The sequence below is a fragment of the Lithobates pipiens genome, unplaced genomic scaffold (genome assembly GCF_037356315.1).
Source record: "Lithobates pipiens isolate NorthernLeopardFrog02 unplaced genomic scaffold, aLitPip1_a1.2 Scaffold_1, whole genome shotgun sequence".
NCBI classification, from domain to species: Eukaryota; Metazoa; Chordata; class Amphibia; order Anura; family Ranidae; genus Lithobates; species Lithobates pipiens.
Window position 1 is genome coordinate 220,812,017 of NW_027507685.1, and position 128,769 is coordinate 220,940,785.

At 43.4% G+C, this 128,769-nt stretch overlaps 1 protein-coding gene and 1 non-coding gene across 4 annotated transcripts; both read left to right on the forward strand.

Annotated features, from left to right (window-relative positions):
* The first annotated feature begins 10,707 nt into the window (after positions 1 to 10,707).
* Positions 10,708 to 113,453, forward strand: PRRC2A (proline rich coiled-coil 2A). Of its 3 annotated transcripts, XM_077483060.1 has the most exons (32): positions 10,708 to 10,873; positions 32,413 to 32,550; positions 36,173 to 36,350; positions 37,819 to 37,918; positions 38,136 to 38,208; positions 43,707 to 43,850; positions 44,739 to 44,920; positions 48,058 to 48,137; positions 54,357 to 54,496; positions 54,587 to 54,671; positions 55,577 to 55,814; positions 59,176 to 59,455; positions 61,282 to 61,508; positions 65,722 to 66,028; positions 68,251 to 68,452; positions 73,517 to 75,499; positions 76,522 to 76,733; positions 82,784 to 82,878; positions 82,969 to 83,080; positions 87,068 to 87,144; positions 87,252 to 87,413; positions 93,873 to 93,995; positions 94,133 to 94,201; positions 96,910 to 97,033; positions 99,123 to 99,163; positions 99,276 to 99,343; positions 103,021 to 103,249; positions 104,953 to 105,048; positions 105,206 to 105,364; positions 108,912 to 108,991; positions 111,479 to 111,542; positions 113,093 to 113,453. In XM_077483060.1, the coding sequence occupies exons 2-32, from the start codon at positions 32,439 to 32,441 to the stop codon at positions 113,207 to 113,209; spliced, it is 6,159 nt and encodes a 2,052-aa protein (XP_077339186.1). In that variant the 5' UTR covers positions 10,708 to 10,873; positions 32,413 to 32,438; the 3' UTR covers positions 113,210 to 113,453. The 3 variants fall into 3 exon arrangements, with proteins under 3 accessions (XP_077339186.1, XP_077339192.1, XP_077339202.1); XM_077483066.1 differs by lacking the exon at positions 94,133 to 94,201; XM_077483076.1 differs by lacking the exons at positions 82,784 to 82,878; positions 82,969 to 83,080.
* Positions 30,719 to 30,849, forward strand: LOC143989680 (small nucleolar RNA SNORA63). The gene has a single exon (XR_013277060.1). It is a non-coding gene; the product is annotated as a small nucleolar RNA SNORA63 (small nucleolar RNA).
* Positions 113,454 to 128,769: the final 15,316 nt, after the last annotated feature.

Consider the following 128,769-nt stretch of genomic DNA (forward strand, 5'->3'; position numbering starts at 1 on the left):
GTCCCTTCCGCAGACTCAGACATGGCTGTCTCGTACTGTTAAGAACGTCTAATATTGAGTCTGACTTGGTGGAAGGGGACCGCTCCTACGGCTCTGGTTCCGGTCTCTCTGGAAATGGGGACAGGGAGACAGGAGCGCAGCGGGGTAGAAGAGTCCGGCCCGGTGCAGCAACTGGTGCTGGGTAGGTGAGGATCCTTGGAGCAGGAACTCCCAGTAGTATGGAAGAAGCAAGGAGAAGGCTGCTGACTGTGGATCCTGGATGGATAGGGTCCACTGGACGAGAAGGTGGCCGACTCAGGAGCAGGCAGGAATCAAGCAGAGGTGTCAGGTACAAGCAGGAGGTTCGGCAACAGGAAAACAGTCCAAGAAGGGTCAAACAAGCCGGGGTCGGAGCAGGAGAGGTCAGCAAGGTCAAACGGAGCCGGGTCAGGTATCAGATGAGTAGCAGACAGGTAACAGGTAACTCCAGGCACTAGCTGCAGACGAGACAGCACAGAGCCACAGCAGCTGTGCCCTTAAAAAGGGCCACTGGCGCCAATCGAGCTAACGTACGCCTGTGCGTGCGTGCGCTGCGCGCACATACGATCGTCGTGCACCCGCGCGCGTCGGAAGGCGCTCGTGCCTACGACGACCCGCAACACGAACGCGTGTGCGCGCACGGAGAGCCGGTCGAATAGAACGGACGGATTCCTGACAGGTTCTAATAGTCATCTTTTCCGACCTGACGGATAGATGCATCCACAGCTGAGGAAAAGGGGACAGGAACCTTAATGAAACAGCTGAGAACATTCTTCTGATAAAGCCCAGAACTGAGAAAGGGATCTAGAGAAACTTCCTCCAGAGACCACAAATCGGCCCTGGAAGTAGGAACTTACTCAAAGTGATCAGACCCCCAAAACATCCAGATGTATTCTGTCTGCACAAGGAGTACTCGCAGCAGGATATTAGCTTGAGCTGTCTCTTGACAGGGGAATACATGGTCTGCAATGGTGCCTTCCTCTCTCTTCGGAGAAGAGGCTACTGATTGAAGGCAGCCAGATGGCAATGCATATTCTTTTTTTTTTCTATTTCTTTTTTTTTTCTTTTTTTTTTTTTTCAATGCATCTTCTTTAAGGAAGATCGTGCGGTTGAGAGCAGCACCCTCAGCATCATCCAGCGTAAGGACCGTGTAACACAGCCCTTCACATAGATAAAGGTCTAACAAAACACCCAAGTGATGCCTATGGAATCACAGTCAAGAAACAAACTCACAGTGGGATCCCTGGAAATAAAACAGAGACCAACTGTTTTGAGGAAACAGACTTAAGAGTCAGAGTCACAGCGAGCAAACTAAGGGTTACAGAATCCTAAACCCAAAGACTGACAAAGTGAGAATAAGCCATAGTGTTTATTTTGATGAGAGCCCATCATCAGAAACACTGATACCTGAAAACTGTGAAGTGAATAAGCCAAGCAAACCAGAAGAAAAAGTCAACCAAAGCGAACCTGTGCAGGAGTCAGAACAAGAGTTAGAACTTACATTGCCTAAATCAAGTTCCCCACCAGATTCTGCTTAACTGCCTAAAGTCAGAAGATCCACTCAGACTACAAAGGGGATACGACCCCAGAAGCTGTCATACACTGTCAAAACACACAGAATACTTGAACCAACATCCTGGGAAGACATAGAAAAACTGCCAAAACATGAAGACAATTAATGGAGAAAGGCAGCAGAAGAAGAATTAAAGTCACTTCAAGAAAATAAAATCTGGACACTCACAGAACTCTCTCCTATCTGCTAAAGTATAGGAAGTAAGTGGACTTTCAAAGTAAGGTCAGACACAGAAGGGAATATCCACAAATACAAAGCTAGACTAGTTGCCAATGGTTACTCCTAGAAATTTGGTGAAGATTACGATTAGAAATTTGCTCCCGTTGTAAAACTTCACCATCAGAGCGATTCTTAGCCCTTGTACACACGGTCGGAGATTCCGACGGAATGTGTCCTATCGGACCGTTTAGCCGGATAATCCGACTGTGTGTGGTCTCCATCGGACTGTTTCCATCGGAGTATCCGACGGACCAAGTTTTCCAACTTGTCCGTAAAATTTTCCGACAACATGCTCCGATCGGACATACTCCGATCCTGTGTAGCCTACTCTGACGGACAAAGTGCCACGCATGCTCAGATCAAATTCCTAGACCAAAGCTATTGTCTACTAGCCTGAACGTAGTCCCGTCGTAACGAAATAACATCATCACATTATGTACAATTGGATTTTCTGACAACTTTGTCCGACCGTGTGTATGCAACAGTTTCGGACAAAATCCGTCGGACAAGGGCTTATCGTTGCAGCTTGGAAGGGCATGCAAGTGAAGCACCTAGACGTTAAAACTTCTTTCCTATATGGAAACATTAAGGAAGATCTCTACATGGACCAACCACCAGGGGTTGAGCAAGGAGACAAGCTCGTGTGTAAACTTCAGAAGAGCATCTACGGTCTTAAACAATCTGCAAGGATGTGGAATGAGAAAGTGAACAAATTACTTACCATAAAGGGATTCTCAAGAAGTAAAGCAGACCCCTTTCTCAAGAAGACACATGGGTATACATCCTTATCTATGTTGATGACATTATAACCTGTTTTGAACAAGAAGGTGATTACAATCAGATAGTTCACAAGCTGAAAGAGAATGTTGAAATCAAAGAGCTAGGGAACATTAGCTACTATCTTGGAATCCAAATAGAGAGAGAAGAACATGGAAATGATCTTATCTTCTCAACCAATCTCAGAAAATCTCAGAAAATCTCAGAAAAACTTGGAACAATTCCATGAACAAGATGAAAAGGAAGTTAAAACTCCTATGGAACCAGACTATAAAAAGAGCAATGAAGCATTAAACTTTCTGTCCAACAATGATACATATTGCAGAGCAATCTGTAAGCTGCTATATTTTGCCACTGTAACAAGACCAGACAACCGCAGCAGTGGGCATACTATGCAGGAAAATTTCAGCTGCCCGTCAGTGTGACTGAAACGCAATAAAAAGAGTGATGCAATACCACAAAGGAACAATTCAGATGAAGTTATGGTTACCAACAACATCAAATCCAAAATTGCTCAGATATGTGGATGCTGATTGGGACGGGGACTGCACAGCCCGTAAATGCACAAGTGGATTAATCTTCCAGTATGGGGAAGGAACTATAAGTTGGTCTAGTCAAAAGCAAGGAACTATTACTCTATCTTCAACTGAAGCACATTGAGTACATTGCAGCAGCATACGCATGTCAAGAAGTAAAATAGATTTGTCAACTTTTTGTGGACATTGGGATAGACATGTCAAAACCAATTCCCATTTTTGAAGACAACCAGGGTTGTATAAAGTTTATGCAATCAGAAAGGGTCAATCCTAGGACTAAACATAGCTATGTCAAGTATCACCTACTGAGGGACAATCAAGATCAAGGTGTTATCAACATTCTTTATTGCTCATCAGAGGAGATGACTGCTGATGCATCACCAAACCCTTATTGAAGGAAAGTCATAATTATATCAAGAAGAATGTAATTTGACAAGGCACATATTGTTGAGAAGGGGTGCTGGAAGAACAACAACATGTCAATTACTGTGAACTATAAATAGTGTATGTATTTTACCCATCTATCCAGCAGGTGGCACTGTAGTGTGTATCTGTGGTAATGTACTTAGAGAAAGTGTTACCTCTCTAAGTGTAAGTAGTTTTATGCTCCTTGTTCCTGTTTTCTGTCTACATGATGTAAAGACATGCTGTAAGTAGGGATGAGCTTAATGTTTGGGTCGAACATAAGTTTGACTCAAACATCAGGTGTTCGCCCCATTGGCTGAAGAGCGAACATTATGGGGCGCTTGTGGCAAATTAGAGCCCCATAATGCACTGCGAGATTGCAGTGCATTTCTGTATGATAGAGTTGCCACCCCATCCCTTTAAACCCAAACACATATTAATTACACAGGTTCTGTGGGTGATTAAAGTGGTAATTAAAATCACTTGGTGCCTTACCTGCATTAAAGCGGAGGTCCACCCTAAAGTGGACCTTCTGCTCATCGGAACCCTCCCCCCCTCCGGCGCCACAATTGGCACCTTTCAGGGGGGAGGGGGGTGCAGATACCTGTACAGTACAGGTATCTGCACCCACTTCCGGGATAGCTCTCTGCTGAAAGGGGCGTAGATTACGCCCCTTTCCGCAAGTGCCCCGCTGCCTGCTGGGAAACACACAGATCCCAGAGGCAGCGGGGACCGTCCTTATTGCACAGCGCAACTCGCGCATGCGCAGTAGGGAACCGGGAAATGAAGCCGAACGGCTCCATTTCCTGATTCCCATACCCAAGATGGCGGCGGCAGGACCCGAGAGACGATCTAGAGATCGGCTTCGGGTGCCGACATCGCGGGCGCGCTGGACAGGTAAGTGTCACTATTTTAAAAGTCAGCAGCTGCAGTATTTGTAGCTGCTGGCTTTAAAAAAAAAAAAAAACGCGGAGTCCCGGCGGACTCCCGCTTTAAATTAGCCTCAGAACCTGTGTAATTCATATGTGTTTGGGTTTAAAGGGATGAGGTGGCAACCCTACTGTATGATGATTGGCCAAATCATGCACCAGACCTGCATGTTTTTGCCATTCACAGCACCCACTGCTAAGAGAGACATAATTGGCCAAAGGCCTTTGGACAATCATGGCTCAGGGGGACTAAATCCATGCCCCACACTATATAAGGCTGCTTACAGGGCGGCCGTGTGTAGTGTTGTTGGTGTGGACAGAGAGCAGAGAGATAGCTTGATTTAGATTAAGCAGGCAGGTTATTCAGTTAGTGGCAGTGTATTTGATATATATATATATATATATATATATATATCACAGTATCTGATTATGGCAGCACTCATACCCTCAGCCTTAACCCATACTGGTAGTTGAGGGATTTTGGAAAGGTGCCCAGTGGTACAAATTGTAGGGTAGTTCCCAGTGCTTCAGTCTTACTGACCTTACTTACTAAGTGAGTCTTTAGAGACCGGGTCACACCTGGGGCTGTGCAATGGCTCTGGACTTGGCACTCAGCAACTAACACAGTGTACAAAGGCCTGGAAAAGAACCCCAATCCTGAGTTTAGCATCTGAAGGTCACAGTCCAGACTTTCCCCACATGTCCAGTCCAACGGGGTCCAGGTATATTCTACAAAGCTGTAGTTGAGGAAGCACCAATCTGGATAGCTGAGCTGAAGGAAAGCATCCAAACTCCTAAAACACTAGCAAAAAACTGGCATGCTGGACATGGGATGGGTTATAAAGGGGCTGGCTTATTACTTTTCTGTTTGCCAGTATCCGAACCTACTGAGGATGGCATTATAACCTGACTGTTTCTGAATTCCTGTGTCCTTCAATGGATGGTGGAGAAATATTCATTTTATTGTGTGATTTACAAGGACATTACCAGGGACATATCTTCAAAACCTGACACTGTGGAAAACAGGGACTATTTAGTTGGCCATTTATGGCCCAGACTTATCTTTAATTTGATTTATGATATGCTCAAATGAGAATCCAGCCATATATAGCTGCCCAAACCAATGATACCGCACAATTCTGACCCTTCCCTATTGTCAGTATATACAGCAAAATATTGACCAGGTTGGGCAAAGATTATTCATCAAGCTGGAGAATTGTGAGCTATAAAAAGCCCCTCTAGCCATCGGAGGCACTCATAGAGAGTTTTTAACTTCTTTATGCAACCTAGCCAATCCTTTCCTCTACTCATTGAGAAAAAGCAAAGATACTAGTGTTGTAGGGGATGGATACTTGTCTTCTGACTTGTCTTTTCCTGCAACACAATTTAAAGCATAAAAACTAGAACCAGGTGACTTGTTAGTGCTATTTTTTTCCTGTCAATAACAGTCAGAATCCAGTGTGTGTGTTCTGATGACTGGTTGTGTTTAGGCCCAGGAGGATGACAGGGTTGGTGGTGCTGAAGACACCTCTAGTGCTGGCCTATCAGGAGGAATACATTTGTGACTAGGCAAGGTTTGACATCCTGTCTGATTACTATTCCACCAGATGAGCCTCAGCCAGTAATGTGCACAGGTCCGTACGCAGGATGAAACAGTGACCTGAAATGAGAGGACTAAATCTTCAAAGGGTGCAGCATTACTTCATTCCAGTAAAAGATTATGGCACGGCTATTTAAAAAAAAAAAATATATATATATCATAATTACCTGCTCTGTGTAATGGTTTTGCACAGAACAGCCCCGATCCTCCTCTTGTGGGGTCCCCCGCTGACGATCCTGGCTCCTCCTCCCTTCCAAGTGCCCCCATAGCAAGCAGCTTGTAAACCTTTGATAATGCCCTGTGGTAGGGACGAAACACGTCCGGCCAGTGAGATGAATGCTGGTGTGAACTTCTGGTTTTGGTTTACTATGCTTGCATACCTTCATACAAATGTGAGTGGATATGTTTTTAGCCTGTTGATTTTAATTAATAAATGGAATCATGTTATGTAACTTTCTTTTTCCATTTTATCCACACATATGTACAAGCACTTTACTTCCCCAAACACTGAAGAGTTAAACCAGTGAGGAGGAAAACAAGGAAGAGCATACCCAGGATACTTATAAAGTACATCTGACACCTGTCATTGGGAGTCCATAGCAGCTGGTGAGTGAGTGGGGACAAAGAAGAGGAACACAAAGTGACTTTTATTTGAATCTACAGCACCTTGGCACTTTTTGCACGATGGATAGCTTTATTTCATAATCATGAAGATTAAATGTCACAGGCTTTTTTATGAAGATTATTTTGATGCATTTATATAATGCTGATAATTAGGAATCACTTGGGTTTTCACATTACTCATGAAGTTTTACAGGGGGTAGGTTCCCCAACTCTGGGTTGCGCTCCACACAACTTTTTTTATAATATAAGGCACGGCACTTTATTAGAGCAGCAACCCATTACCACACATATTACATATAGGCCAGTGATGGTGAACCTTGGCACCCCAGATGTTTTGGAACTACATTTCCCATGATGCTTGTGCAATGTAATGATATAGGCTATACACCATAAGCGTGGGAGTACATACAGTATATTTCTTATGTTCAATCTAATGTCTGTGGCGCCTTCAAGTAAAATCCTACAGGGGATCAAAAACCCATTATAGTACATAAATGTGTGACAATAATATAAAATAAAAAATAAATAAAATATAATGTTTTGTTTCAAATTACTTTTAGAATGTTTTTTCAAAAAGCGTTCAATTTGTAGTTATACAAAAGTATATACACTGCTCAAAAAAGTTAAATGAACACCTTTTAATCAGAGTATAGCATCAAGTCAATTTAACTCCGGGATATTGATCTGGTCAGTTAAGCAGCAGAGGGGTTTGTTAATCAGTTTCAGCGTCGTTTGTGTTAATGAAATTAAAAACAGGTGCACTAGAGGGGTAACAATGAGATGACCTCCAAAACAGGAATGGTTTTACAGGTGGAAGCCACTGACATTTTTTCCCTACTCATCTTTTCTGACTGTTTTTCACTAGTTTTGCATTTGGCAAGGGTCAGCGTCAGGACTGGTAGCATGAGGTGGTACCTGGACCCTATAGAGTTTGCACAGGCAATCCAACTCCTCCAGGATGGTACATCAATACGTGCCATTGCCAGAATATTTGCTGTGTCTCCCAGCACAGTCGGAAGAGCATGAAGAAGATTCTAGGAGACAAGAAGTTACTCTAGAAGAGCTGGACAGGGCTGTAGAAGGTCCTTGACCCATCAGCAGGACCAGTATCTGCTCCTTTGTGCAAGGAGGAACAGGATGAGCCTGGGGTCCTCCAGTGGGCCCTGTGCTCATTGCCTGGCACCGTGGAGCTAGATTGCCATTTGACATTGAACATCAGAATTGGCAGCTCTGCCATTGACGCCCTGTACTTTTTACAGATGAGAGCATGTTCACCCTGAGCACATGTGACAGACATGAAGGGGTCTGGAGAAGCTGCAGAGAACGTTATGCTGCCTGTAACATCGTTCAGCATGACAGGTTTGGTGGTGGGTTAGTGGTGATCTGGGGAGGCATATCCATAGACGGACTCACAGACCTCTACAGACTAGACAATGTGGGAATCCTGCTGACAGCTGAAAGAACCGAGCCTGAAAGTATCGGTTTCAGGTATCGGAGCATTTGCAAAAGTACCAATGCTCCTGCAAATGCTTAGTATTGGCACCGACAGCGGTATCGCTATCGGTGCAACCCTAATATATGCCCCTTATTAGGATTCCAGCCAATCTGAGGACAGTGCCTGACTGAAGCATATCACGGCAGTCATGTTTCAAGGCTCTGGGCAGGCCTGGGCAAATTCTAAAAACAAGCTAACTAAACACCCATGGTTTCATGTGGCGCATGCTCACCAATGTCCAGGACCAGGCGGAGACTGTGGTCATGTGAAACATCAAACTTTAAGGCAGTTCCCTGACTTGTCCTATGCCCCCAAACACTGTAACTTGTAGGTTGCATTAAGAGGGATGTGCAGAGCCTGCACCCACTCTACCAGTCCAGCATACCTCTGTTACCTCACTTCCAGTATCAAAATGTGGTCTCGCTAAGCACAATAACTCTTCCACTTCACGTACCTTGTGACCAGGTAATAGAACTCAACAATGCTGGTTTGGTTCCAGTTGCTATTGAATACTGACATCTAGGAAAGGAGCCAGAACATTGACCCCCCTCGCTACCAGAGAACCTGCCACCTTACCAGGTAAGGTGGTGCCTGTCCCTTTATCTGGTTACCCATAGCAACTATACTCCTCTTCTTGTCTTCCCAATTAAACATTTTGTAGTAGTGTTACTTCATACCCCACGTGTGTTTTACAGGCCCAGGTTCTTTGGAATAAAATGTGATGCCTGTTAGTGCCCATCAGTGTCTCTTCATCAGTGCTGCCTATCAGTGCTATCTATCAGTGCCAATCATTCCTGCCCATCAGTGCCACCTTTCAGTGCCCATAAGTGCTGCCTATTAGTGCCCATCAGTGCTGCATATTAGTGTCTCCTCATCATTATCGCCTCATCAGTGCCACCTATCAGTGGCCATAAATGTTGCCTATTAGTGCCCAATAGTGATGCTTATCAGTGCCCATCAATGTTGCCTATCAGTGCTGCATACTAGTGCCGCCTAATCAGTGTCACCTATCAGTGACTATCAGTGCTGCATATCAGTGCCGCCTATCAGTGCTGCATATTAGTGTCTCCTCATCATTACCGCCTCATCAGTGCCACCTATCAGTGGCCATAAATGTTGCCTATTAGTGCCCAATAGTGATGCTTATCAGTGCCCATCAATGTTGCCTATCAGTGCTGCATACTAGTGCCACTTAATCAGTGTCACCTATCAGTGACTATCAGTGCTGCATATCAGTGCTGCATATTAGTGTCTCCTCATCAGTGCCACCTATCAGTGGCCATAAATGCTGCCTATTAGTGTCCATCAGTGATGCCTATCAGTGCTGCATACCAGTGCCGCCTTATCAGTGTCACCTATCAGTGACCATCAGTGCCGCCTATCAGTGCTGCATATTAGTGTCTCCTCATTGTTGCTGCCTCATCAACATAGCTCCCAACTGTCCCTGAATTTGAGGAACTGTCCCTGATTTAGAGCAATGTCCCTCTTTTCTCATTTGTCCCCCCTTTTGTTCTGATCCATATAGTTCTATATAAAATGCACTTTCTATCTTTCAAAAAGTGTTTCCCAGTGCTAAACCTTTCATCTGATTTCTAAATCGCTGCATTTGTACATTTTAAAAGCCAATATAAAGGAATAGTAGTGGAAGAAAAAGCCCTTCTGGATTTAATGAACCCTTTTTTTGGTTAATTCTCCTTTAAAGGGGTGTGGCAGGGGTGTGTGTCCTATGCCTACATACATTTGTTAGTAGGTGTCCCTCATTCTCATCTCAAAATGTTGGGAGGTATGCATCAGTGCCACCTATCAGTGCCCATGAATGCCGCTTCATCAGTCCTCATTGCTGCTGCATCATCAGTGCAGCCTCATCAGCAGACATCTGTGAAGGAAAAAAGTTACTTATTTCCAAATTTTTATAACAAAACCTAAGAAAAACTTTATTTTTTTCACAATTTTTGGTCTTTTTATGTTTGTTTAGCAAAAAGTAAAGAACCCAGTGGTAATTAAATGCCACCAAATAAAAGCTCCATCTGTCTAAAAAAAAAAAAAAATGATAAAAAATGTGTTTGGATACAGCATTGCATGACTGTGCGAGGTTGTCTTGCTGGCAGCTGAAAATTGGTCTGGGCGGGAAGGAGTGAAAGTGCCCTGTATTGAAGTGCCTGATATATAATTGTATTATAATTTTATTTATTTTGTTTTATTATTTGTCATTATGTAACTGTATTTGTAGCTGTGAGGTGTACCAATATGGCGCGCCCAATCAGAAAGTCAGATAATCCCAGTAAGTACCAATATGGCCGCACGGATGCGGAAAAGGCCTTCTCAGTTACCAAGCCTCGTTTTGTCTCGGACACGTTTAATGACAACAAATGGGCAGATTGGATAATCCAACCTCATCCTCTCTACCACTGGCTCGAGGTTAGCCCGAAGCCCCGCCCTTCTCTTCTCCTCGGCGAATCATTCCTCCTGCCGCTGCAATTCCCGCCCTCGCAGCCGGTAGGCCTGGAATGCTGTGACGCGCAGAGTCTACGTTGTACGGAGCCTCCTCTACTCCATCTTGTCATCTATCCCCTCCCCCATCGAACTCCAAGGCAGAAGGGGGGGAAAGACAATCCGCCGCCATCCTCCTCCCGGCAGCCTTTCCCCATCCCGAAAACCCGCTCATCGGAACCCCCTCACCCGGCGCGTCGAGCCCAGGTGGGTATGGGGTGCGGGGCCTCCTCCCAGTCTCCGCTGTTCCCCGATGAAGGCAGCCCCGGCCATAGAACCCCCCTACAAGACGTAGTGACGCCATTTTGTTTTCTGATCAGTCACCTACATCCTAATAACCCCCCCAGATATATTATATATACCCCCCACCCCCCTTCCCGCCCTGACACACCCCGGGGGCCCCTACAGCCCGCCTGGGGCCACATTAACCCTTCGAGTGCCTTGTGCTCCCCTCCCCCCATCACCTCTCCATCACTGGTACCCAATACCGCCACCTCCCCTCCCCCACCCTTCCACAGGCACCCAGGGGGGCCAATCACAGCCCTGCAGCCTTATCAATACCGATTATTGATTGGCTATCAGTCCTCGCCAGTGCAGCTGGCAGAACATGGGTAGGCTGGTATGGGCTCCTAGCAGACCCCCCATCTGATCAATTACTATTCCTATATTCATATCTAGTGATTGATTATTAGTTATTGATCACCTTATCAGTCCCTTCTCACTGCCTTTGGGGGGGATGGGGGGTGGTATGGGTGCCTATCAGAATGTATTTTAAATCCTCCTCTTCTATCTGTTTATGACTATACTGCTTGTTTGTATTTCTGATTGATTATCAGTTATTGATCAGCTATTGGTCACTTTCAATGCATTTGATAGGCATGGGTGTGATGGTATTGGTGCATCAGAATGTTTATTATTTTGCTTTTTATTTTTATACTAATAATGTGTTTTTGCATTTCTAATGATTATCAGTTATTGATCAGTTCAATGCCTATGGCAGGGGGTGGGTACGGCGGTATAGGGGCCTATCGGAATAATTTTATATTATTATCCTTCACTATTAGAAACATTTCATATCAATATCCTCCTATCTGTTCTCTACTGTAATGTGTGTTTGCATTTCTAATGATAGCTTATCAATAACTGATAATCAACCGGTCTGCTCAATACCTATGACGGGGGGTGGTGGTATAGGTGCGGACAGGTGCCTATCAGAATAATTTTGTATTATTATTCTCCTACTATTGGAAACCTTTTTATATCATCATCCTCCATCTCTTCTCCACCATTATGGTTATCTGCATTTCTAATGATTGGTTATCAGTTATTGATTGGTTTTTGGTCACTTCAATGCATATGGCAGGGGGTTGGGTGTGGTGGTATGGGGTGCCTATCAGACATAATTTTTTTTATTTTTTGTTTATTTATATTGCCATTCTTATCCTCCACCATACAGCGTATTTGTGTTTCTAATGATTATCAGTTATTGATTGGCTATTGGTCCCCTTTAGTGCCCTTTGACAGGGGTGGGTATGGCAGTAAGGGTGCCCATCAGAATATATTTTATTTATTTTCGCCCCCTCTAAACTCTTTTCAAAGCAATTGATAGGGAGTGAGTGGGGTATGGTGGTATAGGTACCTAGAAGAATGCATTTTACCTTTTACTATAGCTTCCTTTTTTGTGTTTCTATTGATTATCAGTTATTGATTGGCTATTGGTCCCTTTTCAATGCATATGGTGGGGGTGGATATGGTGGTATAGTTGCCTATTGGAATACATTTTATACCATCATCATTCACTGTAATATTATATCCTCCTCGTCCTCTGTCTGTTCTCACCCATAATGTATGTTTGTGCTTCTCATTATCGATGATCAGTTATTGATTTGCTATTGGTCCTTTTCAATACCTATGACAGGGGTTGGGTAGGGTGGTGCAGGTGCCTATCAGAATCATTTTCTGTCTCTACTCTAATGCTTATTTGCATATCTAATTTATTAGTTATTGATCCCTTTCAATGCAGATGATGGGGGGGGGCTGGGTATGGTAGTGTGTGTGTGTGTATATATATATGTATGTGTGTGTGTGTGTGTGTGTGTGTGTGTGTGTGTATATATATATATATATATATATATATATATATATATATATATGTATATGTGTGTGTATATATATATATATATATATATATATATATATATATATATAATGTGTGTGTGTCTATTATAATGTCATTTTCTCTATTTTATAATGTTTATATGTTGATCTGTTTGTTGAAATTTTGGCCAGCTGTTATTGTTTATCAGTTATTGATTGGCTATCAGTCCCTTTTTAATGCCTTTGGGGGGTGGGTATGGTGGTATGCATGCTTGTCAGTGTGTGTATGTACGGTATATATGCTACATCCTTCTCTTCTCTAATTTTTATATATATATATATATATATATATATATATATATATATATATATATATATATATATATAATTTTTTTTTTTACTGCTTGTATTATAATCCATTTATTTAAATATTTTTCAACTGTTATCATGTTTGATTATCAGTTATTGATTGGCTGTTGGCCCCTTTTAATGCCTTTGATGGGGGAGGTGGGGGGTTGGGTATGGTGATATAGTGCCTGTCAGAATATATTTAATTTTATTGTGCTACCTCTTTTCTATTATGATTTTTATTTTTATTTTTTTTAATTATTGCTTGTATTATAATCCATTTATTGAAATATTTTCCGACTGTTATGTTTGATTCTCAGTTATTGATTGGCTATCAGTCTCTTATGCCTTTTATGGGGGGAGGGGTATGGTGGTATAGTGCCTGTCAGAATATATTATCATGTTGTGCTGCATTTCTTCTCTATTATAAATAATTGTTTTATTTTATTTTTAATGCTTGTATTCTAATCCCATTTATTTTAATATTTTGCAGCAGTTATGTTTGTCAGTTATTGATTGGCTTTTAATACCTTTGATAGGGGGGGGGGGGGTACAGTAGTATTGTGCCTGTCATAATATATAATATTCTTGTGCTACATCTCATGTCTTTATTTTCAGTTTTTTATTTTTTTAATATGTCTGCATTTCAATCTGTTAATTTTTTTTTTTACAACTGTTATGTTTGATCACCATTAGTTATTGATCAGCCCCTTTCAGTGGTGGGGATGGAGGTCTCATTGCAGGCTTGGGATATTTTAATTTTAACCTCATCAAATGCACTGTACGGTAAAAATCATTAATCGGCATCAAAAATAAAGGCACTCTTTTTTTTGATTGGTTACCAATTGCCTATCAGATCTTTACTAGTAGTATTGGTAAGGCTATAAGGATGTGCCTCCAATATGTAAATGTCCTTATCAATTAACAAATGATGTTCTGATCATTCAGCTTTTGGTGTGATGATATGACAGGTGGTGGGGGGTGAAGCTGCAGATGCTGGGCCTGAATATTTACACTGCAGATGTTTTCACCTAATGAGCTTCTGGAAAAAAATATTGATTGCCTATCAGGTGATTGGGAGAAGGCTTTAGGTGCTTGAGATGCTTTGTGTAATTACAGTTCATGATATTCATTTTTGTTACTTTTGTGAGATACTGTATTTATAAAAAAAGTACACCCCTCACATTTTTGTAAATATTATTATCTTTTCATGTGACAACACTGAACAAATGACACTTTGCTACAATGTAAAGTAGTGAGTGTACAGCTTGTATAACAGTGTAAATTTCCTGTCCCTTCAAAATAACTCAACACACAGCCATTAATGTCTAAACTGCTGGCAACAAAAGTGAGTACACTCTTAAGTAAAAAATGTCCAAATCGGGCCCAATTAGCCATTTTCCCTCCCTGGTGTCATGTGACTTGTTAGTGTTACAAGGTCTCAGATGTGAATGGGGAGCGGGTGTGTTAAATTTGGTGTTATCGCTCTCACTCTCTCATACTGGCCACTAGAAGTTGAACATGGCACCTCATGGCAAGAACTCTCTGCGGATCTGAAAAAAAGAATTGTTGCTCTACATAAAGATGGCCTCGTTTTTAAGAAGATTGCCAAGACTTTGAAACTGAGCTGCAGCATGATGGCCAAGACCATAGAGCGGTTTAACAGAACAGGCCTCGGTATGGTCGACCAAAGAAGTCGTGTGGACGTGCTCAGCGACATTTTCAGAGGTTGTCTTTGGGAAATAGACGTATGAGTGCTGCCATGCATTGCTGCAGATGTTAAAGGGGTGGGGGGTCAGCCTGTCAGTGCTCAGACCATACACCGCACACTGCATCAAATTGGTCTGCATGGCTGTCGTCCCAGAAGGAAGCCTCTTCTAAAAATAATGCACAAGAAAACCTGCAGTTTGCTGAAGACGAGCATACTAAGGACATGGATTACTGGAACCATATCCTGTGGTCTGATGAGACCAAGACAAACTTATTTGATTCAGATGGTGTCAGGTGTGTGCGGCAGCAACCAGGTGAGGAGTACAAAGACAAGTGTGTCTTGCCTACAGCCAAGCACTGGGAAGCTACAGTTCATTGAGGGAACCATGAATTCCAACATATACTGTGACATACTGAAGCAGAGAATGATCCCCTCCCTTCAGAGACTGGGCTGCGGGGCAATATTCCAACATAAGACCCCAAACACACCTCCCAAGATGACCTTTTTAAAGAAGCTGAGGGTAAAGGTAATGGACTGGCCAAGCATGTCTCCAGACCTAAACCCTATTGAGCATCTGTGGGACATCCTTAAACGGAAGATGGATTAGCGCAAGGTCTCTAACATCCACCAGCTCTGTGATGTCATCATGGAGGAGGGGAAGAGGACTCCAGTAGAAACCTGTGAAGCTCTGGGGAACTCCATTCCCAAGAGGGTTAAGGTCATGTTGGAAAATAATGGTGGCCACACAAAATATTGACACTTTGGGTACTCACTTTTGTGTGATAATCGTGTGTGTGTGTGTGTGTGTGTGTGTGTGTGTGTATATATATGTATATATAATTTTACAACATTTTCATTATTCTGTGACCGATCCCCTTTTCTGGTGATTCTATTGGTGAATATTTAAAGGACTAAGGTTTCATAATCTATTTCCTTGCAGATTGAACGTGCAGCTGTGTTTATAACATTGTATTTAGATCGCAGTACATGATGATGATGCACCGTTGTAATATTCATGGTGCTGCCATCATAATTTTTTCTTTTGCGATACAATTTTACAAAAAAACAAAAAAAAAAAAGTTAGTGATTTGGTCGTCCTGTTCTATTAAGTCACATCAGATCCGGTTGAGGCTGGGTTCACACTCAGTGCAGATGCGGCTCTCAGCAGAGGTCCGGTGCGTCTCTGTTCTCCGTTTTCAGGGATGAATCTGGGCCGAGTTTTCACCTGCATTCGGCTCTGAAACGGAGCCAAAGACGCACAGGCCCCCTTGTGCAAGCCACTCTGTAGCCTCAACATATATGTGAACCGACTCCATAGAGAGTTTGTCACAATCTCCTGTCATGCAAATGGGATGCAGAGAAACGCGCATCCAATTTTTAGTACTGTGAACCCAGCCTTAAGCTTGGGTTCATATTTGTGCGTTTTACAGACACCTCCTGGGATTCGCACAGGAATCGCACCGCATCCCTGTGCACATCACATGCAATGTCTGTGCTGTGCGGTTTGAGCCATACATTTTGTTTGGCTCAAATTGCATCACGTTTGCACGAAAATGGTGTAGGACCCTTCTTTTTTATTTTTCATCACACCCATGTGATGCAATTTCGGCAATTTCACTGTGTTTTGCAGTCTGTTTCAGGGTATCTTTAATCTAACATTGACACCCGCAGCAGATCGCATGGACGCTACACGATTGCAATGCAGTGCAGGAAATGCACAGGATTAGCTGCGTTGCATCATTGTGAAGCAGGGCTAAATCTCAGTCTGCTTAGTAATTTATTGAACTATTGTTAGTATAGAATTAAGGCTTGGTTCACATTGATGCGACGTAGGATCTGACTTGTGAGACCCCCAAGTTGCATGACATGTCCAATTCAATGTTTCCCTATGAGAGCCGTCGTAACTGATACTACACAAGTTGCTCCGACTTTAGAAAAGGTTCCTGCACTACTTTGGTCCAACTTGGGTGCGAATTCAGCTCTTGTACAGGTTCCTAAATAGCATCCATGTCAGAAGGAAGTTGGAAAGCAAAGTCATACGACTTTACTGTCACAGCAGTGTGAACCAAGTCTAAGTGTGTGTTCGGTATATGGAAATGCGGTTAGAATAATCGCAAAAAAACGCAATTTTGCATATACTGAGTGGCTTTAGTCTTGACTGAGCAAGGTTTACACCGGTGCGTGGAAAACACTGCATGTGATACGCACAGGAATCGCACCACATTCCTGTGCACATCACATGCGATGTCTGTGCAGTTTGATTCGAGCCATGCAATTTGTATGGCGCAAATCACATCTGCACCAAAATGGTGCAGGACCCCCCCTTTTTTTTTTTTTTTTCTTCTCTCCCCTGCACCTGAATCACATTGCATGGAAGTTCACACCTGTGTAATGCGATTTGTGGCAATCGCCCTGCATTTTGTGATCTGTTTTGGGGTGTCAATAATCTAATATTTGACACCCAAAGCAGATTGCATGGACGCGATGCAATGGGGGAAAATGTGTTTCCTGCATCGCATCAGTGTGAACCGGGGCTGGATGATTTTTACTTTGCAGTGCTTTTGCCAGTTGCTAGCTGTTGTCCGATATATGAACAACCTTGGAAAATGTAGGGGCTATGCTGTGGCATAGATCGTCGCAGGCTCATAAGGGCACATGGAACACCATTGTTTTCTATGTGACCTGTTCACACCACACAGCTGCCTTTGAGGTGGGTTGCCGTAGAATGTGAAAAAATTGCATACATGCTGCAAATTTACACAGAGAAACTTGCTGCACTGCATGTCACTGCTGCACTTCGGAACATGTAGCTGTACATAGAACTGAATGGGGGCTTGTACACATCAGCCCTCATGCTAAGGGCTCTTTCACACTAGCAATTGTGGAATGGTAATAATCCCTGTTTTTGTGTTTTGCCATCTGTACCCTATTAGACCCCTTTCACACTGGGGCACTTTACAGGCACTACAGCTCTAAAAATAGTGCCTGCAAATGCTGTGCCTCCAGTGTGAAAGCTCCGAGGGCTTTCACACTGGAGCGGTGCGCTGGCAGGTTGGTAAAAAGTCCTTTGGAGTGATGTGTATACCGCTCCTTCCCGCTAAAACAACATTGAATCGGCACTAAAAATAGCGCCATTTTACTGTCGACGCTGCTCCCCGCCCCAGTGTGAAAGGGGCCTTGGGGAGATCTCCCTTCACTTCCTGTCCCATTAAAAAAAAAAAAAAAAAAGGGGGAAGTGAGAGGAAGTACCTGGGAATTCACCAGAACTAGTGTCCCCCATTGTAAAGATTTCCCCTCTATTACTTTTCTGGGGACAACCCAAAATTTGGCATTTTCATTTACTTTCACTTTTAATGGTAAACGGGACAATAGGGAATCTCCTTAACGGTAGTGCAGATGACAATAAAAACCTAATAGGTGTATGTCCTAATTCCTCTCCACTCCATCCAAAATGAAAGAAAAAGTTTTGCCTTTACTTATACTTCAAGTTTTTTTTCTTTTTTTACCTTAATCCCCCCTTATTCTTGCCTAAGCCCAATCTGATCCAGCGATGTGTATGAGAGAAGGGGTCTCGCCGCTGTCTCCCTCCTCACTGGGTAGATTGATAGCAGCAGACGTCATTAGCTCCTGCTGCTGTTCAAATCAAATGCTGTGATAAGGGGGTGGGGCCAAGCCGCCTGCTCTGTGTCAATATAAGCAGATGGTGGCTCGGGAGTGAGCACACACTGGTGCCCTCATGGAAAGCGACTTTCTACAGGGGCACTTGCCAAAGAGTAGGAGCCTAGAGCGCTCGCAGGGCACGGAAAGACGAGGATCGAGGCTGCTCTGTGCAAAATCCTTACACAGAGCAAATAAGTATAACATGTTTGTTATTTAGTTTTATTAAAATAACAAAGGTTTAATGTCTTTCATTTAGAAGAGCTTGCTCTGATCAGCAGCCACAATATAAGATAGCCGCTGCTGTGCGCTATGGAATGATGCATAGTGCTGTTGATTGATTTTATGTTTATTGAAATGTATTCATTGTACCAGATAGTGATGATGTGTGTTACTGCGAATAGAGTAACACATGGCCTACGTCCATTCCCAATCCCCACCCCCCCCAGCATACCTTATGGGACTCTAGACAGATTGCCTTGTCTGTGTGGTGGGACTGCATTAGTCAAGGTTGCTCAGTATCCCTGCTTATATTTACAGGTCACATTATATTAGCAGGACCAGTTAGTCGCAGAATGTTTTAAATTGAAGGAATAAAGAAAATGGCATAACTAGAGTGTTTACACCGAGAGCAGAGTATTTTACCATCCCCCCTCCGCACCATACACCAATAATGACCAGGCTGACTGGGGGTTTACATGCCAAGCTGAGGGGTGGTTTACAGTTGCGATTCTTTGCAGCTGTGGCAAAATCTACCCGACATTGATATGGGAAAGCGCTGAAAAGTCCCTGACGTTGGGGGTCAGTGGGAAGAATGCCCCTGACGTTGGGGGTCAGTGGGAAGAATGCCCCTGACGTTGGGGGTCAGTGGGAAGAATGCCCCTGACGTTGGGGGTCAGTGGGAAGAATGCCCCTGACGTTGGGGGTCAGTGGGAAGAATGCCCCTGACGTTGGGGGTCAGTGGGAAGAATGCCCCTGACGTTGGGGGTCAGTGGGTAGAATGCCCCTGACGTTGGGGGTCAGTGGGTAGAATGCCCCTGACGTTGGGGGTCAGTGGGAAGAATGCCCCTGACGTTGGGGGTCAGTGGGAAGAATGCCCCTGACGTTGGGGGTCAGTGGGAAGAATGCCCCTGACGTTGGGGGTCAGTGGGAAGAATGCCCCTGACGTTGGGGGTCAGTGGGAAGAATGCCCCTGACGTTGGGGGTCAGTGGGTAGAATGCCCCTGACGTTGGGGGTCAGTGGGTAGAATGCCCCTGACGTTGGGGGTCAGTGGGTAGAATGCCCCTGACGTTGGGGGTCAGTGGGTAGAATGCCCCTGACGTTGGCCATTATGGTAGGTGGGAGATCAATCAGCCATTACTGAAAGAACCCCTTGCCACCTCCGGAGGAGACCTGGTTGGAAAAGACTGGTATAGATCGTGGCGACATTGTGGACAGCTGTGTCTAGGAAATTTCCTTTCTGCCTCGACAACCTTTCCATCGGTTGAATAACAGGTTATTGATATTATGTTGCTACACTCATTTGAACTCCATCTCCGCTGCTGATTAATAATTTACAATGCTTGGGTTTGGAGATAAGCCCGTGATTATGGTAACACGTTGCTAAGTGTTATTTTAGGGAAGACGTGCTTTACCGTTGGCGTTGTGAATTCTGCTGAGTGTGTTTTAAATTGCAATGTTGATGGGAAGACCACGGCCGGTCATAATGGAGTGTTTTGGAACAGCGTGTATCATTACAAAGCAAGGAGCATACGCCTGATAATTTCATCTTGTTTACATTGCAGTTTTGATGAAGGTGCGGCTGGCTGATGACTTGGGGCTCATTCACATCAGCCATCGCATTATACTGCAGCCTCCGGTGTGCACTGCAAAGGAGGCAGTGCTGATGCGTTGTAATGAGCCGTCACATTTGTTTTCTTTTTTTGTTAACTTTATTGAGATGTCACAAAAATGGCACTGGTGCATCCCAACATGCAGTGCTGCCTTGATCTCCTCCTTGTCTCCGAATCACTTGCAGCATGGCATGGCATGGCAACACTGACACAACTGTAGACTGCATGGATCATACTCTTCCACCTAGGAGAAAGGGGCCATGGGGCACAGCGGGTATGTTCTCCTTTCTTCTCACTGGGACAAATAATTATGGAACAGGCTTGGCCCCAGCATATCCTGCAGACAAAGGAGTGTGATGGCAGCTTTGGATGTACATTTATATTAAAAAAAAAATAAAAGAAGATATACAGCACATAATGACCCAACTGTTTAAAGTGGTATTAAACCCAAAAGCAAGCATTTATTGTACTGCAGCTTCCCCATTCTTAGATGTGATGACAGCATTCGTTTTCTTTTCTAGGGTTTATTTTTTGTCTTTTTACAGAGTGATCCAGCCAGTGAGTCTGTTTTTCAAAAGAACAAGCTCGCCAGTAAAAGGTGCTGTATCAATTTACAATGATCAGAGTTTATTTATGTAAAACCTTTATCCGAAAGGAAAAAAAAACAGTTTGCTGTAATTGATTATAAAGTATAAGCTGGAGTTTAGCTTCAATTTGTTAGTGTATCCAAATCTGCTAGTACATCTATTACCCCCCCCCCCCTCCAGACTGAAAATGCTGCTCTCCAAAGGTGCCCCCTGTGCTCCTTCATCCATAGTGGGGCCTTTCTAATACAGGAGGTGTGTTACTGGCCAGATCACCCGAGGAAAAAAGCCTCCTAGAATAAAACATCTAATGATTGGTAAGCTGCAATATATTACATTTTTGGGTTTAATACTGCTATAAAGTGATACTCCAGCCTCTTCCCTTCAAGAGATATTCAAACTTCAATTTTCTTTTTAATTAAGATAATAAACATCTAATGGCATTGCATAAAGCAGTGCCTATCCTCTACTACTTTATATATATATATATATATATATATATATATATATATATATATATATATATATATATATATATATATATATATATATATATATATATATATAAAAAAAATTTGCTGTCCCCCACTGGTGCTCCTGGCTCCTCCTCCTTTAGTAAGTGTCCCCATAGCCACTTTCTATGGGGGCATTTGTGTGGGCTCGCTCCTGAGCCACCCTGTCTGCCTCTGACACAGTGTATCTGGGCCCCATCCCCTTCTCCCTCATCACAGGATTTGATTGACAGCGGCACCCGCTGTCAATCAGTCTGCCCATTGAGGAGGGAGAGAACCGCTGCTCTCGTGCACAGCGCTGGGTTAAGATTGGCTCAGGTAAGTAAAAGGGGGGTGAGGGGGTCCTGCAGCACAGGAGTGTGTGTGTTTTTTTTTTTTTTTTTCCTCCAGCAGTGTGCCTGCGGCCTCTTGGTGTCTCTGGCAGCGCACCCGCGGCCTCTTGGCATCTCCGGCAGCGTGCCCGCGTCGTCTTGGCGTCTGACAGTGCGCTTGTGGCCTCTGAGCATCTCCTGCAGTAAAGTTTAAGGCGGAACGCACTGGTAGAGGGTCCTGTGCGTCTTTGGCTCAGTTTCAGGTGAGAATTCAGGCAAAAATGTGGACCTAATTCGCACCTGAAACCGTGAACAGGGATGCATCGGACCCCCTGCTGCAAGTGTGAACCCAGCCTAAAAGAATTAAAAATTGAAGTTTGTTTTGTGTGTTTTACATTTTGGAAAAAGCAGTGGTTTGCCTGTGGACACCAATGCTAATTATAGAGGGATACATAGTTGCAGGTTTGGAGTTCACTGTGGTTGTTTTTTCCTATTGAATGCATGTATCTCTTGTTAAAAGTTAACAAACATTCGGTCTTCTGTTGCTAAGCAACAGATCAGTGGCTTCTTAAAAGGATTGGACATGCACTGTAAATGGTATGCAGTAAACTAAAACCACATTTTGCATACAGTACAACAAATTATTTATTGTGTAGTCTTGGCTGGAGACAAAATTCTGTTCAATAAGTCATGCATTAGAGGTGAACTCCGAAGACCTTATTGCCAAGTTCCAGATTATTTTTTGGCTTAATGTTTCCAGTCAATTGCTTGTTTTCACTCTTTTATATTTCTGCTCAAGTAGATGTTAGGACACCGGCACTATCGAGAGAGAGGTCCCCCGTCGGATAGTGTCCGCCCTGTACTGCGCAGGCGCAGCGCTTGCACAGTACGGATGACAAAGGAGATGCCAAAAGTCTCTGAACATGAACAGCTGTACACGGTGCCTGCGCAATTAACACTACATTGTGCCACACGCTCCCGATGCTCGTGCAGCTCTGCAAGGTGCGGGTGTAGGGGCAGAAGCCTACAGAAGAGACCGTATTTTACAATGATGGGCAGAGCTGATAAGTTGGGGCTGGTTTTCGGGGTGTTTTTTTTCAATAAACGACACGTCTTTGCGGGGCGTGTTTGCACAGCTGAAGGGTGTGTTTTTTTTTTTCTAAACATGTGTTATCTCTTCTGTATGCATCCGCCCCTTGCAGAGTTGCACGAGCATCGGGAGCGTGTGGCACAATGTAGTCTTAATTGCGCAGGCGCCATGTACAGCTCATGAACAGCTGTTCATGTTCTGAGACCTTCGGCGTCTCCTTCGTTCTCTGTACTGCGCAAGCGCTGCGCCTGCACAGTACAGGGTGGACACTATCCGACAGTGGACCTTTCTTGGCAGAACACCGGCTCGCCTATTGATAAATCATTACAATAAATATAAATGTATCACTCCAGGTCCTTGATGATTCCAAGCTGCCCTTTGTTTTCATATATAATTTTAGTTTTAATGGTGTTCTTATCACTCAGTCTATGTTAATCGTTCAAAAGTGTTGTTTCTATGCATTCTGTATCTTTATATATGGGGACCGCCATACTTGTTCATTAATGTGTATGTGCAGTAGCAGGGAAGGGTTAAATCACCTATAGGTTTATTATTTGCGGTCTGTGTCCTGTGAAAGTTAGAGTAAACCTATTGGACAGTTGTCACTGGAACACAAGAATTGCCATCACCTCCTATTCTGGTGACGGCTGTAAAATTTTAGATTTCCTATCACTTAAATTGTTTGTAAAAAAAATAAAATAAAAATCCTCTAAAGCATGTTAAACAGAATAGTGCTTGTGCTGTCATTTGTCCCATTCTGTGCTGTAAAATACCTGGTTGATCCTGCCTGACCCCGTGTGTGCTGACCACAGTAATGATGGCTGCTGATCCATGATGGCGTGGTCAGTTTTTGTGCCTCCATCATCCCACTGTGTTTATAGTCCCTCCCCTCTCCACCTCTCCTATTTCCCTGTCTGTCTGTTCCTAGTCTGAGAGCCATCTCCACCCCTCCGGCTGCTATTACATGTGTCTGTAAAGTTTGTGATTACAATTACTGACAGCCCCTCTATAATAACAAGATATACTGTGCAGTCTTTTTTTTTTTCTTTATCCACTTCAATACCGGGCACTTTCCTGCCCAGGCCAATTTTCAGCTTTCAGCACTGTCACACTTTGACAATTGCGCATGCAAATTATTTATTTATTTATTTATTTTTTGAGATGACAGACCTTACTTTTGGTGGTATTTAATCGCCACAGAGTTTTTTCAGTTGCTTAGCAAAAAAAAAAAAAAACACAAGAAAAGATTTTTTTTTTTGTTACAAAATTTGGTAAATAAGTAATTTTTCTCCTTCACTGATGAGCGCTAACGGGCAACACGGGGGGGGGGCACTGGCAGGTTTGGGGCTGCGCCGATAATCTATGCACTGATTATCAGTGCAGACCCCCCCACCCCCTGTCAGGAGAGATGCTTATCGGCTCTCCTCACACTCTGTCAGAGCTAGTAGAGGAATGCCGATAACCGGCACTTCCTATTTACGCTGTGATTGGACACAGCTGATCACGTGGTAAAGTGCCTACATCATAGGCTCTTTACTGTGATCGGAGATGCGGTATGCGCTAGGGCTGAAACAACTAATCGATTATGAAATTAATCGAGTACCATTTTCATAATCGATTAATCGGCTAGTAACAAAATGGGGTTAAAGTTAGAGTCTGATATTTACCAGATTGACCCTTTAATAGTATATCTCTCCTCCTAATAGTATATGCAGTATATATCCTCTAATAGTATATACAGTATATATCCTCTAATAGTTTATACACTATCTCTCTCATCTAATGGTATATACAGTATATCCCCTCTAATAGTATATACAGTATATCTCTCCTCTAATAGTATATGCAGTATATATCCCCTCTAATAGTATATGCAGTATATATCCCCTCTAATATTATATACAGTATATCTCTCCTCTAATAGTATATATCCCCTCTAATATTATATACAGTATATCTCTCCTCTAATAGTATATACAGTATATCTCTCCTCCAATGGTATATACAGTACATCTCTCCTCTAATGGTATATACAGTATATCTCTCCTCTAATGGTATATACAGTATATATCCCCTCTAATATATACAGTATATCTCTTTTGTTCGTTATTCTCAGAGTGGATTAGATATTTTGCTCCCTAACCATATAGTTAGTTATTTATATTCACCACTGTATATAGAGATATTTAAGAATAAATTGCCTTTTTTTTTTTTAACTTTACATATTAACTAAATTATACACAACACTTTTTTTTAAGGTTATTAACCGATTAGTCGATTAATCGAAACAATAATCGGCCAACTAATCGATTATGAAAATAATCGTTAGTTGCAGCCCTAGTATGCGCACAGCAGCTTGTTCTGAGGGATGACATCCAGTCAGGAAAATAGACAGTGTCCTGACTGAACTAAATGAAACGCACGTCACGTGAGTGAAAAGCATTGGTGTTTCAATGTCATCTGACCTGGCCTCACCTGCATCTGCACGGCTCCTTCCACCTGATCAAATGATCAACTCTCAGCACGTACAGCCATCTGCTTTCATGGCGCGCACCAAGCCGTCTGAGCTTTGAAGATTGGAGAAGTGCTATCATCTTGTATACTTCCACGTCTGCATCGGCTCTCATGCATCTGTGGAACTCTGAAAGAGACTTTACTGGTGGCCCACTACCTACATGAACAGATCGGTCAGTGAGGAAGGAGCATCGGCACAGCCTTGAGTGAGCTTGTTCCAGGTATTTGGTTCCTTTCAGACTCGGCTGATCACAGATCAGGCTAAAGAGCCAATCACAGCGACCCTTTACCATGTGATCAGCTGTGTCAGCTGATCACGGAAGTAAACACAAGCCGGGTATCGGCTGTAAGCGTGATGAGAGAAAAAGAGCGCCGATAACCGGTTTGTGTTAAAGGGACATCGGCACTGACCAGTGTCCTCCTGATTATCAGTGCATTCCCAACAGCGCCCACCAGTTCTGCCAAATGGTGTCATCTATCAGAGCCCATCAGTGAAGGAGAAAGGTTACCGGTTTGCAAAATTTTATAACAAACTATGAAAAACTTTTTTTTTTCAAAATGTTTGGTCTTTGTTTAGTAATTGTCATTCAAAGTGTGACCGTGTACAAGGCAGAAAATAGGTCTGGGCAGGAAGAGGGTAAAGTAGGTAAGTGGTTTTAAATCTAAGGCTGCATTCACACGACAGCGGTTTGAATAGTGGGCAGATTTGCCACGGTTCTGCCTGCGATATGCCAAAACATGGGACTCGTATTTGAGATGCTATTCATTTGAATAACACCTTTAAATAAAGGTGCCTTATTTTTTACCTTATTCCATTCCCTGCATTAAAGTGGTATTAAAGGCAAATTGTTTTATAGTTTAAATGACAAACATGTCATACCTACCTGTTCTATGTAATGATTTTGCACAGAACAGCCCCAATCCTCCTTTTCTCGGGTCCCCGCTGGCGCTCCTTGCCCCTCTCTTCGGCTGAGTGCCCCCATAGCAAGAATGCATGAAGCTAAGAAACCTTGAGCCATTACAGCCACTTTAAGGTAATAAACACCCCACTATTTGTGCTCCCCACTTACTTGAATGCTCTTTATGGCTATTGCGGGGCATCCGTAGAAAGAAGGGGCACAGCGTGCCAGCAGGGACCCGCCAAAGAGGAGGGTAAGGGGTTGCTCTGTGCAACATCGCTGCACAGAACAGGTAAGTAAATTTTTTATTTTTTTTTATAAAACTTTAATATCACTTTATTGGTTCAAGTTTTATTTGGTATTTCTTTGCTTTGTTTTACTGTTATTTCTTAGTTCTGAATCATATCCTGTCAATTACAAAAATAGATCCACGTAAAACGTATTAAAGTTTTCTGAGTTCATTTATACAGCCAATTTTATTTCTTGGCCCATGAATATTTGTAGTATAAACGGTGTGGCCTTCCTATTGAACGGTCTGGAGATCCCTGTTGTAGAGGGTTGTTTGGACAAGCTTGGCCACTGAGGATTCTTCCCAATATCAGTCAGCACTGTGCAACTTGAAGGATTGTTTGCAGACAGATCTGATTGTATCCGACTGTTCTCAGAATCTGATGTCTATGGCAAGTTTTGGACCTGCTAGACAGAGTGGTCTAGATAACAAAGTCCTTAGGACTTGTAAGAGAGCCTGTTAGCGGTGCTTTTTAGTCCTGACAAAACAGAGCTACTTCTTACACAAATACTTATGTAAGATGACTAAGTAGAGCTGGCATGTGCCTAATAGCTTTACATGAAGTTTTAATCATAGGTTTATTTTAATGACATTGTGCACATCAGCAGTTATGCAAATTGCCACTGTGTTTTGAAGCGCATTTCGGATGCTTGTAGATATTTCTAATTCCTAACCGGACACCAGTAATGCTACAAGCAGTCGCCCAGCCACCAGGAGTTCTCACTGTATTTTGGGTAATATGCTGATTTTCTATGTTCGTCATTTCTCATCTAGTGCCCATTTTGTGTTTTTGTGGGTGCCCCCCCAATACCTTAATCAGGAAAATCCCACACCGTGGCCACTAGATGGAGCTGACGATCGTAGGAAATCATCATATTAACATAGGGTTGCACCAATACCATTTATTTATTTTTTTCCAGCGAACATGAGTACCGATACTTTTGGTCAAGTACTACCTTGTGTGTGATTTGAGACGATACAAAATGCTTGTGCACTGGTCCAAATCATTTCATGGGGGGATTATGGTGAGGGGTTGTTTTTCAGGGGTTGTGCTTGGCCCCTTTGTTCCAGTGAAGGGAAGGCATCAAAATACTAAGCCATTTTGGACAATTTCATGCTTCTAACTTTGTGGGAACAGTTTGGGGATGGTCCCTCCTTGTTCCAACATGACTGCACACCCGTGCACAAAGCAAGGTCCATAAAGACATGGATGAGTGAATTTGGGCTGAAGGAAATTGACTGGCCTGCACAGAGTCCTGACCTCCACCTGATAGAACACCTTTGGGAGGAATTGGAGCGGAGACTGCAAGCCAGGTCTTCTCGTTCTTCAGTCAATGCCTGACCTCACAAATGCTCTTCTGGAAGAATGGTCAAACATTCCCATAGACACACTCCTAAACCTTGTGGACAGCCTTCCCAGAAGAGTTGAAGCTGTAATAGTTGCAATAATTGAACCCTATGGACTAAGACTGGGATGCCATTAAAGTTCATGTGCGTGGCAGGTGTCCCAATACTTTTTAAGACCCACGTAAGGACATGTACATACCTATATATACATGTTAAGGAGGTCTATGAAGTGATCCCCTACAGCAGGGGTCTCCAAACTGCGGCCTGAGGGCCATATGTGGCCCTTTGCTAGCCTTTATCCAGCCCTTGGGGCACAATTCCTCCCACTGATATGAGGCACCCTTCCTTCCATTGATACCAACAATAGGGCACTATATCTTCCAATGATGGGATATTATTCCTCCTACTAAGGGAATACTACTCCTCCTATTGACCACCAACCCCGAGGCCATGTTTATTCTCACTGATGCTGGCCTGTGACATTTTCTGCCCCTGCTGGCCAAAAATTCCGGCCCTCCTAAAGCCTGAAGGACAATAAAGTGGCCCTTTGTTTGAAAAGTTTAGAGATCCCTGCCCTACAGTAAGCTTCTGCATATACTTTCCTCTCCGACCCTTTTCTCTTCTCCATTCCAGCGCTGTAGGCTCAGAAAGGTTCTTCCTCATGACACGTCTGAGTGTCAGATGACCATGTCCCCTGCTGTGTATTCTTTCTCTGGCTTCTTATGTCACTGCACTGATTTTGGGGGTCAGGGGAAGGCTCCTAGAGAGCCTGGTTCAGTGTTTTGTATGGGCTTTCTCCCACAGCCTTCAAATATACAGGTAGGTTAATTGACAATTACCCAGAATGGCCCTGCAAATTGTTTGTGTGACTGACACATTTAGGCCTCATGTACACTGCTACTGGTGAACGGACGTTTAGGAGCAGTTGGGCGTTTTTATTTGTTTTTTTATTTTTTGTTTTTTTCAGCTGCTCCTAAACTCTCCTCTGTTGTCTTATCAGTACATATACACAGGGTCGTTTATAGTCATTTCTAGGCAGTTGTGTTTGGAAGCTTTTTTTTTTTTTTTTTGGAACGCAAAAAAATGGGATCAGAGGCATTTGAAGGCACCAAATACCTGTAAGCCCTTGTACACACGGTTGGAGATTCCGACGGAATGTGTCCTATCGGACCGTTTTGTCGGATATTCCGACTGTGTGTGGTCTCCATCGGACTGTTTTTCCAACTTGCCGGTAAAATTTTCCGACAAAATGCTCCAATCGGACATACTCCGATCATGTGTAGCCTACTCCGACGGACAAAGTGCCACGCATGCTCAGATCAAATTCCTAGACCAAAGCTATTGGCTACTAGCCTGAATGTAGTCCCGTCGTAACGAAATAACGTCGTCACGTTATGTAAAATTGGATTTTCCGAAAAACTTTGTCCGACAGTGTGTATACAACATCACTTCCGGACCTCTTCCGTAATTAATCCGTCGCAATTACTCCGACGGATTTGGTTGTCGGAATCTCCGACCGTGTGTACAAGGGCTTACAGCTTGTAAACCCTGCTAAACATGGTAACTTTTTAGCATTTAGCAGCGTTTCGTTTACAGACGTTTTTTCTCATTTAAAAAATACATTTTTATATATATATATATATATATATATATATATATATATATATATATATATATATATATATATATATATATATATATATATATATATATATATTTATATTTATTTTTGCAAACGTGGCATGTAAACACAGCTAAATGGACATTTTTAGACGCCATTTTCTAGCTGAATCATTCAGGAGAGGTTGTACAACCTCCCGTGCACATGAAGCCTTAGGGACATTGTAAGCAAATTTAGCAGTCAGATTTGAATAGACCATATGCACCCTCTGTAATAAGCTATATAAAAGGATAAAATGTAATGCAAAAGCTCCTATCCCAGAGCAACCTGTCGGCAATCATCATTTTTTTAATTAATCTGCAGGTCCCCTAATGGGACAGGACTGGTTTGTTGACTCAATCACTACCCTGTTGATTCTGCTGAAGACTGCAGCAGATGGAATGTTTTCCCAGAGTTCCCAGCGCTAAACCTTTTATAGCGGATTTGAAGAGTAACTTCTGTTACAGGTTCGTCTTTTCTTTTCTTTTTTCTTTTCTTTCTTGTCAGGCGCTACAAATACTGAAGCTGCTGACTTTAAAAAAAAAATCAGGTCCTTACCAGCGCCTGGGGTCTAGTTCTCTGTTCCCTCAGTGGGTTCTGCAAGTCGCTGGTGCCGCCATCTTGGACACAAGAGCTTTGTGAATGGTCCTGGGACACATCAGGCTGCAGGATGAGGGGACAGGAGACCTTGGTGAGGATTCTGGATTTATCCAGATACAAAGGAAGCTGAATTTAATTTATTGCAAGTATCAAGCTTCTTGTAAACGTCCTGCTTTGCCCCCACCTCCCTTTGAGACCATCCATCATATTAGAATGCCAATAGGGTGACTCAGAAGGTGGGTGCATCTAAACTTAACTTTGCAGGGAAAATCAAGAATAAAAAAGGGACATCTTGTTTCTAGGTGTTTGTACTTGCACTGATTAAAATTAGTTTGCCGTGTTGGCTAGGAACATTGTCTTGACTATAGTGTTGGAATGCATTTGGTTAATGTATGATGGCAAAAAAAATCTTCCATTGTGCCAAGAGTATGTTCTCTAATTGGCCTGAGGAATATTATACTTAGTGTCTTGAAGGCTTGCTGCAGTTTTAAAAGGTATTACTCTGTTCCTTTTTCTTATCTGACCTGCAAAATTGCTTCCATATTTATTCCTTTTCTAGACGGACTGCCCTTATTTCTATTTATTTTCTATATAAATGATACGCAGGTTAAGTTACAGTATAGCTGTGAAGTGCTGTTCTGTCGTTCCCCCTGCAAATAATAAATTGCTTCCTACTATCCCTGTCTGCTCTGAAACCAATATAGCAGACAGGGACGCTTGGTCTCAAACAGGTAAAAACAGATGGGCAGAGACCTTTTTCCAAGTGGGATGGTGTCATTGACTAAAGGCATTAACAATAGGCTTTTCAGGAGACAAGATTGGGTTTGTGGTTGAACTGGATGGACTTGTGTCTTTTTTCAACCTGACTAACTATGTAACTATTGGTGCTGTAGCTCAGGGCAGAGTTGTGAATGGCTTTGTATGTTGGTTAGTATTTTGAATTTAATTAGCTGGGTGATTGGGAGCCAGTGTAGGGATTGGAGGAGGGGGTTGGCAGACACTGAGTGGTTGGTCAGGTGGAGAAGTCTGGCTGCAGCATTCATGATAGACTGAAGAGGGGATAGCCTATGGCAGTGATGGGGAACCTTGGCACTCCAGATGTTTTGGAACTACATTTCCCACGATGCTCATGCTCTCTGCTGTGTAGTTGAGCATCATGGGAAATGTAGTTCCAAAACATCTGGGGTGCCAAGGTTCGCCATCACCGGCCCATGGAGAGGTAGGCCAATGAGAAGGGAGTTGGAATAGCCAAGGTGAGAGATAACAAGGGACTGAATGAGGATCTTGGTGGTTTCATTTGTTAAAAAGGGGCGAATTTTAGAGATGTTACGGAGGTGAATTTTACAAGCTTTTGACAACAATTGGACTTGGGGCTGAAATGACAAGTCAGAGTCTAGGATTACACCGAGTACCCCGACGTGAGGAGAGGGACTGATAGTTGCATTGTTGATTTTGATGGAAAAGTCATGGAAGGGGGCGTGTGTGCGTGTGTGTGTGCGTGTGTGCGTGCGTGTGTGTGTGTGTGCGTGGGGGGGGGGGGGGGGGGGGTGTATTCATATCTCAGTTTTAGAGATTTTGTTTAAGGAAGTGGTGCCACATCCATGCCGATATGTCAGTTAATGGCATAATTATTAATGTATGTTCCTTGCTAAAGAACATTATTTTTTTTTTATCAAGTTGTTATGGGTAAAGTTCCCCTTAAGTCTAATCCTTGTTGTCCAGCCAAGCCACCGTTCTGGTACTAGTCAATATTCAGCCTGATGTCAGATGGATTTTGCCTGTACATTTGGCTGCCCTCCTATGCCTGTGGGTACACCAATTGTATCTGAACTCTTTTTACTGCTTGGTAGGCCTCACAAGAGTGAGAATATTCCCGGTGTATATTCCATACTGATCGTGGTTGGCCTCTAGAATGAGGGTGATGGTTTAATCTACTAACTTGGTGTGTCTCGGCAACTGTTTTGGAGAGAGTCGTGTCAAAACTCTAAATAAATGCTACCTTTTCCAGGCAGATAGATGCATATGACTTGGTGACCAAAAACTAGGAGTCTGTTGGACATGGCAAAGACCACAATCGTGGCAATGATACACAACTACAACTAAACAGCTAAAACCGCCACATCAAAGCAGTTTATGTACATAGCCTGCAATAGCTTTCAGATTAGGGATAGTTTGATTGTAATTGGCTCTTTGGCATGGTAGATTCATTGTTTGTGATGTTAAGCTTTAAAATTTCCAGATTAAAATTTTCCCCTACTGATGTTCCTTTTTCCTTTTTTCATATGGTTTTCCAGTCCTTACTCAATGAGCTTCCCCCGCAATGTCAGAGCGGCCGGGGCAGACTGCAAAAGGGAAGGATGGCAAGAAGTACTCGTCCCTCAACCTGTTTGATACATACAAGGGCAAGTCCTTAGAGGTGCAGAAACCAGCAGGTAAGAGAATTGTTTGATGATTTGTTTTTCCCCTCCACTCCATGTGACGCCAGAGGCTATGGAGTAGTGCGAAATTAGACTATTATTTAAATGTTCAAAAAAAAGCCCACCATCCAAAAGTGAAATAAGCAGTGCAAACCTGTAGCACCTAAGCCAGGGGTGTCCAAACTTTTTTCAAAGAGGGCCAGATTTGATGAAGTGAACATGCTCGAGGGCCGACCATTTTGCTTGACATTCTTTAAACCATTAAAATTCAGTCTAAGTGTGTTCATCCGAGCACTAATACATGGCCCAACAAGAATTCTCTTGCCTTTGTGCTGTGTGTGGTGAACAGATGAGCTCGGGTGTGTTATTTGGATATACTGTATTTAATCGGCTTATACCACACACCTTAACTTTAAAAAGGAAGTCTCAGGAAAAAAAAAAAAAAATCTTACATTTTAAATAAAGACATGTGAAGCAAAATAAGGGTCAGTGCCCATCTGCAGCCCCCAGCGTATTGCCATGAATTCAGCCCCCAGCGTATTGCCATGAATTCAGCCCCCAGCGTATTGCCATGAATTCAGCCCCCAGCGTATTGCCATGAATTCAGCCCCCAGCGTATTGCCATGAATTCAGCCCCCAGCGTATTGCCATGAATTCAGCCCCCAGCGTATTGCCATGAATTCAGCCCCCAGCGTATTGCCATGAATTCAGCCCCCAGCGTATTGCCATGAATTCAGCCCCCAGCGTATTGCCATGAATTCAGCCCCCAGCGTATTGCCATGAATTCAGCCCCCAGCGTATTGCCATGAATTCAGCCCCCAGCGTATTGCCATGAATTCAGCCCCCAGCGTATTGCCATGAATTCAGCCCCCAGCGTATTGCCATGAATTCAGCCCCCAGCGTATTGCCATGAATTCAGCCCCCAGCGTATTGCCATGAATGCAGCCCCCAGCGTATTGCCATGAATGCAGCCCCCAGCGTATTGCCATGAATGCAGCCCCCAGCGTATTGCCATGAATGCAGCCCCCAGCGTATTGCCATGAATGCAGCCCCCAGCGTATTGCCATGAATGCAGCCCCCAGCGTATTGCCATGAATGCAGCCCCCAGCGTATTGCCATGAATGCAGCCCCCAGCGTATTGCCATGAATGCAGCCCCCAGCGTATTGCCATGAATGCAGCCTCCAGCGTATTGCCATGAATGCAGCCTCCAGCGTATTGCCATGAATGCAGCCTCCACCGTATTGCCATGAATGCAGCCTCCACCGTATTGCCATGAATGCAGCCTCCACCGTATTGCCATGAATGCAGCCTCCACCGTATTGCCATGAATGCAGCCTCCACCGTATTGCCATGAATGCAGCCTCCACCGTATTGCCATGAATGCAGCCTCCACCGTATTGCCATGAATGCAGCCTCCACCGTATTGCCATGAATGCAGCCTCCACCGTATTGCCATGAATGCAGCCTCCACCGTATTGCCATGAATGCAGCCTCCACCGTATTGCCATGAATGCAGCCTCCACCGTATTGCCATCAGTGCAGCCTGATTCATGTCCCTCTGCAGCGTTGGAGGAGACAGAGAGGGGGGCGGGACGAGCACCGACAGACATACAGGAGAAACTCCTGTTTCTATCGACGGCCTCTTTAATTGAAAGTCCCGCCTCCTGTGATGGACAAAACGGTTGTCCAATGGCAGCACAGGACGGGACTTCCTTTTACACAGGACGCTGTCCTGTATCCACGGCACTTGTCCTGCCCCCTCCATGGCAGCCAGCATATCTATCTTTTGTGGCCCCCGGCGATCGGGGATTCGTTGGGGGCCACAAAAGATAGACATGTGAACATGACCAGACAGGCCGTCCGAAACCGGAAGCCGCGATTGGCCCGCGGGCCGGACTTTGGACATGCCTGACCTAAGCAAAAATCTTGTAAAGATCTGGTCACTTACACCACAGTGTTCCTCCATCTTATAGCCAATTGGCACGCTTACCAGAATAATGCGACTTTATCATTTAGGAGATGTCAGCATGTGCTTTATATTATAGAGATCCTCCGTGACATCATAAAACCTTCCACATACACAGGTCTTTACTGGGTATCTTCCAAGACTTCAAATAATTGTAAAAAAAAAAAAAATAGGGCCCATCCCCATTTTGCCCCCAGAAAAAGGGAAAAATTGACTATCTCGGTACCCAAATATTTCCAATAACATAATGAAATTAAAACTTTTTTTTTTTTTTTTTTTTTTTTTTTTTTACATTTCTGTATAAAAAGTATCCACATTCATGAATAAAAGCAACAATTAAAACATATTTAACCACTTACAGACCGGACCATTTTGCTGGTCAAAGATTAGACCACTTTTTGCGATTTGGCACTGCGTCGCTTTAACTGACAATTGCGCGGTCGTGCGACGTGGCTCCCAAACAAAATTGACATCCTTTTTTTCCCACAAATAGAGCTTTCTTTTGGTGGTATTTGATCACCCCTGCGGTTTTTATCTTTTGCGCTATAAACAAAAATAGAGCAACAATTTTGAAAAAAACGCATTATTTTTTTACTTTTTGTTATAATAAATATCCCCCAAAAATATATAAAAAAACATTTTTTTCCCTCAGTTTAGGCCGATACGTATTCTTCTACATATTTTTGGTTAAAAAAATCGCAATAAGCGATTGATTGGTTTGCGCAAAAGTTATAGCATTTACAAAATAGGGATAGTTTTATAGCATTTTTATTAATAATTTTTTTTTTTTTATTGTGACTGCGACATTGTGGGGGACCCATCGGACATTTTTTACACATTTTTGGGACCATTGTCATTTATACAGTAATCACTGCTATATAAATGCAGTGATTCCTGTGTAAATGACACTGGCAGTGAAGGGGTTAACCAGTGGGTGGCAGTGTAGGGGTTAAGTGTTCCTAGGGGTGTGTTACTAACTGTGGGGGGGTTGGACTTTCATTTAGTGAACACTGATCTCTGCTCCAATCACATGGAGCAGAGATCAGCGTCACTAGTTGCTAGGCAGAATGGAGAAATGCTGTTTACACAGCATTTCCTCCATTCAGCCGTCCCGTGAGACGATCGCGGGTATGCCCTCGGCGATCGAGTCCGCGGGTCCCGCGACCGGACTCACGGGGGTCCCGACCAGTGCGGGAGCGCGCCGCCGGCGGTGCGCTCCCGATGGCAGGGCGGCATTGAAGATTGGATGTACCTGTATGCCAATATGCCTGCCCGTGCCATTCTCTCGACGTACATCGGTGTGCGCTGGTCGGGAACCGGTTAAGTCATGTGTTTATTAGACTAATCTAGACAATTACTGCTGGTGTTCATACCCATGCCATCCGATTCAGCTAATCACACTGCGTTTTGCTAACTGTTTTTGGGGTAACATCTGCTGCGGTTCGCATGAACGCAGTGCGATTGTGATTAGTGTGAAAAGGGACTAAAAGCTGATTGGCTACCATGCACAGCTGCACCAGATTCTGAGTGCTCCGGTTTTAGTAAATCAATCTGTTTAGCTCAGATTTATTTTAATGTGTTTTTTTTTTTTTTTTTTTTATTGGCTATTACAGATTTCATTTGGGTTTTTATTATTGAACCTTACATTTTAACCTTAATTTTCTTCTTAGTCGCCCCCCGCCATGGCCTGCAGAGTCTCGGTAAAGTTGCCATTGCCAGGCGTATGCCCCCCCCAGCAAACCTGCCAAGTCTGAAAGCAGAAAACAAAGGGAATGACCCAAATGTCTCACTAGTTCCCAAAGACGGATCAGGATGGGCAAGCAAGCAGGATACAACAGAGCCAAAGAGGTGAGAAGCAGCCATGCTGTCTGTGGTTGAGCATGAGGTTATATTATTCATGAGCAATGTTCCTAGTTAAAGATGCTTTGTACTTAAGCTGGTCCATTGCTTACTCTTGCATTGTTCTTTGGATTTTCACTCTGATGTTAAAATGTATTCAAACTCTAAAACCAAAAAGTAAAAGCTTGCCACTTCTTAAATGTGATGGCTGCATTCGTTTTCAGTTGCTCAGCTTTTTTTATTTTTATTTTTTTATTTTTTCTTCTTCACCCTAACCACTTCAGCCCCGGAAGATTTGGCTGCTCAATGCCCGGGCCATTTTTATTTTTTTGCGATAATGGCACTGCGTTGCTTTAACTCACAAGCGCGACGCTGTACCCAAACAAAATTGATGCCCCCCCCCCACACACACACACACAAATAGAGCTTTCTTTTGGTGGTATTTGATCACCCTTTGCGGTTTTTATTTTTTACGCTATAAACAAAAGAGCAAAAACACTATCTTATATTTCTGCTATAATAAATATCCCTCGTGTTTTTTTTTTTTTTTTTTAAAGTTTAAGTTTTTTTCCACCGTTTTAGGCAGATATGTATTCTTCTACATATTCTTGGTAAAAAAAAATTGCAATAAGCGTATATTGATTGGTTTACCAAAAGATTATAGCGTCTACAAAATAGGGGATAGTTTTATGGCATTTTTTATTACTTTTTTTTTTTACTAGCAATGGCGGCGATCTGCGTTTTTTATTTTATTTTATTTTTTTTTTTTTTTCGGAACTACGATATTGCGGCAGACAAATTGGACACTTTTGACAAACTTTTGGGACCATTGACAATTATACAGCGATCAGTGATTTAAAAATGCACCGATCACTGTATAAATATCACTGGTAGGGGGGCGATCAAGGGGTTAACTATGTTCCCTCACTGTTTACACACACGGATCCCGGTTCTCGCTCTCACGAGCCATTGCGGATGCCCGGTGGTCATCGCACCCGCCGGGCACTCGCATCGGCTCCAGGCACACACACCTAGTGGCCAAAAGGAAAAGTTACGTGAGGTAACGTTGATTTGCCCAGCTGAGCCAACCTGCCGCTGTAAAACTGCAGTGGCTGGTCCGACAGTGGTTAATCCTTCCGTTTTCTGGATGTGCTGGTAGAACAGCCTGTCTGTCCTCCAATGGGCAGACTTGTGCTGACATGTCTGCCAGCACAGCCATTCACTGGGAAGATCAGTGCACTGCTGTTTCTCGACCTCTAGCTCTCTAAGCCCCCTTATGCAGCTGAGAACCGAAAAGAAAATGTGTGTGTGTGTGATATATATAAATATGCACACTAATAAATATATATATATAATTTCATTTCTGTTTTTAACTAATTGGGTTGTTTTACAAAAAGTGAGGGTTCACCTCTAGTTAAATTTTATCTTTATTTTAATTTTTTTTTTTTTCCCCCCAATTTGTTCTCTCCCGCTTCAGTACCGATGTCTCTCCACCAGCGCAGCCGGAGTCGCAGCCACAGCAGGCTTCACAGACGTCTGCATCAAACCAATCGAAGCGTCCTCCAGTTCCTCAAGAGGTAGTGTTATGTAGCTCTTTACCTTTGAGTCTTTTTAGGAATATCTTGTTGCCTTCATCTTAAAATCCAGCCATAGGTGGTTGTACTGAATGTGGAGTTGACAGTCTCTCACCTTATCCACATTCAAAATATTGTTTTTTTTTACGCATTCGTCATTTGATGCATTCAAATCGCCTGAAAATACATTCTGCTTAATATTGTATTTCTTTTATTTCAGCCCCCCCAACCAGTCGCCGTCGTGGTAAAGACTTGGGCACAAGCCAGTACCACACATGTAGCACCAGGAGATGGTGAGTAGTTCCTAATGTGCACATTGCTGGTTCATTGTACTCAAAGGCCATCATTTGGTCACCTGTGCACCCACTAAAATATGTTGACATCTGTGCCAGGTGACCAGCTCAGCCTTAAACCTTCCGATCTAATGCTCACCTACCACCTTACAATCTGACTGCATAATCACTTATAGATCTACACAAACAATGTAGTACAAGGCCCTGCTTGATTGAAATAAAATTAATTTGATACTTTTAACAGCTTCCTATCCTTAGGACGTATCCATACATGGATGGAGCAGTGGGATACATACAAGGGTTGGAAGCAGTGATATCTTGGTTGTCATTTTGTTCAGCCGGCGTTTTTTCACAAAGGAAAATGGATCTAAGCGGCTATACAGTTGCCCAATTACTTTTACAGGTTGTGGAAGAGGCCACTTTTATCGTGCTCTCTAGGGCTGAAACAACTAATCGATTAATTGACAACTAATCGATTATTAAATTAATCGATTATTATTTTCATAATCGATTAATCGGCCACTAACATAATGGGGTTAAAAAAAAACTAAAATGAGCCCTTTATAGTACAAAAAGAGCAAATCGCTACTGTAAATATTACTTTCACTGTCTCATATTAAAAAATAAACCCCTTACAGTAGTAATTATTTGCTCTTTTTGTACTAATTTTAGTTTTTTTAACCCCATTATGTTACTAAACATCTCAGGCCTGGGTCACACCTCTGTGTTTTTGGTGCTATTTGCAGAAACACACTACAGTTCATTTATATTGTTTCCTATGGGACACGTTCATATCCATGATTTTTTTCAGCTGCTTGGAAAAGCAGCTGTATTTGGAAAAGACAAGTACTTTTTTTATTTTATTTATTTTTTCATTTTTTTTAACACAAAACAGTGCTATTTTGTTTTTTTGGTTCAATATACTTCAATGAAGAAGCTGCAAAAAAGCATGTACCGTATATACTCGAGTATAAGCCGAGATTTTCAGCCTCTTTTTTGAGGCTGAAAGTGCCCCCCTCGGCTTATACTCGAGTCATCGCTGTCTGCCTGCTCGATCAGCGTGTCGAGCAGACAGACGGCGAACATTCTACCCTTCAAAAGCCGCGCCTCCGTCTGTGATAGGCGGAGCACTCAATTTCCCAGCAGGCAGTGGTCCGCCTATCACGGACATCGGCTCATCCTCGTACTACGGACGAGGATGAGAGGATGTCCGTGATAGGCGGAACACAGACTGCTGGGAAATTGAGTGTTCCGCCTATCACAGACGGAGGCGCGGCTTTTGAAAAGAGGAATGGCCGCCGAGGCGCCGACGAAGAGCGGCGATCCTGGCAAGGCACGGGACGGAGGCAAGGCAAGGCAAGGCACGGCACGGCATGGGACGGGACGGAGGCAAGGTACGACACGGGACGGAGGCAAGGAGGCAAGGCACGGCGGCAAGGAGGCAAGGCACGGCACGGGACGGAGGCAAGGAGGCAAGGCACGGGACGGAGGCTCGGGACACAGGTAGGCTGGACACACACACACACACACACACACACGGATGGACACACACACACGGATGGACACAGGGATGGATGGAGACACACACACACAGGGATGGATGGAGACACACACACACAGGGATGGATGGAGACACACACACACACACAGGGATGGATGGAGACACACACACACACAGGGATGGATGGAGACACACACACACACAGGGATGGATGGATGGAGACACACACACACAGGGATGGATGGATGGATGGACACACACACACACAGGGATGGATGGATGGATGGACACACACACACACACAGGGATGGATGGACGGACACACAGGGATGGACGGACACACAGGGATGGACGGACACACACACAGGGATGGACAGGCATGTCTCACCCTCGGCTTATACACGAGTCAATAAGTTTGCCAGTTTTTTTGGGGGTAAATTGGGGGCCTCGGCTTATATTCGGGTCGGCCTATACTCGAGTATATACGGTAATAATACATTTTTGCGGCAATTTGTGTTTTTGAATCTGCCCAACAACAAATTGGCCCAAAAAAATGTAAAAGTACAAATCGCAGCAAAATTACCTTTTTTTTTTTTTTTTTTCCCCCAAGGTTTTTAACCGATTAATCGAAACAATAATCGGCCAACTAATCGATTAAGAAAATAATCGTTAGTTGCAGCCCTAGTGCTCTCCCATCCCACTGGGGAACCTATCGCCAATGCAATAGGTTGCATCAGGTGAACTTTTGTTCTTCCCCTTCTGTGATGTAAGAAACCGGAAGCCAGAAGGATTTCATCACTACCGGTTTATGTTTGTTTAGCATAACATCATAATTTATAGTTTATTAAAAATTGGGTTTTAAATTGTGCTTCTGTGCACTAAAATTCATTAAAGTGTATTTTTTACCTGAAGATTTGCGTTTGGGCAATCCCTGCGCATATATCGTGTGACATAAAAAATAGCTGCGTGCTCCTACTGGCCCGGTGGTGGGGGAGGGAGGAGGAGGGAGCCAAGCTGTGATGTAATTCGCTGCAGCCCGGACTCCTGGAAGTGGGGACAGGATACCTGTCAAATACATTGCATAGTTTTAGTAAAATCGCCATAGATTTAAACACAAATTCTATCCAGAGTTGTTATTTTAAGTCTCCACAGCTCTTGCTAAGAACATGCAGTTCTTACGTTCTCACAAAAGTAAAATTTTAGTGCTCTTCTCTTTTTAACCACTTCAGCCCGGAAGATTTAGCTGCTCAATGACCAGGCCATTTTTTGATTCGGCACTGCGTCGCTTTAACTGACAATTGCGCGGACGTGCGACATTGCACCCAAACAAAATTGACGTCCTCCCCCTCCCTCCCCCCCCCCAGAAATACAGCTTTCTTTTGGTGGTATTTGATCATCTCTGTGTTTTTTTTATTTGTTGCGCTACAAAAAAAGACCGAAAAAACAAACAAACAATATTTTGTACTTTTTGCTCTAATATCTCGAATCTTTTTTTTTTTTTTTCCCTCAGTTTAGGCCGATATGTATTTTACATATGTTTGGGGAAAGTTTTATGGCATTTTTATTTATTAATAAATTTTTTTTTTTTTTTTTACTAGTAATGGCGGTGATCTGCAATTTTTATCAGGACTCTGACATTATGGCAGATAGATCGGACACTTTTGACACATTTTTGGCATTTATACAGCGATCAGTGCTATAAAAACACACTGATTACTGTGTAAATGTCACTGTCAGCGAAGGGCTTAACTGTGTTACCTAGGGAGTGATTATAACTTTGGGGGGATGGGGACTGCCTGGGTGCGGAGAGCGATCCATTGTACATACTTTGTACTTTGAACAACAGATCACTCTCCTCACCCCTGACAGCACAGAGATCTGTCGGTTTACATTGACAGATATCCGTTCTGTCTCTGTGGAGTGATCGCTGGTGCCCGGGGGTCATCACAGCCGGTGGGCCTGAGCATCAGCGCCAGCATCATGGGCACATGCACACACTTCTGGCGGCGCAGGTGCTTTGCCCCCAGCGGCGAAAAGGCGAACCAACGTACAGCTACGTCTGTTCACGCAGGGGAGCCAACCTGTCGCAGTATAACTGTGGCAGCTGGTCAGGAAGGGGTTAAAGTGTCTCTGTAAAGATTACAGTTGCCCATCTCAGAAGTAACTTTCGTTTTATTTTATTTTTATATAGTAGGAATTCAGCAAGCTTCATAGGACATGAAGTAAACATTTAACACACACTTGCAGACTTCAGGCTAGTCGTCATGCAGAATCTGCTGAATGGCCTCTAAAGGAATTTTTCATTTCCAACAGTTTTTCATTGAAAAGGGGTTTTACAAGAATAAAGTATTAAAGTTATAACTGGCACCCACGGACTGTATTTATAGATTACTTGAGAGCCTTCAGGAAAGCTGCTTGACACTTTTAAAAGTGCCTTAAGAATGCTTATTCTTCATATTGGAATATACAAGCCAAGTGAGATGTGCCAACCTTAGCAAAACCTTGTGGTGAAACTGATACTGGGGGGAGGGGGAGAGCTGCCATTACTGTATTTATAAGAATGTTGGTAATCTGGCTTTCTATTCATTGACCTGAATAAAGCACAGATTAAGAAGTCAGAAGGAAGTTAGTGATCTGTTGGAACTTTGGCCCGATTCTTTGCATGCCTTGGTTTTTGCCCTCGTCATGATGAGTGACCTCATTATCCAATAGCGGGGGACAGAGCAAAGCTCCAACTTAAAGTGATTGTAAACGAAGGCAGAAGGCTTTTTTATCTTAATGGATTAAGATAAAAAGCCTTCTGTGTGCAGCAGCCACTCTAAGCCCCTGTACACACGGTCAGAGATTTCTACAACCAAATCCGTCGGATTTTGTCCGAAACTGTTGCATACACACGGTCGGACAAAGTTGTCGAAAAATAAGATCTTTCAGAACGTGATGACGTAATTTAGTTACGATGGGACTACATTCAGGCTAGTAGCCAATAGCTTTGATGTAGAAATTTGATCTGAGCATGCGTGGCACTTTGTCCGATCAAAATTCTCTACACATGATCGGAGTATGTCCGATCGGACCAGTTTGTTGGAAAATATTTCCAACAAGTTGGAAAATTGGGTCCGACGGATATTCCGACTGAATCAGTCCGCTGCATACCACACACAGTCGGATTATCCGACAACACGGTCCGATAGGACACATTCCGACAGATTCTCCGACCGTGTGTACAAGGGCTAATACTTACATGAACCCCATCTCGATCCAGCAAAGTTGCACAAGAGACTCGGCTCTCCATGACTCTCCCTCCTGATGGTCTGAGACTCACAGTGTGCGCCATTGACTCCTGCTGATGTCAATGATCAAGTCAGTGAGCCAATAAGGAGAGAGAAGGGGTAGGGCCTAGCCATGGCTCCATGTCTAAATGGACACACAGAGCAATAGCTCGGCTCAAGTGCGCCATAGCAAGCTGCTTGCTGTGGGGGAGCTCAGGAGGGAAAGGGCCAGGATCGCTGGCGAGGGACCTGGGAAGAAGAGGATCTGGGCTGCTCTGTTTAAATCCACTGCACAAAACAGGTAAGTATAACATGTTTAAAAAAAAAAAGAGACTTAAATATTGCTTTAAGGTTCAGAGGTTAATATTAATGTTTGAAAGTTTTACTTTGGCCAATAAAAGACCCCAAACCAAGGGAGAGCCTGGCCTATAGTCATTTAATCTTGAGTTCAGATAATGGTTCCTCCCATCTTGAGGGAGGTCATTGGATGGCTCTAATTTGCTATTCTAAGGGATGAGAGGTTGTGTTTTTTTTTATTTTTTTTTTATTTATTTTTTTTAACATGGTGATCTATAAAGTTATTTTTATTTGTGAAGCATTATAATTTAATTAGTATATAGAGAGGCAGTCCACTCTAAGGGAAGGCCATGCCATGTTTCCTGTTTTATATATTGTTATACGCTGGTCATACTAATTTGTGTCCCTTTTTTCTCTTCCTGTCATTGTAGGTGGAAAGGCATCAAGCCAACTGTCGCCATTCTCTCGCGAGGAATTTCCAACCCTGCAGGCGGCTGGGGACCAGGACAAAAGTGGGCAAGACCAGAGCACCTCCGCTGTGTCGTATGGGCCAGGACCAAGCCTCCGCCCCCAAAGTAAGGCTGATGTTGTATATGAGGCTTCCATCAGGCTGTACTCTAAAATTTCTTATATTGTGTCACCAGTCAAGTTATAAGAGAAGCCTTGTGACAGGCTCTTGAGTTATCTATAATATAAAAGAATGGAAGGCACTATGCTGTAGTATCACAATGTGGATCCATATCAGCAGCCAGAGAAAGGTTCAGAGCTTGGTATGTGGACTTCTCTGGGCAACCTCAGAGTGATCACCGGACTAGTAGTAAAATAAATATACAAATACACAGTGAAGGCGCTCCAGGGAGGTCCTAGGAAAGCAGTCTGTGGAATGAAGTGTGGAGGCATGCCCCAAGACATGTTATCTTGGCTACCGGCTTCTTCTGGTGCGCTCCTGCATGCCCTTCTAGCCCATTTTGTGTGGCTGTCTCCAGTTCAGGTGATGTTACTTCTGGGGACATGAGATCCTCCGATCCCTGTTCTGCAGCCGGTGGTCTCCTGTCGCAGACCTGCAGCTCCATCACAGCCTTCTGTCACAAACTCCTACAGCCCCTCCGGTCCCTCACTGGTTTGTGTCTTTCAATTAGCAGCTGTGTGCACAGCACCATGTAAGACCTTTAGTTGCCTTTCATTAAAGCATGATTTTAACTGGATTTTCTGGTCTCCCTGTGGATCCTGGGATCCGCTTAGTGCATCTACCCCACACAGTCCATTCCACAGACTGCTTTCATAGGACCTCCCTGGAGTGCCTTGACTGAGTGTATTTGTATCTTGAGTTATCTATTCTAGGCCATCAATAGTTGACCCACTAGTGCCCTCTTTTTGTCAGATATGGTTGTTTGCCACTTTTTTGTATGTTAAAGGTGTTATGCAGTTGAATTTACTGAGTGCCTGCTGTTTCTTCTTCACAGATGCTACCTCCTGGAGGGACGGGGGCGGGAGGGGGGGGCTGGCTCCAGGCTCCCTGGATGGCGATGGCCGTGAGCTTCCCGAAACGGCACACGCCCCCAGCAATGAGCCAGCCCCCCGTCCAGGGCTACCTCCCCCTGCTCCCCAACAGTTCCCTCCGTATCGGGGGATGATAGGACCATTTGTAAGTATGAACACACTTTTTTTTTTATTTTTTATTTTTTTTATCCTGAATATTGGTTTATAGAAGTCCTTTTATTACAAAGATTTTCTTAGCTTCTTTTAAAAGTAACATAATCTATTGCTTTTCTGTGTAACACTCTTTTCACTATGGATGAGAATTGTTTGTAATGGCAGATATGTGAAAAGACAGCACATTTGTGGAAACCCATACCAACACGCATATCTTTCTTTAGCATGACTATATCTAATTAATAGGTTCTGACTGTGCCGCCACTCAACAGTCAAGGAGTGCCGAATACCAGTTCTGTTTTTACGATTAGGTACAATAGGCTTGTTCCTATAGGTGGTCAAGGCAAAAAGGCTGGTTTTTCATATTTAGGTCTCATTCACACGGATGTACCAAACTTTTTCACCTGTGCAAAGGGACATCTTCACCCAATCAGGATGCACAGGTGTTCTGCGCAGGCAGCTTGTTCAAACCAGTGACAGGCTGCTGGCTGGACTGCTTAGATCTCCAAGTTCATCCCGGAGTGTACATGTGTGCAGGTCCGATCAGAGCACAGACTGCCCTTCACACTGGTGTATGGATCTGGACTCCTTTTTGAATGAGGCCTTATAGTCAAAAACACATTGTTCCCAATCATAAGTTAAAATGCATTTATCTCATAGGAGCTTATTTGCACACTATTCAAAGCCAGGTTAGGACAAGCAAAACAAGAAAGTGTTCTTTGCAAAAGAGGTGATCTTGGATGAAGCTTTGGACACCAACAAATGTTTTCTTTTAGGCTGTAGTGATGAAATCCAGCCCTCCTTAATGTGGTTCCAGGTGGGAGCACTGGCTGTAGCTTTAACAATCTGCAGCGTTTACCTAAATCACCATTCAGCCAGGCCAGGTTCCCTTTTAAATTTATTATTTCTTAATTGTACATTGCAAGAGAGTTAATTATTTTGTATTATACTCAACTTCTAGGTGATTGGACACTGGAAAATGGTAAAGCTTGATTTAGCCCTGTAACTCCAGCCACTACCAACGTTGCCTAAGTTTTTTTTTCTCTAGTGTCCATAGGTAATGGACCTGTCTCTTTTTTTGCTCAGAGTCTTTCTTACACAGATGCACCTTCTCTTTTAACAACTGCATCTGGCTGCTGAGACTTGATGCTCTAAAGCAGCAGCAGTTATCTGGATGGCTCCCTATGGATTATAATTCCTAGAGGGGCTGTACCTCGACGCTGTGCAAGAACAGGGAAGCCCTATAAGATGTTAGTTGCGCTGGATCCTGCATTTGGCGCTCACATTGGCAGGTGGTTGCATCGTGTGAATTAGCTGGCAGGGCGCTATACATGTCTATGAACGTGGTCTTCTGTGGCAGAGCCCAGTCCCTGAAGACCCTGTGGGATAACCTGATCCTGGAGAAGTGAAGACTGAGCAGGTTTGTGTGCAAAGACTATAAGTTGAAGTTTTGCGACTTGCCTCCAAGCCTGTTTGCTGCACTGGACCTGTTTTGCTATCAGGTGGCCTTCAGCTCTTTTCCAGAACTAGAGGTTTTGCAGTTATTATAGAACCTAAGGTGCCCAAACGAAATCATGATATATATGGCCCATTTTGGATCTAACGTGCTTGAACAAGTTTCTGCATGTTCAAAGGCTCTGGGGGAATCTGTACAGTCAGCGATTACTTCTCTACATTGAGGAGACTTCTGGTCTCAAAGATGCCTACCTTCACGTCCCCAGCTACCTGAGTTTTACAATAGGAGTGCAGCATTTTCAGCTTGTGGCTTTGCCCTTTGGCCTGGCCTTGGCACCATGAGTATTAGGTACTGAGCCTGATGTTGGCACTTCTACAAACAAGGGGCATTCCCATTCTGGGATATTTTGACCATCATCGCCAGGCTAAAGTCCGCTGTCTGCTGACTTCACTCTGGTTGAGGCTCTGGATCCTTTTAGATCAGGATCACTCAGATGCTTGGACTTGGAGCTGGCTCAGCCTCTCGGCATGCAGCTGAGAGTTTGATTCAGCCACTCCTGCTCCCACCACAGCCCGGTGCTCCAGTGAGCACTGGAGGGGCTGAGCAGACAGCCAGTGACTCTCTGCAGACTAAATACAGAGTGATCAGCAGTCTTTGGTCGCTCAGTTTTCATGCGTAGCTGGCGGGGGACAGCTGCATCTGGGATTGGTGCTGCAACCATCTAGGTGAGTAGGATTGTTTTTTTTTGTTTTTTTTGTATTTTACAACTTCTCTTTTAAGCAGTAAAGATACAGCAGCTGTCACTAGCAGCTAATTATAAGGGGTGTACATAGGTTAGGTTAGTATTTTTTATAGGTTGCATTAAAGCATCTAACCCACCTACAAATTAGAAATACTGATACATTAGTTCTTAATTTAATTATATGCTATCGTATGAATGCTGGGTTACCTTTACCTTCAGCAAATCCTATGGATGGAGGCAGAGTATGCCGCTGTGCTGAATGCTGCTATATTGACAGCAATACTCCATACGTGAACCACTGTCAATCTACAGATAGGGGTGGACCTGAAGGTTTGGCTGACTTTGGTAATCACAGTCCACTCAGAAGAGTATATGGCACCTTGTACACTGATGCAGTGAACTTGCTGGATTGCACAACATTCCGAAACCTGTTTTTTTTTTTTTTTGTGACCATTTAGAAGGCTGCAGCTACTACCAGAATCGCCAGGTATTTTAAGTTTTACAGTAGAAAAAGAAGAATGGGCATTATATGTAACGAAAGCCATTATGTCTGCCTATTGCATTCTTGGAGTTTATAAACACTTTAAAGTGGTTGTGAAGGCAGAAGGTGTTTTACCATAACGTGACTGTAAACATATTTTTTTGTTAACATGTCATACTTACCTTCTCTGTTTTTGCACAGAGCAGCTCCAACTCTCCTTTTCTGTGGTCCCCTGCCGCCTCTCCTGGCCCCTCCCACCGCCAAGTGGTTAAGTTAGAGGAAGAGGGAATGGCTGGAGAGGTATCAGTAGGCTGGGGATCCCTGAATGGATAAAGTACCAGTGTCTCTTTAATTGCCCAGCTCCTACCATAATAGGAATTTGAATTTCATAGCCATTAGTCATTCCAAAAAAAGGTTTTTGTAGTCTTACATATATTATTTTTTTCCTAGATGTATCCCCCATATTTGCCGTTTCCTCCTCCGTATGGGCCACCAGGAGCCTTCCGCTTTCACGGTCCAGATGCACCAAGGTACTACGGAACATTTAAGCACACTGTGGTGACAGTGAGGGGATGATTTTATGATGATGAAATGTTGCATTTGATGAGAACTTTATCTAATGATATAAAAGGTGTAATACTTTTATGTGCAAAACTGTTGATGGAAATTCTCACCAGTAAGGGCACAAAATGCAGCAAAATACCTGACTTAATCAAACTGTACAGGACACAGGCATAGTCTTGGAAACCTGTTTACATGTTGCTATCTTGTGTTGATTGGACACTGGCAAATAAAACTGTTGGGACGCCCTTATAATCATTCTCACTAACATTTCTATGTTCTTTTGTTAGTGTCTTTAGGTGATGGTCTTTTTTTTTTTTTTTTTTTTTTCCCTGACTCTTTAGCTGCTGATTCAGCTTTAACGCACAATTTCTAGACGGGTACATGTCATTGGGACCTTATTTGGACCCTGTTTTAGAACAAAAGATGTGAGTCTGACCTATAAATTTGCATTGGGCACTGGCTCCTGCACTAGGTGCTCCTCCTCTGTGCACTGTCCAAAGTGTGGAATTACCTGCAGGGTGAAATACAGATCCAGAGCAGTGACAATCCACCCAGGTGTAACCCAGTGCCCTAAAGTGGTGGAAGTAATTTACTGTGATTTTTACCTATAGGAAAGACTATAATAAGGCTTATGTATAGGTACAGTAAATACCTTCTAAATGGGCACCAATCACAGATGCACACTATACAGTGCATTCGGAAAGTATTCACAGCGCTTTACTTTTTTTTCACGTTTTGTTATGTTACAGCCTTTTCCAAAATGGATTAAATAATTATTTTCCTCAAAATTCTACAAACAATACAAAATAATGACAGTGTCAAAGAAGTATGTTTTGAAAATTTGCAAATCTATTAAAAACAAAAACAAATCCCATGTACATAAGTATTCACAGCCTTTGCCATGACACTCAAAATTGAGTTCAGGTGCCTCCTGTTTCCGCTGATCATCCTTGAGATGTTTCTACAACTTGATTGGAGTCCACCTGTGGTAAATTCAGTTGATTGGACATGATTTGGAAAGGCACACACCTGTCTATATAAGGTTTCATAGTTAACAGTGCATGCCAGAGCACAAACCAAGCCATGAAGTTCAAGGAGTTGTCTGTAGACCTCCAAGACAGGATTGTATAGAGGCACAGATCTGGGGAAGGGTACATGGAAAAAAATTCTGCAACGTTGAAGGTCCCATTGAGCACAGTGGCCTCCATCATTTGTAAATGGAAGAAGTTTGGAACCACCAGGACACTCCATGGAGTGGACCGCTTGGTCAAATTAAGTGATTGGGGGAGAAAGGCTTTAGTCAGGGAGATGACCAAGAACCTGATGGTCACTCTGAAAGAGCTCCAGCATTTCTCTGTGGAGAGAGGAGAACCTTCCAGAAGAATAACCATCTCTGCAGCACTCCACTCTGAATGTCTTTGAGTGGCCCAACCAGAGCCCAGACTTGAACCCCTTTGAACATATAAATGGAAAACAGAGGGAACCATAAGAAATGCAAGGTATTCAAAAAGATACCTTATGTGACTTACCCACTCACTAAATTTGATTAGAAGTGGGGCTCTATGGCCAAACACACACTGCATATAAAAATGAGGCAGACAATAAAGACTGCCCAAAGGGACCATAAAAATGAGCCACCGGGGTATAGTAACAAATTTAGGAACAAAGTCAGGATACAAAATTTAAAAAAAAATCTTTATTGAAAGCACAAAGAATGGTAATGAACTTTAAATTTAAATACATGATGGGAACTGCCTACCATAACCCATGAAAAGAGACCATGTTATCAAAAAACACAAACAAAAAATGTGCGCCAGGAGCCACACTCACACACTTACTCGCAACCCAATCAACTCCAGTCCTAAAGGCGAAAAAATCCCTTGCAGTTTAATCTATTGAACATACCTGCATGTACGCATAGTAGGCATTCTAATTGGTTGGTACTGACCAATTAGAACCCGCCTACCCTGACCCAGTACTGTCCTGGAGAAGAGGAGAGAAAGCCGCTTGGATGATCACGGGACTCCAGGTCAGAGGGACCGGGGGGAAGAAGGGAGTCCAGTGTAAGTTCAACTTACATATTTTCTATAAAGGTGAACTTAGTTTCTTCCACTATTGTTAAACTGTATATCATATGGAAATCTCCTGTGTGGATTCCTAAAGCTATCATATTTTTATATATATATATAATTTTTTTTTAAATAATAACAGAAGACCTAAAGCCATCTTTCACTGCCTCCATAGGCTTGTTTCTAAATTTCTTTGACAGGGTGGGACCCCCAGACTCCATCTCACCATCTTGCAACAGCCTTGGAGGGAAGGGGGCTTGGCAGTGCCTAACTTTTTTTTTTATAAATATATTTTGGCTGGACAACTTGTATTTGCACATAGGTGGTTAACAGGTCTGTTGGCCATCCATGATGCTGCAGTGAGCAACAGAATAACAAAAATATCCAGAAAAGAGTTTCAATGATCATGAGAACGGTGAGACATCAGCCCAGAACTACCTGGAAGAATCTTGTCAGTGATCTCAAGGCAGGTGGGACCACAGTCGCCAAGAAAACAATTGGTAACACACTACGCTGTTAAGGACTGAGGAATCCTGCAGTGCCTGCAAGGTCCCCCCACTCAAGAAAGCACATGTACAAGTCTCTGGGTGAAAGTGTTGTGGTCAGATGAGACCAAAATCAAGCTCTTTGGCATCAACTCAATGTGTTTGGAGGTGGAATGCTGCCTATGACCCCAAGAACATCATCAAACATGAAGGTGGAAACTTTATGCTTTGGGGATGTTTTTCTGCTAAGGGGACAGGACAACTTCTCCACATCAAAGGGACGATGGACAGGGCCATATATGGTCAAGTCTTGGGTGAGAACCTCCTAACCTCAGCCAGAGCATTGAAAATGGGTTGTGAATGGGACTTTTAGCATGACAATGACCTAAAACACACGGCCAAGGCAACAAAGGTGTGGCTAAAGAAGAAGCAAATTAAGGTCCTGGAGTGGCCTAGCCAGTCTCCAGACCTTAATCCCATAGAAAATAAGATTCGATTTACCAAACGTCAGCCTCAAAACCTTAATGACTTGGAGAGGATCTGCAAAGAGGAGTGGGACAAAATCCCTCCTGAGATGTGTGCAAACCTGGTGGGGAACTACAGGAAACGTCACGCCCTTAACTGCTGTTTACACAAATACCTCTTCCCTGAGACTAGTCAGCATTTGTAAATCCAAGTGGGTGTCTGTTGTCCCGTACCTTGATTTCGAGGACTGGGAGGATGTGTGGGAGGCTCACCTCTGCCAAGGACCAACTCGTACAGTATAAATTTCTACATCTCATATATGTAACACTTGCTAAGGTCTATGGAGATAGTTCTTCCTGTTGGCGCAATGTCAATGGAGTATATTTTATGCACGTTTTCTGGGACTGCTCATCTCTCCAGGTTTATTGAACTGAAGTCCTCCAATTTATTCAGTCTGTCACCACTATACTCCTTAACCCCTCTGTGAGGACTTGTCTCTTAGGCTTGGTGGATGGCTTGGCCCCTACTAGGGCCATACGTACTCTGCTTACCCTATTATTGTACTATGCAAGGAAACGTATCCTTTCATGGAAAAAGGCCTCAGCCCCGACATTGGCAGCTTGGAAGGCTTTAGTTATAAGGACCCTTCCCTTATATAAAGCAACTTACTCTAATAGAGGTGTAACCGGTAAGCTTGATAAGGTGTGTGTGTGGGGGGAGGTGGTTTGAACCTCCTCTCAGTCTGATTACTTGCGTTCTTCAAATGTTTGCTGTGACTGTCAATTTATTTGATTTCTGCAACATGTTGTTCTGCTATCCTCCTAGATCCGTGGTTTCTCAGGAACCACTAACGGACCAGATTTTAAGTACAGGTATTACCTTGGGGAGATGCAGACTAGAATACTGCAATAACTGAGCAGCAAGTATCACCTGTGATGTATTTCAGTTATCTTGCAAACCTGGCCTGTTAGTGGGTCCTGATGACAGGAGCTGAGAACCACTGCTCTAGATTGTCCGACTGTATGGGTTATGCCATTTACACCTCATTGTTTGGTCTAATGTGTGGCACCTACCACCAGGTTACCCTTTTGAGTTTTGATATGTAGAGATTTTCTGGATGCTTTCTTGTGAATGGAGTATGCTGTAGTAGCCACAGGCACTATTTTGGATATTAAAGTTTTGATTTTTGTTCTTCTTTGTTTTTAAGACTGCTTGTGACTGTTTTGAAGCTTACAAGCGTCACGTTTTTGTAATTTTTTTTTTTGTAAATTATAGTCCTCAGCCATTCTCATGGCTGAAGGCATAGTAGAAAAATCCTCAAATTTCATAACAGAAGCACTGAAATCGCACCACCTTATTTTGTATGGAGTACAATTGTGTCAGCCTTCCAACCCTCTGTAAGAAGTACCAATCGTTTCTAAGCTTCTATAAACAGACGGATACCTGACTTTTCTTTGTTGTCCTTAAAGTATACCTAAACCCACATTATAAAAGTCTATCAATAAATGGTGTATTACATACTGTTCATACTCACTCAGGCACTATGAGATTTGGTTTCTGTATGCTACAAAAAACCTGGTTAATCCTGCTGCTCTATCTCCACCTTATGTTGAAGTCCCCAATTCAGCTAGGGATTTTGCAGTTGTGACAACTCTGCACATGCTCTGTTTTCAGTGAGTTTCTATGCTGAGCATTTCCTCCCCATCACATCTGAGCAGCCCATGTGCCCATAGATTCACACATGTGGGCATGTACACAGTGGTAAATGACAGCCCACGACTTCCCTCTGCCTTCATGCCCACTAACCAGTTATAAACAAGAGGTAGGGATATTACATGAGGATTGATGGATGCTTCACCTCCCTTTTATTTGAAGACAGAGGCTGAAGGGGTGGGACACAGCTTGTGAATGGCAGAAATCCATCCATACCACATCATTGCCAAAAAATAATACAGATTTGATTTTAAATATATATTTGTATGACAATTTTTAAAACCATGTATTGATATTTAATTATTTATATTTACTCCATATTCCAGAGGCTGTTTTTGTTTTTTTGAACATGTGACCAGCAGCAGAGGACTAGATACTCCTCCTCCTGCTTATGTTTCCCAGCAGACAGGCTGGGATATGTGATAGCTGTGTATCGATTTTTTTGTTTATTTTTTATTTTTATTAAAATAATTACAGTGCCATCATCCACATACAGAAATAGAAGGGCCAATGTAAAATAGTGTGTAGTATCACTTTAACCACTTGCTCTCAGAAAAGATTAACCCCTCCCTTCATGACCAGACCATTTTTTGCAATACGCCACTGCATTATATTTAACTGACAATTGCGCACTCATGCAACACTGTAGCCAAACAAAACTGTCCTTTTTTTTTCCCCCACAAATAGAGCTTTCTTTTGGTAGTCTTTGATCACCATTGCAGTTTTTATTTTTTGTGCTATAAACAAAAAAAGAAGAAACTATTTTTCTTCATCAGTTTAGGCCAATATGTTTGGTAAGAAGAAATCTCAATAAGCGTATATTGATTGTAGACGCTATAATTTTTGGGTTAACCAAACTATGGGATCTTTTTATGTATTTATTTTTTACTAATAATGGTGGTGATCAGTAACTTATAGCGAGGCTGCATTATTGCGGCAGGCGGTCAGGGCACTGACACTTTTTGGGGACTCGTGACACTAATACAGTGCTAAAAAAAGGGCACTGGCTGGGAAGGGGTTAAACATCCAGGGTGATCAAAGGGTTAAATATGTGCCTAGCCAGTGTTTGTGCACTGTGTGGGAGGTGCTTTTACTCGGGGGGAAGGCATTGATTCATGTTCCTGCTTTGCAGGAACACAGGATCCATGCCTTCCCTACTGACGGAACGCAATCTGTTTGTTTTGTTTACATAGGCAGACCGCCGTTCTGGCCCTCTGCCTAATGATTGGCATGTCCCAGCGGACATCGAGTCTGCGATACCCCCCAGATCGTGAACTGGTTAAGAATTAATTCAGAGTACAAGCATCTAAAGAGCTCAGCTATGGCTTATTTTGAAGCTGTTTTACTGCTTGTTAAGTAAATCACTTGTTTGAGCACAGATTTACTTTTTATGAATGGTTCAGTAAGTAAATGGTGTAAGTTTAGGATATTTAGTCCCTTTCTTCTTGTGCAGATTTCCACGGCTGGCTCATCCACGTGCTCCTCAAACTGCACCCAGGTTATCTGAAGCTGTGAACCGCCCATCTATCTTGAAGCAAGACGACCTGAAAGAATTTGATGAGCTGGATCAAGAGACAGATGACGGATGGGCAGGTGATTAACTGGTCACTGGTATCCCTTACTCTGCATCAAGTAATTCCTTTTCACATTGGACTGATTCATTGATTCTCTTCAATCCTCCAGGGGCTCATGAAGAGGTAGACTATACTGAAAAGCTGAAATTCAGCGATGATGAGGATGGGAAGGATACAGACACAGAAGAAAGGAGGTGCATATAGCTCTTGGCTTTCCAAGTTACATGTTTTAAAAAGTAAAAAAACCTTGGAGGATTTACTAAAAATGAAGCAGGCGGAATCTGGAGCAGCTGGTCATGGTAATCTGTTGGCTTCTATCTTCAGCTTATTCAGTTAAGCTTTGAAAATGAAAGGTAGAAGCTGATTGGTTGCTATGCACAGTTACTTCTGCTTGTTCCAGTCTTAGCGCTAGTTCACACCACATGCAGTCCAGTGCGTGTTTTTTTCCTGCAGCAAAACACATGGAAAGTAGATTATATGGTTTACAATGGCACCAGTGCGGTCAGTTCCAGGGCGTTCCAGTTGCAGAAAAAAAAAGTAGAACATGCTGTTTTTTTTTCCTGCACCGGAACGTGGTAAAACAGAAAAAAAACGGACTGGACCCCAGTTCAATAAAAAAAAAAAGACAAAAAAAAAAGCATTTGGAATGCATTCGGCAACGCATAAAAAAAAAAAAAAAAAAGCAACAAAAATGCATCGGAATGCATCAACACTCATGGCGAAACTTGTCAAATGGATCTGGAGTGCGTTTTTGTGGTGTGAACTGGCCCTTAGGCCACATTCACACTAAATGCGCAGAATAAATGATGGAAAAATGCACAGATCTCACTTGCAGAGACATGGGATTACGTCAGTTTTCATGTGCGTTTCAGTGAGCTTTATACACTTTGCAGATTCCATGATACTAGTGTTTTGTGAACAGGGCACATAGAGAACAATTGTTTTCCTTGTGCCCTTGCACAGTGCGTGCAGAAAAATTCACATCTCTGCTTACTGGTGTGAATGATGCCTTAGTAAGTTCCCGTCCTCGTTAGATTTAGGTAATGATTGTGTTCTGTCCTCTGATCTTCATGCTACGATTCTTCCATTTTGTCTATAGGGAGACTCCGGTCCCTACTGATAAGCCATCTGTGCCCCCTCCTCAGAAAGTTGTGGAGACCTCTGATACAAGGAAGGCCTCACCCACAGAGGAGAAGCCTCCACAAGTCAAAGCTGCATGGACAGAGGCGCCTCGAGCTTCGGAGCCCTTGCCAGCACCTGCTGCCATTGTTGCTCCTCCTCCTCTTCCTCCTCAAAGGGGATCGTCTGCAAATCGAGGTCCACCACCAGAGCACAAGGTTAGTCTTGTATATAGGAAAGGTCTAAGGTCCCACTCCAATAAATAATTTTTTTTTTTTTTTTAATAGACTCTCTATACTGATATTTGAAAACTCATCAGCTCCTAATCTATAAAAAGGAAATGCTTTTAGTTAGTACATAGCTTGACTTATTATTGCTGTTTTTTTTCCTTTTTTTTTTTAACTACTTAAGGACCAGGCCTCTTTTTCAGACTCTGTTTACATGTTTAAAACCGTTTTTTTTTTTTTTTTTTTTTTTTTGCTAGAAAATTACTTAGAACCCCCAAACATTATATATTTTTTTTTCTAACACGCTAGATAATAAAATAGCGGTCATTGCAATACTTTTTTTCACACCATATTTGCGCAGCGGTCTTACAAACGCACTTTTTTTGGAAAAAAAATATTTTTTTTTGAATAAAAAAAATAAGACAACAGTAAAATTAGCCCAATTTGTTTTTATATTGTGAAAGGTAATGTTACGCCGAGTAAATTGATACCCAACATGTCATTACAGAGGAGATTTATGGCTAGAATTATTGTTCTCACTCTACCGATCGCGGCGATATCTCACATGTGTGGTTTGACTACCGTTTTCATTTGCGGGCGTTACTCGCATATGCGTTTGCTTCTGTGGGCGAGCTCGTAGGGACGGGGTGTTTTAAAAAAAAAATTGGACTTAAATGCAATAAAAAAAAAAATTGTAATTTTAAAAATTGTTCTTTTTAAGAGGTATGGGTGGAAGTGACATTTTGACGTCGCTTCCGCCCTCCTATGGTATAGAGACGAGTGAGGGCCATCTTAGCCTCATTCGTCTCCATACCCAGCATAGAAAAGGACCTGATCGCCTCCGCTGCTACCGACGGCTCCGGTAAGCGGCAGGGGGAGGGGGGGTGACACCTGTCCTCGCCACCGTTGACAGTGATCTCGCTGCGAACCACCGTTATTGTAAAATGACCGCCTCCTGTAAAGATGGATATCTCTGTTGTGGCAGCAGCTGCTGCCGTTACCAAGACGTCCCTCTTCAAAGTGCCGTTTATGTACAGGAGACGGTCGATAAGTGGTTAATGTGACTATCGCCTTTTTTTTTTTTTTTCCCCCCCCCCCCCCCAACACTTGCTGCATTACCCTTCAGTGCAGAACAAATGAAAAGGGTCACTTGCTGCCTGAAAACTGGAGTACTTAACAGGAAATCATATCTGTCCTCTGTACAGAATGCTATGCTGAGAGTTCACAATGGATTGAAGTAGAACTAAAGTCTATTGCCAGCAATCAGGAATTTTCCCGTTTTGTATGCACAGCTTTATTGAACATTATGGCAGATTTATCTGCCAAAGGGACCGATCTAGCCCTACAACATTCATGATGTTCTTAATCACTGTCCCTACTGCTTCTTAACTATCTTCATTTTTGCTGGTGCAAGATGGTGTAACATCAACACTTGGCAGATTCCGGGATTGTGCACTTGGCTGCGCATTCTGTGCGTGAGCTGACAAGAAGTGGGTTAATGATGGGTGGTGTTCAGAAATAACTGAGGGTGCAGGAAGACACGGAAGGCAGTGCTTGAGTATTCGTGGGTGAATGGTGCATTGGAACTTTTTTGTTTTGTGTGTTTATTTTTTTGTTTTTTACAGTAAGAAGGTGGAGGGAATCTTATGTTGTCTTTTTGTTTTTTTATTATAGTTATCACTGCGGTCCTGCTTTCAAGTGCTTGTAAAATCAGAAGTTTTTTTTACCTTAATGCATGTTGTACATTTAAGATAAAAAGCCTTCTGTGTGCAGCAGCATCTCTTGGGCACCCTTATACTTACCTGAGCCCCATCTCTATCCAGCGATGTTGTAGGAGACACGCAGCTGGCCGAGACTCTACCCCCCTCATTGGCTGAGATGGCAGCACGGCACCATTGGCTCCCACTGTTATTAAAAACCGTGAGCCAATGAGGAGAGAGAGAGGGGCCGGGGCCATGGTTCCGTGTCTGAATGGACACATGGAGCTGCTGCTCGGATTGGGAGCCCCCATAGCAAGCTTATTGCTGTGGGGCATTCAACAGGAGGGAGTGGCCAGGAGAGCTTAAAAGGGACCAGGGAGGAGGAGGATCAGGGCTGCTCTGTGCAAAACCACTTCACAGAGCAGGTAAGTATAACACACTTGTTTTTTGCCAAAAAAAAAAAAAAAGACTATAATCACTTTTTAAATTGGAACTAAGGCTCCATTTTCACAGCATGGCGTTCTGTTTTGCAGGCGGAATCGCCGCAATTCTGCCCGCGGTTCGGAAAACGTGGAAAATCGAGGGACGCCCTTGTGACTCCTATTACTTTGAATGGCACCCAAATTGGGACACGATTTTGCTGTGAATTTTCGCCTGAGGAGTCAAGATCACAGGACGCCTGTCGCCCAAAAGAAGTGGCACCCGCGATTTGCCGCTTAACGAGTGTGTAACGGGGATCGCAAGGGCTTCCCGCAATTTGTGGCGATCCAAATCACGGGCAGAATCGTGCCAATTCCACCAAAAACGGAACGCCATGGTGTGAATGGAGCCTAAACCTTTGAGAATAAAAGTTGCGAGCAGGTATAGTTTTATTGTAGAAGAGACATTCTTTGTCTCTTCTGCAACAAAACATGCCTTACCTGCCTTCTCACAATGTTCTTTTGAGTGTACACTGAGCTGTGCATGTGCAGCTCGGTATACTTTCTCTGTAGGGTGCCAGTGTGTCAGGATAAGTGACTCTTGTGTGGATGAACAGAAGTCATGTCATCCCTGCCGGCCAATCAAAAGGCCAAAAACCCAGCACTTGGAAGAATCTTGGGGAAAAGATGCCAGCAAGGGATTCAGTGATCGCTGGAACAGACGTGAGTATTCTGCTGACTTTAGGTCCTCCTTTAAAGTGGTTGTAAAGGCACAAGGTTCGGTGTGCAGCAACCACCCAATACTTACCTGAGCCCTCTCTCGATCCAGCGATGTCCACGAGAGCCTTGTGTCTCCAGGGACTCACACTTCTGATTGGCTTTTGGGAGTCATTGGCCCCGCTGCTTGTCTCACTGGCTGTGATTGAAATCAAGAGACAGATAGGGCGGGCCAGGTCTTGGCTTTGTGTGTGAATTGGTTGAGAGAGCCGCCTGCTTGGGTGCCCCCATAGTAAACCGCTTGCTGTGGGGGCCAGTGCCGGCAGGGGACCCAGGTTTGTTTAAAAAAACGAGGACAAAAACAATATCGCTTTTAAGGATAGCCAATTTATTTTTTTAAATACTAACGATTAAATGTTTCTATCACTGGATGAAATTGGAGCAGTGTCTGTCCCCCCCATCCATCTGTTAGTAACTTCACATTAATATTCATTCATGTTTTTTCTCCACTTTAAGGAAAAGCCGTTGATGCCCTCAGCGGCACCTGTAGAAGATGAGGATGAAGCATGGCGTCAGCGCAGAAAGCAGTCCTCCTCTGAGATCTCCCAAGCAGTGGAGCGGGCTCGAAGGAGGAGAGAAGAAGAGGAGCGCAGAATGGAGGAAGAGAGAAGAGCCGCCTGCGCTGAGAAACTCAAGCGTTTAGACATGAAACGCAGACCTGCGTCAGAAGAGGCAGAGCTGGCAGGAAGGAGCGAGGCCAGTGAGGTGCCGGAGCCTCCAGCCCAGAATGTCCCTGGTATGATGCCATATTAGATAAGCCATGCGCGTGCAGATTTAGTGTAGGAAGAAAAATAGCTAAAGAGCAATTGGCAGTTAATGGCAACTTGACTGAAATATGGGTACTTGGAACTGTTGCCCATACCTGCAAACATTGTAATAGTGCCTTAGGAACCTCCAAAGCTGGATGCCTACTAGCTATGTCGGGAGTAAGTTAGTTTTCTGTTTCATTTCCCTTTTGGCCTATTGCTGCAATGGGCTGCCTCAATGGCCAGGTAAGCGTGGGAGGGAGTGGGGCCAGAGTGAGGACCCCATTCTGGCAAATTTGAAACCACTACGAATTTGCAACTACATTCTGCCGTTAGTCTTGCACAGCTGCACAGATTAATCTCCTATATTTAAATTGCTTACTTTGAAATCTACTGCACACAGCGAGATTGACAGTTTACTTTAGAAGCTGCAGCAAGTCAAGTAGAGCCTGCCTCATTCCTTGGCTAGAGGCTGGTCCAGCATCATCTAGTGCTTTCCTCCCTAGCCTTACTGCTTCTGACACACTTTTTCAGTCATTGGATTCCAGTTCTTTCAGGCTAAGAGGCTTATCGGGCTGCATGCAAATGTAGCCTACCTTCGATTGCTCACTCATCCACTCTGACATCCACCCATCAAGAAATTTTTATATTTGTATAACTTCTCCCAAGAGCCACCCATTACTTGTGTCAAAACAGAGGGATCGGGAGAGTAGTACTCTGGCAGATTACTGTGGTGATGTCTGTATAGCCGCCTCCACAGCCATGATCTGACTGCATTACATGGAGATGCACGGAGACCCAGTGATGATGTCACAAAATGTAAGTTAGTATATGAAATGAAAATGGAAAATGTAATTGCAGGTTGAGGAGGGGGAGGTTTAATGCTGCATGTAAATATAAAGTTAAACATTGACTTTAAGACTAGCCCTTTTTCTGACACTTTTGTTTACATGTAAAAATTATTTTATTTTTTTTACTAGAAAATCAGTTTCCACAAACATATATTTTTTAAAGCAGTGGCCTTAGGGGATAAAATGGTGGGTTTTGCTTGTATATGCTGTAAAGCAAGCTTGTTACACTTTTTTTGTTTTTTTCCTTTTGGGGGGGTGCGCATGTGATCAGCACAGGGCCAGTCTGCTCTGTCCAGATGGGGTCAGGAGACCTGGGTCCTGATAGGACAGCTTAGTGCAGTATGAAAACTCGTCCTACAAGCTTTAATCAGGAACTGATAGAATTCACAAGGCTGCTCTAATTGCTGATGAGAAAAAAAAAGTTTATATTTACTAAAATAATTGTATTTCCATGTTCTGTGTACTGTGGGAGACCAGATATACTGAATGTAGGGTCCTGGGTTTAGTAACGCTTTAAAAGCATTTGATCACATTAAGAAAATAAATTGCACCATTTACATCTGGGTAAACCGGAAGTGATGTAAAATCATCGCTTTCCGGGTTACCGCATAACATAGCACAGATCCAAACAAAGCTGATCCAGGACTCTCGGTGGGGGGAGAGATTGTGGCAAGAGGGGGTGGATGTCCCCTCCTGCTTCTTGTAAAAGCAATCTAGAGGCCGCCAACTCTCAAAAAAAAAAAAAAGTTTACTGAGGATGTCTGCTGCTAGAAATCCAGTGACGTACCAGGTACATGAAATGATGGCAAGTGGATATCAGATAGTCACGGTAGCCAAATGAGGAAATTCTTTCACCTGTTTCGAAACTTAGCAGTGTTTTTTTTTTATTTATTTATTTATTTATTTTTATTTTTTTGTCAGTATTTATAATATATATAATATGACTTCTGATTTGTCCTTTTTAGTGGTGGAACCAGTGCCAGCTCCTGAGCCTCCTCCGCAGCCCGCAGTAGCTCAGCCACCAGCTGAAGTTCCCCAGGTGAAAGCTGAACCAAGCCCACCTCCACGACCAGAGCCCAAACAAGAGCCGGCGGCACCAGCTGTGAGCCGCCCGCCATCTACTGGACCTTCCCAGGGAGGATACAACAAGTTTCAGAAGAGTCTGCCACCTCGCTTCCAACGTCAGCAGCAGGTACTAAGATCAGAAATGGAAACCGCATGCAGAAGGTCCTTTCAAAGTATCAGTTGCTAAAGGGTCCTTTTTTTTTTTTTTTTTTTTTCTCCTCCCCCTTTTCCCTGCTGCACATTATTGTGCCTCTTTGTTGGAGGAGTCCCATATGAAGGCAGCAGAGAGGGTTTGAGAGTGCAGACAACTTAAGGCAGACTTGGGCAAATTGTGGCCCCAGGGCCACTTCGACCCCTTGGCTGTCCCTGTTTGGCTCTTGATGCCTCCACTGTCAGCACGCCTCTCTGAGCCTATCAGCTTCCTCACTGCGAAAGCAGACCGGCTCAGGGAGGCATGCTGACAAATGTCTTGGAAGGAGAGAGCCTGAAGAGCTGATTGGTACAGCAGTAAGCCTCGGTTCTGGTGGAGAGCGTTGCCTAGGAGACATCCCAACACTTTCCCGTCACGCTACCTGACCAAGTTCTTTAGCACCTGCACGCCGCAAGCCCCAGGAAACATGCACCTGTTCTTCACTGCAGGTCAGGATCTGCAGAAATCCCTGTGGTGCCAATCTTGGACTTTCTCCTTCCAATCACAGTGCTTTTCAGAGAGCATTTGGTGCCTCCTCACCACCTGATTTAACCCTATAATGCTGCACTTGCACGCTGCAGTCATGTGCATTGCATGTGGTTGCAGTGCTGCCCTATTGAACTCAGTGTGACTGGGATGCTTGTCAAACGCTACAGCCCAAGTTAAAAATGCTGTGGCATATCAGCAGCCCTGTCTGGCTGTTATACACTTTAGGTGGGAGATCGAGAGCTTTAAAACTGCAGCTCATCCACCTGAACTGTGTCACGAACTGTTTTACCTAAATATTCCTAGCACAAGGTGTTTGTATTCTATATCTTTGTGTACTTGCGGACCTTCCCAGTTCCAAAATTTTAATATTGAACACAAATAAGTTTGGGCCTCCACAACAGTCCCAGTGTCTCACATGGCCTCTTGGGAAAATGAATTGCCCAACCCACAGTAACTCATAGAAAGAATAAGTACTTTGACGTGCCAGTTGTATTTTTATAGAAATTTAGAAAATGGTGGATGGGAGGAAGGAATACCCAAAGGTACCTTCTAAATATTGGACACAAAGTGTCTGGTACCACTCCTAAGAGAAAATCTGCACAAAAAATCCTAGAAACTAAACTAAGGACATATATATCTATATATCTCTATATCAAATATTATACAAAAGTGTAAATGAGTTGTAAGATACTGTATGGTAGTTTCCTCATCATCCCTGCTATGATTGGGTGATGGGTTGCTTGCTGTGAATTTGATGCATTTCATGGGTTGCTGCCCGCTTCATCAGGAAGAAAACAGTATAATAAACATTTGATTTTATCATAATTAAGTAGTATTGTCAAAGTCCTTAATTTAGTTTCTATGATTTTTTTTTTTTTTTTTTTTGTGCAGGTTTTCTCTTAGGAGTGGTACCAGATTAGTTTTTAGGGTTTTTTGTGTATATTTATAGAAACTTTTTTTAGAAGTAAAATAAGAAAAAGGTTTGGGTGCTGCAGCAATGGCCAACTGTAGACTGCAGACAATGCAGATATTTGCACAATATATACTAGGGGATTGTGCCTCCTGTTTAATAATCCCCCCCAGCCTATGGAAATATTTTAACTCTCTATAAATACCTAAACACACTGGTGAGCACTATGCTACCTTAATACATTGTAAACCCCCAAAGTAACCCCCAAATATACAAAAAACACTATATCATCAAATATATGTGCAAGTTAGTGTCTGATTAGATCATAGTCCTTCATATGCAATGGTTATTTCAATATCTCCAACTGTGTCATCTCAATCCCCGTTCATCTTCTAAAGGGTAATCCACATGTGTCACCAAAGGAAAAACCAAAATCGTGCCACCACCACCTTGTAGAATGGCCACTCATCAGACTTCACCAAACTGTAAGCCTTCGGTTCATTCAACGGATAACCAATCCTCAATGCGCTTCTCCCGTTAGCAATTCCTCAATATCTGTATGTTCATACAAAATTAAATAGAACCAATATAGTGTAAAACCGTTTCACCTTTAATTAGGAAATCATTTAAAACATATTGTGCTCACATTTCAGTGTGTCTGTTAGCTGACACCAAGCTTATCCAGCTATAAGAAAACAGCATAGGATCAGGCAAGCCAACGATGTTCCGCAGGTGGTTCTCTCCTCCCTCCACTTAACCGACCTGTTCCTGGCTATTTCTCAAGGACAGTATGTCTCCCACAGCTTCTACGTGTTTCACAATTTAGCATTGTCAGGAAGCTATGGGAACCCCTACCAACCCCTCATTTTATAATGCCCCCAATTACCTGTTAAAGAGTCACCGGAAGTGGCGTCGCCGCCACCTTGATTCCGGAAGTATATGCTTCACCTTTTACCCTTTCACCAGAATGCCCCTCTTAGACCTCTACTTTTTAGTTTTCTCTTGTTAATTGGGCCAATTCTATCCTTGATGCAGATATTTGACAGCACACCATGGATCAACAACATAGTGTCCAAACTGATTTTTTTATTACATGATCGCATCACAGAGTGGTGCAACATTTCAGAGCCACCAAGGGCCCCTTTATCTGGCATATGATTAGTGTGCAGTAGCAGTGTACAATATTCAAAAGAACCATTAACCAATCAAAACAGTGCGAGAAGCAGAGAACCACCCACCCCTTGACAGGTATGATGTCATAGGTCCCGCCAAAAAGCAGGTAAACATCAGCAGAAATATAGAGCATATATGTAAAGATGAGCACAAGAATTGCTGGATTGCATCATAATATGATTACTGACTTTTATGCGCAGTCTGGCAAGGTCCCTCTTGCAAGGCATATGGCAGACAAAATAACAGTGTGTCACAGGTACATCTGTCAGTGGCTCCTGATCAGTGTGGCGATCCGAGATTGCCCAGCAACCAAGCGTATCCAATCACGGCACAGACCGGCAGCTGCGCGATCGCATAGCAACAGGGATGCTGTCAGGCCGGGGCCGCCGATGCCATGGAAATGCATGGCATCAGGTCATCCCGCCACCTCCTGAATGAGCAGCTACCAATCAGTCAGGGGGAGTGGAGAACACTAGTGGAAGTGAAAGAGATCAATGTATAGAGGGAAAGCAAAGCTGCCAGTGCTGGAGTACATACAGAGAATGTAGACAGAAGAGGACAGGGAGGAGAAAAAGATGAAGATCAGGACCTAGGAGAAATTGAAGACACAAATATGGCAAAGTGTTTGAAAAGAAGAGAAGGTAATAACGTGTGTGGAAATAAGACAAAGAAATAGATTAAAATATAAATGCAGCAAACATACAAGGTTATAGAAAAAGACAGAGAAAAAAACGAAAAATAGAGAAAAGAAGAAAACTTAATTATATAGGAGAAATTGCTACAGTGTAAAATATGGCACACAATAGGAAACAAGTATGAATAAATATATTATGGAATAAAAAAAAAATATATATATATATATATATATATATATAATGAAAAAAGAAAAATCTTTACATATATGCTCTATATTTCTACTGATGTTTACTTGCTTTTTGGTTGGACCTATGACCTCATACCTGTCATGGGGTGGGTGGCTCTCTGCTTCTCTCTGTTTTGGTTTTTGGAATACTGTACACTGTTACTGCACACTTATCACATGCCTGACAAGTGCCTCCGAAACGTTGCACCACTGTGATGTGATGATGTAAAAAAAATAAAAAATCAGTTTGGATGCTATTTTGTTGTTTCATGGTGTGCTGCAAATATCTGCATTATAACTTCAAGCTACAGTGCCAACCTGAAAAAATGGTTTGAGATTTGCCTACTTCTTCTGCTCTACTTCTAGGTACCTGTACTTCATACCATTAGCAGTTTCTTTCCATTAGTAGTAAAAGGGATGCAGTGGTATTCTTACTCCAGACCTGGACTAGACCGTGAAAGAACAGCAGAACACAAACAGGGTCATCTGTCTGCTCACTTTGCTCTCATTTTTCCTATTAATGTAGTTCTTGTCAGTAAATATTTGTTCCCAGTCTTGGTACTACAGTACATGAAAAAAGGCTGTTATCAGGGTAGATTGTGATACTTGCACCAGTTGCATTTAAAAAAAAAAGTTAATATTTACTAACAAGTAGCATTACAAAAGGAAATCCTAGTGTAGTCTGCTTTCTGATTGTTGTTTTTTATGTGTATTAGGAGCAGCTGATGAAGCAGTGGCACCAGAACAGAGTGCCCACACCTCCTTCCCCTGCTGGACCGCCTCCATCACAACCTTTGTCATCAGCTGCAGCACAGCCTCCACAGAAAGCGCTCTATGGAGGAGGGTCTATGGGAAGAACCACTCCTGTGGCCACCCCACAACCACAAGCACCTGCCCCCCTGCCACCGCCTCATGTCAGCTATGACCCTCGATGGGTGATGGTTCCTCCTTTCATTGATCCGCGCATCATACAAGGGAGACCCATGGATTATTACCCTCCCGCAGCAGGGGTTCATCCTACAGGTGAGCAGCGATAGAGTATAAACAGAGAATTGTGCAGGTCTACACCTCAAGGACCACTTCACACCAGTGTGCATGCAATATCCTAGATTTATGAACATTGGCACTAATGTTTTTAATTATGTTTGCTTTTAATGCATGCTTTTCTGTATTTTAACGCCTTCCCATCTGGCCTATAGCAGATTGACAGCCGGGCGGGACATTCTTCCTTCTAAATGGACTCCATGACGTCCTCTAAGAAGGTGCCGCACAGTGGCACGATCTGTCAGTCTGTGTCCACCGGACGCAGCCAATGATTCATCCATGTACCAGCCTGCTGCCGGTACCATGTGACTGTTGTGAACAATCACAGCAGGTCACATGACAGTTGTGAACAATGGATGGCTTCCTTTCATGCCATCTAATGTGTACAATTGAGTTGTCAGCTGTGATTGGTCAATGTGATCACATGGTACAGACAGGGCCAATCACAATCCATCTGTACCATGTGATTTTAGCTTTGACCAACCACAGCTAATTACAATAAAACAAACTGAATGAATCCGTTTCATTCAGTAAAATGCTTGCTTGTAGCCATGAAATTCACTGCTATTGGCAGTCATAATGTAGAAGGGAAAAAAATCCTGACCACTTCCCCAGAGTAGTACAATGCTACTATTGTAACATCATATTGCTCTGGTCACAGTGTGTTAAAAAAAAAAAATGTAAAAAAAATTAATTAAACCTTTTTTTTTTTTTTTTTTTTTTTTTTAGTACTGTCACCAGTCAGTGTGCCTGATTATCGCTACACCAGTTATGTGATGACGCTGTACTGCATTAGTGACAGTATGTAAAAATAAAAAAAAAGAATTTTGAAAAATTTTAAAATGTAATTTTCCAAAAAATCACAACTTCAAAAAATTTGCCATGCCTCTTTCTAAATTCATTGGGCTGTCTACTTTGCAAAAAGGGGTCATTTTGGGAGATATTTGTACTGTCCTGGTATTTTTGGGCCTCAAAAATGAGATTTCAGTACATCAGGATTGGTGTGTGTGTATATATGTGTGTGTGTGTGTATATATATATATATATATATCTATCATAGTTCGTGGACTCTTGACTTTCCTCTAACCTGAATAATATACACTGATTTGGGTTATTTTCACCAAGGAAATGTAGCAAAATAAATGCTGTCCTAAATTTTATGAAAAACGATTATTTGATTGCAAAACTGTATAACCAAAACAAAGAAACTTTTTCTTTTTCAAAATGTATTTTTTTCGTTTAGCAAAAAAAAAACCAAAAGAAAGCTAGAGTTGTGCGAAAAAATTTAGTTTGGGTACAGTGCTGCATGACCGCGCAATTGTCATTGATATTGCAAGAGCGATGAAAGCTGAAAATTGGGCTGGGAAGGAAGGGGGCGAAAGTGCCCTGTATTGTAGTGGTTAAAGTGGTTGTAAACCCATTTAAAAAAACAACAAAAAAAACTAACACCTGCAAGACAAAGGCATAATGAGCTAGTATGCATAGCATACTAGCTCATTATATAATACTCCCCTGAGATCGAAACCCTCGTTGCGGTGCCCATACACAGAACCGACCAGTGACATCACTCCCCCCTGGGGTTACTTCTGGGAATCGCGGCTCCGTCACTGTGATTGGCTGGAGCCGTGATGGCGTCACTCCCACACATGCGTGTTGTAACGACACGCTCACTGAAGCAACAGCATATACGTGCCATTGCGTCAGTTTGCTTCAGTGCAGATGACGTTGGCACATGCAAATACAGGGGATATCTCCTAAACCGTGCAGTTTTAGGAGAGATCCTGGGTAGCTACAGGTAAGCCTCATTATAGGCTTACCTGTAGCGAAAAGTGGTCTGTAAGTAAGGGGTTTACAATCACTTTAAGCTATTAACAAACCCCACAGGTAGCAAGAAGATGACTTTCCTCAGCTGGAGGGTGACTACTGTTTTGTGTCTATTCCCTTCCTCCAGTTTTCTCTTTATCCTCACCCCTCTGATTTATTGTCTGATGTAAAATCCTGACAGGTTCCTACACTTTTCCACTATATATATATATATATATATATATATATATATATATATATATATATATATATATATATATATATAAAGGTTTTGGCTTCTTTAGTTTGGGAATGAATCCTTGTATACATCTACAGCTGGGCCTGTTATATAATGTACCCTCAAGATACTATTATGGCTTATTGAATTGTGTATTTAGGACTGATGTCCCGGGAGCGATCAGACAGCGGAGGGTCAGGATCAGATGGATATGAGCGGCACCCCTCACTAATGAGAGAGCGAGGAACTCCTCCAGCAGACGCCAAAGTAATGTGGGGCAGCGAGATGTACAATCCTGCTGAAGCACGACCAATAGCCTCTCCTCTACGACCAAGTGCTGAAGAGGAGGAGCGGGATATGAGGTACGTGGTGGAGCTGTTGTCATCTGGTTGAGATAGATAGATAGATAGATAGATATATATATATATATATATATATATATATATATATATATATATATATATATATATATATATATATATATATATATATATATATATAAATATATAAATATATAAAAACATTTTATGATGGGGTGGTGGTCTTACTGCTGCGCTTGTTTTCATTTTGGTGTTCAGCTAATTGCTTTCAAGTTGCTTGAAGTTTCTTTATGTGAAGCCCAAGTTTTCGTCACATGATCTATAGAATATCTGCTGGGATTGCTCAAATGTTTGCTATATGTGCCCTTTTGAACCTGTAGCCATGGCATCTGCGAATTATATTAAACCAAGCTTCTGTTTTCTATTATTTTGACTGAATGTATACACTATATTACCAAAAGTATTGAAACGCCTGCCTTTACACACACATGAATGTTAATGGCATCCCAGTCTTAGGTCGTAGGTTTCAATATTGAATTGGCCCACCCTTTGCAGATATAACAGCTTCAACTCTTCTGGGAAAGCTGTCCACAAGGTTTAGGAGTGTTTCTGTGGGAATGTTTGACTATTCTTCCAGAAGTGCATTTGTGAGGTCAGGCACTGATGTTGGATGAGAAGGCCTGGCTCACAGCCTCCACTCTAATTTATCCTAGAGGTGTTGTATCAGGTTGAGGTCAGGACTCTGTGCAGGCCAGTCAGGTTTCTCCACCCCAAACTTGCTCATCAATGTATTTATGGATCTTGCTTTGTGCACTGGTTCAAATCATTTGATGGAGGGGGGATTATGGTGTGGGGTTGTTTTATCAGGGGTTGGCCCCTTAGTTCCAATGAAGGGAACTCTTAAGGTGTCGGCATATTATTTTGGACAATTTCATGCTCCCAACTATGTGGGAACAGTTTGGGGATGGCGCCTTCCTGACTGCGCACCAGTGCACAAAGCAAGGTCTATAAAGACACGGATGAGCAAGTTTTGGGGGTGGGGGGGAAGAGGAATCAATGTGCAGTTGGTTTTTTTTTTTACCAAAGACATAATACATTTTTGGCCTAAATTCATGAAGAAATTTGATTTGATCCTTTTTTTTTTTTTTTTTTTTTTAATTATTATATTGGATATGTTTTATATTGGAAAGTAAAAACTATTAGGTGTTTTTTTTTTTTTGTTTTTTTTTTTCTAACTTTTTGTCTTTTTATAAATTAAAAAAAAAAATTAAATCAAAACCCCAGTGGCGATCAAATACCACCAAAAGAAAGCTTTTATAAAAATAAAAAAAAGATATACATTTTTAGTTTAGTTTAGTTTTTTAGAGATAAAATAATTCTCCCGCTCTACAAGACTCTGGGCACCAGTCGTCAGGAAGAATGTGCTGGAACTGGAGAGATTTCCGAGAAGGGCAACAAAACGAATAAAGGGTCTGGAGGATCTTGGTTATGAGGAAAGGTTGCGAGCACTGAACGTATTCTCTGGAGAAGAGACGCTTATGATTTCAATGTACAAATACCGTACTGGTGACCCCACAATAGGGATAAAACTTTTTTGCAAAAGGTAAATTAATAAGACACCCTGCCATTCACTAAAATTAGAAGAAAAGCGGTTTGACCTTAAACTACATAGAGGGTTCTTTACTGTAAGAGTAGCAAGGATGTGGAATTCCCTTCCACAGGCGGTGGTCTCAGCGGGGGGTATTGATAATTTCAAAAAACTATTAGATGAGCACCTGAACGACCACAACATAAAGGGATATACAATGTAATACTGTCATATAATCATACAAGTAGGTTGGACTTGTGTCTCTTTTTAGTCTCACTCACCATGTAACAGAGTTGCATGACTGAGCAATTACCAGTTAAACTGGCGCAGTTCTAAATAGCAAAAAAAGCCCTTTTCATGGGGGGGGGGGGGGGGGGAGCCTTCTGGAGCTGAGATGGCTAAAGCAGAAAGGCAGATCTCCTTCCTGTGGACTCGACCTTTCTGTAAAGACCTGTGTTTTGGCTTAGGCAAAAATGTGTCTACATTTTTATGTATTTTTTTATTTTATTTTTTGCCGTGTTCTCTCGGGGTTGCAACATGTCTGATTTGAGACGTAAGGGGCGGGGTCCTGCAGTAATGGGTGTTCCCCGCTCACACTCTAATAACAGCTCCAGGGCTGCCTTCCTTTGGCACTGATGTCTGCTGCAACAATGCTGATCTCTGCTTCTTCAGTCTATTCTGTCATCCGAGTTCTCTTCGGCTCTGTCAGGTGTAACCACTTCCTCGGTCCTCTCAGCAGAGGTTATTTTTATTTTATTTTTTGTGGTCATGCAAGACTTTATGATCCAAACCATTGCTTATTTGCTGACTTTGACTGCAAAGGCTACAAGATCACTTTGTCGCCTTCTCCCTTCAACCACTCAGATTCTGATTTTGAGTCGCTCAGTCTTTCACTTCTGAACTTTCCTCTATGGAGTCGCAGCCCACTGCTATTTCTCCCAAATTGAGAGACTGTTCCAGTTCTTACCAATTTGCTGCACATCACTCTGAAACTAGATGATCGGCCTGTTGCTTCTACTATTGCCGTTTCCGGTCTTGCGTCATTTTAACTGCTTGGCGGCCGCGCCACGTACATTTTACTGCGGCAGGGCAGCGGCTCGGTGCCAGATCATGTATCTAGTACACTGACTTCCAGATCTGCGATACGTGTGCCTCCAGTGACCCACTCCCGCTGTGATTGGACTCAGTGGGAGTCAATCAGTGGGTCCGCTGGGATCCGCTAATTGTTCAGAAGAAAGGCAGAATGGCGGGCTGCCTATGTAAACAAGGCAGACTGCTGCTCTGTGAGAGAGGAATGAGCTAATCCTGTTGATCTTTACATTCCCCTTGTCTAAGCACATCCCCCACAGTTGGTAATCACTCCCAGGGAACACATTTAACCCTTTGATCACCCTGATGTTAACCCCATCCCTGCCAGTGTCATTAGTACAGTGACCATGCATTTTTTTTTTTTTTTTTTTTTTTTTTTAGCACTGATCACTGTATCCGTGTCACTGGTACCCAAAAAGGTGTTGCTGTCTGATTTTTGTCCACCGCAATATCGCAGTCACACTATAAGTCGCTAAATGCCGCCATTAACAGTAAAAATAAATAAAAATATCCCATTGTTTGTAGACACTATAACTTTTGTGCAAACCAACATATACGATTATTGGGATTTTTTTTTTTACCAAATATATGTAGCAGAATGCATACAGAAAGTAGATTTTTATTTTTTTTTTGCTTATAGCACAAAAAAAAAAAAACGCAGAGGTGATCAAATACCACCAAAAGAAAACTCTATTGGTGGAAAATAAAGGACATCAATTTTATTTGGATACAGTGTCACATGACCATGCTATTATCAGTTAGACCCCTTTCACACCACACCGCCCTTTGCGTCGGCGGTAAAACGTCGCTATTTTTAGCGTCGTTTTACTGCCGGATTTGCGGCGCATTTCGGCCGCTTTTACCCCCTGCTAGCGGCCGCGAAAGGGTTAAAACCGCCGGCAATACGCCGCAATAGTGGCGTTTTGCCGGCGGCATTACAGCGCTGCCCCATTGATTTCAATGGGGAGCAGCGGTGGAGGAGCGGTAAACACACCGCTCCTTCACCGCTCCAAAGAAGCTGCTGGCAGGACTTTTACTGACGTCCTGCCAGCGCACCGCTGTAGTGTGAAAGCCCTCTGGGCTTTCACACTACACACAATGGTGCAGCTTCTTAAGGGCGGATTGCAGGCGCTATTTCTAACGCTATGGCGCCTGCAAAACGCCCTGGTGTGAAAGGGGTCTTAAAGTACTGCAGTGCTGTATTGCAAAAAAATGGCCAGGTCATTCAGGGGGGGTAAACCTAGCGGAGCTGAAGTGGTTAGAGCTGCTAAGGCAGTACACACAATGAGATTATTGATGCAAAACATAGTCTGTTTTTTTTTTTTTTTTTTTTTTTATTGTATGCTTATTTCCATATCGATAACGAAGAGTACGAAAATTCTCATGCAACAGAATAAAAATTCAGAAGTGATGTAATGTATTGTATTTTTGGACAAAATATCGGATGACAGCTGTGTACTAATGATCAGATTATCATACGAAAGCAGCATTTTTTGTACGATATTCTAATCGTGTGTACGGGGCTTAAGTCTCTCTATCTACCAGTTGTAAAGAGTGCCCCCTTGTCCTCTTTAATTACCTTTTAAAAGTGGTTGTAAAGGCAAAAATTTTTTAGTTTTTTTTTTTATCTTCTTGTATTCTATGCACAAAGAAAAGTCTTCTGGAGCTGTGGCTTGGCTTGGGTGCTCCCATAGTAAGCTGCTTGCTGTGGAGGCACTCAACAGGAGGAAAGGGGCCAGTAGTGCCAAAGAGGGACCCAAGAAGAGCCAAATCGAGATCTGTATAACATGTTTGTTATTTTTAACAAAAAACTAACAAGACTTTACAATCACTTTAAAGTGAATAACTCGCCACCAAGTTGACTATATGGACCACTTATGTATTTATACACGTTGGTCCAATTCCCCCTTAATCTCCTTTTCTCAAGAGCGAATACATTTGGTTCCTCTAATCTTTCCACATAGCTGAGCTCCTCCATGCCTCTTATCAGTTTGGTTGCCCTTCTCTGCATTTTCTTCAGTTCCTCGATATCCTTTTTGAGAACTGGTGCCCAACACTGAACTGCATATTGCAGATGAGGTCTTACTAATGATTTGTACAGGGGCAAAATGATATTTCTCTCTCTGTTGTGTATACCTCTCCTAATACAAGAAAGTATTTTGCTCACTTTGTAAACTGCAGCTTGGCATATCCTGCCATTATTTAAGCTTATATGTGTCTGACAGTCTGAACTGGTGGGCACCAATGAGGTGTGTTTGGGAGCCAGTCTGCTAGAATACAGGTAGGTTGGGGCTCCTTATGACCCCCACCACCTAAATCTTAGATCATTGTGTATGGCTGAGCCACATGTATAATATAAGGTTTGATGGTCTGAAATTTTTGGCTGGTTGTAATTTCTTCTTCTTTTTTTTTTTTTTTGTTTGTTCTAGAAGTGAAGCTCAACCCGTTCGTTCAGTTGCTCCCCAGCAGGCGCAATCTCCATCATACTTGGGAACTTTCACTTCTTACCAAGAAAATACTGTTGCACCAACCCAACAACCACACGTAGGGCATCGCTACCCTGGGGAAGAGCTGCGCCCTTGGCATCAGCAGCATAACCACACTGGAGGTTCCCAAGTACCACCACAACCTATTACACAGAGACGTTCAGAATCTGCTCCTTCTCAACCACCTCCAGTGTCTGTCCCCTCATGCCAGCAACAGAGGACTGATGATGAACCGCCTGTGGTTCGGAGGGAAGCCGCTCCTCCACCTTCACAGCCAGATAACACATCCACACAAACGTCCACACGTCCAGAAGTTGGCAGTGGGCGTTTAAAGGAGGAGAGGAAGGAAATGGCCAAAGAAGAACCCAAGTTTGAAAAACAAACTACAAAGCCTGAGTACCATAGACCACCTCCTCGCCGGGAGTCCAAGACTGAAACTCGTTGGGGACCTAGGCCTGGAGAAGGAGGGAAACGAAGACAAGAGGAGTTCATTGGTGCAGGAGGAGCGCTAAACCAGGCACCTGCTCCAAGGCGGGCAGGTCCTATCAAGAAGGGTGGCAGACGAGAGGAGATTATGTTCAAAGAGCATCAAGAAGCTAAGGTCAGTCAACCACTCCCGGCAGTATCTGAGCCACAGAAACCTAGACAGGCAAACCACACCAGCAGGGAGGGTGAACAAATAACTGGATCACCTTCAAGGCGCAAAAAAGAGACTATACCTGCTCCAGCTAGAAGCTCTCCGGCAATGGTTTCAGCCTCTAGAGGCCGTGGCAGAGGAGAATACTTTGCAAGAGGAAGAGGTTTTCGCGGGGCCTACAGTGGCCGAAGTCGGGGTGGCAGAGGCAGAAGCCGTGAATGTCGTGGTGGGTACAGAAGAGACGGCCCTTTCTACAGAGAAGATGGGGATGCAGACAATAAACCTGCACCCGGATCTGGAGGGCGGGAGCGGAATACCAGTGAAACACGCAGCGAGGGTTCGGAGTATGAAGAAGTTCCTAAAAGGAGGAGGCAGCGTGGCTCTGAAACTGGTAGTGAGACAGAGCCAATCCCTTCAGAGAGAGACCATGGGAAAGGTGGATCGTCCTTGCAGCGACAAACTGAGATATTTCCTACTGGCAACCCAAGGTACCAAGAAAAAGGTAGAGATTCTGGTAGGGGGCGCATTTTCACACCAAGGGGTGTGCCTTCAAGAAGAGGCAGAGGAGGTGCAACTACATTGTCTATGACCTGGAGTCCGAACCCAAAGCAGCAGCAACAGCATCAGCATTATTCTGCTCCTCCAATTCCTCATGCACAGCCACCACCTCCACCTCACAAAACAGAGAGGAAAAATGACAAAGTGATTGTGGCTGTAAGTCCGCCATCCCCCAGCGAGGAACGGGTTCCACCGCCACCTAGGAGACGGAGACATGGAAGGGCTCAGCAGCAGGACAAACCACCTCGTTTCCGGAGACTAAAGCAAGAGAGGGAGAATGCTGCCCGGGCAGGAAATGGGGGAGGCCCACAGCCACCTCAGCAACAGTTATCAACACAAGAGCACCATCAACGCTCATCACAGGCTGAAGAAGAACGCGTCATGCTCCGCCGTGGACATAAATCTCCTGATCCATGTAATGCCAACTCCGATCAGGCTAATGAAGAATGGGAGACGGCATCTGAAAGCAGTGACTTTACAGAGAAGAAAGATAGAGCAGATATTCCTGTCCAAAATGGAGTATCCAGTCCATCTTCCACTGGAGGACGAGAGCAAAGGAAAGACCTTTCAAAAAGGAGCTTTTCCAGCCAGAGGCCAGTCATGGAGAGGCAGAATCGCAGACCTCTGCATCCTGGTGGACAGAGACCAAGTCGAGGTGGAGGAGGAGGAGGTGGTGGAGGTAGTGGTAGGAGTGGAGAGAAAAGAAGCTGGCCCTCTCCAAGAAACAGAGGGTGAGTTACTATAATCAGTATGCCTGTTTTTCCTAAATATATGAGGTGGTATCAAAAAGTTTTGAGACTAGCTCTGTTTACAGGAAAGTACTTTACACACTATCCCCTTTTAAAATAGTCCCCTTGCACAGCAATACAGCACTTCCAGGATTCCTGACACTTCTGAAATGTGTCCTGGATGTCTTCTTTTCAAAACGGATCAAGCACCTCCTTGAGATTCCCGCCGGATCTCTGCAATGGTGTCAAAACGGCGACCTTGGACCTGGATCTTCATCTTCGGTAAGAAGGCGAAGTCCACAGGAGCCAAATCTGGTGATTAAGGGCAGGTGCAGAAGTGAGATCATGTTTCCGGTGAGAAACGCGCATGTGAGGATAGCTCGGTGGCAGGTGCATTGTCGTCGTGGAGCAAACAGTTTTTCGTGTGCCACAGCTCTGGTCACTTTCGCCGAATGTCCTCCCTCAGACACCTTACAACCTGCCATTATAACTCGCTATTGAAGGTCTAGCCCCTGGGGATGAATTCTCGATGCACAATGCTACGAATGTCGAAAAAGACGATGAGCATGCACTTGGTTGAGCTGCGAACCTGCCTCGCCCTTTTCCGTCGTGGCGATGATGAGCTTTTCCACTGTGAAGACTGTTGCTTCATCTCAGGTTCATGCCCATACACCGACATTTCATCATGGTTGATGATCCTTGACATGAAGGACAGGTCATTCAAGGCACGTGATGGAGTTCTTTTCAGATTTTGATGCAGTGTTCACGTTTTCTGTTCTAACTTGCTGTCCATGATGAAATAGCAGAAGTAGTAATGGCACCAGTTGTACAGCTCCCTGTGTACACAGGACAATGTCTTTTGTCACACTGACTTATGAAGATCGGTGCTCCTTGTGACTGTGCGTGAAGCCACGTGCTGCTATCTGTTGGCGTGTTATACAACTAGTCTCAAAACTTTTTGATACCACCTCATATAGTTTATGTTCTCTGTGTTTATCTACTAACTATCATTTTTATGATCCTAGTGGCAGGAGCCATGAAGATCGTCCTCCACAGTCTCTAACCCTTCCTCATCCTCCTCCCAATACAAGTGTGGTTTATCGAGTTGACCGTGTGATTCACAGCGATCCCGTCGGCATACAACAAGCACTTAGTGAGCTTGGACAGAAGCATGTAAAATCGGTGTCCACCAGTCAAAACGTAGAACTGCCCAGTGGTCGATGTCCAGCACGAGGAGGTAAGTACAGTATGTTTAAAGCCCTCTTGCGGCTCTCTAGTCAATATGTGGGTTTGAACTATTAAAAGCTGACTTTACCTAAAACTGATTGTGTCTTTGATTGGACATCGGTCAGTTCACTGTCACAGTAGTTAGCAGGTCAGTGTCTGCACAAGTAGCAGAAAACTCCAGTGGTGTGTGTCTCACTGTAACAGTCCACAAGTTTGAGACCATGCTTGTCATTCTTTTGCAACTTGGCTTCCCAATTTGTTCATTTTACATAAAGCATTTTTTAAAGGGTGGACAATGCACTATATTGGCAAACATTTGTTGATTCCTGACATCACACCTACCTATGAAGCAAAAATAGAAAAAGACCCTTCCAAATTACATTTCCTGAACTTAGAATAAAGTTGATTATGTTTCCAAACATTTCGGGACAGAAAAAGGTAGACGGTATCATCACATTCTATCTATCCAAAAAGAAAGGGTAATGCACAGGAAAACACATCAACATTTCGAAAGCCATGGAAAATGAATTCATGTATCCAGTCACAGAATGGTACTGTGGATACAAGACCAAAATACCAATGTGCCATGTCCTAATATAACATGAAATAGGATAGAAAAGGGACTATGGACTTTATAGGCACAATAGCAAAAAAACATTTAAATATCAAAATATGTTTTTATTAGTATAAGCATAAAAGCATATGTGAATTTTTACAAATCCTTTTAAAATTCCACAAAAATAGATGGTTATACAATCATTACCGCTACTGTGATTATAACCATAATTCAAATGGAGATTAATGTAAACATTCCATGGTATAGTCAGAATCCAAGAATATGGTAGACAAACAGGATTGTGGTATAATGTTAGTTAAATGGAAAATGGCTCAACATGTTTCGCGCGTCATCACGCTTAGTCTGGAGCTTAAATTTTGTGGCTAATAGAAAGTAAAAAGGAAAAAAGAACAACAACAAGATAACATAAATGAATTTGTCAAATACACAACAATATATGTATAGAAAAAATACATTATTGCAACTGTGTCCTGAGCAGCAAGGTCCAACAAGCACAATATAGGCAGAGGGGACAGTCTAAGGCACTGTGGGGGCGTACATAACATATACTGGGTAAATAATGATTTGGTATAAAAGAATATCAAGTTAAATATAAATGCCAAGGGCTGTACCAAACAGCAATAATAGGAATGTGAGTATACTTGGCAATTACATGAAGATACACAACGCAGTAAGTTTTTAGACCCGCAAAGAAACAGACCACAACACAGACAGCATACATTAATTGTAGCGCTGGGCACAGGGGAAAGAAGTGACCAACAAAAATCCTATAGCCTTAGGATAAAAATATATATAAAGATCATTCTATATATAGAAACAGGTAACTGGTCAGTTAAAAAGTATATATAAGTAAGCCCACTCACCAGGCAGGAGACTCGCCATAATAAAGTCCAAACTGGTAAAAATATATATGATGCATAGGAACCTATGTAGAGAGCCTTATGTTGAAAGGCAGTCACTGAATAGGAACATCAGCCTCTTAATGGGTTAATATGTATAGAGGTGGTAGATATAAGCCAAAGAACACCAGATGGTGGTTCCAAGAAACTGTATACCTCAATCGTCACCTAAAAACATACAAAAAACAAGTTTCAAAGGCTACAGAGCCATCCAGCCAAAAGGAATGCATAATCGCCAAACGTGATATACAAAAACAGTCATACCATAACAAAAACGCCACTTAGAAAAACAGCAGCGTCAGAGGATCAAAACAAACACGTGGATGTCAGCCAGTGAAGCCCACCAACTAGCGTGCTCTAAGGCTGCTTTCACACTGGGGCGGTATTCAGGCGTTACAGCGCTAAAAATAGCGCCTGTGTAGCGCCTGAAAAAAACCGGCCCCTTTCACTCCAGTGTGAAAGCCGGAGGGCTTTCACACTGGAGCGGTGCGCTGGCAGGACAGTGAAAAAAGTCCTGCTAGCCGCATCTTTGGAGCGGTGAAGGAGCGGTGTATTCACCGCTCCTAAACCGCTCCTAAACCGCTCCTACCCATTGAAATCAATGGGACAGCGCGGCAATACCGCCGGCAAAGCGCTGCTGCAGCGGTGCTTTGCGGGCGGTTTTAACCCTTTTTCGGCCGCTAGCGGGGGTTAAAACCACCCTGCTAGCGCCCGCAGACCGCCGCTAAAACGACGGTAAAGCGCCACTAAAAATAGCGGCGCTTTACAGCCGACGCCCGCACAGCCCCAGTGTGAAAGCAGCCTTAGTATGCACGTTTTGTGCTTGTTGGACCTTACTGCTCAGGACACAGTTGCAATAATGTATTTTTTTCTATATATATATATATATATATATATATATATATATATATATATATATATATATATATATTGTTGTGTATTTGATTAATCCATGTATGTTATCTTGTTCTTCTTTTTTCCTTTTTACTTTCTATTAGCCACAAAATTTAAGCTCCAGATGAAGCGGGACCACACGCGAAATATGTTGAGCCATTTTCCATTTGACTAACATTATACCGCAATCCTTACCATGGAATGTTTACATTAATCTCCATTTGAATTATGGTTATATCACAGTAGCGGTAATGATTGTATATGGTTACCATCTCTTTTTTTGTGGAATTTTAAAAGGATTTGTAAAAATTCACACGTGGTTTTTATGCTTATACTAATAAAAATATATTTTGATATTTTAAATGTTTTTTGTTATTGTGCCTATAATAAAGTCCATAGTCCCTTTTCTATCCTATTTCATTTCGAAAGCCATGCTTTCAGGACCCTTGTGTTCTGTGAATGTCCGGGACACTGAAAGTCTCAGACCTGATGATACCTTCTAAGACCCCTTTCACACTGGGGCGTTTTTCAGGCGCTTTAGCTTTAAAAAAAAAAGCGCAGTTTGAAGCGCTTGAAAGAAGCCTCATCTGCAACCCCAATGTGAAAGCCCAAGTGCTTTAAGAGCCCTTTCACAATGTCGGCGCCCGAAAGACACTCGTAAAGCGCCGCTTAAACTAGCAGCACTTTACCAGCGTTTTTCGAGTGCTATTGGGGCGCTTTTAACCCCTGCTGGTAGCCAAATAATGGGTTAAAAGCGCCCACAAAACGCTGCTGCCAAAAACGCTTTTCAGGCGTTTTGCAGGCGCTTCCCATTGATTTCAATGGGAAGGGGCGCTTTTAGGAGCAGTGTATTCACGCTCCAAAAGCGCTGCAAAGAAGCTGTTTGCAGGACTTTTTTTGACGCCCTGCCAGCGCAACGCCTCAGTGTGAAAGCACTCGGCCTTTTACATTGGGATCGCAGTTGCGGATTCTTTCAGGCACTTTTTTTTAAAGCTAAAGCGCCTGAAAAACTCCCCAGTGTGAAAGGGATCTCAGTGTGAAAGCACTCAGGCTTTTACATTGGGATTGCAGTTGCGGCTACTTTCAAGCGCTTTACAGGCGCTTTTTTTTTTAACTCTAAAGCACCTGAAAAACGCCCCAGTGTGAAAGGGGTCTAAGTAAGTAATATGACCTTGCAAGTCTCAAGACAGGGAACGTACTGTAGGTAATACTAGGGCCTGTGATGTTTCTGGTACCTGCACTGAATAGGAAACCAGCAAGCATTGGTAAGAGTAGCCATAGAGAAAGAAATTAGAACAGAAAAGAAAAGAAAGGGGTAAATGTGGATGAAAAGGGCACAACGGCTGTGGAGTCCTCTAAACTAAGAATGCAGGTAAGAATCCTGCACAACGGTCAAAAGAAAGGGCTGGAGTTTAAAAGAGAATTAAGGGGATTTTTTTTTTTTTTTTTCAGTATCATACTTGCCCAGGTGGATGGAGCATCAGTCCGATGGTGCATCTGTCCCCCAGGCACCTCTTCACTGACAACCCAGCGATCAAACACCGCCGATGGCTCAGTTCTCACAGCTCCTCGAGCAGAGACCTGGTGACTGTCAATCAGCAGCTCTGCTCCCTCACTCACTCACTGGAGCGCTGAGCTGTGGGGGGCGAGACGCTGAGAGCCTGAGATGGGTGTCAGTCAAGACACCTGGTGAATCCAGACTTCCATTGTCGGGATGACGCAGTGTCTGGACTGATTTTTTGTGATGTCAGCAGAGAGCGGACTTCAGACCGCTCTCTACTAAAAATGGGTCACAGGAGTGCAAGACTTGGGCGGCACAGTGGTGTAGTGGTTAGCACTCTCACCTTGCAGTAAGAAGGGTCGCTGGTTCAAATCCCAACCACGACACTACCTGCCTGGAGTTTGCATGTTCTCTCTGTGCCTGTGTGGGTTTTCTCCGGGTACTCCGGTTTCCTCCCACAATCCAAAGACATGCAGGTAGGTTAATTGGCTTCTTTCCAAAATTGGCCCTAGTATATGAATGGGGACCTTGGATTGTGGGCTCATTGAGTGTAGGGACCAATGTACGGGGATAGGGACAATTGTAGACACTCACTCAGGTTGAACTGGATGGACTGGTGTCTTTATTCAACCTTACTAACTATGAAACTAATTGCACTCCTGTGATCCATAGGAGAAGCCCAGCCAAACATGCTTTGGTTGCACTTCTCCTTTAACCTCTTCCTGACAGCACTATAGCTGAATGATGGCTGCAATGTGGTCGCACATTTCCAGCAGGACGTCTGTTGAAGTCCTGTCAGAACTCTGCTTCCCCGCATGCCCCCAGGGCTTTCATCGGGAACACTCGGTGATCAGCTGTGTCCTTTGGGCTAATCACAGCAGCCCTTTACCATGTAGTCAGCTGTTTCCGATTACAGCTGATTATAGTGTAAACATGATTTGCCGGTTATTGGCATTCGTCTGCTCAAGCTGAGGCGAGCCAGTAAGAGGCAATCCACACAGAGGACATCTACACTGATGATCAACGCTCTGATTATCAGTGCTGCCTATTGGTGCCTCCTCATCAATGCCCAGCAGTGCAGCCTCATCAGTGCACATCAATGAAGGAGAAAAACTATTTGCACAACTTCATAACAGAAACTAAGATTTTTTTATTTATTATTTGTTTTAGCAAAAAATTTTAAAAACAGCGATGATTAAATACCAGAAAAAGAAAGCTTGAGCTGTCTCAAAAAAAAAGCTATATAATGTGTGTGTGGGACTCTGCTCTTCCAGGTAGGGGGCATGCCACTTCTGCTGTGATTAGTCACACCAGAAGCTGATCAGCGTGCCAATGAATGTCTGCCAGTTCTGCATATATAGCACTGATCACTATATTAGTGTTGGTCATCACAAAGTGTCAGTTAGTATCAGATTGTCCACCACAATATTGCAATCCCACTACAAGTCACTGATCACCGCCATTACTAGTATAAAAAGAAATAAATAAAAGTTTGTGTGGAAGAACTTGAGTGACTTGAACAGAGCTCTGACCTCAACCCTGCTGAACGCTCTTGGGAATAGTTGGAATGCAGATTGTGAGTCTTGTTGTCCAACATCTCCTGACCTTACTAGTTGCCTAATGGTTGAACGGCAAAATTCCAGGAGACAATCCAAAATCTTGTGGCAAACCTTCCAAGAACATTGAAAGCTCTTATAGCTGGGAAGTGGGGGCCAATATCAAATATTCCAGGATTTGGGATGGAATGTCCAAGAAGCTCATGTTGGTGTGATTCCGCAAACTTTTGACCATATAGCGTACCAGCATTTGATTTTGTAATGGCGATGACACACCGGGTTGAAGGTGGAAATTGTGACAAGGGCATCCCGCCACTGGGGTTATAAATCCAGCATGTGACAGCAACATTGAAAAACTGAGGTCTGTTTTGGGTGGAGTTGGCCTTTAATGGCAGTCTAATTAAAACAAGCCAATAAAAATAAAGTGGGAAGTCTGCAGTACTTTTTTTTTTAAAACCTGTGTATGTCAAAACTTGTAAGCATCTGAGAATCACATTATTTTTCTTTTAATGGTGTGTGGTGGTGGGTTTTTACTTTTACGTCACACTCTTTTTGGTTCCTTTACTGAGTACCTTGATTTAGCTAAGCTGCCTTTATGCAGAGGGTGTTTGGTAATTGGTGATCCTCTTTCAGACTCTTTGCTGGCCGCCTGTGAATCAGTTAGTGAAAATGTTGCAGTTCCAAAGCGAGTTGTGTGCTCTCTGAAGCCACAAGAGGTCCCACTGGAGGTATGTCCGTAGCAAAGCTTCAGCTTTCCATTCAGTGTGACCCATTAGCCCTAGAGCAGGCAGTCAAGGACCACCATTGCTTTTTTATAGGATACAGCTCGTGATGGAATCTCAATGCCAGCCACAGTGTGGAAACAGCACGTACCTCGTGGCTACCAGTTTCGATCCTTCCGGTCAGGGGTCTGGAGCAAAGAGCAGAGCAGTAAGTTAGAAGAGATTTTTACAGATATACACCCACTTTAAAGCTTTTGAAAAAAATGTGTTGTAGGGAAGATGGGCGTGCATTTATCAACTTTAGGACCGCCCACATACTGCGGCAGGGCGGCCCCCGCTGTGTCAAATCATCTACATGTATGTGATTTGATATTTCCGGCTAGGGAGTGAATGCCTGCCGCTCCAGTTTTGCTGTCATTTGCTACAGCACAAGCCGATCAGCGGATCCCATGATTTATGGCTGGAACCCATCAGTTTGGCTGAGCGAATGACAGAAGATAGCCCTGTGTAGGTAAGCACCACAGAGTTCTCCACTGTCAGCAGCAATGCGCTTTTTTTTCATCCTGCACAGCAGGGAGTAAAAAGCGACTCATTGTTTAGTAAAAAAACAGCACACACTGCACACATTAAACATTGTTAGGCATGCGTTTAAAGTGATATTAAAGTCTTGTTTTTTTTTTTTGTTTAAACATAAAAAAAATATGTTAAACCTACCTTCCCTGTGTAGTGGTTTTACACGGAGCAGCCCAGATCCTCTTCTTCTCGGGTCCTTCGCCGGTGCTTCTGACCCTTCTCTCCTGCTGAGTGCCCCCATAGGAAGCTGCACCCGAGCCGCTGCTCTGTGTGTCCATTCAGATGCCCCGTCTTTCCTAATTGGTTCACTGATTTTGACAGTGGGAGCCAGTGGCACCCGCTTCTGTCTCAACCAATGTCGAGATGGGGCTAAGGTAAGTATTAGGGGGGCTGCTGCACACCGAAGGCTTTTCATTCGAATGCATAGAATACATTAAGATAAAAACCTTCTTCCTTTACAACCATTTAAATCCCTTGATCAACCTAGATGTCAACCCCTCCCCAGCCAGTGTCAGTACAATGACAGTGCATATTTAGCACCGATCACTGTATTCGTGTCACTGGTGATTTCAATGGCAGTGCCCCCCAGCGTCAGTTAGTGTTAGATTGCCCACTGCACTATCAGAGCCTCATTATAAGACACTAATCGCCGCCATTAGTAGTATTGAACAAAAAAATGTAGCAGTATAAAAAACTTTTATATACTGTGTGTGTGTGTGTGTGTGTATGTGTGTGTGTGTATATATATATTCTATAATAGTTTGTATACATTATAACTTTTACAAAAAACACTTATTGGGATTTATTTTTAATTTTTTTGGTTATCAAAAATGTAGCAGAATACATTTTGGCCAAAATTTATGAAGAAACTCAACTTTTTTAAATGGATGCTTTATAGCAGAAAGTAAACAAAATTGTTTTTTTTTTTTTTTAAATCAACCTTTTTTTTATTTTATTTTTATTTTTTTTCATTCATTTTGCAAAAAAAATAAAAAAAACAATGGTGATCAAATATCACCAAAAGAAAGCTCTATTTGTGTGAAAAAAATGATATAAATTTCCTTTTTAGATACAGCGCTGCATGACTGTTACCAATTTAAAATAGCACAGTGCTGAATAACAAAAAAATGCCTTGGTCACGAAGGGAGTAAAATATTCTGGAGCAGAGGTGGTTATAAAGAAATAGATAATGAGGACCACCACCTGTACAAACTAAGCCATGTATTGTGTTGCATTAGCTTCTGCCCACTTATTTGGAAGAGTGTTAGATTGGCGAAGGTGTTGCGTGATGTTCTGAGGTGGTAATGACCCCGATAGGAATCCTAATATCTCTCTTCTTATGGAAGACCTGAACTGTGGAAGCTGTGCCCAAAAAAGCCAAGCAAAGAGCAAAGGAATACTCGCTAGTTTTCTCTGTAGGGCCTCCCTGCATCTGATCTTTTCCTAATTACTACACCATGTCTCTGTGTGAACGCAGCTTTCTGAGAAGATGCAGGGCTTTGCTGCACCCCAGATGACTGGTAATCTAGTGACTGGTGTAATAATTGAGCAGCGGCAGGAACGGTTCAGAAAGTACATTTTATACAGAATGGATTAAAGGCTAGCTCCACCTTTTAAGACCATGTTACACCCATATTTAGGGTGTAACATGGTGCAAAATGGAGCCCTATCATCAAACCCCCTCCCTGCAGAAGCTGTCAGATTTGAAGATCACGCACAGATGTGACATTCAGAGATCTGTGGATAAATAAACTGGAAGTTCCATCTTCCTCCGCAGCAGACAGACTTGTAGTTCTCAGTGGAATGTGTCAATCGCTGCACTTGTAGTCCGTGGACACTTCCTCTTTTCTGGAGAGAGTCTGTAGGAGCCTGGCATTGCACCTACAATCCACTGATTCTGGTTGTAGTGCTTTGCAGGTTCCTTTGCAAAAAGTAATAAATGCACTTTTTTTTTTCTAGGGATGCACTGATATATTGTCTGCCGAAAATGGGGTTATCAGCATTTTGTTAGGGGGAACAAAAAAAGTGCCGATAATGGCATGCTGTGTTCTATTGACGTCAATGCAAAATCGCCCCTATTGACTTCAATGCAAAAAACAACCCATGTTGACTTCAATGCAAAATTGTGCACCATTGACTTCAATGCAGAAAAAAACTTTCCATTTCGGTTTTCAGCCAAGTGCATCCTGAATTTTCGGTTTTGGTCCAGGATTTTCCTTTCGGTACACCACTATTTCTTCAAATGCATTAATTTTGTTTCCAAAAGGTGGACATAGCCTTTAAGCAGGGAGCTGATTGCACTTTTTCTCAGTTACAGCTTCCACTCCAGCAAGCCAGCAGGAGAAAAGCAAGCGGAACCCAATAGGGACATTGCCGAATTTTACGCCACGTTTCATCAGACTAGCAGTCAGAGGCAGCAGTGCCTTAGATCAGTGGTCATCAACCCTGTCCTCAGGGCCCACTAACAGGCCAGGTTTTATGTATTACCGTGGGGAGGTGCAGACTAGAATACTGCAATCACTGAGTAGCAAATGAAATCACCTGTGATTGTATTTCAGTTATCTTGCAAACCTGGCCTGTTAGTGGGCCCTGAGGACAGTGTTGATGACCACTGCCCTAGATGATCTCACACTGCACATTTATAGCTTTGAGGCTACAGTACAGGTGTGTCTAGGCAAAGTTGCGTGTCTGAGAATGCACTGCTGTTTTCCAGGAGGAATTCTAGACAAAGGATTTTTGCAGGGTACTGCTTGGCAGCAATTTAATACTTCTAGATGTTCTTTATTATATAGCAAACCTTTACTTTTTAAGTTGAAGTTCACTTTATAAGGTTCAGGTGCAATGGGAGATTCATGCTAGTTGCAGTGATAAATCTCATTTAATAGTGACTGGTTCACATCAGAACACGATGCGCCAAATTCGCCCGGTCTGTGCGTGATTCCGGCAGTGTGTTTCATTGCACTGCGCTTGTGTTCTGCATGTGAATGGTAATATATTGGTAAGGGCACCCCAAACTGCAGATGTGGCAGTGCAAGGCACTACTTTTTCCGTGATCTAAACGGGTTGCAAAATGCACCACGTGGAAGCCTCATAGGAACGTGCACAATCCTGTGGTGATCCTGCTGTGGACCGGTCCTAAAACATTAATCAGCAAAGGAACTAAGTACTTCCTTTACCTTCTGTAACCACCTCTCTTTTACAGTGTTATGTTTACTACAGATAAAGGATCAAACCTTGTAGCAACCTGTATAGTAAACCTTCCAGATGCATATAAATACCAGAAGTGTGAAGGTACAGGATGGTTTATAAATAAAGGTTACAATAACTTTGTATATATAGAGGTATAACCATTTTTGAAGCAGTGTATTTGTGACTTTAAATAGATGAGCTAATTGTCGTCGGTGTACAAATTGTAGCAACCCGTAGCAAAACTGCTGTGATTGCTTAAGAATTTTCTACTGTTAACAAGTGAGATCTGATTGGTTAAAGTAATTTATACCTCATTATGTACTGCCTCCTAAAACATTCCCAGTTGTCTTTTTATGCATTCTTACATTGTTTTCATACTGACTTCATTTCCTTTTTCTTTTTTTTTTCCTTTTTGCTATGTGTATATATATAGATGACAGAGGGAAGCTTGTGCGCTCCTACCCAGTGGAGCCATGGATGGACTCTTATGAAGACCATATTAGTACAGAGGTAATTATACCTAAAGGTGGCATTGATGTAATTGTAAAAAAAAAAAAATTGTTATATTGATAAACATGTTATCAATACAAATGCCTTTTCTTTTCTTTTCCTCTCAGATGAGCCAGTCAGACAGTGGTGTTGATCTGAGTAGCGATTCGCAGCTCTCTTCCAGTAGTTGTAGTCAGCGCAGCTCTCCTGATGGTGGGATGAAGCCTGAAATGGGCAAGAGATCAGTGCGCCCAGGGTCCTCGGGTCCACCTCCGCATGGACACATTCTGGTAATTACAAGTCTATATAGTGCTCTGCCGCTATAAGTCTCCTTGCTGTGCTATTTGCAAAATAGAGCTTAAAGAGAAACGTGAGGGTCCTAGTTCAATGCAATATGAAAATGGTAGCTGCCTCTTTGTCATCATTGACTTGGCAATAAGTGCAGAAATAAAGACCCAAAGTTTCCTGATCTCCATACTTATTGCAGGTCAGTGAGCCAGAGTGGGTGAAGCAACAGGTTTGCATAGAACCTGGGAGGTCAACAGTGGTCTCCCTACATGTTTAATTGCACAATACTAATGTGTTTTTTTTTTTTTTGGGAATAGGTGTTATAGGGTGGTTTAAAACAGGCAGTGCCTCCACATTTTTTTTTTTTCTCCTTCCCAACTTCTAGTGTCTTTAACCCTTACCTGCTGAATATTTATATGTTTGCAGTCACTCGGGTGCTTCAAACTACTATTTTCTTTGTGCCTGCAAAACTTCTATATTACCTGGTTGATCCTGCTAGTTCCTTTCTTCCTAAAAATAAACTGACCATGCTAGGTATGACAGCCAATCATGCTAGCGTGGTCCGTTTATGTCCTCTGTCATTCTGCTTTTTGATACAGGCCTGTATCTTCCGTGTTCAGTGTAAGACCACAACGCCAGCCATTGCTCCTCCTTTGATTGAGTGCTTGTGAGTCGGTGCAATCAGCTGGAGAAAGCACATGGATTTACAAAAGGCATATATGTATTCGTTTTGAGAATGACACAAATATTAATTTTCACAAAGTCTGCTGCTTCAGTGTTTTTCGATCTTTTCGTCAGATGTTACTATGGTATACTGAAGTATAATTACAAGCTTTTTGTAAGTGTCAAAGGCTTTTATTGGCAGTTACATAAAGTTTATGCAGAGTCAATATTTGCAGTGTTGACCCTTCTTTTTCAAGACCTCTGCAATTTGGCATACTATCCGTCAACTTCTGGGCAACATCCTGACTGATGAAAGCCCATTCTTGTATAATAGTTTGTCAGAAATTCTTCTTGAGGATTGACCACAAGTTCTCAATGGAATTAAGGTCTAGGGGAGTTTCCTGGCCATTGACCCAAAATTTCAATGTTTTGTTCCCCAAACCACTTAGTTATGACTTTTTCCTTATGACAAGGTGCTCCATCAAGCTGGAAAAGGCATTGCTCCTCACCAACCAAACTGTTCTTGGATGATTGGGAGAAGTTGCGCTCAGAGGATGTTTTTGTACCATTCTTTATGTATGGATGTGTTCTTAGGCGAAATTGTGAGTGAACCCACTCCCTTGGCTGAGAAGCAGCCCCACACATGGTTTGTTTGAGGATGCTTTACTGTTGGCATGACACAGAACTGATGATGGCTCTCACCTTTTCTTCTCTGAACAAGGTTTTTTTTTTTGCGGATGCCCCAAATAATCGAAAAGGGGATTCATCAGACAAAATTACTTTACCCCAGTCCTCAGCAGTCCAATCCTTGTACCTTTTTCAGAATATAGAATATTAGTCTGTCCCTGATATTTTTCCTGGAGAGGAGTGGTTTCTTTTGCTGCCCTTCTTGACACCAGGCCATCCACCAAAAGTCTTCTCCTCACTGTGCATGCGGATGTGCTCACACCTGCCTGTTGCCATTCCTGAGCAAGCTCTGCACTGGTGGTGCTCCAATCCCGCAGCTCAATCAATTGTACGAGGGAGTCTTGGCGCTTGCTGGACTTTCCAGGGTGCCGTGAAGCCTTCACAACAATTGAACCTCTCTCCTTGACACTCTTGATGATCCGATAATTGGTTGATTTGGGTCCAATCTTAGTAGCAGCAATATCCTTGCCTGTGAATCCCTTTTTGTGCAAAGCAAAGATGAATGCATATGTTTCTTTGTAAGTAACTGTGGTTTACAGAGGAAAAACAATGATTTTAAGCTTCCAGTCTGTTATTCTAACTCAGTCAGGATTACAGAGTGATTTCTAGCCTTGTCCTCATCAACACTAAGACCCCATTCACATCTGAGCGTTTTGTAGCTTGAAGCCTGAAGCTACAAAATGCTGGAGGGGAAAAAATGTATTATTCTCAATGGAGATGGTTCACATCTCCACTCCATGTCGCCTGAAGCCGAACGCCTGAAGCTCAAACAAGTTCCGGACCCTTTTTTGTCGCTTGAATTGAGCAGATTTGGGCGTTTTTCTTCTTTTAACATTGGGGACCTTTTGCCCTGCACAAAATTGTGGTAAAAAACGCTGCAAAATCGCGCGATTTTCTGCTTTAAAACGCTACGCTCAGGTGTGAATGCAGCCTGACACCTGTGTTAACGAGAGAATCACTGCCATGTCAGCTGCTCCTTTTGTGGCAAGGCCAAAGTGTAGTGGAAATGTTTTTTTGGGGGGGGATTAAGTTAATTTTCATGGAAAAAAGGGACTTTGCAATGAAATGCAATTCATCTGTTCACTATTCCGAACATTCTGGTGAGTATGAAAATGGCCATCATAAAAACTGAGGCAGACGACTTTGAAAATGTTATATTTGTGTCATTCTCAAAGCTTTTGGCCACGGCTATACTCAAAGTAGTTGTGATGTTCTTTCATCATATCCAAATTTTTAACATTTAACTGACCTAAATAAGGTGGGGTGTTGTGAAAACGAACATACAGTGAATATAAAAAGTCAGGTTTCTGTGATGTAAGACAATGAGACAAAGTTGAATAATTTCAGAACTTTTTCCAACTCCAATGTGACCTATAAAACTGTACAACTCAGTTGAACAACAAATTGAAATCTTTTAGGTGAAGGGAAGTAAAAAATAAAATAATGTGGTTGCATAAGTGCTAATACTAATACTTTGTTGGAGCACCTTATGATTTTATTACAGCCTTTTTGGGTATGAGTCTATCAGCATGGCACATCTTGACTTCAGATTGTGAGGCAATCTCCTGTACACAGCCCTCTTCAGATCACCCCACAGTTTTTCAATGGGATTCAAGTCAGGGCTCTGGCTGGGCCATTCCAAAACTTTAATCATCTTCTGGTGAAGCCATTCCTTTGTTGATTTGTAATGTATGCTTTGGGCCGTTGTCATGCTGAAAGATGATCCTCTTCATGATCAACTTTCTGAAGGTTTTGTGGCAATATTGACTGGTATTTGGAACTGTTCATAATTCCCTCTACCTTGACTAAGGTCCCTGTTTCAGCTGAAGAAAAACGGCCCCAAAGCATGATGCTGCCACCACCATGTTTCATGGTGGGTATGGTGTTCTTTTGGTGATGTGCATGTTTTTTTTTTTTTTGTGCCAAACGCATCTTTTATAATTATGGCCAAAAAGTTCAACCTTGGTTTCCTCAGGCCATAACACATTTTCCCACATGCTTTTAGGAGACTTCAGATGTGTTTTTGCAAAATTTAGCCGGGCTTGGATGTTTTTCTTTGTAAGAAAAAGCTTCCGTCTTGCCACTCTATCCCCATAGCCCAGACATATGAAGAATACGAGAGATTGTTGTCACATGTACCATACAGCCAGTACTTGCCAGATATTCCTGCAGCTTCCTTAATGTTGCTTTGGCCTCTTGGCAGCCTCCCTGACCAGTTTTCTTCTTTTCATCAATTTTGGAGGGACGTCCAGTTCTTGGTAATGTCACTGTTTTATCCATTTAATGATGACCGTCTTCACTGTGTTCCATGGTATATTTAATGCCTTGGAATCTTTTTTGTACCCTCCCCCTGACTGATACCTTTTTAACAATGAGATCCCTCTGATGCTTTGGAAGCTCTCTGTGGACCATGATTTTTGCTGTAGGGTGCGACTAAGAAAATGTCAGGAATAGGGATGTGCTCAGGCGTGTTCACATGGACCACATGCAGCGCCCGCCAGGAAGTCAGCGCAGCGCTACGCTAATCACAGGCCGTGAGGCATTGCCGATCTCTGCAGCCGCACATCTGGGCAATGTCTCAGCTGCCCGACTTCCTGGCGGGCTCTGCACGTGGTCCATGCGAACACGCCTGAGTTCATCCCTAGTCAGGAAAGACCTACTAGAACAGCTGAACTTTATTTGGGGTTTAGCAAAGACACTCTAAATGATGGAAGGTGTGTACTGACTCCTATTTAACATGAGTTTAAATGTGATTGCTCAATTCTGAACACTGCTACATCCCCCCATCCCCCCCCCCCCCCCCCAATAGGTTTGTTTTTCAATTGAATTGTACAATTTATAGGTCACATTAAAGATGCAAAAAGTTTGGAAATTCTTTCTTTGTCTCATTTTTTTACATCACAGAAACCGGACATTTTAACAGCGGTGTGTAGAGTTTTTATATCCACTGTAAATGTGGGCTAGCAGGGTATCATCCCATTGTATATAGAATAGCAAAATTTATAGTAGGATTGAATAGTGACCATTAAATATAATCACATCCAACTTGCATAAAATGTATGTCCTTGAGAGGCCTACGCATTTTGCGGCCACACCGCTTCCTCAGAACCCACAAGGATCAATACAAACAAAAAAATCATAAAAGCACTTCTACAGAAAAATAAACATAACACAAATTAGCCATATGAATAAACAATATGCCTTGACATCTGTACATAATATATTACAACCCTCATGTGTGATATGCAGCAAATAACTTTAAGCAATGAAAAACCAAATAAAAAAAAAATCTTACAAATAATCTGAGGTTAAGACCAGATAAAAATAATGTGAATAGCTGCTGTCAGTTCAATATACCTGCTGGCTCATGGGAGAGCTATCCTGGGACAGCCAGCGCCACAGAATATGCATGGGACTGTAAAAACAGCAGGTAAGTACTAGGTGGATCCCCATATAATGATGGTAATCAAAACCATCTTTGTATTGATCTTTGTGGGTCCTGAGGAAGCGGTGTGGCCATGAAACGCATAGACCCCTCTCAAGGACATACAGTATCTCACAAAAGTGAGTACACCCCTCACATTTTTGTAAATATTTTATTATATTTTCATGTGACAACACTGAATAAATTACACTTGGCTAAAGAGTGTAAAGACCACTATTATTTCTCAGCCCTGTCTTAACCCTCTTGGGCATGGAGTTCACCAGAGCTTCACAAGTTGCCACTGGAGTCCTCTTCCACTCCTCTATAATGACATCACAGAGCTGGTGGATATTGGAGACCTTGCGCTCCTCCACCTTCCATTTGAGGATGCCCCACAGATGCTTAATAGGGTTTAAGTTTGGAGACATGCTTGGCCAGTCCATCACCTTTACCCTCAGCTTCTTTAGTGAAGCAGTTGGTGTGTTTGTGGTCGTTATGTTGGAATTCTGCCCTGAGGCCCAGTCTCCAAAAGGGAGGGGATCATGCTCTGCTTCAGTATGTCACAGTACATGTTGGCATTTATGATTCCCTCAGTGAACTGTAGCTCCCCAGTGCCGGCAGCACTCGTGCAGCCCCAGATCATGACACTCCCACCACCATGCTTGACTGTAGGCAAGACACACTTGTCTTTGTACTCCTCTCCTGGTTGCCGCCACACACACCTGGCACCATCTGAACCAAAAAGGTTTATCTTGGTCTCATCGGACCACAGGACCAGTAATCCATGTCCTTAGTCTGTTTGTCTTCGGCTTATGGTCTGAGCACTGGCAGGCTGATCCCCCACCTCTTCAACCTCTGCAGCAATGCTGGCAGCACTCATATGTCTATTTCCCAAAGACAACCTCTGGATATGATGCTGAACACGTGCACTCAACTTCTTTGGTCAACCGTGGCGAGGCCTGTTCTGAGTGGAACCTGTCCTAAACCGATGTATAGGTCTTGGCCACCGTGCTGCAGTTCAGTTTCAGGGTCTTGGCAATCTTCTTATAGCCTAGGCCATCTTTATGTAGGTTCTTTTCCGTGAGGTGCCATGTTGAACTTCCAGTGACCAGTATGAGAGAGTGAGAGCGATGACACCAAATTTAACACACTTGCTGACCATTCACACCTGAGACCTTGTAACACTAACGAGTCACATAAAACCGGGGAGGGAAAATGGCTAATTGGGCCCAATTTTCATTTTCACTTAGGGGTGTAGTCCTTTTTGTTGCCAGTGGTTTAGACATCAATGGCGGTGTGTTGAGTTATTTTAAGTGGACAGCAAATTTACACTGTTATACAAGCTGTACACTCACTACGTTACATTGTAGCAAAGTGTAATTTCTTCAGAGTTGTCACATAAAAAAAAGATGTAATAAAAAATGTGAGGGATGTCCTCCCTTTTGTAAGATATTGTACATCGAACGCGTAATGAAATATTGTGTTACAAATTTATTTTTTATATGTCGTCTTCAAATGTTACATCAGAATTTTTAATCTATTTTCAATAGAATTCTTAATTTTTTATTTTTTATTTCTTTTTTGCAAGTTGGATGTTATTATATTTGATGGTCACCAGTGGTGTGTTCAAAGTTAATTTTACTAGAATTTTGCTATACTTTAACAAATCTCTGCCCTTTATTTATAGTCACCTGGAATACCTCCTGATCCAATTGGGATGGAGCGTGCCCAGAAACCTGCATCAGAATGTCCACGAGGACCCAGCACACCCTCTTCTCTGTCCTCGGCTCCTCAGTCTCCAAATCCTAAGGTAAGGATTAAAATATTTACTTTTTTTTTTTTTTTTAATTGGCCCAGTTTTCATTGGCCTGTTGTAATTCCTAACTGTATCATGTGCCTGAATTCATCTTCTATTTTCCTTTCTCTTGGCACAATTAAAACAACTAGTTTGCTAACGCTGAAGGCGCCAAGCATGCCAGGGACACACATGGCACTGCAAGCCGGTATTCTGGCATGGTAAGTCTTGAGGAATTTGCTGTTACCTGTTGCCCTTGTTGATATATTGCTGTTCCTCTTGTACCCTGGTATCTTATGTGTTTACACCTGTAATGACCTAAAAATTAACAAAACTACTGATGAATAGTAGAAAACATAAGGTGCCAGATTGTACTGTGCTTGTTACAGTTTGCCTGGACCTTTATGGTTCTCATGCAGCTGCCTACCTTCTGGAAGTCAGAAGTTTGCACTGTATAGTAAGCTGGGGAGGTGGCTTGTCTACTACCGTGGAAATTAGGGACATCTTGTAAATTTCCAGCCGTGCTTTCAGTTTTAAAGGCATCTACATTTACCGTTGCTATTTTCAGCTTAAACTTCCCAATTGCAGCTTAAAGCGGAGGTCCACCCTAATGTGGACCTTCCGCTCATTGGAATCATCCCCCCCCCTCCGGCGCCACAATTGGCACCTTTCAGGGGGGAGGGGGGTGCAGGTACCTGTACAGTACAGGTATCTGCACCCACTTCCGGCATAGATATCTGCAGAATCTACGCCCCTTTCCGAAAGTCCCCCACTGCCTTCTGGGAAACGCACGGATCCCAGAGACAGCGGGACCATCCTTATTGCGCAGCACGACTCGCGCATGCGCAGTAGGGAACCGGGAAATGAAGCCGAAAGGCTCCACTTCCTGATTCCCATACCCAAGATGGCGGCGGCAGCACCCGAGAGACGATCGAGAGATCGGCTTCGGGTGCCGACGTCGCGGGCGCGCTGGGCGGGTAAGTGTCCTTATTTTAAAAGTCAGCAGCTGCAGTATTTGTAAAAAAAAAAAAAACGGCGGAACTCCCGGCGGACTCCCGCTTTAACCAGCCCCAGAAGGTTTGGCTGCTCAATGACTAGGCCATTTTTTGCGATACGGCACTGCATCGCTTTACCTGACAATTGCGTAGACCTGCGACGCTGTACCCAAACATAATTGAAGTCCTTTTTCCCCCCACAAATAGAGCTTTCTTTTGGTGGTATTTGATCATCTCTGCGGTTTTTATTTTTTGCACTATAAACAAAAAAAGAGTGTGAATTTTGAAACAAAAACACAATATTTTGTACTTTTTGCTATAATATCCCCAATTTGTTTTAAGTAAAGCATTTTTTTTTCTCAGTTTAGGCTGATATGTATTCTTCTACATATTTTTGGCAATAAAAATCGCAATAAGCGTATATTGATTGGTTTGCGCAAAAGTTATAGCGTCTACAAAATAGGGGATAGATTTATGGCATTTTTATTATTTTATCTTTTACTAGTAATGGCGGCGAGCTGCGATTTTTATCAAGACTGTGACATTATGGCAGACACTTTTGACACATTTTTGGGACTATTGACAATTATACAGCGATCAGTGCTATAAAAATGCACTGATTACTGTATAAATGGCACTGGTAGGGAAGGGGTTAACACTAGGGGGCGATCAAGGGGTTAATTATATTGCCTAGTGTGTGTTCTAACTGGGGGGAGGGGACTTACTATAGGAGATGACAGATCGTGTTTCCTAGCTATTAGGAATTCACGATCTGCATCTCCTCTTTTCACAGAACAGAGATTTGTGTGTTTACACACACGTGTCCCTGTCCTGCCTCTCATGCTTGCGATCGCGCTAGGCCTGCGGTCATCGTGTTCGCAGTTCATGAGCATCGGCACCCCTGCAGTGCAGAGGGCGCACGCCTGCTGTCCCGCTTAAAGGAGCCAACGTACAGCTACAACGGTTCATGGGATCTTGCTGACCTGCCACAGTATGACGGCGGCTGGTTGGCAAGTGGTTAAAGTGTAACTAAAGGTAAAACTTTTTAATTTTTTTTCTTTCTTTTATTTTCATTTTGGATAGCGTGGGTGTGTGCGGTTATGATCAGTGATGGGGGGGGGGGGGGGGGGGTGGAATGGCAGGGCTGGGGAGGAGGGGAGTTGTGATCATTGGCAGTGCTTGGGTGATGGGATCCGTGGCAGTGCTGGGGGTGGTATGAGTGAAGACAGTGCTGGTGGTGGTGGGATGAGCGGCAGTGCTTTTGGGGGGGGGGGTTAGGAATAAGTAGAAGTGCTTGGGGTGGATGTGATTAGTAGCAGTGCTGGGTGCAGATCAGTGACGCTTGTCCACTCCGTTCCCCCTGCCTGCATGTGTGAGAGAGAGATACCCAGTGCCTTCCATAGAAGATTCATGCTGGCCAGCAGCGGACAGGGCCTATTCTCGGGGGTGAGGTGCTCTGCTCTTTCAGCGGAGTCCCGGACTGCATGCGCCTCCCGCCGGTCCTCGGGGAGCCCGATCCGCCTGTCCTCCAACCCACTTTTAGTGCTGGAAGTGGAGAGAAGGGCAGATAGTCCCTGGCCCCCCCGAACATCGCTCACACAAAACAAGCTTTCGGTTGGTCTGTATTGAGAGGCGGAGTTGAGTGCAGATCCTTCTGCTCTCATAGGCTCCAGCCGTTTAATCTCTTAGTGGCAGGGAGTGCTCTGGCGGAGGTAGCTTAGTGGTGGGGCAGTGCTCTGGCGGAGGGGTCTCCGCATTTGTTCCCTCCACGGCCGTCGGTGCCTAATTACAGGCGGCAGTGCAGCAGGCTTCACAGATTTGGACAGGGGAGTTCTCTAGCGGAGGTGCCGGAACAGTGTTTCGGCAGAAGAAAAGCCCTGACTATAACATTTTTAATATTATTTTTGACTTTCATCCTCCCTGTTAACTTGCAGATTGGCCCCTCTACTCAGTCCTGGCATCTCCAAGCGCATTCTGCTTCCACTGGGCCCTCCTTGGATCATCTGCAGATTAGCCAGTCCCCTGCTGTCTCTGAGGGGGGGAAATCTCACATGCCAGGTATGTGTTTGCCGAAAGCTATTAATGTGATTGTAAAGCCTTTTTTTTTTCTTTAAAATAACAAACATGTTTTACTTACCTGCTCTGTGTAATGGTTTTGCACAGAGCAGCCCCAATCCTCCTCTTCTCAGGTCTCCTTCCAGCACTACTGGCTCCTCCCCTGCACCGAGTGCCCACCATAGCAAGCCACTTGCTATAGAGGCACTTGCAGAGTGCGGCTCGGCCCCTCCCTCTGCTCCCTCCACACTGAGATTGACAGCTGCAGAAGCCAATGTCTTCCACTGCTGTCTGAGCCTATGAGGAGGGAGAGAGCCGCTGCTCTTGTACACAGTGGTGGATCGAGAGGGCTCAGGTAAGTATAAAGGGGGCCGAGGTGGAGCTGCACTCAGTTTTTTTACCTTAACCACTTGCCTGCCCGCCATGTACTGCGGACTAGCGGCCGCCGTAGCCAAAGCAATGTACTCATGCATCGCTTCCTACTTCAGGGTTTTATGCGTGCTCCCGGCCAGCACCCGCTGTGATTGTACACAGTGGGAGCCTGTTATCAAGTCCCGGCCAGTAATTTACGGCTGGGACCTGCTAATCGGCTGTGTACAATCACAGCCCAGGGCTCAGTTTTTGCAATCAATACAGAGCTCTGTACACAGGGAGCGATCTGTCGATTTCTTATCCCTGAAAAGCAGGGATGAGAAGCAGAGATATCAGTAAAAGCAGCACACATTACACATAGTTAGGCACATGTTTAACCCCTTGGTCGCCCTAAATGTTAACCCCTTGCCAGCCAGTGTCGGTACAGTCACTGTGTGTAGTATTATCACTGATCACTGTATTCGTGTCACTGATGACGTCCGTGGCAGTTAGTCAGATTGACCTGCGCACTAACCCATTCCCATTAGAAGTCTGAGTGCCGCCATTGGTATATAAAAAAAAAATTCCAGTATATATACTATAGTTGTAGGCACTATAACTTCCACACAAAAATATGTAGCAGCATTTTGACCAAATTTGGTTAAGAAATTTGATATATATTTTTTTATGGGATATGTTTTATAGCAGAAAGTAAAAATGTTGTTTTCTTTTCCAATGGTGATCAAATACCACCAAAAGAAAGCTATATTTATGTGAAACATAAATTTTGTTTGGGTACAGCGCTGCATGACCACATAATCTCCAGTTAAAGTAGCGCAGTGCCGAATAGAAAAAAATGGCCTGGTTATGAAGAGGGGTAAATCTTCCTGATGTCAAGTGGAAACACCTACTTGAGCTTGTTGGACATCCCATTTCAAATAGATGAAGGTGCTCCCTTTGCAACTATATGATCCACCACTCCTCAGGAAGGGCTTTCCACAAGATTTTAAATTGCATCTGTAGGAATTTGTGACTGTTTAGCCAAAAAAGGATTTGTGAGGTCAGGTGATGAGAAAACCTGTCTCGCAATTGGTGTACATCTCAAGTGTTCAGTAGGATTGAGGTCAGAGCATTTCACACTTATTTTTCAGAGTAAACTGAGATTGAATCGTAAAATACAGTATTTAGACATCCGTGACACTGTTTTGATGTTGAATTGTAAAAGCAGCGGCGTTCTGTCAGATTAGCAAACCTGTGCGATCAGCAGGCTTTGCCGATGCTTTTAAAATTCAACATCAAAACAGTCATGGATTTCAAAATGCTGTGTTTCATTATATAAGCTCACTTTAGTGGAAAAAATAAATGCAAAATGCAAGATTTCGGTGGGTGTAAAAAGATGTCCACTTGGCGACTTCAGGCTGTAGATTTAGTGTGGCCGAATGCGGGGTGTACCAAGATGGCCGTGACAGAACATCCCTTCCATTATCAAATCTGACGGAACACAGGCACCTCAATTTCACTTACTCCAAACTCATCAAAGCATGTCTTTATGGTGCTGAGGGGCACAGTTATGCTGGAACAGAAAGGGACCTTACCCTAACTGTTGTCACTAGTTTGGAAGCTCTGTCTCTGTATGCTTTAGTATTAACAGGACCCTGAACGCAACAATTTGGAAGTGTGTCCACATGCTTTTGGCCATATAGCATATAAATCATGTTTTTTTTGTTTTTTTTCCTTGTAGAGGATCTGAGCCAGAGAGTTTATGCAAACCAGTACTATCAGGTAAGTAAGGTGACCCTTTTCCCTTCAGTAATGTCTTATGCAGAAGACCTGTTATACAAGCTTTGTTTGCCTGTGTTCCTCAGCTGTATATGCTTGTTGTATTTTGTATTAGGTGGACGTCCACGTCACAAGTACGGGCAGTGGCTATAGACCTGGAACTCCTTCCCTGCAGCCCTACAGGTGACTCTTTTCTCATCCACACTAAATATTCCTGTTTATTATTACTCCTGTTATTCCTTAAGGTGGAACGCCAGCCAAAACTTTTTTTTTTTTTGATAGTGGAGGGGTTAAAACCCCAATTAAACTTTAATTGCTATTTCTGTCCCAGCTGAGAAATCGGGGGAATCTTCCACAACAAGTGCTAAGGCTGGGTTTGCACCGGCCACGGCTTCCAGCAGGGGGTTGGGTGCATCCCTGTTCTCCATTTCTAGGGCGAATTGGGTAGTTTTAAAAAAAAAATGAAAATGAAGCCAAAGATGCACAGGAGGACCCTTTACCAGAATGGACCGTGGATGCCCCCCGGAGGTGTGTGAACCGGCTCCATTAAGAGCTGGTCATAGTCTCCTGTAATGCCCCGCATCCAATTCGCATAAATGTGAACCCAGCCTTAGACCATAGTATAAACATAGTCTAATCCCTCCACACAAGCAAAAAAAAAAATTGGATGAAGTGCCACCTTAAGTACTAGGCCTACTACATACTGACTTCAGTTTATGAAAGAGAAATGTGTACAGCAGGCCTTTGCAAAGTATTTGCAAAGCTTTTAGTTGGCTCTAGGACCTGTTGACGGGCTTTGGACTGTATTGACGAGCTTGCTTTTGACATCAGTTTGAGATGCTCCTGAGATCTCAGGATTACAGCTACATTTAGCTGCATATACTCCAAAAAAGAACAGCGCTATAATCCGTGTCCTTAAAGTCTCAACAAATATTCATGTATAACAGTCCCAATTTTAAAATATATGTGATGGAGAAATATATGAGAAAATCCACCTCCATAAATGTATTCCCTGCAATCCACCACAAGATCAATCATCCATCACTGATAGAGGTGACCTCCAAATTATAGATCGGTCAAAATTATTATTATACAGGATTTTTATAGCGCCAACAGATTGCGCAGCACTTTACAATATAAAAGGGAGATAGTACAGTTGCAATACAATAAAATATACAGAGGGTTGAGGAGGCCCTGTTCATAAGAGCTTACAATCTAAGAGGGTGTGGTAAGTGGTACAAAAGGTTATAACTGGGGAATGAGCTGATGGTAGTGATAAGTTCAGTTTTCATGGGTCTTCAAACTACGGCCCTCCAGTTGTTCCGGAACTACAATTCCCATCATGCCTAGTCATGTCTGTGAATGTCAGAGTTTTACAATGCCTCACGGGATGTGTAGTTTCGCAACAGCTGGAGGGACGTAGTTTGAGGATCCCTGAGTTAGATGGAGGTGGGGGAAGGCCTCTCTGAAGAGATGATTTTTCAGGGATCGTCTAAAGGCAGCCTGACTGAGATAGAGAGTTCCAGAGGATGGGAGGGGCTTTGGAGAAATCCTGGAGATGAGGGGACAAGGGAGCTTGAGAGCAGAAGGTCTTAGGAGGAGCATAGAGGACAGTTTGGGTGATAATTAAAGACGAGATTGGTGATGTATCCCGGGGCAGAGTTATGAAAGGCTTTATATGTTCTTTTAATTGAATTGGTGGAGCAATTGGAAACTGGTGTAGGGATTGGCAGAGACGAGTGGTGGATACTGAGCGGTTGGTAAGGTAGATGAGTCTGGCATCAGCATTCATGATAGACTGAAGAGGAGATGAGCCTTCAAATACAAAATAAAACCATCAGGTCTTGTCCCCTATCGATTCTATATCTCCTAAGCATCACACAAAGTCACAGAGGTACCAGAAATAGAACGCTCCATAGATAATAAATACCGTTTATTCATAAAAATAAACAATCCAAGACAACCAAGGTCAAATACAACCAAGCACATCTTATCCATAGGCATCACAATATGGGCACCACAACTAGTGAAAAAATCATAACCTTTAGCCACCATAGTGTATATCCATCTCGCCCTTCCTACAGTCTGCAGCGCGTGTAATGATGCCATTTCCGCTCAGTGCGTTTTGACATTCTGCCTCCCTCAGGGGCATCTGCCATCAGTTGACCTCTGACAACCATCTGACATCCTTCAGGCTGCTTTTGTATTACTATAAATCTCTGTAGGGAGAAAAGCTGTTGTAACATGAGCAAAAGCTTGTTGACACAGGCCCATAAGCAGTTATATTGAAGCCCTTAAAGAAAACTTTAGTTTGGTATGGAGATGTTTAGAGCAGAACCTTAGGCAGAAAGGAGAGCTTTTGGTCATATCTGTTAGGGGAGAAAGGGGGACGACGTTACCTTGGCTGATGTTTATGGCGCGTTTAGTTTGCTTCTGTGTAGTGTAAAAATGTATACTTTCATTCATGCCGGATAGTAACTGCTGCCAGCTGCTTTTCTCATACAGGGAAACAGTAGTGTCCTTTATCAGCTCCTCCTCTCTTCTAGTCCATTCACAGAAAGCCTTGTATTTTGTGTATGGTTAGCAGAAAATAAAGCATTCTGTAAATGAACAAGGGTAGAGGAAGGGCAGATAAATGACAGTACTGCTTTCCTGTATGAGAGCCACAGTACTGTGAGACTGTGTACTTACCTGGCATGAATGAAGGTAGGAATTTTAACCACTTGCCGACCAGCCGCTGTTATATGGCAGCAGGCCAGCTCTCCTGTACGAAACGCTGTACCTGTAGCTCTCCCGCGAATCGGGTGGACTTGAGGTTCGATGGCGACCCGTGATCGCCTAGTAATGGAGATCTGCCTGTGTAAACCTGCGGATCCCCAATCTGCCAGATAATATGACGGAGATTTACTGTTCCCAGTGATTGGGAACAGTGATCTATTATGTCCCTGGCAGCCCATCCACCCTTCAGTTATAACACACTTGACCCCTTGATTGCCTTTAGTATTAACCCCTTCCCTGCCAGTGTCATCTTTACATTGATGAGTGCATTTTTATAGCACTGATCAATGTAATAATGTCACTGGTCCCCAAAAAATGCCATTTGTGGTCAAATTTGTCCGCAGCAATGTCAGTCCCGCTAAAAATCACAGATCGCAGTCATTACTAGTAAAAACAAAAAAAGTCCCTAAATCTGTCCCATAGTTTGTAGACGTGATAACTTTTGCGCAAACCAATCAATATACACCTATTGCAGGTTTTTTTTTTTTTTTACCAAGAATATGCGTCGGCCTAAACGGATGATTAAATTGTTTTTTGTTTATATATAAATATATATAATTTTTTTGGAAATGGCAAAAAGTAAAAAAGTTTTTTTTTTTTTTGAAAAAAAATAAATAAAAAATTGTCGCTCTTTTTTTATAGTGCAAAAATTTAAACCCACAGAGGTGATCAAGTACCACCAAAATAAAGCTCTATTTGTCAGAAAAAAAAGACATAAATTTTGATTGGGTACAGCATCGCACATGTACGACTGTGCAATTGTCAGTTAAAGCGGCGCAGTGCCGTATCGCAAAAAATGGTCATTAAGGGGGCAAGTATTTCCAGGGCCGAAATGGCTAAACTACACAAAATATATGAATTTTACCATACACAGAAGCTTGTTTAAAGTGACAGCACTCTCGTTAAGTTCTGTGTTTAATATTTCCATACTGGAGACAAAGATTTCAAAAGTGGTTGAATAGATTGTAAAAGCCTGCATGTACACACTGCTCTTGTACAAGCCGAGGCTTGTATGTACCAAGCCTTAGTCTCCTATGAGACTGTCAGCCTGCAAAATGATATTGTGTCTCGCTTTATGGCAGATCACAGCCTCTGTACCTGCACACCGCTCCTACCCCGGGCTCATCCTCGGCTCTACTGCCGACGTCTGCTCTACTGTCTGGCATCGCCCTAAAAGGCCAGTACTTGGAATTTAGTGACCTGAGTAAGGTGTCCGCCGGCAGCTTACTGTATCAGGCACCCGCCTTCCTCTACAGCGGCCCCTACTGTCCGCCCCAGGTCGGCACTGAACAGCAACAGCAACTGTTACAAGTGAGTCAGGCATAGCACACAAACTTTAGTTTTTAGGTAATGTAGAACTCCAGCCTAATGGCCAAATGCACAGTTAAAGAATATGTTTGTTAACCATTTTATTTGTCCAAAGATTGAAACTTTATAACATGGTGATCATGCCACTGTTTAGAACAACTTCAGCTTCTTGTGTCTCCTTCCCGCCTCTATCCTGCACTTTAGACAATGAATTGCTAACACTCAGTAGAAATTTCTTCCCTTCTGTAAGCCCACCTACAGCCCCAGTGTCTAAAACATGCAGTGATCCTATAGATGTGAAGCAGATGCTCCTGACTTTCTTTTTTTTTTTTTTTTTAACAAATGGACTCTCTGTTCCTGCTTGATGAGTCAGTGTAGCCCTTTGGGGGTCTGGTAGACTCTTGACTCTATATCTGATTCTATTTGGCTCTGGAATGATTATAAGCGGTACAGTCCTCACTTAAATTATGTGGATTTGAATTTTGTTCTATCATAGGAAACTAATTAAAAAAAAAAAAAGTACACTATGCTGCTCTCAGCCTCTTCTAAATCATTTGAAGGACATTGTTACCACGAGGCTGTAAGGCTGGCTCAGACACTGATGGATCACTAGGACCTGCTGGGACAATCAAGCAAGGGACACCGACCATGGAATGCCACAAGGATACGCTAGCTGCAGTGTGTGGTGTGTAGAGCCGGACCCGCCGGCAAGGAAAGATGGTGGCACTGGCGATGCGAATAGAGCCAAGCAGCTGACTGTGTCCAGGGGGAAAAGCTCCACGGAGCTTTTTCCGCTGGACACAGTCAGCTGCTTGGCTCTATTCACATCACCAGTGCCAGTGGACACCATCTTTTGCTTTTCTCCCCTGGACACAGCTCTATTCACATCGCCAGTGATGCCATCTTTCCTTGCCGACGGTCCGACTCTACATACCACACACTGCAGTTGGCGTGTCCTTGTGGTGTGTCCTTGTGTTCCATGGTCGGTGTCCCTTGGTTGGTTGTCCCGGCTGGTCCTAGTGATCCATCAGTGCCTGAGCCAGCCTTACAGCCTTGTGGTAATGATGTTATTAAAATTTGTACTGTTTTAACCTTTGGAATAAATCGACAGCAACCTTTTTGAGTACACGTGTGGTTCGTTGCAACCATTATCCATCAATTCCAGCTCAGTTCCTGAGTGCTGTCAACCCGTTTTTTTCTTCATATACATGTGACTGTGCCTACAGCCTCAAAGTTTTATATCTGAGATACAAGACACCGCTTTATCTGACTGCTAGTCTAACAAGATTTAGGGTTGGATTTGGTGATGTCACTATTGTTCTGCTAACTTTTCTTGCTGGAAAGGAAGCTGTAAATATGAGGATCTGCAGTGAAAGGATCTGCTACTGCTTCATTTATTCTTTTATCTCAATCTCCTCCTCTTATTGGTTAATCCTCATTCCTCCATAACTCATCAGATCACCCACACCGGGATGATCATCTCCTGCAGTAGGAAAAATGTTTCTGAGATTATAAAAGACATGTGTAGCCATTGGTTGGTTGATAATATTTGATAAGAAGTTTGTCAGAAAGCTATACTTGTAGACTTCATATCATTTTAGCGTTTTAAATACTGACACACAGTTTTTGTCACTTTGGGGCAGAGTGGAAGTATTAAGTTTGAGCACCAATGGAATGGACTGTAATGTTTGTTTCTCCCTATTCAGGTCCGGCAGGATATGACCTCTGCATCTGATTATTTTTCGTCTCTTCACGCTGGTCAGAGTGGATACCTACCTACAGCTCCTACACAACAGGCACATGTGTGTTCAGTTTCATGCAGAGAGTATTGGTAACATTGTTTGAGGAGGAGGTGACACTATTGTGTGTACTGTACCCGTGCAAGTGTATACATGCTGAGGAGGAGATGTCTGCCCTTCCTGCTGCTATATAATTGAATTTTCACTTTTGTTTTTTCAGGTTCTTCTGTCTATGGTGGACGCTCCTCTTCCAGTCATGGGATTTGGATCCTTGTCATCTGCAGCCCAGCAGCCTTCACTTGTCACTGTAGGTCAGACAATGCCTCCACTTCATCAACTCTCTGCTACAGGCCGAATGTCGCACGGTGTCAGAAATGAGGTGAGGCTATCTGTTAGAGAGGAAGTAAACCCATCAATTTAACAGTTTAAAAAAAAGTTGCATTCCCAGCTTGCCAGGAATGCTAACTGTCACATTGGTTGTGCTCTCAACCAAACCGTTAAACCCTCCAATGGTTGGGGTCATAACTGATCACATGTGCAGCAACATGGCAGTTGAAGATTAAACGGGCCAAGGTGGTAGCTTCCTTGGCTGAAAAAGATAGGAGGGTTTACATCAGGGGTGCCCAACCTTTTGAAGAGCGAGGGCCACTTAAGCGAATTGGTAACTGGTCGTGGGCCACAATGAGCGGAACTGGAGGATGACAGGTCCGTGTCCATGGTCACAGCCCTCTCTACTCTCTGGGCCTTCTGATCCAATCTGATTCGCCAAACAGAAGAGGCAGATCCCTTTCTTTTTTTTTTTAGGTAGGCGGGTGTAAACAGACACAAGTCCGTTTTACATCTGCTGCTGAATAGTAAGTCCGATTGGGTCGGACCAATCATGTGAAAGGGGCCTAAGGCTGCTTTCACACTGATGTGCTGCGATTCATTTCGCATTGTGCGCTATACAAGTATTTCATTCATTTGCCCAAACCGCGGGTGCAACGCAGTGAACCTGTGGATTTTCTGCGGGTTGGCTGCACTTTGCTGTAAACTTCTATTATACACTGCAGGTGTGGCGCACTTTATGAAGGCGCAACAAACCCGCAGGTAATAACAGAAGTCTATGGCTCAATGCAGGTAACCCGCAGCTGCACTGCACCTGGGGATCAGTTTGAAAGCAGCCCAGTAGCCACTGCAAAACAGATATATCCATATATACTGTCAATTTAGTAGTAAACTTACCTTTAATAACCGTTTTCCATTCAGGTATCACTGGCTGTTGCTGTCCCAGGCAGAGTGCATTTGGTATCACTTCACCTGTGACAGGAGTGGGCGCTATACAGGAAGCATTTGGCTTATATGGCTCTGCTCCTCAGCCACTTGCTTCCACTACCAGCAGCTTCATTCACAAAGCTGCTACTCTGGGACGGCGGGTTGGCAACCCGTGATCTGGGCTTGCCAATCTGCCATCTTAGAGCAGGAGGTGGAGTTCTAAATGGGAGGGCTCCGCGGGCCACTGGTTAGGCACCCCTGGTTTACATCCATTTTAAGGCTTTGATTGTTTCCCTATCGGTGGCTCAATAACCTTAGTGGTATGCAGGGAATTGGTCAGTCACCTTTCCCTTTTTATGCTCATTACCAGAATGTTGGTTCAGGTGAGATTGTAAGGCAAGCCATTGATGAATTTATTTTCTTTCCTAACACTATGTTTGCAGCACCCAAACTTTGAGAGCTTATCCAAGAATGTGTGCGATGTGAATATGAAGTATTACATGTAGAATATTCTGTACATTGAATAGAGGTGCACAGAAAAGAACATTTTGGTACTGAAACCAAAAATTCAGAATGCACTTAAAGTGGTTGTAAAGGCAGAAGGTTTTTTAATCTTAGAGCATTTTATGCGTTAAGATAAAAAGCTGCCTGTGTGCAGCAGCCCCCCTAATACTTACCTGTGGTCACTCTAGCTCCAGCCATGATATAGGAATGTCTCGGCTGTCCAGGACCCCCCCCCCCCCCCCCCCATTGGCTCTCGCTGCTGTCAATTTAAATCTGTGAGCCACAGCTCCATGTCTGAATGGACACGATGAGCTGTGACTCTGCTCGGGTGCCCCCATAGCAGGCTGCTTGCACCCAACAGGAGGGAGGTGCCAGGAGAGCTGAAAAGGGACCCGGGCTAAGTATAAGTATAATATGAGACTTTACAATCATTTTAATGTGTTTGCAAAGGCAGAATGTTTTTAAACTTTTTAAATAATATCATGGGTTTAAATGAATATGAATTTATTGTTGGCACCTTTTTAAAGTGATGTTAAAAATCTTGCTTGCTGCATTGTTGTGTTTTTGAGTCGCATGACCTATGAAAACCACACTCAAGCAAGGTAAAATTGCTGCACCATCTTGGGCATTTTCTTCAGCCATTATTGGCACTTTTGTTTGTGTTTACGGCACAACGCTGACAACCCGATTTTCGATGGCTAAAATTTTGGTGCATAACTAACATTGAAATGTAGAACTTGTAGCACCAAATATAAATTGTACAGCACACACACATGCTATGTTATATATGTAAGAAGAAGTGTATTCTATTAACTTTGTAGCGTATATAATCTCATAAGCAGAGAATTTTATTAGTTGCTTTAGTTATATCAACCACAGCAGGACCACGTGGCACTTTTTAAAATGAGCTTGTGGAAATAGATTGGCAGGGCTACACTGGAATAAATGGGTAATATTCAGGAAAGTGTAAATGTCCAGCAGAACAGAAGTAGCAGGTACATAGAGAGGACTTCCATGGAGAGTGAGGAGAGGATAAGGACACAGGGGGAAGAGTTGGGGCTAAGAAAGACATCAACACCCAGCTGACCCTGCACCAGGTTATAGGCAGAAATAGCAATTTACTATTAAATGGTAAGTAGTTAATATAAATTATGATATAGCGCTTTAAAAAATGAATATAAAATTCAAATTATTAATGTACGGATTCCGGGAAAGTGATCTGGTCGAAATGGTTGTCTTTAAATTCATATGAGGAACAAAGGGAACCACCACCAACACCCGAAATTACTGACTCTTACCGTCAGTCTGCAAATCAAACGCATGTAAGATTGTATCAAAGAAGATCATATCTCCCGACTTCTCCTTATCACCACGTAATTGATCCACTTAAAGGGACCCGTCCAAAGGCCATAAGGGAAAATCCTTTTCCTGCTCACTTAAAACTCCGCTTCCCAAGAATTCCTCAAAAAGCGTTTTAGAAAGAATAATTCTCCCAATGGCCATATAAAAAATATAAAAAGAATGGTCTCATTGCGCAGACTTCATGATAAGTCAATAACTCTTTAATAGATAACATTTTAAACTCACATTTCAGATGAGGTAAAAACAGCATCAAATAGTATTTAGCAGCATACAACAATGAGGATAGAAACCACTCCCGTGCTCCTTCTAGTGTCACAAGTCTCTCATTCGCCCGACGTTTCGTCACAAACGTGCGTCTTCAGGGGCATGAAGTGGTAAGTAGTGCTTGGGTTGGAGGCATTTGTTTATGCGGCAGTTTCCATGTAAAAAAAAACTGCTGAACCACAGTGGGACACCTGCAAGGAACCCTCCATAGTAATAGAACACAAACACACGTATCCTATGGTAAAACAGAAGTGGTATGATATTAATCTACTCAGAAGTTAGAGCAATCCACATATAGTTCATTTTTAACATCCCACTCTAGGGTGGTATGTATCTTTGATTGCAGAAAACTAAATTATTAGAAATACTAAAAAAAAAAAGTTTATTTGCGCCAGTAGCATACACTTTTTATACAAAAATCACTATACATAGAGGATTATTTGTATTGCATGAATCTTGCCACATTTTCAGGGGTTACATACATGTGTAATATGACAAACACTACTGTATAATCACACATACATTTGTCTGTTCATCTGCAGTATCAGAGCCATTCGTTGGATGTGAAGCAGCCAGATAATCTACAAAGTGTCGGAGCCGGTATCCATACAGCAGGAGGAAGGTAAGGATAACGATCTGGTCATTTCTGGGGGATGGGAACCTTTTATATATTTCCACGGAACCATCTTGAAATCTAAACACAAAAGTAAAATAAATAGGACTTTTTTTTTTTTGGGTGCCAGCGAAAATCAGTAAACATACTTAGTCTTAAAAACCATGCACGTTCTCCTATTTATTTATTTTTTTATCCCTTAAACACTGCAAGTACAGAAAAATACTTGTGGATCTGCCAGAATTCCAGGGAGCTCCAAACATCCCATCTGAGCCTGGCCTTTTCTGCTCTGAAATCCCAACAGGTGATGTCCACTCCGCCTGCTGGAATAGAAATCTCTGCCTATGCCTGCACCGATCTGTCCTTCTCAATATGCATATAATATATTTTTTTCCCAGCAAAACAATATTGCTGCTTTGACTCCCAGGAGCCTGCCCACATATTGTATGTACGGAAAAGGCTCTTGGGAAATGTAGTCGTGGTATTGTGCCTAAGTCATTAGGAAGTGACCTTCCTGCCCCTGCAAACATTCTTAAAGCAGGATGATGATGTAATTGGGATAATCAAATATACATGCTCTGGCAGTAGTTGATCGATTGTGGCTTGAGTTTGACAGACTGTGGGGTATACTCCATTACATATTTGTTGCTTGCCTTCTCTCCATCCACATCCTCTGCTTCATGTTGTGTCCTGCTGATCATATTTGGAGGTGGTGAGAGCCTGCTGTGGAGACACTTGAGGTGCATAATCAATCGCATCCTATGGTTGCTATTATATACTTCTCCCTCTCCAAAGACTATATTCTGCTGGTTTGCCACATGATTAAACACTTCAACTCCAAAAGAATTACCACCTTTCATGACCAGGCCATTTTTTGCGATACGGCATTGCGTTACCTTTACTGACAATTGCACGGATGTGCGACGCTGTACCCAAATAAAGTTGATGTCCTTTTTTGCGCACAAATATAGCTTTCTTTTAGTGGAATTTTTATTTTATTGTTTGTTTTTTACTAGTAATGGCGGCGATCAGCTACTTATAATGGGACTGCAATATTGCGGCGGACACCTAACTGAAATTTTTTACACTTTTTGGGGGACCAGTGACATCAATACAGTGATCAGTGCTACAAATATGAACTGTTACTGTACTAATGACACTGGCTGGGAAGGGATTAACATCAGGGGCAATCAAAGGGTTAAATGTGTGCCTAGCTGGTTTTTTAGTGTAGTGGAGGAGGTTTTTTTTTTTTACTAGTGGAAGGCATGGATCGGTGTTCCTGCTTCACAGGAACATGGGATCCATGACTTTTGTACTGACAGAATGACTATCTGCCTTGTTTACTTGTTTTGCATGTTGCCGTTCCACCTGTATACAGAACGCTCACCGGATCCTGGTGGACATTGGGTCCGCGGGACCCACTGATCAGCTCCTGCTGTGTAGATTTGCAGCGGGAGCGAGCCGGTGTGCACTCGCACCCGATAACCGAAAGTGCTGGATCACATATATGTATATATAGTGTGTGTGTGATTCTGAACAGCGTAGCCGCCCTGTAGCAGTAAATCTACTTTAGGGCGGTTAGCAGTCAAAGGTGGTTTAAGAGTAAAAACTTTACATGATTTCACTGTGCTTTACTAAGTGTTCTCCCTCTTCTGAATTGCACTCAACAACGCACTACAGCCTATCTACATTTGTTTCTATGCCGCTCCATCATCTCTAAGCTGCTCTTAATTGTTCCTAAATTGCCTGATATAGTTATTTGGTTATTGTTGGCTTTGATGGTGAATAGTTTTGGCAATTATACCCGGCTGTCCCAATGTGCTATTTAAGCCTGGTTGGTTTGTGCAGTGCTGTGGGTTGCCAACATGAGTATGAGGAAAGTGGTCACAGGTCCTGTGCTATTTCAGAGGTGGTGCACCACAGCCCTGCAATTTATCTCATAGGAGAGCTGTTTGGGAGGGTGTGTAATACAGTCAGTCCTCAATGCTAATTTCAGAAGGTTGATGGCATGTATTCTATGATTTGGGATGTGTGTATGAGATCTAAACATACTCTTTTGTACTAAAGACAACATTGTCTTTTTTTAATATGCAAAATATTATCTAGATTTCTGAGTTGAGTGATTTTTATTTTTTATTTTTTTGGTACATTAGTGGCTCAGTCATATGCATATGGTCCTTTTGTCTGCCTTTTTTTTGTGTGTATCGTAAGCTGATCATAAACCTTTTTATATTTTTAGTGAGTGGGCGTATGATTTGCATCCGTAACACTATTCACTTTGAATATATATATATATATATATATATATATATATATATATATATAAGAGGACCTTGAGAATTAAACCAATTTTTCATTCAAAGTTCAGCTGAAAATGTCCTGCTTACTTTTTATTGCCTTTATTTGGGATGTGATGATTTACCGTTTTTAGTTCACCTTCTCCTTTTTATGAAGGTATTCTTTGGATATCTCTCACATTTTTTTTTTGTGTTTTAGGACAAAATCATCACATTCAAGCTATGGAGTTGTCCGAAATCAGCGCCTAGATGTTTATCAGCAGGTTGGTTCATTATCCCTTTCATATGCACCTCATGCAGTGCTGTTAGTAAGAATCATGGCCCTCCAAGACCCATGTCTCATCCTAAATGGTGGTGATTATTTTGCTGTGCTGCTTGTACGTCATTCTATGTAAATCCCCAGCAGTAAGACCCATGAATACCTGGGAGTGAAGCTGGACCTGCCATAGAGTATAATTGTAATCCGCCGATACACCGGGACCCCTTGGTTCAGGGCTTGACAAACTCCAGACTCCAGGTTGCAAAAGGCGCTAAGAAATTTTGTCCTGGCACCAGGGCTGACCCCCCCCCCCCCCCCACCCCCAATAGGTAACCTGGGCTCCGCTTGCCCATCCGTGGGCCTGGGACCAGCGTAGTGCATGATGTCACTTCCGGGTCCTCATTGACTGTTTCCTGGGCCACCAGGGTCGGGAAAGAATGTAATGCAGTGCGATGTGCATTAAATGTCTGGATGTCTCATTAAAGAACCTGTCACTAAAGAAAAAATCATCACATAGGGGACTTTCTGTCCCCTATGTGATGGGGGGGTTAAGTAAAAAAATTTTTTTTCTTTTTTCATTGTAAAAAAATTAGTTACACCCAAGCACATAAAATCCTCCCCCCCCCCCCCAATATATACATGCACATGGGGGGGGGGGGGGGGGGCACACCTGTGAACTTGATTGCAATACACATTGTATATCGCCGTACATGCCGGAATAAGAGCAATAATTTTAGCACCAGACCTCCTTTGTAACGCCAAACTGATGACCTGTAGGGGGCTTTTAAACAGTAGCCTATGGAAAATATAGGGTACTGAAGTTTGCCACCATTTGACGGGCGCACAAAAATTTTAAGGGTTGACATGTTGAGTATCAGATAATTTATTGTGATTTTGTGCCCCCAAAAATTAACTTTTTAATGTGGTTTTTTTACTGAAACATTTGGTTTCCTTGACCTTTGTGATAATATCGTGTGGCATAAAAAATTGGAACTACCACTATTTTATTCTCTAGGGTCTCTGCTTTCAGAAAATATGTTTGTGGGTTTTATGTAATCTTCAAGCCTAAAATCTTTTAAACGTGTGTAGAAAAAACACAAACTGCTCTGGCTGTGAAAGGGTTAAAAGATAAGTTACCCTTCAGAAACATGTTCCATGTTCTACTCATAAGATTTGTTTAAAAGAACTGGCTCCAAGATTCGAAGCAAATTTGTCAAGGAAGTACAAAATGAATGTTATATATAGTACATCTTTATGCTAGTCCAGCTCCTCCACCCCTCTTTATGTATGGTAGCTGCCACTGGAGAAGTGAAGGGAATTGACAGTGTTTCACTTGGTGACATTGCAACCAAGATGGCGGCGCTCAGCAGCAGTCTGTGCTTTTATACATATACACAAAGGAGGCTACTGCAGGTAAATATGCTCTACAATATGTTATGGGAAGATTGTTGTTGCAATTAATGGTCTGGTGTCTTTTGATAAATTTGCCTCCATTGTCAAGCTTAGTGACTTGGTAATAACTGCCATTTTTTTATATATAACTTTTTTCCCTAGGTACTTCCTCCAAATGCTTCCCGCTGGACCCCCAGATCTTGGGAAAGACCACCGACCCAGGATAATGAAACCCAAAATACAAGAGATTCTTACACAGATGGAAAAGCAGCACCTTGACTCTCGCCACCTCGTAATATGGTCCCTGTCACTTAAAATATATACCTTTGCCCAGGCATTAAGGGGAGCGATTGTTGAGAGGCTCTTACGACTGACAATAGAAGCCCCTGTCCAGTTCTTACCGTCAGCGTTTTTGCTCCATTTTTCCCACATCCAGAAGCTCCTCAACAAATTTATATTTTGTTTTTTTTTTTCGTTTTGTTTTTTGTCCCCTTTTTCTGATAAATAAAGAGTATTTTCTCCCGCTCTGTTACTTTTTTTAAACCATCTTTCAGTATGACCCTATATATATAGAGAAGGGTGGGTGCTATGGTCAGAAGACATTTGCTGCTGGAAACCAGTTCAACAATGTGTGATTTGGTCCCCGATATAAGTCCAATAGATGGACAATAGTTTTGTGTCCTGGTGTCTAAAAAGTATTGATTGCGGTACATGGCAACCAATCGCCTTTTCATATTGCCAGAGTAGGAAAATAAGGGAATTGGTTGGACAGACTATTCTTGTTTCAAATACTGTCGTAAGAACTTTTCAAAAGGTAAATTTGCTTGCAGAGTACCACTGATGCAGCCAACTTCTGCAGCCTGGAATTATGTGGCCCTCAGATCGTTGAGTCTTTCCCATCTTCAGAGTCTTCCCTATCAAGTGTGATCAGCTTCTCTGATCTCTTGACTGAGGTCTTTAATACAGTCATGCATGACTTTATGGCCCAAATTGCCTATTTGCAAAATCTTATACCAGAGGCCACAGGCATGCTCCTGTGCAGGTTCTGTGTCTGATCAGCATTTGAGATTCTGCCCCCCCAATCCTTACTAGACAAGCTTGCCTCTGAGAAATGGAAGGCTTCTGTCATTGCTCCAAAATTAAGACTGCTCAGAACTTTACCCCAGGGGTAATGTGTTACATGAGGCTGGAGTGATCTTAACATGTTCTATTCTTGGGACATTTGCTCCTGTACAGCTTTCTGGCCTTTTGCAAATGGCATATGTATGAGCAGTTATAGGAATCGGGTGTTGAGTTTGGGTTTACTTGTCACCTTCTACTGTAGGCTCGATATGTCTGTGTGTTATGCTTGCTTCCACTCGGAAAAAAAAAAACCCCTCTAGGTCAGACTTTGGAAGCAGATTGGAACAACAATGTATTGTCTTAAAAAAATTGGATTTTTATTGCACATAGAGACATAGGAATAAACAATATAAAGTTATAAAAAAGTTATCGTCCATTGAAGGCCACACAATGGCCAGAAGAGATGGATGTTGCATATACCCAAGAAAAGGAATGATGGTTCAGCAGTATGGCATCAAAATCATGCGTGAGCCCCTGTGTGTCATCGCATTTCGCTGGATTGCTTCCTCAGGACACACATTGAGGGGGTATAGAAACAGGTCTTACTGATCTGGACATACGCTACTGTCTACACAGGACTCTCCCTGGATGGGCATCATAACATCACAATAACCAAAGCCAGGATTTCAAATTTGAAATATATACCAAAAGGTAGTTCAGCCTCTGGGGTCAAAATGAAAGCTTGTATGGTACACTTATCAGACGTGAATAAAATCTTCGCTGTACTGCAGTCAATAGTGACCTTCACATCGAATAGAGAGTATAGCCCTTCAAAAACTTTACATTTGCAGGAAGTTTATGTAGTTCACAGCTATAACTGCATACATCCATTTGGGGGAGACCAGCACCTGTATTGTGTGCCTGTATATCTTCCCCTGAAAGTACCATCCTTCCTTTTCTTGGGTACAGTTGTATGCAAAAGTTTAGGAACCCCTGACAATTTCCATGATTGTCATTTATAAATATTTGGGTGTTTGGAGCAGCAATTTTATTTTGATCTATCAAATAACTGAAGGACACAGTAATATTTCAGTAGTGACATGAGGTTTATTGGATTAACAGAAAATTCGCAATATGCATCAAAACTAAATTTAGACAGGTGCATACATTTAGGCACCTTTGTCATTTTGTTGATTTGAATACCTGTAATTACTTAGCACTGATTAATTGGAACACACAATTGGTTTGGTGAGCTCATTAAGCCTCAAACTTCATAGACCGGTGCATCCAATCACGAGAAAAGGTATTTAAGGTGTCCAATTGCAAGTTGTTCTCTTTGACTCTCCTCGAAAGAGTGGCAACATGGGGGCCTCAAAACAACTCTCAAATGACCTGAAAACAAAAAGATTGTTTTGTAAGGAGGAATGATCCAAAATACATTCATCCAGACACTCATTACAGGCTATAGGAAGCATCTAGAGCAGGGGTCTAAAACTGGTGGCCCTCCAGCTGTTGCGAAACTACAAGTCCCATCATGCCTCTGCCTTTGGGAGTCATGCTCTATGCCTCATGGAACTTATAGTTTTGTAACAGCTGGAGGGCCGCCAGTTTGAGACTCCTGATCTAGAGGCTGTTATTTCTGCCAAAGGAGGCTCTACTAAATATTGATGTCATTTTTCTGTTGGGGTGCCCAAATTTATGTACCTGTCTAATTTTGTTTTGATGCGTATTGCGCATTTTCTGTTAATCCAATAAACCTAATTTCACTACTGAAATATTACTGTGTTCTTCAGTTATTTGGATCAATTTAATTTTGATCTATCAAACGCCCAAATATTTATAAATGATAATCATGGAAATTATCAGGGGTTACTAAACTTTTGCATACAACTGTATATGTAACGTCCGTCTCCTCTGGCCATTGCGTGGCCGTCAATGGACGATAAATCTTTTTAAAAATTTTTTTATTGTTTATGCCTATATATCTATGTTTAATAAAATAAAAAATTTTAAGATAATACATTGTTGTTCCAATCTGATTCCAAAGTCAGACCTAGAGGGTTTCTTTTCTAATGAATTTTATGGATGTGGCACATGAGCAGTTCAAGTATAGAGCTTGCTTCCACTCTTTGTAACTTTTCCTTAATAACACATCACAGAACACAGAGGTCTTGGCTATTCATAACTGGTTAAAGTGAAGTTCCACCCAAAAATTGAACTTCCGCCTTTCGGATTCCCCTGCCCCTCTGTAGTCACATTTGACACCTTTGAGGGGGGAGTAGATACCTGTATAATCCAGGTATTTGCTCCCACATTTGGGCATAGATCGCTGCAGTATCCGCAACGATCTACGTCATGTCTGTCCACTCCTCCATCCCCCCTGCTGTCTTCTGGAAGACGCACAGGTCCCAGAAGATGGCAGAGACCCGTGAGATCATGCAGCGTGACTCCCACATGCACAGTGAGTCACACTCACAACAATTTGCTAAAAACGTATATAAAAAAAAAAGATTGTGCCCCAGTAGGGCACTAAAGGCGCACTCTACTAGATGTAAAGTGATATGTTATAAGTATCAGCCTTTTGCAATCTATCACATATCCAAATCTTCGACATGTTTCGTGGGAATGTGTGCTTCTTCAGGAGTGTTGGAGAGCGAGCAAACTTATCTATAAGAAGATAACAGTTATAACAGAAATAATAAACATAATAAGGGGATAATGTGTTTAAGCACAGATATCCACAAAGGCTGTACAAGATCTTACCCCACCCAGGAAATGACTATATGCATAGTGCCATGGAACACGTCTGTCCTGGCGAGTGTGGGAACACTATCAACAGGGGGCATATATCTTCGGTCTGGGGGTTTTTGGATCGTATTTTGAGGTTCCTAATACAATGATTTTGTGTACCCCCAGACCGGGGCTAAATGGACAGACGTGTTCTATGGTGCTACGCATGTAGTCATTCCCAGGGTGAGGTAAGATCTCGTACAGCCTTTGTTGTTGTCCCCTTATTAGTACAACTGGTATTATCAATTCTATTTTTATTTTGCACTGTCACTGTACTATGGCACTGGCTGGGAAGGGGTTAAATGTGTGCCTAGCATGTGTTTTACTAATGTGGGAGTTTCTTCAACTAGGGGAAGACATGGATCCTAGTCCCCGCTTTGCAGAGCATAGATCCATCCCTTCCCTCCTGTCAGAACCACAATCTGCCTTGTTTACATAGGCAGACCACAGTTCTGTGTCTCTGCAGGAAGATCAAGAGGTATCGAGTCCGTAGCTCCCACTGTGTACTGTGTTCACAGTAAACCAGTCCTTGGCAGCATGCATTTGCGCCAGCTACCTGGATCACATTATATACACACACACACGACCCAGTGCACAGCTGCTGCCCTATAGCAGTAACACTGCTATAGGGCTGTCTGCAAGTGGTTAACAAACCCATTCTCCTTTGGCTATTGGAGAAAATCTTTTTGGTGGAATGAACACTTTGTCAGATTGAGCCCAGTGCATGCACAAAAATCCCTTAAATGAGGATGTTGTGATAGATACCATGATTCAAATCCTATAAGCTTTGGAGTAGAGGACTGGGGGGGGGGGGGGGGGGGAGTGGGATCTTCAGATTAGTTCGGACAACTTCAGCAAAAAAACTCAAAGGCCTTCGGGTCTGAGATAAACTGGGACTCTTGAATACTTCAGTGGTAGATTCCTCAGATGAGGAGTCTCCTGTGTCCCCTTCTGCCAAAGCCATCTCTTAATTAACAGGGAGGGGGAATATTTTGCTTCTGACCAAGGTGGTCCCAGCATTACAAAAAGCTGCTGCTGTCCCCAAGTAATAGATGAGAATTCCTCCCTTGTCACAATGGAAGGAAGCTGCCCTGGTAATGAAGATACCAAATAGGTGTGGGAGGGATTTGGAGCCATTTGGAACATGTCTCTTCCAAGACAGAGCAAGAGAACATCACCAGCACACACCATGGATCGCCAGAATGGTTTCAAAGCTTTATTCAACCATGTGACGCCTGATGGGGTCCTAAAAGGCTCCAAAACGTTGTTTCCCTTATGTTCACCGACTGACACAGCTCCTCTCTTTAGCCATTGGGTTGTTACGCCACCTTTAGGAGAGGACTAGGCATAACATGTTAACATGTAATGAAAAAGACTCAGAACTTCTAGTTCTGCCCAAGGGAACAACTCCTCAGTCTCTTAGGTGACAACCCCTCAGCCTGCCATGCAGCTTCAGTTTTATTTTGCCTAGTGAAGAAGGACCTAGGAACCCTGCGGGCCCCTCAGTCCAGGTTTTTTTCTGCAGAAGCTTTGCTTTTTGCGTAAGACTAAAGATCCTGTGATCTGCTATCAACAGCAGGCTGGATACCCTTATCCTTGTAGTCTCCCCAGCCTGTCACAGCGAGCGTGTACAGACCAGAGCTACGCCCCGGGTCGGCCACGACATACCTCAGCTCCAGAGGTGTTCAATGAGCGTTAAAGTGGAAGTAAACCCATCGATTTAAACAGTTAAAAAAAAAGGCGTGCCGGGAATGCTAACTGCACATTGGCTGTGCTCTCAGCCAAACTATCAAACCATCCAATGGCTGGTGTCATAACGAATCACATGTGCAGCACCATAGCTGTTGAAGATTAAACAGAGGCAAAGATGGCAGCTTCCACGGCTGAAAACGATAGGGGAGTTTACGTCCACTTTAATGCTCTGGGGCACACAGGACCAGGCTACTGATGTCTGCGTCACAGTGTGTCGGGCCAACAGCCACCCCGTACTGATCGGAGAGTGGGTTTGTGATGGAATGTATCCCAGCTCTGCAGGACTGGTAAGTACAGCTCTCCCTGCTTTGGTGGGGCTGAGCAGCTGGGCATTCCCTGGGAGGTCGATGCGGGGGTCCCTCACCTCTCTCCCTATCTTCCTCCTCCCTGTGGGGGATGCTGCATGTGGCTGCTGAGCGGTGTGTGAGATATGCAGGGACTCTCACCTGGGGTGGACTGCGCTGGCTGGCTGTGCCCTGATGTGTTTCTCTCCCTGGGGGGTGTCTGGTGGCTGTGCCTGTCGATCGCTGCAGTACTGTTCACCACCATTTCTCTGCCACTGTCCCTCATGGTATACAGTGTTCGGCAGCCATCTTAGGTGAGGGCAAGGCACAGCATGCTCTCCTGTAGCTCGGCGGCCATTTTCCCTGTGTTTATGTCCTTTACTCTGGCCGCTCGGCGGCCATATTCTTGGAGCCTGAACAGGTTGTGGATCAGTTCAGCGCCATAGACAGCAGCTCTGCACAGTGCAGTGTGATCTCCTGTGCACCTGGGTGCTGACAAGGGACACAGGCACTACTAGCTGGACAGCGCAGAACCAGTCAGGGTGGTGAGTCCTGTGGGAAAGAGCCTCTCAGCCAGCAGCAGTTAGGAGGGTGGGACCGTCGCTGTCCTAAGTCCCCATCAGGTGGCAGACAGGGTAGGGTCAGCATGGCTTCAGAAACTGGTGTTTCTTCCCCCAAAATCCAGGCAATTGCAACCGGTTTGCCTGCAGACTGTGCAGTGCCTCTGGACGCTTTGTCGGTGGTCCTCAATTCATTCATTGCCTAGATGGAGGCGGTGTGTGGGTGCAAAGGTGCTAAAAAGCAGCCCCTGCCCCCCCCCCCCCCCCCCACCGTCCTCTGGGGATAGCTCTGACACAGGGCTCTGCTGAGGCTGGTGACCCCTGCTCTGTCGTTTCAGATGACGCTGACCAGGACCGTTCGGACAGTGAGGATGAGTCCCCGGCCAGGTCCGTGCGCGACAAAGCACTTGTTGGAGCACTTATCACAGCTGTGCGTGATACCCTGAAGATTCAGGAGCCAGCAGATCCCTCTGCTGATGTAACGGTCCCTTTTGGGTCCCCTAAGCCAGCCCGTTCACCTAAGGTGTTCCCGTATCTGACTTATTTTGATAAGTTCATTTACAAGGAATGGGGTCGACCGCAACGGACCTTTTCGGTCCCCAAATACATGGCGGTGCGTTACCCCTTTGAGGAGAGCCTTCTCAAAAAATGGTCGGCTCCTCCTGTCATGGACCCCCCCCCAGTATCCAGGTTAAACAAAGTAACCACAATCCGGGTAGAGGGGACTGCTGCATTTAAGGATCCCACGGACAGGAAGGCAGAGGCAGTGGCTCGTTCCTCGTTTACGCTTGTGGGGTCAACCATGCGACCAGTACTGGCATCTGCACTTGTGTCGCAGACACTGAGTGGGCAAAACTGTTGCTCCGCGAATTGGGAGAACAACAGGCTTCTCCTGTCTGTGTGGAACTAGCAGACCAACTAGTGCAAGGCCTTAAGTACGTTTGTGACGTGACCCTGGACACCCTACCTCTGTTATCCAGGGCTTCAGTCTCACCAGTGGTGCCGAAGCACCTGATTTGGTTAAAATGCTGGTCTACTGACCAGGCATCCAAAAAAAAAAAGCCCCAACGGATCTTCCCTTCCTTGGCGACCGGCTCTTTGGATGACATTATTAAAAATGCCACAGGTGGTAAGAGTACTCTACACCCACAGCCCAGGAAGGCTAAGGAGCCACACCATAGGCAAGGGCCCTCTTTCTCCGGTCACAAACGGCTTTTTTTTTTTTTTGTGCACCCGGGGCTTCGATCAAGCGTCCCCAGCCCGTCAGGAAGACTTCTGAAGGACCAAAGCGTCCCTGGAACGACAAACCTAACAAGCCTGCGAGCAAAAGTGCTACCGCATGAAGGTTTGTCCCCACCCACAACACGGGTGGGGGGGGTCGCCTTCGGGAGTTTGCAGCCCGGTGGACCTCTCGGCTGTCTGACCAATGGGTCTGCGATCTGATTTCCTCCGGCTACAAGATAAAGTTCCTCTCTTGGCCGCAAAACAGATTCTTCCCCTTCAGCATACCTGTACTCCCGGGAGGCCCTTGTGGGGGCGGTAAGGGACCTGCTGAGTCGTGGGGTGATTAGTACATGTTCCGAAATCGGAACGTTTCCAGGGGTTCTACTCAAAGCTGTTTGTAGTCCCCAAGAAGGAAGGGGTAAAAAAAAAAATCTCCTAAACCTGTGTTTTAGACCCCTTTCACACCACACCGTCCATAGCATCGGCGGTAAAACGCTGATATCTTTAGCTGCGTTTTACCACCGGATTTGCAGCGCATGTCGACTGCTAGCATGGCGCTTTGCCCCCGCTAGCGGCTGAGAAAGGGTTAAAACCACCAGCAATACGCCACAATAGCAGCGTTTTGCCAGCGGTATTACAGCGCTGCCCCATTGATTTCAATGGGGAGCAGTGGTGGAGGAGCGGTAAGCGCCGCTCCTAAGAAGCTGTTGGCAGGACTTTTCCCTGACGTCCTGCCAGTGCACCACTTTAGTGTGAAAGCCTGAGGGCTTTCACACTATAGGCAATGGTGCAGCTTTTTTAGGGTGGATTGTAGGCGCTATTTCTAACGCTATAGCGCCTGCAAAACGCCCTGGTGTGAAAGGGGTCTTAGGAGATATTCCCCTGTCAATGAGCCGTTGACTGCAGTGGCGCATGCGCACAGGGGTTTCTCAGCTGAAAGCCCAGCAGATGCCGTACCCTGCCGGAAATAAATCTCCCATGCGCATGCAAATATATATATTTATTTATTTTTTTGTTATTAATAATATATACTATTATTTTGACACAGTAGCACTTTATTTGCATAGATTGGTTGTAACATTATGGTATCAAGGACAGATTCATACAGCGCTGCATTTTGAGTTATTAATTATTCTTTAGTAGGGATGAGCCGAACACCCCCCGGTTTGGTTCGCACCAGAACTTTCGAACGGACCCCAAATTCGTACGAACGTTAGAACCCCATTGAAGTCTATGGGACTCGAACGTTCTAAATTAAAAGTGCTAATTTTAACTGCTAATATGCAAGATACTGTCCTAAAAAGAGTTTGGGGACCTGGCTCCTGCCTAAAATGTTTTTAAAAATGGCAGTTTTGGCGGGGAGCACTGATTTTAATGACGATTAAAGTGAAAAAAATAAAGTGAAATATTCCTTTAAATATCATGCCTGGGGGGTGTCTGTAGTATGCCTGTGAAGTGCCACGTGTTTAGAACAGTCCCTGCACAAAATGACATTTGACGGAAATAACGTCATTTAAAACCGCTTGCGGGTTTAATGTTATATCTGGTTCCTGCAATATGGTTGAAAATCATTGAGAAAAATGGCATGGGTAGCCCTCCCTGCCCATTACCAGCCCCTTCGGGTCTTGTACGCATATTAGGGGAACCCCCGTACCCATATTAAAAAAAAAAAAAAAAAAAGGAAATACGTGTGGCCCCCAGGCCCTATATACTCAGAACAGCAGTATACAGGCGGTGCAAACAAGACAGGGACTGTGTAGGTTTGTTGTGTTAAGTTGAATCTGTTTGTAATTTTCAACTGGTACATTTTTAAAGTGTAGCTCCAGTCAAAAAAAACAATTTTTAAGCTTTTTGGGAAAACATAGGGAAGGGTTATCACCCCTGTATAATTTGTTTTGCCGTCAGTCTTTTTTCATCTCACTTGCTGTTGTCTCCTTCCGTTTGCAAGTAGGAGATGTTTGTAAGTTGGATGTTTGAAAGTAGGGGCCTGCCCTATATGCTCTGCAGAAATGGCGGAACAAGGTGTTGGTTTTGCCACAACATTGTAAGCCCTCAAAGTGACTCTTGGTGGGCGCTGGAGCGCCCTGCTGTGAACGATTATATCAAGAATTGTAATTACATGCCATTGTTGAACAGTGGTAGAAAAATTGACCTTTGGTGGTTGTGGTGCTGGTGCCACAACACTATAAGTCCTCACAGTTACTCTGGGTGGGCACAGGAACGGGCCCTCCTGTGAAATATTATATCAAGAATTGTAATTACATGCCCCTGTTAAACAGGGGCCTCTAAAATTGGGCTGCTGGCACTGGTGCCACGACACTGCAACCTCTCCCATATACTCTAGTTGTAGTGCAGGAATTAGCCCTGCTGCAAAGCATTGCATCAAAAAATTGTAATTAAACGCCACAGGGGCAGAAAAATTGGGCTGGTGGCATCACCCAGAACCAAAAATGTTCTTCCAACATATCAGCGGAGGAGGAAGAGGATAGACAATCAACATAACAGGACAGTCACTCAGCATCAGCATAGGCAGTCTTAAAGGGATGTGATATTTCAAAAAAAAAATTATTCGGTTACATCAGCTTCAGGTGCTTGGTAGCTGTGGGTGATCCAAGACTGATTCATCTTGATGAAGGTCAGTCGATCAACTGAGTCGGTGGACAGGCGCACCCTGTGATCGGTAACAAAGCCACCAGCGGCACTTACGGTGCGTTCCGAAAGAACGCTGGATGCAGGACAGGCCAGTAGCTCAATTGCATACTGTGCAAGCTCTGGCCAGTGATCCATCCTAAAGACCCAGTAGGCCAGAGGACTTTCGGGGGGGAAAGGTGTCAAAGTCTGACCTTGCCCCTAGGTATTCCTGCACCATGTAAATCAGACGCTGGCGATGGTTGCTGGAACCAATCATACCTTGGGGCTGCGGACTAAAAAATTGTCTGAAAGCATTGGTCAGACGGCCACCTTCTCCACCGCTCCTTCTGACCAATGCCTCAGCAACACATCCAGGACCAGGAGTTTGTAACCTCCCAGTCTCTGGGAACTCGTTGCACAGACCTTTCTGCAAGGCCTCCCGGAGATGTCTCATTCTCTGCTCCCTCTGCGACGGCAAGATAAGGTCCGCAACCTTAACCTTGTACCGTGGATCAAGGAGAGTGGCCAGCCAGTAATGGTCCCTCTCCTTGATCCGAAGAATACGAGGATCCTTCCGCAGGCTTTGCAGGATCAGGGAGGCCATGCAGAGTAGGTTAGCTGAGGCATTCGGTCCGGAGTCCTCTGGGTCACTAAGGACAACATGATCCGCAGCTACCTCCTCCCAGCCACGTACACAGGTTTCTTGGGACTGTAAATCATCCCTACAAGACTGCTGCTGAGTGCCAGCCTCCACCTCCATGCTGACACAATCATCCTCCTCTTCCTGTGTGATGGGTGGCACAGCAGGAACACTGTCTGGATAAAGGGGGCCTTGAGAGGCAAGGAAGTTCTCCTCTTCCTGCCTCAAGTGCCCTGTCCATTATTCCACGCAGCGTATGCTCCAAGAGGTACAGTGTCACTGATGCATGCACTGTCACTGTATGCTGCAGCTTGTGGAACATGACTGCCAGATTGCTGTCCTTCTTGAGCATCCCCTCTCTCTGCATTCACGCTACTGCCTTCCTCTAGCTGAGTATCATCATCATCAGAGCCTACAAAACACTGGGCATCCTCGTGGAGCATGTACCCAACACTGTGCTCAAAGAGTTTAGGAGACTCCTCAGGAGGACGTGGTGGGTCTAGAGAAGGAGTCACGACGATGCGTTGGCAGCTGCTTTGCTAGTACCTAGAGCCTGGGTGAGAGAGGAGGATGAAGAGGGCTTGGTCATCCACTCTACCAAGTCGTTGGCATGTTGCGGCTCAACATGTCCAGCTGCCGAAAAGAGGGACAAGCGTGTCCCATGGCCACGTGCTGATGATGATGCACCGCATCCACGACCAGCACTGTTGTCTCTAGACACAGAGCCTGCTTGCCCTCTTTTATCGGCTCGCGCCTGTCTGCCTCTCCTTGCTGGCCTTTCAGACATGGTAATGGCCTGAAGGGAGTTGGGAAGACCAGCAATTGGGTAGTGTATATTGTGCTGGAGGCACGCACAACATCCACTAACTCTTGCAGATGGCTCAATTAGAGAAGAGCTATGTAGGTGGATATAACGGTGTATACTGGGTTCAGGGCACGCAGAATCTCCTACAACTGACTGCAAGCTCTATTTAAAATGAGCAAGATAGCTAGCTATATAGATGGATATAGCAGTGTATACTGGGTTTAGAGCACGCAGACAGCACGCACAATCTCCTACAACTGACTGGAAGCTCTATTAAAAAAGAGAAATATAGATAGCTATATAGGTGGATATAGCGGTGTATATTGCGGTCAGGGCACACAGACAACAACCACTAAAGAAGAGCAAGAACGCAAAATCGGCCTATAACGATCGGTGTATACTGTGTTGAAGGTACACAGACCACCCACTAACTCCTACAGACGGCAACACACTACACAAGGCCGCCGCGCTGGCGGCCTTATATAGTGTGGGGCGTGTACTACACAGCCTGAGCTATGATTGGCCACAGGCATCCTGCCTGTGGCCAATCATGGCTCTCCTCGCTGCCGGCGCTGTGATTGGTCAAGCATGCGGGGTCACGAACACAAAGCTCATCCCTATTCTTTAGCACAAACTATGGGCTTGTGATCATTGCTAGCAGCTGTACATTCATTTTTCATTTATATTTTTTATTGCATCCTATGGGTTTGGTTGTGATTACAGTTTGGTCATCTCTCTGGTAGCTCGCAAGATTCATTGTTTATAGAGGGCTATATAAAGGTAAAGTTAAAACGACAAGCGCAGATTTAATAGCTGGGGGGGGGGGGGGGAAGACTGATGTTTCGCTTTAACCACATCAGCCCCAGAAGGTTTTATCCCCTTCCTGACCAAAGCACTTTTTGCAATTTGGCACTGCGCCGCTTTAACGGATAATTGCGTGGTCGTGTGCCATAGTACCCAAACAAAATTGATGTACCGTATTTGCCGGCGTATAAGACGACCTTTTACACTTAAAAAAACTGAGCAAAAAGGAGGGGTCGTCTTATACGCCGGGTCCGCTGCTGGGATGCCTTCTGGCTGTCCGGTAATACTGTATGTAGCTTCGGCTACATACAGTATATACCACTGAACCAATCCCAGTGAGCGATGTATTCAAATGAATACAGAGCCTGCTCGGATTGGAGCAGCAATCTCTGCCAATCCGAGCAGGCTACACACAGTAGCCTGCTCCGATTGGCTTTGAGAGTGAGGCGCGGGCTGATGATGTAACAGCCTCCGCCAATCCCAGCAGGCTTTGTATTCATTAATAGAATACATTGCTCGCCGTGATTGGATCCAGCACCAGAAGGAAGAAGGAAATGGCTCCAGCAAGAACGAAGAAGAAGAGGGATATGAAGCGTCGGAAGCCTCGGAATCGGGGGTCGTCTTAAACGGTGAGTACGGGCAAAACATTTTAACTGTGCAGGTTTTTAGGGGGTCGTCTTATATGCCGGGTCGTCTTATACGCCGGCAAATACGGTATTTTTTTTCCCACAAATAGAGCTTTCTTTTGGTGGCATTTGATAACCTCTGCATTTTTTTATTTTTTGCGCTATAAGAGCAACAATTTTGGGGGGAGCAATATTTTTTTACTTTTTGCTATAATAAATATCCCCCCAAAATATAAAAAAAAAATTTCCTCAGGTTTAGGCCGATATGTATTTTTATACATTTTTGGTAAAAAATAAAATCGCAATAAGCATATATTGATTGGTTTGCACAAAATTTATAGAATCTACAAAATAGGGGATAGTTTTATGTCATTTTTATTTAAAACATTTTTTTATTTATTTGTAATGGCTGCGATCTTTATCAGGACTGCGACATTATGGCGGATACATCGGAGACACTTTTGAAACTATTTTGGGACCATTGTCATTTATACAGCGATCAGTGCTATAAAAATGCATTGATGATTAAGTGGGTCCTAGGGAGTGATTCTAACTGTGTTGGGGGGGGGGGGCCCTCCACTTCTTAAAGTGGACGTACCTGTGTTTTGCCCACCTGTGCCATTCTGCCGATGTAGATCAGCGTGCGCTAATCATCAAGAGGTTAATCTACAATAGAGAAATCTTCCCAAAACTGCTGGCCAGAGTTGGAAGAACTCATCTGTCTAACGTTTCTTTGCATGCTGTAGCATTAACAGTACTTTTCCCTAGAAACACCTGAACTCAAGTTCAAGGACAGTCCACATACTTTTAGACCTATAGAAAATGTGATGGTCAGGTGTTGACAAACGTTTGACCATACAGCATTGCAGGCATCTTGTGAAGTCTGTTCTTTACCAGGACTTTTTAGGTTTAAAAAGTATTAAAATGGTATTAAAACCCACGGTATCCAAGATGTGCAGGCCACCCATGTACATTCTACCACCTGATATGGACATGCCCAGACATTCAGAATTATTGGACACAAATTATACAATTTGTGCATGACCGCATGGGCTCGCCCCTACAACTGGACCCCAAATCCTGTTTATTGGGCCTACTCCCAGATATCACAATTGATAAATTCCTAGCCACCTTCCTGTATGAGACCCCCTCTAGTGCTAGGAAGCTAGTAGCCAAAATACTGGATGCGAAATTGAACCTACCATATAAGAAAGTTATATACCGGCACAGGGGTTGTCCTGCCAAACATAAGGTCTGGGATAGGTGGCTCGACACCCCAGATATGTACTGGATAGGCAATTACACCTGAATGTATACTGGGTGTCAAGTATTATATCGAGTCACATACAAGAATCATATCATATTGTACAGTGACAAACAACCAAAAGAGTCCATAATGCAGGGAGATGGAATACAATCTGGAGAATATACTTGGACGCTAGATGCAAAGTACACAGTACAATGGATATCGAGGATAATGTACCCGTTTGTGTTGATTTTGTATCCCTCTACAGTACTACATAACATGTACCATGTCTATACGTTTTATTTACTTACAAATAAACTTAAAAAAAAAAAAAAGGATTAAAATGGTATACAAGGTGCCTAGTGACCGAATAACACTCAAACATAATGGAAAAATATCACCTTCAGTTGGCACTTAAGGCTCGGTTCGCACTGCCCCGACCTGAGGTGTGCGACTTCCTTGCGATTTGAGTACGCCTTGATGCGACTGACAAAACTTTCAAGGATTACCTGGGTAATCTTCCTGTAACGTTGGATCCAAATCACATCAATATAGATGAGGAGGCGACTTCCATAAAAGTCTATGGGCACAAGTCAGATAGAAGTCGCCCTAAAAGTAGTACAGGAACCTTTTCTAAAGGCAAAGTGACTTCAGTAGTGCCAATTAAGACAGTGCTCATTAACCAACAGTGGATTTCACATGTCACACGACTTGGGGTCTCACAACTCAGATCCCAGGTTACAGCAGTGTGAACAGAGCCTCGGTGGTTGATTATTTACATTAAATTGTAAAGGAAACATTTTTATTACATAATTACTTGCTCTGTGTAATGCTTTTGCACAGAGCAGCCTCGATCCTCCTCTTCTCAGGTCCCCTGCTGGCACTTTGGGCCCCTCCCCCGTCAAGTGCCCCCATAGAAAGCCGCTTGCTGTGAAGGTACTCGTGGGTGCTTGCTCCTGAGCCACCTCCCACTCCCGCCTTGCTGGCTGTGACTGAATAAATCTCAGCCAATCCGGAGGGAAAGACCCAGGAGACCCTTGGGTCTCGTACACGTCGCTGGATTGGGCTTATTTAAGCATTGGGGGGGGGGAGCAGCACAGTGAAGGTTTTCTTACCTTCGTGCATACACATGCATGAAGGTTTAAAAAAAAAAAAAAAAAAAAAAAAAAAAAAAACACACACATCGGCCTTTACAGCCACTTTAAGATTGCTCCCAAGGAGGATTACATGGCAGTTTGGTCCATTCTGATCTGCCAAACATTTCTAAGATTTTCAGCCTCTTGCGCGCTGTCTAAAAACTCAGCATTTTTAGGCATCCATGCTTTTTTTTTTTTTACGGCTCTAATTACAGCTCAATGTTCCTGTACACACAGGCACAAACATACACCGAGATAAGAAGAAAAAAAAAATACAAA

Bases quoted from the DNA above. Each gene is read 5' to 3' on its own strand.
- PRRC2A (XM_077483060.1), top strand. From the start codon at position 32,439: ATGTCAGAGCGGCCGGGGCAGACTGCAAAAGGGAAGGATGGCAAGAAG. The intron at 54,497-54,586 runs GTGATTAACTGG...TCAATCCTCCAG, and splicing joins GACAGATGACGGATGGGCAG to GGGCTCATGAAGAGGTAGAC. The intron at 99,164-99,275 runs GTAAGTAAGGTG...ATTTTGTATTAG, and splicing joins ATGCAAACCAGTACTATCAG to GTGGACGTCCACGTCACAAG.